The sequence below is a fragment of the Phoenix dactylifera genome, chromosome 17 (genome assembly GCF_009389715.1).
Source record: "Phoenix dactylifera cultivar Barhee BC4 chromosome 17, palm_55x_up_171113_PBpolish2nd_filt_p, whole genome shotgun sequence".
NCBI classification, from domain to species: Eukaryota; Viridiplantae; Streptophyta; class Magnoliopsida; order Arecales; family Arecaceae; genus Phoenix; species Phoenix dactylifera.
Window position 1 is genome coordinate 5613575 of NC_052408.1, and position 144179 is coordinate 5757753.

The 144179-nt window shown below is 37.5% G+C and overlaps 9 protein-coding genes across 14 annotated transcripts; 5 read left to right on the top strand and 4 right to left on the bottom strand.

Moving 5' to 3' along the window:
- Positions 1–11879: 11879 nt before the first annotated feature.
- Positions 11880–13229, bottom strand: LOC103696238 (phospholipase A1-Ibeta2, chloroplastic-like). The gene has a single exon (XM_026800810.2). The coding sequence runs from the start codon at positions 13212–13214 to the stop codon at positions 11913–11915; it is 1302 nt and encodes a 433-aa protein (XP_026656611.2). The 5' UTR covers positions 13215–13229; the 3' UTR covers positions 11880–11912.
- A 5260-nt stretch (positions 13230–18489) lies between these two features.
- Positions 18490–19367, bottom strand: LOC103696239 (egg cell-secreted protein 1.3-like). Its single transcript, XM_008777788.2, has one exon. It carries the CDS (start codon positions 19085–19087, stop codon positions 18665–18667), a length of 423 nt encoding a protein of 140 aa, XP_008776010.2. The 5' UTR covers positions 19088–19367; the 3' UTR covers positions 18490–18664.
- Positions 19368–22767: 3400 nt separating this feature from the next.
- On the top strand, positions 22768–78871 carry LOC103696235 (glycine--tRNA ligase, chloroplastic/mitochondrial 2). 4 transcript variants are annotated; one of them, XM_026800811.2, is made up of 36 exons: positions 22774–23103; positions 23726–23776; positions 24157–24224; positions 26316–26397; positions 26503–26566; positions 30138–30193; positions 30450–30527; positions 30900–30974; positions 31074–31144; positions 33253–33369; positions 33484–33585; positions 35526–35649; positions 36488–36571; positions 38591–38677; positions 44137–44238; positions 44794–44857; positions 46847–46902; positions 47675–47746; positions 50225–50307; positions 53746–53794; positions 54825–54887; positions 55244–55333; positions 55410–55496; positions 60062–60136; positions 60259–60317; positions 60598–60691; positions 60814–61032; positions 62792–62886; positions 65498–65588; positions 65676–65780; positions 65859–65897; positions 69375–69464; positions 72184–72351; positions 73671–73752; positions 73888–73973; positions 78495–78871. In XM_026800811.2, exons 1-36 carry the CDS (start codon positions 22846–22848, stop codon positions 78591–78593), a joined length of 3285 nt encoding a protein of 1094 aa, XP_026656612.2. In that variant the 5' UTR covers positions 22774–22845; the 3' UTR covers positions 78594–78871. The 4 variants fall into 4 exon arrangements, 3 of the variants coding, with proteins under 3 accessions (XP_026656612.2, XP_008776005.2, XP_026656613.2); XM_008777783.4 differs by having other exon boundaries at positions 22776–23103; positions 72250–72351; XR_003383280.2 differs by lacking the exons at positions 73888–73973; positions 78495–78871 and adding an exon at positions 70588–70784 and having other exon boundaries at positions 22768–23103; positions 72250–72351; positions 73671–73696.
- Positions 78872–78915: 44 nt separating this feature from the next.
- Positions 78916–82603, top strand: LOC103712428 (pentatricopeptide repeat-containing protein At4g16835, mitochondrial). The gene has a single exon (XM_026806687.2). The coding sequence runs from the start codon at positions 79772–79774 to the stop codon at positions 81734–81736; it is 1965 nt and encodes a 654-aa protein (XP_026662488.2). The 5' UTR covers positions 78916–79771; the 3' UTR covers positions 81737–82603.
- Positions 82604–85800: 3197 nt separating this feature from the next.
- Positions 85801–96430, top strand: LOC103712476 (GTP-binding protein YPTM2-like). Its single transcript, XM_039114800.1, has 8 exons — positions 85801–86024; positions 93202–93274; positions 93926–93973; positions 94057–94104; positions 95459–95530; positions 95625–95780; positions 95974–96077; positions 96154–96430. Exons 1-8 carry the CDS (start codon positions 86011–86013, stop codon positions 96248–96250), a joined length of 612 nt encoding a protein of 203 aa, XP_038970728.1. The 5' UTR covers positions 85801–86010; the 3' UTR covers positions 96251–96430.
- A 1413-nt stretch (positions 96431–97843) lies between these two features.
- On the bottom strand, positions 97844–106547 carry LOC103712430 (uncharacterized protein At1g01500-like). The gene is made up of 2 exons (XM_008798950.4): positions 105518–106547; positions 97844–98569 (listed from the first exon to the last, which is right to left on the bottom strand). Exons 1-2 carry the CDS (start codon positions 106328–106330, stop codon positions 98342–98344), a joined length of 1041 nt encoding a protein of 346 aa, XP_008797172.2. The 5' UTR covers positions 106331–106547; the 3' UTR covers positions 97844–98341.
- A 1248-nt stretch (positions 106548–107795) lies between these two features.
- On the top strand, positions 107796–115351 carry LOC103712431 (nucleolin). 2 transcript variants are annotated; one of them, XM_026806689.2, is made up of 3 exons: positions 107796–108670; positions 114283–114776; positions 114946–115351. In XM_026806689.2, exon 1 carries the CDS (start codon positions 107879–107881, stop codon positions 108569–108571), a length of 693 nt encoding a protein of 230 aa, XP_026662490.2. In that variant the 5' UTR covers positions 107796–107878; the 3' UTR covers positions 108572–108670; positions 114283–114776; positions 114946–115351. The 2 variants fall into 2 exon arrangements, with proteins under 2 accessions (XP_026662490.2, XP_008797173.2); XM_008798951.3 differs by lacking the exon at positions 114283–114776 and having other exon boundaries at positions 107799–108670.
- Positions 115352–121266: 5915 nt separating this feature from the next.
- On the top strand, positions 121267–123279 carry LOC103712432. The gene has a single exon (XM_039114801.1). The coding sequence runs from the start codon at positions 121779–121781 to the stop codon at positions 122922–122924; it is 1146 nt and encodes a 381-aa protein (XP_038970729.1). The 5' UTR covers positions 121267–121778; the 3' UTR covers positions 122925–123279.
- A 4387-nt stretch (positions 123280–127666) lies between these two features.
- Positions 127667–141548, bottom strand: LOC103712433 (glutaminyl-peptide cyclotransferase). 2 transcript variants are annotated; one of them, XM_008798955.4, is made up of 11 exons: positions 141113–141548; positions 140313–140369; positions 137854–137889; positions 136914–136978; positions 134733–134796; positions 131850–131967; positions 131676–131773; positions 131298–131368; positions 131186–131213; positions 128300–128354; positions 127667–128155 (listed from the first exon to the last, which is right to left on the bottom strand). In XM_008798955.4, the coding sequence occupies exons 1-11, from the start codon at positions 141395–141397 to the stop codon at positions 128055–128057; spliced, it is 978 nt and encodes a 325-aa protein (XP_008797177.2). In that variant the 5' UTR covers positions 141398–141548; the 3' UTR covers positions 127667–128054. The 2 variants fall into 2 exon arrangements, with proteins under 2 accessions (XP_008797177.2, XP_038970730.1); XM_039114802.1 differs by lacking the exon at positions 140313–140369 and having other exon boundaries at positions 141113–141513.
- Between the last annotated feature and the right edge of the window lie 2631 nt (positions 141549–144179).

A 144179-nucleotide genomic window follows, 5' to 3' on the forward strand; every position in this document is an offset into this window, starting at 1 on the left:
CATGCTTGCTGCCAGGAGCCATACCTTGCCACACCTGCCAACACCATGTCGTGCACAAGGACTGCCTACACCGTGTGCCTCAAGCAAATCCTGGTCTTGGCCACACGCCACCTGGCCAAGACCATCTCCTTTCACGATGAGGATGGACAATACCTCGGCCACTTGGGCAACCTCAGAACAAATTTGGAAAGATATCTTCCGAATCCTCTGCCTACGGGATTGATCTCCGTGATTCATGCCGTCTCCAGCTAATGGCCAGCTGATCACAGCTCAACCCCAAATTTCAGGTAACGGCTAAAACCTTCATTCCTATAAAAAGAGGGTAGGGAATGGCCCTCGGTAAGCTATCTTAAGCTAAAAAAATGTAATACAAAAGCCATAAAAGGCACTCAAAAACTTCTCCAAAAACTCTGCTAACTTAGCCATCGAAGGGCTTTCACCGGAATCTCCGGCCAAGGCTTTGTGCAGGTACCCCGGAGCGCAGGAGGTGGCTCCCCTTTTTCCGTCCCGGCCGGCATCTCCTCGGCTTCCTCCGGCATGGTCACCCATAGGGCAAATTTCAACCACAATAAATCTAATCTCTGTTAGTTGCTGTAACTCTTCCTTTTCTTTTGCTGTAATTATTTTTTTCCTTCAATTAAAGATGGGTGGCTGCTTCACCAACCTCCTTTATCACCATCAAAAAAAAAAAAAAGGCTTATCAGGAGAGCAAACCCATCAGCGGAGCAGCAAATTTGTCGAGGATATGTCTCCTGTCTTGAAGAAGTCAGCCAACGTCTTGACCAAGTGGAGAGTCAACTTTATAATAGTATGGGGCTAAGCTGACTCTTGGCCTGATATCATTATGAATCAAGACTGATACATTTTATGTCACACAATAGCTCAGCTGTGACTATAATTAATATAAATTATCTAATTGTCAAAGAAAGAATATTAAGGTCAGTTTATGATCCACTAATGAAGATAACAAGCCATGCCATGCTAACCCTGATGTCACATTATAGGTTATGCGAGGCCTGGTTCTACCTTGTATATGTCAGCTTAGCCAAGCACGACGTATGCACTCTTGTAATGCGTCGTGCCTTTAGCTTTCACACCATTTCTTTGGCGTTTCTTCGAGGTCTGTTTGGATGTCAAAATATTTTATTTAGAATCAAAAGAATTAGAAGTTTGAAGAGAAGTTATGCAACTGAGAGGGAATTTTAATTGTAATGGAGGAGTTTTATTCAAAGCAGTAACATGTTAGAGTATAAACAACCCCAAAAGAACAGTATTATTAACGATTATAAGGAATCCTTAGTAAGTAGAGAAAGATTTGGGATTCAAGAAAGTGCCAATTCTTGTAAATAGGCTAGATATATAGGCATATTCACAAATTTAATATTTGGGAACAATTTGCTGAGCTTGAAAGTTTTGGGATTCAAAAAAAATCTAGTAAATTTAGAGAGCATTTTTTTAAAAAAAAATTAAAATAATATTAGCTAAATAAAAATAATAATATAAATAAATTTATCTCACTTCATTCACTTTCATGTTACATCACTCTATGGTTAGTAGAAGATTTTGAATTATTATATTAGTATCCAATGAAAACTATGAAGAAAATCTAGAACTGGGATTTCCAAATTTAGAAAGTAGAGTTCATATTTATTTTAAATTGATTATACTGAGGGGTTTTTTTTTTGCATAAAGACAATGGGGGAAATCACTGAATATGCAAAAGAAGAAGCCAAGAATTTTTTGGTACACAAGAAGGCAAGAATTTATTAAAAAAATAGAAAAAAGAAAACATGAAGTCCCTCAAAGGAGAGAACATGAGATCGAGCATGAAAGAGCGGGACCCACCAACTTAATTTATTGTGCAAGTCTATCTTATCTATCGATTTAGTGTTCGGCTGTACGTGAGTATGGGTCACAATCGGGTTGGGTGATCAAGTCAAAAATCCATGGATGTAAATCGGATAGATTTACTAACATGGTCAAAAATCCAAATTTGAATCAGACCTTTTTAGAAAAATGATAAGTCGACATGATCTGTAAGATTTGTTTAATGAACAAGTCAAATTAAGTTAAATAGGTTAAATACTTCCTAAACAAGTTAACTAGATTTTAAATAAGTTAGGTGAGCCTTAAATTAGTTAAAAATGCCGGGTCCTAACTCGAGACAAGTATTAAATAGGTTAAACAGGCTAAAAGTTTAAACCTGAACCTAATTTTTTAATAAATAGATCTCAATAAGTCGGCCTACTTATAACCTAAATTTGTTTGTGCTAAATTTAAACCTCATTAAAGATAGTTGGCTGCAGGTCAAACCATAACTTGCCATCTCTAGTTTAGCTAATGCATCCATCGTTCACTACAACAAGATGACATTTCACGAAAAATTACTTGTGGCATTTTTTATTATATATCGTTATTTTTTTTTACATTATAGTATAAATGCCGCTATCTTCCAATAAGTATTTTTTTAGTAATACTTTATTATAAATATTGCTATAAACTTGTAGTCTACGATATATATTGAAGTGCTAGAAACTAGAACTACTATTATAGCATTTAACTAATATGCTAGTAAATATATCATAAATTTTGAGATATTGAAAGGTTGCCGCTAAATCTTAAATTATTAAGTTTTATACAAAGCATAATTTTGTTCACATCGATGCATCAAATATGTTATGTATACATATCTTCATATCATTGCTATATATAGGTCATTGTTTCTATCAGGACTGTATTGAAATATTAAGAATCAAAAATTATTTTAGACAAAAATATAATATAAGAATATTAACCATTTTTGCATAAAAATTATTATACTTTTTATTGTAGCATAAATAAAAATAATAATAAATTATCTATTCTTAAAGAGTTTGTAAATATATATATATATATGGCAATACAAAAAAGTTAATTGTTAAATATTTTTAATAATAAAAGAATGAAAATATCATAAAGAATTAAATATATTAAGTTTTGATTTTTTATGAAAAAGAAAATAATTTTTAAAATAATGATTGAAATATGAAATATTAAAATATACACCAAATACTTATTTAATGACATGAATGTACATTAATAAGTTAAATAAATAGTTCTTATCTTGGTGGTTAATAGCTTGCTATTCAAGCAAGTGATCACATTTGCTTTTGATAATTTTTTACTGGCATGTATAAAATATTGGGATTTAAACTTTAATGGCACTTATATTAGCAGCTAAAATAGAAATTTTTATCGATATTTATTTTTGAAATGTGAACAATTAATTGCGACACCATCTTAAGATGGTGCATAAGAACATGCCACAAAAATGCCGGTAAAAATATTTGTGGCATTTTCTGGGCTTTTAATGCCATTTAAAAATATCGCTAATAATTATTTTTGTTGTAGTGGTCCGTTAAATCAAATTAACATTTTTTGGTTCCCAAGAACCCGTTACACCACCCATTCGGAAATCAAAAGCAAGTGTCATGAGGCCCAATGCTTGGTAACCTCGTGGTGAGTTTCACAGATTTAGGGAATCATTCACAATCAATAATTTGCAACTTTTTAAAAAGTTGGCGAATTTAGTGACTCTGAATTGGTGAGTATTATAGCTAGAATGCTTGACCAAATACTTTTCAATAAAGAAATTGTCATACCCAAAATCCATTACTAATTAGATCGGCGACGTGATACAGCTGTATACTCTCTAGGGTAGGGCCCTAAAAAATATACTAGGTCTGAAAATTTGTCACAATCTCAATACTCGTAAATCAAAATGATCATATTTCATAACAAATAACAAAATTTTACAGAATTAAATTCATTCATCCAACCAATAACAATAATGCTTTATCTATTCATTCCTGTTCTCTCCGATCTCAACCATAACCAAGTACTAAGCAACCTGCAATCTGTAACTCTGAAAGAAAAAGTGAAGGAGGATTGTAAGCTTTACAGACCAGAAAGAATCTCTACATATTTGCACCAATGTAATAATATAGTTTGAAAATAGCAATAAGTGACCAAAATAAAAATATAAATTATGAAACCACTTTTGAAACATTCAATATAACTCAATTAAACCAACAAATATCTGCAAACACATTCATCTAATATCTGGCTTATCAAAAGAAATAAATATCACAAATACCAACAAGTAAAATCTTTTATTCAGTATTGGTTTCATGTGTTTTATCCATTATTTCTCATTATCTCAATTTCAGATTCCATAACAATTATCTTCTTGGCTTTGGATTAACCAAGATCATGACCTAGTCTAAGACTACCAAACAAAATCTCACGCATAAGCTCGTGGAGGCTATTTTGCGCATAAGCTCGTAGAGGCTATCCCTCGCATAACTTTATGGAGGCTATTCCGTGACGAGGTTAGTCCAAATCGTATCTTATCTATCTGATTTGCATATGACTCTTGTCAAATCACTTTTCACTTATATAGTGCATTTTTCTTAAATTCAAGATATCATTGTTCGTATAATAATGTTCTCAGTATCTGATACATATAATAATTGTACAAGAAATCATATAATATATACCATCTCATTCCAAACCAAATCCATCGATGTAAATATCATAATGTAAATCTTATGATGCAAGTCTCACGATGTAGATCATATGATGCAAAGCTCACGATACAAATCCAACGGTACAAATTAATAAACCTGTATAAATATATTAGTGATCAAATACAAAAATTCATACCTCTGTCGCAATCCAACATAGCAACAATGCTACCAATCCACAGCTAACATGTCCAGTCAATTTAATATTAAAATAAAACTAACTTATCCCTTATCAATTACTCGCAATATTAATAAATCAATTATTCAGTAATTACCTAATTTTAGAGTTCTAATATGTGAATTACCTGTATTTTCTCTATCCTTCTTTAATTAAAAAATAAATAAAGGGTCAGGGCTTTACCTTAATTTATAAACTAGAGTATAAGATCCCGTTGGGCTTCTTTCTATCCGGATGACTGTAGCTCAAAACAAAATCAGGATCGACTATGAAAATATATTTGTATAGAATGAGGTATGAGGCTGACTATATGACAACACCCAATTCTTCGAATCCATTAGCACAGCATAATCCAATTCATCTGATCAAGAAATATATATCCAATCAAGATAATAGCTTAGAAATTATCGGTTATAGGTTCAATGGTAGCTGATAAAAGTCGAAGTAAAGAAAGGAGAGAATCGACTAGGTAACAACGTCCGATGATTCAGGTCGGTCTGCTCTAGCCAATCCAATCAGTCAAATTATGAAACAAGAATCAGACAATGGTACAGGTAACATAATAAGAATTCATGATAATAGAGTCCAACAGTAATCGGCGATGGTCGGGCTAAAGCTGATGCGCTGCATGACCCCAAGCAGAATTTAAGACTCCCTTTCCTGAGGGTAACTAGAGATCCATTGAGTAGGCCAATACCCTCCTCTAGGGTCCATAGATCCAAGCAAAGAGAGAGAGAGAGAGAGAGAAAGAGAGAGGGAGAGCCCGTCTCTCCCTTTTCTCTTTACTCTTCAAATCAGAGGGGGTGGCAGCCCAAAATGGCGCAGCCTCGGCGATGGCGACCACGGGCGGCCCTTCTACCACAGCGTCACCAACGATAGTGGCCGGTCAATACAAGAAAGAAGAGAGGAAGAAAATCAATCTACATCAATCAACCCATCAGCTCAGCCATTACTGTGGTTATTTTCCTAACTCACCACCACATGATCTTAGGGGTCTCCAAGGGCAGCAAAGCTCGGCCTATTCCGGTAGCCAACAATGGTGGCCAAGGAAGAAAAGGATGCCGAAACAGTGCACCACTGTTTCGGACGGATCCCGACGACTTGCCGGCCACTGTTTCGGACGGATCCCGATGACTTACCGGCTCAATTCAAGGCGGCGATGGCTAGGAGACCGGAAAAAGAAAGAGAGAAAGGCATAGGGTGATTACCTCGGTTTGGCGAGGTGGTCTGACAATATTTCTGGGGAAGATCAAAAGGGAAATCCTGAAGAGAAAAGCTTAGAACCATGGGTGATTTCTTAAGCATTTAATTGTGGAGTTCAGAGGAGAAGGAGGAGGATCTTTAATACATGGAAATCTTGGGGTTTGCTGATGTTTGGTTTGCCTTAGAACTCTCAGGATCCGACGATATCAGGGAGAAAGAAGACTCCGAATGGGAGTCTTCTCCTCCACCCTATCGCGTGCAATAGGCACGCTCAAGTGCCAATGGTTCTGGCCTCTTCAGGCCGACCAACTAGCCCAAAGACACTGGGCTATTACAGAAATAGATCTGTCAAAATAAAATTTTACACTATTTATAAAATTCCTTGAAATAAAAAATATATTTTAAGGTCTTCTGCCTATGTGTCATAGGGATGGAAAACTGGTAATTTAGTGGTGTAATAGTTTACATTCCTTAGATCCATAGTTTATATGCTTCTAAACTGGTTGAGATTCCATTTATACATCTTCAAAAGCATCTAGATTAAGTTCCATGGTTCGGATTTGCAAATTATACAATATGATATACCTCTGCTTACTATTGTATTTTATTGCTGACTGCCAGCTAAAGAAGGTTTCAAATTTCAGATTGTTCGGTTTCTTGCTCTACTTAAAATAAACTTCTTTAATCAACAGGCAAGTTTTTTCTTCATTTATTTAATTATTAGCAAATATGATAAATAAAAATGAAGGTTATCCTCTTCTGAGAATATATCTGCTAGGAATTCAAGCACTCGAATCCTTTCTTATACAATACGAAAGTTCTTCTATGCACTATCTTGACATCTTCGCCTAAGCTTTTTCTTGTCTTTGAAAGAGCAGTTAAAAGTTGGCACGTATTCTGACATGTCCAGTATTATGTTCTATTTTTCTTGGGCAATCCGTGGAAGATAAAGAGACTGGTCTTTTCTTCTCATTCTACAAAATCTACCATCTTGCTACGCTTCTTTCTTCCCCTCGAAAGGGTCAAAGGTTTAGTTTTTGAAACTTCTAACATCATACATAATAAGATATTCACCAAATAACCAAAATTTTCTTTAACTCAAGGATGTTATATAGTTATTCATTCCATCAGACACAACGCCCAGCGTAACACTTCTAAGAGGCAGTCAATCTGATGGTTTTTAGAATTTTCTCATTTCCATTCTCTCGTCGAAGCATCACTCGACCATTCGCCATGGCATTGCAGTTGTTGAAAACCTTTACGGTACGTAGGACCCAGTCAAGGTATCAGGCACAAAAGGCACTGTTCCCAGCCTCTAGTTCGGCCCTTTAATCAACTACCTTTGCTTTTTGGTGGTCAACAATAATAAAGGAGATTGATGAAAGTGATTGAATTGTTTAGCCTTGCCGGGTCAAGGTTCCTTAGCACTATAGAAAAAATAGACATGCATAGCGCTTTTATGTTGCCTGCCGACGCGTCTTGGCATTGCGAGATCATACCATGATGTTATAGCATGCGTCAAAGAGCTCTGTCGAGGATGGGATCAGAAGGGCATACCTGGCTTATCACATTTGGCTGAACAGAAACATCCATATCTTTGAGAGCAGCAGATCGGCGCCGAAGACAGTGGTGGACAGGACCTTTCGTCATGCTACAGAGATCACTATGGCTACCGCTTCGAGATCCTCTGGGATGACCAGGGACATCTGAGATACCCGTTTCGCTGTCACAGTGCCCAGGTTTGCCCTTTTTTTCATTAGTACCCTCATCCCTTGATCATCTCAAAGTTAATTTTGATGGCGGCGTGTCAGCGGATGGATTGCATGGAGGAGTGGACTTTGTGATCAAAGACCATCATGGCATACTGATAGTGGTGGGGGGTTGGCTCACCCTTGGCCTGATCGTCATTGAGACGGAGCTTCAGGCAGCCTGGGAGGGCATCTCCTATGCGAGGAGAGTACTCAGAGCAGAGCGGGTACATCTTGAGGGGGATTTTTCTATGGAAAGTGGACCGTTACGGGGATGGCCACCCGTTTATTGGTGAGACTCGCAGACTGGTCAAAGAGATAGAGTACTTCCAGGCAGCATACGTGTTTCGGAAAACAAATAAAGCTGCAGTTGGGTTATCTTCTTCGTGGCTCGGCACTCCGGTAAGTTTATTTGTACGAGGGCCGTTGATATTCCTTCTTCCTTATATCATCTTCTTTCTTTTGACTTGTCTGGCTGTACCCATATGAGAACTATATGAAATGCTGTTTTTACACCCCCTCCCCCCCCCCCCCCCCAAAAAAAAAAAAAAACAAAGAAAAGAAAAGAAACATCTTTGCAAGCATGGAAAAGAAAAAAAATGATGCTTTTGTGTCGCATCGTTGTTTCAGGCTAGTTATTGATGGGGGGTAAAATAGATCGTCCTGCTCAAGGCAAAGGATCATCTCACAGCACCGACCGGGCAGGACCACAACCTTGCTCAGAACCGGCCCAATCTCAAACTTCGCCGAAGGCTCAATTGACCTCGGCCAGATCTCTCCGCTACTACGACCTGCCATAACTTCTTCTAATACCTGTAATGACGTCTCAAACCCGAGCTCGGAATGCCCTGCTGAGTCAGTTGCGAGTCAAAGAGCTCCTTCGACTGCAAAACTATTCACCGACGCGCTCCGACCAAGCTCGGGGCTCTTTCGATATTCACCGACACACCACAACCAAGCTCGGGGGTGGCATCCTCATATTTGCCGACGCACCCCGACCGAGCTCAAAGCGCCTTTTATATGCACCGACATGCCCCGACCCGAGCTCGGGGTGCCCTTAATATTCGACAATACGGCCCGACCAAGTTCAGAGCGCCCCATCTAACAACGTGCCCCAACCTTTGAGCTAGGGTGCCCTACCGAGCAAACCTCGGAATCGGGGAAGCTAGGCCGACCTCAGCACTCGCCAGCCGAATGCACGATGCGACCCCTCATCGAGCTCGACTTCGCCCACGACCGTATCCACGCGCATGCCCACGCCCGCCTACGTGGCCGTACATTACAATGTCACCACGTCATACTTTGCTTGCTGGCCAAAGACAGTCAAGGACGACGCCATGCTGCTCCAGCTATTCCCGTCACACCTATCGATGTCTTACCGTTCACAGGAACAGCCTACACCGTGCACCTTAAACAAGCTTTAGATGCGCGCCATCTATCTAAAACCTATCTCCTCCCATGATGAGGGCGGGCCATATCTCCGCCACCTGAATACCTCTCTGAGGACTATATATAGCCCCATTAGGTAACACTACTGGGATTTTTTTTGGACCAACTAAAATCCACCCTAACTTGAGCATCGGAGGGCCCTCACCGGAATCACCGGTGAGGCTTTGTGCAGATACACCGTCGCACGGAAGGTGGCTCACCCTCTTCCTCAGCATTCTGATAGCTCCCTCGACTCCCCCGGCGTGGTCACCCTCGGGCCAAATTTGAACCACGGTAGTTATTATCACTTGTTGATGCATATTCCAACATTAACCGCATCTGACCCTAGTCACCAGTGCAATGTGCGAATTTTCGGATATTAATTCAGATGGAAAAAAGATTTCTTTTCTTAATTTTTTGATAACTAGAAAAATAAAGTTTGCTAACTCGTAAAATAAGTAAATGATATGTCGGTGAAATAACGAGCTTGCTAATTAAATATGAAATGGAACCATTAATAGCGAAGCTGAACTCCCAACTATTGAGTCTATGAAGAGGACTCAGTCTCTACAAGACTGGAGCTAGCTACTAGTCCCGCTACTACAGCTCTACTGAACTCTGAAAATAAGACCCTGCGCGTATGCTTCTAATGGGAAAAGCAGATCAGATCGCTTTCTTGAGTTCTTTTACCCATCTATTGTACCGTGGGGAGCAGCATCCGAGCGAGCGAGGGAGTACTTCCTGAAAGTCAAGGAGTACCTAATAAGACTAACCAGAGCAAGAGAACACTAGCTGAAAACAAGAGCCCCGATAGAAGACTAGCAAGGATTCTTACCCTATGTTCATTCAACCAACGAACACGTACAGAAGTGACTGAGATTAATAGGAGAATTCTATTTCATGGATATCGCTTGCAAGCAAGACAGGGAACTAATGCTAGAATATATATAAATACATGCACCAAGCAAGATCAAATCATCGATCTAAAAATCGATAGAGAGAAGTCTCCACCTAATTGAATTTTGCAATGCACCGTGAAAATTCGAGAACTAACAAACATGATACAGTGAAGGATATCTATGGTAATTCGTAGACTTCAATGTCAAGTTCAAACCTACAATCTTTTTTTTTGGACTAGTTTGCAAAGGTTGTTGACTATTAGCCTTGAGAAAAAGATGGAAAAGCAATTAAATGTACATTAATGAACAAGCTTCACTTGTTCTTTTTTAGAAAGAAAAAAAATGTCACACCTGTTTAAAAGTAGTTGACAAAAATATGGTTGACTAAGTAACAAAAAAGTACAGAGCTTGGTTTTCATTCTGGTCTAATCTTTTACATCAAAACGCAAATTGTGGTCTAATTCATTCCCATGAGCACCGACGGGCTAGATACCGTTGGTGCAAGACATCAAAACGCAAATTGTGGTCTAATCCATTTCCATGGGCACCGACGGGCTATATACCGTTGGTGCAACACTGCAAGCATTCAAACTGGTAGATTGGAGTAGGGCTACAGATGGGGTGGGTGTCAGTTGACTGGTGACTCAACCTAATCTTTGACTTGATCCATTTTTTGAAAACCTATGGATCCGATCCACACACACACACACACACACACACACACACACACACACACACACATATATATATAGACACACACACATATTAATCAAGTCAAAACTAGATTATGTAAGTTTCGACCCATCAACTTGACCCTGGCATGAAACTCAACTTACCCAACCAAAAAAAATGAAATAATATGGACAACATTTTCCTCCTTGACACCTTGGCCAAATCTTCGAACCCTCATGAAAGCTAATCCTCTTCATTAACCCCACCAACACCACCTTCTCTCACCTACTCTCATTTAATTGTATCTAAGCATTCATTTATTATTTCATATTGTTAAGTATATTAATTATTTGTTTTTAGTATTCTATTTTATGAGATCATATATTAAAAATGTTATTTATTAGATTAAATTTAGAAAATTAATGAAATTTACATTTTTAATGATTTTTTTAATAATTTTATGTTTGATCATCGATTATTATATTTCTTGTAATAAACTCATAGCTAAATACTTCATCCAAACTACAGGTTAATCTTGACTGAAATTTCCAACCTACTAGCATATTTTATTGTGCATGTTAAGCATGCTTGACTTTTGCGAAATCTGGATTAACCACTAAATGGAAATATTTTTATCAGCTTGATCCAATTCAATTAATTGATGGGTTTGATCTATGTCCAAAGTCAAAACTCCAAATTGCAATAAAGTTCGACCAAGGTCCAGATGACTGGCATTCTTTTATCCCACCCCACCTGCTTGCAGCTCTAGCTTGGAATTATTCTTCTTCTATTCTTTTTTTTTTTTGACAGCATGGATATACTATACATGATGTGTATAGATATATTTATGAAAGTCAGCATACAATATTCCCGCAAAAAGAAGATGAAAGAATAAAGTCAAGATATAACACTTTTATAATTGATCACATACTATACAACCCAATATACATACCATTTGTCAAGCTGAAGGTATGAGCCGCAATAAAAGAATCAAGGGACTCCAATAATCAAAAACAATAATAATCAGACAAGTTTCCAACAACACATTATACCCAGTAATGCAGGTCAATTAGCAATATTTCAATTATGTATAACTGACAAATAAAAAAATTCTCATGTACACGTTTGGTATTTTCTGTATTTCTTCTTTGCATGTATGTAACAACAATTGATTGAATGATCCGTATGTGCGTACATCAACCAAAGCAATTCTTTTATTCTACCCATAGCGCGGCTCTTTAACGGGCGTCGCGACGAGGGTCTGGCGAGGCAATTCGGGATGTTGGCCGGCGTCGCCAGCGGTGGCGGACGGGTCAGGCGCGGCCGCTCGGAGTTCCCGGGCCTTGCTCATGTAGAGCTTCTTGACGTTGCTCCCCTGCTGACATAGCAACCGGGCCAAACTCCTCTTGGCATTGGACCTAAACGGGCTGTTCGTCCCCATGAAGCCGTCCACCAGGTGGAGATAGGCCTCCAGGTCGTGGCAGCACGCCGGGTCGGCGTCCGGCCGCAGGTACGGCGATGCCCGGCTGTCCACCTTGAGCTCCCTCCCGACATCGGCGTAACCATCAATCCCTTCCAAAACCTTCGCCGGCCACCATTTGAAGTCAGTCTGCCGCTCTGGCGGTGCCGGAGCCGGCCCCGCCCCTAATGGCACCCTCGTCACGACATCGTGCGCATTCACGACGCGCAGCACCTTCACTCCCCGGCCTTCCACCTGTTCGGCGAAGGCCAGGTTCCCCACCCGCGGCCCGCCGAACGAGAACACGGCAATCGGCGGTGCATCCGGTACCCTCGAGCTCAGTTCGTCCGCCACCAGCACCGCCAGCGCCGCCCCGAGGCTGTGTCCCGTCACGGTTATACTTAATTGCTCCCCTTTGTACTGATTTACGAGCCGACAAACCTCCTCCACCACCGCCGCCGATAGGCTCGGGACGCGGTCGCCGGCCGTCTTGTACAGGCTCCAGAAACCGCATTCCACCTTCGGCGACTTGGACGCCGAATTCTCGTTCTTTTCGTCATTGTCATTGCCGTCCTCAATCGGGACGAGGCCGGCGCGGAAGTTCTCGGCCCACTCGAGGCAGGTGGCGGTGCCGCGGAGGGCGATGACGATGTCCCGGCGACCCATGCGGTGAATTTCGTGGTCGTGGTCGCAGAAGGCGACGTAGCCTATCCAGCTGGAGCGCTGGGTTATCCAAGGGGCGACGAGGCGGTCGACCCAGGGGGGGAACTCTATGGAGGCGGTGGCGAAGAGGGAGCGCGAGACGCGGTAGGAGCGGTCAGGAAGGGCGACGGGGCGGGGCGCGTCTGGCTTCGTGGTGGGGTGGGAGTGGAAGGCATGGTAGGCTGCCTGGACAAGGTCGCCGCAGCGGACGAGCTCGCGGCGGAGGTTCTCGTCGAGGGGGTCGAGAAGGCCGGACCAGTCGCCGGCGCCGTGGTAGTGGCGCCACCGGGCGGCGATGGGGCCGCGGGGGGAGTGGCGGGAGGAGTCGGATAGGAGGCGGGTGAGGGTCCGGGGGGACATAATATCCTCCGGCTGCTTGCGTGAAGACGGGAAGAGAGATGGCAGGTTGAGGGAGTGGAGGAGGCCGCCGCCGCCGCCGCCGTCGCCGCCGCCGGAGGCGGCGGCGGCGTTAAGGGTATCCGGATCTTTGCCAGGGTTGCGAATGGGGAGGGGAGGGGGAGGGGACTGCTTCTGGAGGAGGCGCTCGAGGTTGGCGAGGTGGGTCTGGGTGGAGGTGGCTGCGACTCTGAGTGGTTGAACGACGGAGGCTCGTCGGCATCCGAGTGGGTTGGGGGGGGAGCCCACATGGTGGGGGAGGGCAGGTCGAGGAGCAAAGATGGTGGATCCGGTATGCATCACAGAGAGAGAGAGAGAGGGACGACTGCGTCAAAAGACGAGGTGAGCGCGAGTTGAGGAAGTTGGAATGGAAGAAGGGTGGCACGAGGGGGGAGTGAGATGGAGATCGAGAACGTCGCTGACAGGATCCTAGGGTATATATATATACGGTTTATTACACCAGTATTGGATAGTAGTCAAACGTCTTTGTTCATGTGCATGGACCGGAGTGCCCCGGTCATGCACATTCTCTTGGGTCGGACACTTCCATTCGATGTGTACAATTGTTTGAACGTAGGAAAATACTTGCTGAACTTACACATGAGATACAAGACAATGTTCAGACATGGGGGAATATGGCATTGAAATTTTTATCAGCATGACTAAACAAGGTCAAGTGCCCTCGTATAGAATTCTGCAACTTTGAATTCACCACATAACAACTTGGTAATAAATTGAAGCACTTCTCTTTTCCTTTTTCCCTTTTTCTTGTTCATTTAGCACATTTCATGGGTTGAACATGAAGTTTTAAGCCTGTGAAAAGAAATTAATATAAAACAAAGACCAATAACATGAAATGGTTCGATGGTTTGGGTTATAAATATATATAACTCCAATTGATATGTGATATTTTTCACGAGATCCATGTCGAACAAGTTAACACTTGGATAACATGCTATGAAGTTACTAAATATTAAAATGCGATCGACCTTAACAAGTTGATTGTCCATGTACCAGTATTTGCTGAAACTAACTACAGTACTTTCACCCTTAACAAGGATGTGTTGTGCATCAAGTTGACAAACAATAATAGATTTTGTACATTTAGCATGATATTAGTATAATAAGATAATCCTATCCACGGTCAACTCGCTGCAGGGGCAAAGGAGCAATGGGGATGCTTACTCTCTGATTATTCCATTAGATATGTGTCTCTCTCTTTTTTTCTTCTTTTTTTTCTTTTTTTTTTTTGCTGCTTAGGCAATAGGAGGGGGGAGAGGAAACCTCACACGCGTAGCAGCCCCCATTGGGTTCCTCTTCCACCAAAGAATGTCCGATGCATGTAGAAATTTTTGCTCATACCTTTTCCGACTTATGGGTCACTCCACGTGTGAGTACGTCACCCCAGCGCCACCTCAGTACCAGCTGGACTAGTTGGCGTTTCCACCGAGCGTGTCGAGGTGGGGGGCATCCGGTCTCCAATATTTAATCGACGCAAGTGTGTTTCGAATTTGGACTACACTAGTGGAAGTAAAGCTCCGTTCCAACTGTACTACCACCTCAGTGGCAATATGTCTCTTTTTTAGGAACAAATTTCTCTGGTGACCGATGGGTGAGGGTGCATTTATCTTAATATGTAACCAAGTCCAAGGTGTTTTAAGGGTTTTTTTCAAAGTTTTTGACTTTTCCTGTCTCCTTCCGGCATCCATTCGAGTTAAAAACGCTTCCTTTTCTTGTTTGCCAATCCTCAGTTGTCATCATCTCTGACGGCATAACGTTGATATTCAAATGAACACATTACTAGTCAAGAGGTCATGCAAGTAGCAAAGCAACGCTTTTCGGCATTTACGTTCTCCAGACTCCATCACACTAGAATTCGGATTCACCACCAAACCAGTCTATGACTCGCCGAGTCCAATGTCGACCGACTACAGGAACCCCCCAGGAAGCTGCTCTCTCTTAACTTATGTTATAGTATTTCAATTGGCAGCTTCTTTCTTTCGACGACACAAAGTTTGTATATTAGATATACATGTAGAATCGATCAACAGATAACTATTGCAAAGCAAGCTATGATCACATTAACTAGCCAAATTAAAAAAAAATAAAAAGTGAAATATCTAAGTCAAAACTTAGAAGACTTATAACATGTCAATTTGTTTCAACAATCCTATGTTTCGTTCACGTACTTCAAATTAATCCTCCATATCGTAAAATGGGTTAGAAATAGAGGCATTCATCATCTTGCTGACCGGTTTGCAGTGGCTGGATTCAATTCTAATTTTCCGGCCAAAACGGTTAAAAAATGCTAAGTTCAACCTTTTAGCTGAGGAAAATAAGTGAGAACAAAGAAGTCAGACAACGGAAAGGAAGGAGATAAATGCTTGCCACCGCCGCTCTCGGTTCCCATTTGACATTCCTGAGACTATATACATTTTCTAAAAGGGAAAAGGACCTAATTAAGGTGTTTTGGTCCTAACTACGATAGACTAAAACTTAATAGTTTCCTGAGAAAAAACTACAAAGTTTTGAGGGAAAGCCTTGCAAGTTCAACTGGTTGCAAGTTGCAGCTGTGCTACAATAAGGATATTTATAAAGATTTGTATCAAACAAATCTGATGCCACGAAGAATAGTCTCCTATATGGGCTTTGTTATCAAAGACCAGACTTATGGCAGCTGGTGGATGGTGGATCTATTACACCTTTGTCATTGGAGCTGAGCTGAGAGCGGCGTAAGAAGGCATCTCATATGGAGGCATACTCTAGGTGCAGATTGCATCCACCTCGAAGGAGATTCGACTACGGTGATCGAGTGGATTCGAGGTCAGCATACTGTGTCAGATGGGCAGCTTCTGCTCCACGACATCCGGAGGCTCGCGGGAGGTTATGGCCTCCTATGCAGTGCATTACTCTGGTGGATTCTTTTGGATGAACCAAGCGAATGTCTCCTATTCTCTTTTTTTTTTTTTTTTGCTAAAGAAAAAGGGGTAGGGGGAGGAAGGGACAAGCCCATCCCCGCGTAGCAGCCCCCACTGGGCCCCCGCCTCGCCAGGAGAATGTTCGATGCGGGCAGAAATGGCCGTGTGTTGGGCACCCCGACCGGTTTTACTCATACCCTCCCCACCCGTGGGCCCGGCTCAGCTACTCCTCTGAGCTCTGGCTCGAGTTCCACGTGTGAGTACGTCACCAGCATCTTTTTTTTAACTTTGTTGGTTGTTTTTATATGCGTGTCATATGAGGCGCCCGTGTACCAAAAAAAAAAAAAAAAATAGTCCCCAGGAATATAATTAGTGAGTAATTATGCATATAATGGTTACATGGTATGAGATTGGTTAAAGATACACGTTGAACCCGAGTCACCCACAATATGCTGATTAATACCCATTTACCCTTGGTGGGCCTTGTCATGTCAATTCCTCGTACCAACATGGTTTTGGCATGGCATGGCATGGCATGGCATGATTTAAGGAAGTCATCATATATTGCATCAAATGACAAATCATGATAAACCCTATATGTGTCATGTCAATAAGAGGAGAGGATAATAGAGGGGCCTGATGGAGCAAGATAATGATATGCATACCATTCAATAACATTTTTCTTCCATATGGATTTGTCCATAAATTTTTAATTTCTTTTATTTGTTGTTGAGATAATCCATTTCTGGCTTGTAATTTAAAGATTTGGTAAGACATCATTAATGTTGCACAAGAGAGACAGATCAAGCCTACGTCTAGCTTGATCTAGATCTAGCTCAAGTAATTTGAAACCTTTAGATTTAGACCCAAATCCCTCTCTATCTTTTTTGTTTTTCTAAAGCAAGTGGATGGAAGAGACCATCATACATTTTATTAGAAATAAAACAGGTGGTGAAGAAGAAAAAACAGAAAAAAGAGAGAGAAAAAAAAAGGGGAATTCCAATCATTCTAAGCTCCAAAGCTTGACTTAGAATTAACTTGCACGATTAATAACGAAACCAGCAATGAATCATGCTGGGGCGTCGGTTTCATGTCTTTAGTTGGAAGATATTATTTGCATTCCTTGATTTTGTATAAGTGCTTAAATTCTACCAAACGAATAATCGATGTAAGAGTATGGGTCCAAATCTATTTAAATCTAATCACAAGCATCATGACTGGCCCATGGTCAGTGTTTTCTAGTCTACATGGGCCATAGATTGGGTCCGATCTGATAATTTATCACAACCCAAGACCTCAACCAAAATAGCTAGCTGAAAGGTATTATTAAGATTTCTTGATCTTGTATAAGTAATATATCTAACAAATAATTGATATGGGACTAAATATATCTTCTGAACTATAATGCACCGGTGTTATTTCTTTATAGGATTAGAAATGGGTTGGCCTTAGGCCAGACCATCCCAAACTCGGTTCTATGTTGGATTACTTTGGGTTCTATCCCTATCCCAAACTCAGCTTTGATTGATTACAAAATGAGAAGCAATTATTTAGTGGATGATAAATGCTAGGTATTTTTAGAAGATGAAGTCACGTTTCGCACTCCACTTCTAATGTGGAACTAATCTATTAAGATTAGTATTAGATCCTTGTTTCCGTTTCAATAATGAATTCTAAACTTCTAGCATTGGTCATGAGCAATTCAAGCCTATCTTCTTTCCCTTGACTGCTAAACTATTGTTCAAGACAGCGTTCCTTTTACTTCTCAAACGGCTGTTCGGTTGCCGGAAGGAAGGAACTGCCTTCGGCTCGTAAGCATAACTTGTCGTTTTGAACATCTGTTTGGTCAAAAGGTGAGCCGAATTCAGCTCCGCCCACGAGCCAAACTTAGCCGAAACCGTATGACGCCCGGATCGCGTCAGCTGAAGTCGGTTCCCATGGCATCCAACCAAGTACACCTTAACAAGTCCATTTCAGATTGAGATTGTGAAGCCATTACCTATTGAGACTCCTCAGAAATTTTTCGTCGAGATGAAGCTATAGATGGATCAAGTGGTGATCATTAGCTTCAAAAGAGTGCAAAATTGTAATGTTACTTTTGGTTTGCTTAGTAGAACTAACCGATGAATTAAGGTTGCATTTGGTTTGCGACTGGATTCGAAATTGGAATGAATTGAAATGGGAATCAACAAATAACAATAATTGTTGCTTGCAACCCATCATCGATGAACTATCTAAGTTCGTCTGGATCATCCATCGGATATTACTCAAAAGAAGGGTTACAGCACAGATATTTGGACTGATTATTTTCATTTCTCATAACTTAGTAACATAAACCATTATATAAGCCATCATATCCGTAACATGACGCTACGTGATAAGCAAAACACCACAACAAGCAACACTATAAAAACCCACAAGCCTAGATGATACCATAATTCCATCAGAAGCACCTAGAAACTAACAAGTCCATGAACCCATAATATAGCTAGTAATCTAGTGCACCAAGTCCTCCGACACCGGAGGCGGTGAAGGCGGGTCCAAGTGCACCAATGGTAGTGGTGGCGTCGAAGAATCTGAGGCGCCGTCGCAGTATCCTCGGAGCACATCTCCCTCCTCGGCGGTGAATCCAAGCCCAGCAAGCAAGGCATCAGCAGCCCAGCATCCATGCTCGATGGCACGAATGGCACGGCAGCACCCTGGGCCTAAATATGTCTCTCCATTGAGGAAGAAGAGGATGACCTCTCCAGTGCACGACCTGAGCTCCAATAAGAAGTCCCAGCACTGCTTCGCATCATCAGCCTGAAGCCGGGCTGCGATGCTTACTGGGCCGGGCCGGGCCTCAGAGATGATGGCCATGGCCCACAGACTGGTGGCAAGTAGCAGTATGGGGAGCAGAAGCTTGAGGGGAGGAGCCATTGGGAGTTAAAAGCTTTCGGATGGAGAGGATTTCAGGTAGATGGCTGTATATATATATATATATATATAGTGGATGGAGTTGGAGATGGTTTAACGTTCATAATTTGTGTCTTAATGGTGGGGAAGATGAGAAGGTTTACGTTAGAAAATAAAAGAAAGAAGGTGGGAAGACGTTTTACGTGTTCACAAAAATAACATCTGAATTTGGTGGGAAGAGGAAGAGTACGAGACTATCAAAACATTTAAACACAGAAAGAAAAGTTCTAACAATAAATGTTTAATTTGTAGGCTTTTAAATATTTGGTAAGTGGATGTTAAATACCATATTAACTATCCATTTATATACTTCCAAATATTCAAATAGTGGTTCGGGAACCTTGCACTATAGGATTGTTGACATTGTCTAGTGCTTGACCATGTTAGCTTATGTGTTCATACCCAATCTGCTGAGATTTCTTGATACATCAGTTTGTAATTGCCGAGTTATCAAAGGCTGATATTTGTGTACCATATCTACGAGTTCCCTATGTCAATATAAATCCATACTTCAGCCGGGGTCACTAGAGCTGGCAAAGATTGGTCTCTCAGGGCATCACATAACAGTGATGGAGATGGCAGTGACTACTATGACATTTCATGGCGTCAAAAAATTTTGGATCAAGTGGATACTTTTGGAAGTATACATAGATTGGTGTTTGAATTAGAGTCTAACTCTTCAGTCTGAATTGAGTTTTGGTGTTCAGGTCCCATAGCAGGTGTGTAGGATAACTTGATAAGCTCCAGTGTTACAAGATATGCATTTGTTTAGAGTTGAGAGGAGGAAGCTTTCACTTGCGGACATTTCCCAAGTTTCAGAAGTTTAGTTAGCTAAGTGTTTGAGGATTGTGTGATTGAATTGAGAAAGTATATGGGAGTCTAGCGTGAATAAGTTAACTAATTATGTACCTAGCTAACTCATAGCGTAAAAGTTCGAGTCTTTTGAGTTTGAGCGGAACTATGCAAGCAATTGTTAACCCTGTGCAAGATTGGTATAAATATGGATGCCGTTACTGAAAACCTACGTCAATGCTGAGAATTACAAATAAACTATATGCTGTTTGTGTTAACTCTCTCCCTTCTTCAATGTTCTTCTCCCCAGGTATACTTCAAAGTGTGAGATTCAACATCCTCCCCATGGAATGGTGCCCAATTTCCATTTTGTTTATCCAGCCGTCTTGCTTGTTATAATGCCAAGATATTGATATCTGAAGGTCAATAATATTTTCTGATGCACTACTAAAAATCATGTGATTTGTTGTTGGCTAGTTGGTTAGGAGACTTGGTTCTCACTTGAGAGTCCCAGCAATGTAAATTTTATTTTTATCTACATGCACAAGTTGTCAACCTACTTTTTAATTCCCCGGAGAGTACCATTATCAAATCTCTTGTAGTCTACTTGGTTGGGAGACCCGAGGGTCTCGGGTTCGAGTCTCGGTAACATAAATTTTGTTTTTTCTCTCCACTTGAGAAGAAAAAAAATAAATAGAGCGAGTGCCACTGTTCATCATCTTCAACCTCCCGCCCATTTTTTTTCACATATGATATGTTGTTTTAAAGCTCTTGAAACTCTCTATCAAACTATTAAATTATTTGTTTCAAAAAATGACATTTATCATGTTAAAAATAGTCTGAAATATTCAGCCTTATATAAGCAATCAAAAAAAAAAAATCAAATTTCTCTCTCTATGGAGTACAAAACTTCAACATATTTTAGTATCAGGTAAAAATTTTAACCAAAAACAATGCCATAATAGAACCTCAAATGAGAAATCCGAAAACATAAATTATGTAAATTTTTTATTGCAAACTCATCCAACATACAAATGATGGCACAGAAAATCATGCAATCAATCCATGAGGGTGAAAACAACGAGATCGTGGCTCTGATACTAATGTAAATCAACAAACAAATGAAGATTACAGTGTTTACCTTATGCAGCAGAATAATGAATTATCCAGATCTGTTGCTTGTCTTACAGCCCTTGGTCACCACACAATCACGATCTAGATTTCCTTTCCACGTCTCTTAGAAGCTACTAGAATCTTCTTGTTGATTTCACCCTTCAAATTTTGGGACTGAAAATGGTTACCCTAGAGATGATTCTTCTAGAGATCCCTCGATGAAGAAGATTTTCTCACAATGCCACAGTATCTCTCTCTTCATCTCTCTATCTCTGAATCACTATTGATTGAAATGTCATACTTATACTAGTATAAAGGCTCTCTTTTTATAGAGCCTTTAGAAGAGAGAAGATAACAACGTTTCACTTCGGGAGTGTTTCAAAAATTTAAAAGACGTTTCTGATTAGAACTTCTTCAGTTATAACTAACCATGGTACCATATTTTTAAGAGCCCAAAACATGTGAACACCAGGGTTTGACAAGGTCAAAACCTTATTCATTTTTTTTAACAGCAAGTGTGTAGAGATGTAAATGCCTTAAATTGCAAGTTTCTCATGGCCAATTTACTCGCAATCGATAACAATGATGATCTCACACACCTTATGGCCCTCAATATGGAGTGAGGCGGCGATCTCGAGGATGGATGCGACAACAAAGAAGAGTAGGATAGTATGCAAGAGAGGAGGGAGGGGAAGGAGATGTTCTGGAACTCCAAAATTATTGTTTTTATTCCAATGAAGTTTAATGCTTTGCTTCGCTTCATCGATGTTGTATCACTGCAGAAGCAGAAGAGGAGAGAAGGAGGGTGGCGGCAGACTTCTCAAGGGAGAAGAGGATGATTTGATGGAGTTTACAGTAATCCTAAAAGTAACCTTTTTAAGATTTGACAAGGTTGAGGACAGGTGTGGTGGAGGAGAGAATGGAGATGGTGGAAATAATGAACTTGTGGAAGCTGAGGGTGAAGGTGGGGATAGAGATTTTGATGGAGATGGAGAGCTTCTAGGGAATAAGAGATGGGGTAGGAGTAGAGTTGTAGATAGAGTGGATGTTCTTAAGGTTTAAAGAGGAGGAGATGGGGGGAGTGAGGAGGAATGAGAAGAGAAGAGATGATAGATGGAGACTTGGTGACTTGGCTTGAAGAAGAACCGGAGTAGTTAGGTGGTGGGAACAAGTTTAGTATATGGATAGCTAAGATGGAAAGGGGTTACACAAGGAGGACTTTGGGCTGTCAAATGCAAAGAGGGTAACATGGATGGTCTGCCATTGAGCAAATTATCACTGGTATATCACGTAGTAATGATGAGGGCAAAATTATCCTTTATGACGACGTTTTAATAGTGTTGGATGTCGGATGGGGCTGGAAATTAAATTGAACGATTTAATTAACTTCAAAGACTCATTTGAAACCTTTGAGACTTAGAGACATACTAAGTAAAAATAATCCTAAATTGAGCTTCAAAATTTTTTAATAATGATTGATAATGAAAAATGATATCATTCTTTGCCTAATTAATGATTAACCAAATCAACTGATTGAATTTTCTAGCTGATACACTGTTTTGACGTCAAAATGTTCATTTAGATGCATAATGAAAAATATTAAAAATGATCATTATTTCATTCAAATAACAGCCGTTATATACTTAGGTAGCAGCCGTTATAAGATTATAGCGGCCGTTATTTTAAGCCACGATATAAACCGACGTCCTCAAGGTATCCTTCAACCGAACGGCTTAAAAAGTTATTCCGAGCCGCCTCCCCCAATCCTCTTATTCCCGCTCTCGCCTTATCCCCTTCCGCTCCCCTCCTCTCCTCCCATGGCTCTCCTCTCCTTCTCCTTCTCTCTCCGCGCCATTACTTCCCACGGAGGAGCTTGTGCCGCCCTCTTCCGCGGCTGGAGGCCAAATCCTAGCCGTCGGCGCAAGCCCCCCCTCCGCCGCGCCTCGCTCCCATCCTCCAAGAATGGAGTCTCCGCTGCCATCACCTCCGCGGTTCCCCATCCTCAGTCCTATGTTTCTGAGTCCGGCAGCAAGGCCTCTGTCCTCACGTTCCAGCAGGCCATTCAGCGACTCCAGGTGCGCCGCCATCTTGTCTAAATTTCTGTTCTTGCGATGTCTATTGCGTTGATTGGAGTGTCAAATGATAAGCTTCGGCAGATAGATTCTGTGCAATCGGCCGAGAAAAGTTTCAACCTTTATCATGTTTGAGGATATATTTGTGAGGTTAATGTGCAAGAATCCATTTCACTTTCTCTAATTTTTCCCGGATTCTTGCAATTTCTTTCTTGAGTTATGATGGAAATTACGGTGCGGTGATCCCATTGTGATGATTTTGGGAGGAAAGTCTGCACTGAAAAGCTAAATATGTATAATGGCATTAATGCCATTTTTCTGATTGGCAACAAGGATATATTTCTGATGTTAATCTGCAAGAATCCAGTTCACTTTCTCTAATTTTTCCCGGATTCTTGCAATTTCTTTCTTGAGTTATGATGGAAATTACGGTGCGGTGATCCCATTGTGATGATTTTGGGAGGAAAGTCTGCACTGAAAAGCTAAATATGTATAATGGCATTAAGGCCATTTTTCTGATTGGCAACAAAAAATATATTCTCCTCTTACTAATTATCTTCAATTTTATGTAGTTCAGCTTCATATGCTATATTGCTTGCCTAAGATTGTAAGTATTATGCTGCAGGAATACTGGGCTTCTGTGGGATGTGCTGTAATGCAGTGTAGCAATACAGAGGTAATGTTTTCTGTTTTCTTTTGTTTCTTGTAATATGTCATAGTTGTCCTCTGTTTTCTTTTGGACAAATGAAGGAACTATCATGCTTGCCTATCTGCAAGCATGGTGAGGCATGCAAGTGCGGTATCCTTATGTGCATGAAATGAGATTGATGAATTTTGTTGTATTTTCCTACGTGGGCCATGGAGACATGTTTGAAGATGAGTTTGCCAGTTGCATCCCTAAATAGTGGTTCTTTAATGTAAATGACTGGATTTTGGAAACAATGACAGAATCTGGTCTTGTTATTACTTGTAACGGCTTTCCTTCAGTATATCATACTTTACTTATATTCTTGGTTCTTTTAAAGTAAAATGGCTTCAACATTGTTGGTCTATCAGGTTGGAGCTGGGACTATGAATCCTCTGACATTCTTAAGGGTATTAGGTCCAGAACCATGGAATGTTGCGTAAGTATGATTTGGCATGCAAATTATTACATTTTCATGATTTAGTTATGCATTCCATGCCTATCCTTTGTAAAAAGAAGTTTTTTTTCCCCCTCCCCCTGGATCTTTTATATGCATTGCACCAGTTGGGCCCATTCTAGCCTTTACTTGGGACCCTTACCTAACGAATTGTTGTAAACTATGTTGCCTTTTTGCAAATGCTTTTGTTTTTCCTTTGTTGTAGAAGAGATATTATCATTGTACAAAGATACTAGCTTGTAAGGCCTGCATGAAGTTAAGTGCTGCTGAAGTGGTCGTTGTTAAAAGATGGACATTCCAAATCATCCAATTTTCCTAACCATAAAAGTCTTAAGTATCTATTCAGTCATTTTAATGACCCCCCCCCCCTCAAAAAAAAAAAGCAAAAAAAAAAAAAAAAGAAAAAAAGAAACAGTTTTAGGTGCTCCTCTAGTTTGACTCTGGCACATGCACTAGAGTGCTTCCTTGTAACTAGGTCTTGTATTCTCTAATTTTATTGACCATATAATCTCATTTTCTCATTCCTTTTTGCCAATAGCTTCCTATAATTCTTAACTTTATTCTTTGTAGTTTTGTTATTCATCCAATAAGGATGCACATATTGTTTCGTCCATCCTTTATATTTGCTTGAAGGAGAAGATTATACATTTTCTCATCTTTTATACTTGAATAATAACTCACTAATATGTGACATCCAAGATATAATTGTTGGAGGAAAGGGAAGGTCATTTGTGCTTGTAAAACAGAAGACCTGTACATGTTGCAGGGCATGGTATTTTACATAGTGCTAGGTTAAGGCATTCTTTTAAAGATTCTACCAAGTGAACTATATGTAACATCGAAGGTCTCTATTACCAATTTGGAGTCAAATTCCATTAGTCATTTCACAGCATTAGCTCTCTTTAGGTCTTATAAAGGTTAGTTAACTAGATATGTATCTTTTCCTAGTTATACTTGTCTATTTATTTGACTCTACATAATCCCTTTTTTTAGGGGCTTTAAAATTCTTTATTGATGCTAAAATGATGACTGTACAAATCAAGCTCTGCCATATTGACTCGTACCAATTGTACCGTACTATACTGGTAAGGTATCTGTACACTGCCAAGGTTCGATTCGGTATATGAGCCAAACTGGCCCATACCAATTTTAACTAAGCAAAACCCTCTGGTACGGATCTGTATCACCCAATTTTGGGACAGTGTCGTGGCTGGGAGTCAGAAAAAGTATTGAAAGTGTGTCTCAGTATGGGATGCATACCATACTGTTACTGAACCGATAATGTACCGGTATAATTCTTGGTATCGATTTTGTGGACCTTGGTATAAATAATTGGCATGGACCTACTAAATGGCTTATATGTACATGGTACCAACCAATACAATTCTTGGTGTAGACCTTTGTGTAAATAATTGGCATGGAGCTACTAAAAGGCTTATATGCACATGGTGCCATTGCTTGTCCAAGATTTCCTTCGATTTAATTTGTGACTGAGTTGGGAGAATTAGGGGTCAAAAGACAAAAAATTGCATATTGGTACAAAAGTTGCACATTTTTCAAGAAAGTCTATCAATTTATTTTCCTCTCTTCCATTGTGGCATAACTTTAAACTAGCAAAGGCTACTCTTAACCGCAGGAAGTTAATATGCTGTGAGGGAGAGCAAGCCATAGACATAATCATCAACCCTTGTCCCAGCTATCTGGCCTTGGCTTTATGGATTCTCCTTTGCCAAACACTTCTTATTGAGACTCTTGAGTGCTCTAACATTCACAAACATCAAACTAGATCCATATCATAGTTTGACATGCTTCTTATAAGTTATCAACCTAACATCAACCCCCACCTTTCTCGTCTAGGCATGAGTCTAGCATTTAACCCATACAGTCCCACTGTACCTAGCTGCATTTAATGAAAGAGAGCTGTTGGAAATGAATTGCTATTAAATAGATATGATGTATTTTCTATATGTTGGTATTATCTCTCTTGTGGCCATAATACATTGAAATGCTTCATGGATGCATTCATGCTTCTGATATTCATTATTATCCTTAACATCAAGGATTTTGTTGAAGGTATGTGGAACCTAGCATACGACCTGATGACAGCCGTTACGGGGACAACCCTAATAGACTCCAACGCCATTCCCAATTTCAGGTTGTCGTGGTATCTTGAAGGCTACTTGAAACAAAGTTGCTTTTCAAGTTCTAGTAATTTGGCCTTTTCAAACAGTAGTGCTTAACATTTTGATCATGACTTCAGGTCATTTTAAAGCCTGATCGTGGAAATTCGCAAGATCTATTCATCTGTAGCCTTTCTGCATTGGGTAAGATCTCATGCATTATGCATACCAATTATTTTATCTAAAGAAAATCATAGAGACATCTAAAATTGACATATGAATTTACAATTATGAGTCACTGGGTTGATATCACAAATTGCTTCTTGTGCAATTTTAGTATTGTTGTTGAAAGTTCTTTATTTCCACATATTAGGTAAGTAATTATAGACATCAAAATGCGCCTAATCCAAGTCTAGCTAATATGTCTTGAAAGCATCTCAATATCATATCATCCATTTAAGGTCTTGATTGAGCTAGATTGCATGATCAGGATAAAATTGCAAAATGGTGAAATTCGAATTCTATCCTGGACAATAAAGAGAATATTCATATACTTGTAGAAGTGTCATTATCATCTACACTGCTTCTAGAAAGATACTACAAGTTTATATGATAATTGGTGGTTCATGGATCCTATAATGCCAACACAGATACAAGGGCGATTTTTTCAACCATTGCTTTGCTGCCTTGCTCATAGTAATCAAGATTGACTTTGTTTAGGACTGCTATCTTCGGTGACCGCTGAAAATTGATGCCTTTGACAACTTCGAGCATCACCATGTCTTTAATAACTTTGTCTGTGATCCACACTTGCCATGGCCTTATATCCAACATATTAAATAACTTCAACTAAAGTTGTGGTCTTCAATAGCCTTATACTCTTATTCATGATCCTTTTACAATCTTCATGATCGATGCCTTTGAGAACATTATTTACATATATCTGCTATGAACATTTCATCCATAATGTTTGTCCTTGATAACTTCGTCAATGTTGTCAACGATGATTGATGTTTTGACGATGCCTAATATCTTTGATGAATTCATTTGCAATTATACCTTCAATTGTCTTGTTTATTAATGTCTAAGGTTACTCTATCTATATTCTTCATTTGATTATACAGCTTCCACTATACTCTTGACCTTCGGCTATAATCTTGATCTTTTGCCAACGACATTACCAAATTTCCATTATGGGCAATGTCTTTGATAGCTTCATCTGCAACCAATATCTTTAATGATCCTAGCCAAGGTTCGCAATCTCGGTACCAAGTACAACTATAATCTTGTTTGCGAGCCACGTCTTCGACAACTATCATCAATCGACATTTTCTACAACTTCTTATGCAACCATCATATCCATGATGAACCCCTCATTTTGTCTATAGCTTCCATATCTAGGATGAACTCTTAAAAATTGGCATTTACAATTAATTGTATCTTTATCTTCAGCAACCTTTTCTATAATCTGTACATTGCTAATGAGTTTGACATCTCCAATCTCCACATCCTTTATGAGCTCCATACCTCCATTGACTTCTTCATTCGTAATGAAGATAGTTGGCAATGAAAGATGCCTTTTCACATTTTTTCCTAACATCAACTGCAACTTTGTTTGCAACCTCGAGCATCTGCCTTGCAATGAAGTTGCATTAACTTCTTTAAACTACCTCACTGTAACTACCTCCTTTGATAAGTTATCAGTGATAGCCTATGATAATCTTCTGTAACAAATTCCATTTATGGTTTAAAACTTTTGGCAACCACCAGTAACTATCTCTATGGAAATTATCAGTAACCTTTCAACTATAAATAGAGAGTAGTGGCCATGGATTAAGTGACTGGAGAAGAGACCCACATCAAGACTTTTACAAAGGCTTGGTGCAGACTTCGACACTTGAAGCATTTTCCACACTGCCAATTTGAAGACTTAAGTAACTTCATCAAGATATTGAAGGTCAGAGACTTAGGATAATAAGCCTAAGAACACATGATCTTTGATCTGTACTGTGTTTCTTTACATGTCATGATCCTTTGAAGGCATCATTGTATTATAAGCCAAACTCCTTGATCTGCAGTCTCTTTTATAAGCCTTATTAATTAATAAGGCTTGGAAGTATGGTTCCCATAATTTTGCTTTTTTAGGTCCACATGCCTAATTTAGGATACTCATTTTGATGTTAGGAACCATTTTCCAATAGATGGACTATGGCCCTTTGATGAACCTGGCCTCATTGAATGACACTATTCATGACTCCTTTTTATTTTGGACTTTTAATTTGAGACTACGAATGAAGATCCTTAAATAGATGGGTCTCGTTGGACAGTATCTATACATATCTTTGACTATGATCAGAAATTTTAGGCCCTCACAAGGATTTTTTACCATTATCAGTGATATATGCCAATTAGGTTGCTGTTAACAATTTTTCCATAGTACCACACTACCACTTAATTTACTAATCTGAAGTAGGAGAATTTGTTTTTAGCTCAAAGTATAGCTGTCAAAGCTGAATTTCGAGTTTGGCCTGGATGTTTTCTTCTCTTTGGCTTGTCAAGACCTATTCTAGGGCTTCGACTTTTGGTTGTCTTGTAAGTAAATCTGATGTGATTACACAAAGTTCTGGATTGTGCACTCGTCATTGTTGGGTAAATCAGGCTTTTAGGCATGTTTTTCACTGTTTCAATTAACAAGTCTAGACAAGCACGTATAATTTATGGAATGCTAATTTTGGTGGTTGTTTTGGTTTTGCTTTCGGACAAAGATTTTGAGGAGTTTGGATAAACTTTAAATATGAACAACTTAAAAATATTAATTGTGCAACTAATATGATTGAAGCAAGGAATGCGGACTGTCCCGAACCAGACGATTTCACCTGTTCCGAGCTGTACCGGTGGCTTACCGGTATGGTTCCGGCTTTGAAAACGGTCCGCTGCCCCCGCGGCCTCTGCGGCCCTCCATAGGAGTCCGCGGAAAATTGTTCTCTCTCCCTCCCCCACTCGCTCTCTCTTTCTCTTCTCCTTCTCCGGCTCTGGCTGGTTTTCTCTGTCGGTACGGGCCCGGCACGGCCTGTACCGACTCGTGCAATCGGGCAACCGGTACGGTGCCCGGTACCGGCACAATAGACCTTGGATTGAAGTATATTAAAAAAAAAACTGAAATTGGTTTGTCTTTATGCTTCCACAAAAGTTTTTTTTGGGGAGACAAGAGTGCCACAAGATTGGATGGTCAATCCTTTTTGCGAGTTCTTTCTCATGCCTCTATGAAGGGCTTCACAGTTGTTGTTGAACATAATGAAGAACCTAGTTCCCAAGTAATCGGCAAAAATTTATTCATTGTTTATTTAGTTACTAGTTTAATTCTAATTAAGGTCATCTAGTCTCATGTTCTTGTTTCATTTGTATTTGATTGCAGTCATAATGTTTGCTTCATTCTACACAAACTTCTCTAGATCTCCAGTTAAAGACAACGAACAACTTAACTGCCAGCTATCAACAAAAATCATATCCTATGATCTATTGTTTTCCCTAGATTATCATCTCACTTTGATCTGGTATGGCATTGATTATCCAGATATTCAATTTTGACAACTATCGACATCCATTGTTGATAAACTATACAAAATTGTTCGGAAGGATTCTATAGTATAGGTTATGAGAATATATTTAAGACAGGAAGTTCTAATTGCACATTAAGCAACTATATTATTTTCTTCTCTGAAGTGAATGTTCCTTTGCTAATTAATTACAAGCCTGTGCTTCTTTTGCATCTCAGGAATTGATGTTTATGAACATGACATCCGTTTCGTGGAGGACAATTGGGAAAGTCCGGTAAAGTCTTCTGTCTTATTCGGTTTATTTGCCTGATCTTTGTTTTTTTTTGTTTTTGGAATTTGCCTTATAACCTAGTGCAGATTATATTAGAATTCTGTTAATGATTTCATCTGTTAAACTTCTATCTGCCGATTTAGTTGTTGAAAGCATGAAATTGTAGAAATAAACTATCTTTGATGGAACAATATGTGTGTGTGTGGCAGACGTTTGGTTATGTTTAACTTTTCTCTTTTCTTTGTTCAAATGTTAATAGGTTCTTGGAGCTTGGGGATTGGGCTGGGAAGTATGGATGGATGGGATGGAAATTACGCAGTTCACATACTTTCAGCAGGTTTATTAGCCTGTTAAGCCTGTTCCAGTCTTAATTGCCGATGGTTGCAGTATCACCTTTACTTTTTAGTTTATCTTTGGCCTTATTTTTTATTTGAATTAAGATTTTCCACTTTCATCATATTTTGACTCATTTATGAATTGCTTTCAGAAAACCTTGCATTCCCAGATATCGTCATTTCAATGCGTGTAGTTCTTCCTGGAAATGCAATTGCTAATTTCTTTGTGAAGATATAAAATGTCATCCTTCATCTTCTCTGATTGTTAATTTTAAACTTTAAAGTTTGAGAACATGCTGTGCACGGTCAAGCTTGCAGTGGATGTATGAAATTTTTCAATACTGCCATTTATCCATTATCTTTATTCTCTTTAGGCTGGGAGTCTTCAACTGATGCCTATTTCTGTGGAAATTACTTATGGTCTTGAACGGATCCTCATGTTACTTCAGGTTAGATTTGTTAGTTAAAAACAACAATAGATTCTCTCTTTATCTTGTATGCTACCTTTGAAAGGGCTGACCTTACTTTGCTCTAGACATGCTTGGCAGGGGGTGGATCATTTCAAGAAAATTCTGTACACCGATGGAATTACATATGGAGAGCTATTTTTGGAGAATGAGTAAGCAACTTACTGAAAATTCACTTCTCAAGCTTTTATGTTGCTTATGTTGCTTCCATAGTTTCTTTTTAGACTAGCCTATGCAAGTTTGTATTTTGTGACTGTGATATCTTTTGCTGGCAAGTTTATTATTTCTCCCTGATACCCAATCATAGAAGGTAACTGTGTCAATACTGAGTAACGAGTGATGTCAGACATGACCAATATAAACCTTTTTTGGTCGCCCTTGATGGTGATAAACCAATGAAATTCACAAATCACACACCTGGTTGAATTGGTTCTTTGTAAATTCTCTAAAACCTATATCCTTGGGCCAACAAAATGTACATATTCTTCTTTAACAAGGTATGCATCATGTCGTTGCTGATATAATGGAGATACTGATCATCCCTTTTCTGAAGGGTCAGTGTTGTTTAGGAACTTAGGTCCTTATTGATGTTTTGTGGAATGTATGGAATAATTTGAGTCCAAAATGTAGGGGTAAACCATGGAATAAATATGTTCTTCTTTTTACCATAGTATATTTCCACCGAACCACACATCTTTTTTTGGTGGGAGGGTACTCCGAGTAGTGGGTACCTCGTAGGACCTCGACCCGCCTACTCGGGTCTTGTTTTGCTCACGTTAATTGAAACAAGTGAGTAAAAGTTTTTCTGCATCCTCTTTTTTGGCCCTCCACCAACTTCCCTTATTCTGAAGCAAAAATGGCTGCTTGGAGGTATAAAGCGGCACAAGGTTTATTTTTCTGGGTGGTTGTGTACTTTCTTTGAAAACAAAGAGGGCCTTAGAACTGATTTCAAGATTAAATGTATGCGTGCATCCATGGTATGCCGAACCGGCCGGTTCCGCACGTACCGGACCGGTCCGGTTCAAGCGTGGAAAATAGGGGTCGGAACCGATCGGTACAGTCGCATACCATGCGAACCGGACCAGTTCGCACTGGTACGAATCCGATACCGTATTGTACTGGTGCAAACTGGACCAGTTTGCATCGGTACATGCGCCCGTGTGCTGAAACCGTGCCCGCAAGCAGTTCCCCAAGTTGGGCCGCGCACCCGCGCAGTTTCCCATGCTGGGAACCAAGCGGGCGCGTGGTCCCGCGGTAGACCAATCCGAACTGGTATCGTACCTATCCGAACTGGTACTGTACCGGTCCGAACCGACAGGTACGCCTACCAATACCGGTACGACATACCTTGCGTGCATCTATGCACAGGTGTCACTGAGGTTTTAGTTCACAAGCATGTTCCTGCACTTGTTCGTTTTTGTGTGAGTTGTGGAAATTAAATTTTGAACAAAGAACTTTATTCTGCACAGTTGCATCTATCTACATGCAACCTGTATTAATTTGTGCCAGCATGAATGGGTGGATAAGTGAATATACGGAGATTCCATATTGGAATATGAATTATGATATTGAACGTGAAGTCCATTTCAGGGAAATTAATCTAAGCAAATGGCCAACTAGCCGGTTGTAATAGCTGGCTCCCTACTCCTGTGAAGGGATGTTGATCTATGTTATATAAAAAGGAAAAAAAAAGTGAACTTTATAATGATAATGTGAGAGAAAAAATAACGTGTGTGTGTGTGTGTGGGAGGGGGGGGGGGGGGGGCGGTTCAAGTTACGGTTATTGCATTTTCTGTTTACGAATTGCGAAATATGTTTTTATTCTGTTACTTGACTAATCTGTTCCTGTTGTTTTAATAAATGGAATGCAACCACCCTAATGCTAGCCATTTAAAGATGTTAACTTTCCTTGCATTTTTCATGTGAAGCTGGAAACTGTTGCAACTTGCAACTTGCAATATTGCTATGTTTCCTTTTCTTTATAATTTGCTTATAAGCTATTGCATGTCCAAATGTATTTGCTTGAATTTGAAGTTCACATTTACTTCTATTTATGTTGAAAATTTCCTTGATATGTATGTCTTTTTGGTGTAGAATATTTCGATTTTCAACCATCTTTAACCCTGGAATCATGGTGCCCCATGTTTTGTTGAGGACTTGACTTGTAATAGTTATTTCCCTTGTCAAGTAAGAAGTGATACGTGGGATTCTTATAGACATGTAGAGTCACAAGAAGAATGTTGGCTTTTTTGTGATGTAGGAAGGAGATGAGTGCATATTATTTGGAGCATGCAAATGTTAATAATATCCAAAAGCACTTTGAAGATTTTGAGGAAGAAGCTCACTCCTTGCTGTCACTTGGACTTCCAATTCCTGCGTATGCTTAGAGTTGAAATTCCTTATTATTGCTTATTCTTGTCCAAAAGCTGTTTAATTGTAGGTATTTTGTTAAAGTTTTGTTAAAGTTGGCTTTTGCTTTACAATCTGTTAGGTACGATCAGCTTCTGAAGGCTTCTCATGCTTTTAATATTTTAGATTCCAGAGGCTTTATTGGTGTGACCGAACGTGCTAGGTATTTTGGTCGTATGCGCAGGTGGGGCTATTTTCCTGGTTTATTTCCGTAAGCTTACAATAATAAATTAGAAATATCAACATCAAAATTGAATTGCCCTAATTTTACCTGCAATCCTTAGTTGGAGCATGTACGTATTAGATATTTGTCTTTCAATAACATGCCAATAGGGAATACATCGAGTATGTAAGTTGACTCGTCTTATATGTCTGCTTAGTATTGCTAGAAGACAATAACTTATTTTTCTCCTTCAGTGTTTTGTCAAATGGGCAGTATCTACCTTTTTCTGTCTGATTATCTTGGAGTTGTTGCCACATCTTATCTCGCAGCAACCTGGAACTTGCTATACCTGGTCTTATGTCCCACAAATTTGATTACTACAACTGAAGCATTTCATATTTACTATAATGCCCGAACACTTGAGTTGCCCATTTAACTTCTTACAATATTTTTCTGAAATTAGCTATATTTGAAATGCATGGTGGGAGTGGACTGTGCCTTTACAGCTTTCAAGCAAATCAAGTGTTGTGGAAAGAATGGATGAAGTTTAACAAAATTTTAATTGAGGACTTATGTTTCTGAATTGAAGGCAGCAAGAACTATCCTTCCACCAACCAGGAAGTTAGTAAATAATTTCAAGCCTGCATAGCTAAATTATTGTATTTATTTCTGTTGAGCAGACATACTCAAATGGATAAGTAGTGGCTTCACACTTCTCTCCTTGGACTAAGGTCCAAGTCATACTTTTTGTTGAACTATGAGAAAATGGTATTTTACCACAGTGAAGAAGATATAAGTTGCACCAGCTGAACTAGTGGAATCTCAACATCAAAACAAGGGAACTCTCTCAAAAACTTCTATTTAATATCAACATGTGTAAACCTTATCTTATTTGAACATTATTCAGGACTAACTGATAGAGCCTTATGAACTGCAAACATACAGAAAAGAAATTCAAGAACCAGCCAGAAAAGAAGATTAAATAATTAAAGAAGAGTGCAATGTCTTAATCTAATACAAGACTTGTTCAAGCCTAATAATGCTGGTTAAGTCTGCCGATTTGGTACTTTTAACATCTTAAGGTTCATCAGTTTGAGCTATTTTAATTAATATAAAGAATCTTAAGTTGTAACTCTGTTTAGTTAGCTGCAAGTAGATATGAATATAGATGTTGTCAGCATTCAATCTAAAGCATATATTTGTGCTTGCTTTGTATGTTATCATGTCATGCAGTACATATCATGCCACATGATTATTGGCATGATGCTGGTATTAGCTTTAATCAGTTACTATCAATATAAATCATTATGTTTCACTATCATTCTACAATATACTGCAGTAAACAACTACACACGGACAGAATGTATCTTGTTGGTGGGTGACCAGCATGCCCAACAATATCAATACTTAAAGTCTTGTATACAACTAATCTATTCAAAGTTAAATTTATGATTTTGAGTTAGGCTTGTTACTATTTCTGTTTCTAGTCTTTTCTAATAATGGATGCATTGTTAATTTATATGGCAAGCTTCTTTAGATAATGCAGTGCATAAATTTGGGATATGTTTGTCTACATTTTACTTGCATCCTTAGTATGGTCTATGTTTAGGAGTTTGATTAGTTCAAATCAAGGTTCGTACCTGACCCTGTATTAGTAACCACTTGGTACAGTGTTGGTATATTAGAGCTATATACTAAACAATCTCTAACTCATTTTGTACATAAAACTTCTAATACAACTCAAAATTATACTAGAATATCCTCAGATAAACAAAATATCTGCTCTTGCATCACTCTTTACAACTCTAAATATTAGTGCCAAGTTCGATTATTTTGTCATATAATCCTTTTCTGCTTCCAAATTTGCAGCTTTTTTGTCTAGTATGTTTTGTAAGTTAATCTTCCTATAAAATAATTAGGTAGTATGATAACTTTGGAAGCGATCTTGTTTAATTAAGCAGTCTTGCTCGCCAATGTGCTCAACTCTGGGTGAAGACGCGCGAGAATCTTGGACATCCCTTGGGCTTCTCTTCTGAAGGCAATCATCTCATTTATCAGAAAGTTCTCGAGACAGACTTGAGAAAGGTTAGTTTTGTTTTGACTTTCTTTCCTCTTATCATGATGTTGCAGTATAGTCTACAACTGGTCATGAGTTTCTGGTGAAACTATTGGCATAAATAGTTCTGAATTTGCCATAATAATTCAGACATGAGTGCATCATTTGATGTCATAATCAAGTATTGGCATACACTTGCATAGAAAGATCCAATGCTGACAATAAACACACAGAAAGAAATATTGATTTGTTAGGGAAACTTGTCTATTTGATCTAGATGTTCCAAATGACTTACTGCTAAATGCACATATTTTGAACCCAATGTTCTAGTTATATTTGACTTATCTAAGTGGACCCTTTAAAGTTGAGATGATTGAAGCTCTTGCTAGTCTCGATGTATGCTCTTGACTGGTATGCATGGGATGGAAGGAATATGAGAATCTTTGAAGCAAGATGTGCGCAAGCTGGAGACAATGAGAGGGTTGAGGACAAAGTGTCTATACTCTATTGGGCTTGGCAATTCTTGCAATTTAAATTTTAGGACTAAATGATGTAAAACACTTGTGAAGGTAATGGATAATTATAAGTGCACGTTTGAGCTGTTTGGTATCAGAATGTTGTTTTTCTCTTCCCTGTCTCTACACATCTTCACATGCACACGAACTCATATACATACATATATACATGCATACATATGCACACATAGGTATGCCCTTCTCGGTTTCCCAATTCGTACTAGAAATTGAAGAATTTTTAGCCAAAGTATGAACTTCAAATCATATTAACTTGTATTCTTACATTTCAAATTTTGACTTGCATTCTTTCATAGTTATTGACTTCCCCGTTCTATCTTAAACCTATTTTCAGGTGACAATGGAACCTAGAACATTTGTTATTGAGATTGGAACAGAAGAGATGCCACCTCATGATGTCATTGAAGCAAGTGAGCAGGTGAAGATGCTAGCTTTAGTATCATTCACAGACTGATTTGATGCTGGACATGTAGAATAACCTTTTATATTGCTGGTAGACCAAGGAACTAGAAATTCTAGTATCTGGTTTTTCTGTTTTCCAGCAATCCAGTTTCAGAAAAGAGGACTATTATTATAGAGAATTAAGAAATAAAGAATTTAATTATCTGCTTTTTGGCTTCGAAGAATATACAGTGGCCCAACAGAAGGATTTCTTAGGGTTCTCTGGAAGAAGAGGACCCATGTTGGCTTGTAATCAAAACCCAGGTTAAAGTGTATTGGTTTCAGTAGGAAAATGGCATTAATCTGGTTATTAAATAATTGTAGAGATCTGTAGTGCTAGATCTAAGCTTGGTTCTCATGCTGGATTACTTCTAGAGTGAAAATATGGCTAATCAGTCCCAGAAAATAAACAGACAGCAGAAACTAAGGAAGAGAAAATATGATGCTTTGAGAACAGATACAAACAGCAGAAGTATAAGAGAACCTGGGTTTCGAACAGAAAACAGAGAAAAGGGGGAGGAAGAACAGCCAAACCTCTGGTGTATTTTACTTCTTCTCCCATGTTAAAGTATCCCCTTCAATGGGATTCATCACTTGAGGGGAAATAGACTACTCAAAAATTTCACACTCACATTTTCTTATGAATGACTCAGAAAATTGAAGTAAAAAAATTAAGGAATGCGGAACCATCCCGAACTGCCCAGTTCGGGCGTATCGAGCCATGCCAACGGCGAACCGCGATGGTTCCGACATTCACAACAAGAAACCGGTAGGAGGGGGACAGGGAGAAGGAAAGAGAGGAAAAGAGAGAGAGGGGGAGGAAGGGGAAGGGAGAGAAAGAGGAAGGGAGAGGGAGAGGGAGAGGAAGGGAGGGCTGCAAATTTTCAAAATAAAAAAGGAGCTTCACGAACCCCTATTTCGATTGAAACAAGGGTCTAGAGGGTGGAGCCCCTCCTGCAGCCCTCTCGGGCCCTCCGGCGCCTCTCTAGCGGCCTCCATAGGCTCTCTTCCTTCTTGCTCCCCCCTCTCTCTCTCTCTCTCTCTCTCTCTCTTCCTCTCTCCCATTCTCCCTCTCCCTCATCCTTTTTGTTGTGCCGGCCTGGCACGGAATGGCACGGGGGTATACCAAACCGTGCCGCCAGCCAACCGGTACGGCCTCCAGTACCGGCACAGCAAATCTTAAAAAAACAAAAGAAAAAAGAATACATCAGTGAAAGGTTAGCCCTTTCCCTGGCTGTTTGAATTCCTTATACATTTATATTTACTATTCTGCTCAGCCACTTATCTTTCTCAAGTACTCTCTAAGACTCTGCAAAGGATCTACAGTTGTGTCGTTTTGTTTGGCAACAACCACCTAAAAGAAGTTGCATTTAATATCTTTTAGTGAGAACCAGCTGAAGGAGATCTTATGTCCTTCACTGAGAGCACAATCAGTCTCTCTTATATTTTTCTCCTATGGGATTTATAAAAAAATAAGTAAAAGAGACTAGCAAAAAAGAGCTTGAACAACTTCATATATACAAAGGACTCTAAAACATAAGTAAACTGCCTAAAATATGAATTGCTTCTTTGGAGCATTAAAGTTGCTATTCCTTGATCCTTGTGTTGTTCTCCACAGAGGATGCTGGCAGCAGGACGAGGCCCCCAAATTCCTTTTTGACCTCCCAACTTAGCATTTAAAACCTTCCGTTGCTTATTATTTTGATGTGAATTGTGGACACTCTTTGAGTTCATTCTTGCATCTGTTATGCCCTCCTTTCTTGCTTGGCAGACATTTTTTGATGATCTACACACGATTCTGTGCTTTAACACATTAAATCCTCAAGCCTTGTATTGTTTTCTTATGTTGATCTCTGTTTGACTGATAACAAGAAAGTAGTGAAGATAGCATGAGTAGATAACTGAATATGTTTTTTTTATTCACATTTATTCATTCACCTCCTTAAAAGAGAAGATCATTGGCTGTTGGGCTAAAACTTCGTTCCAATTCTTGCAGCTTAGAAATTTAGTAATGCAGTCCCTGAAAAATCAAAGATTAAACCATGGGCAAGTGTTAGCATATGGCACACCGCGTCGACTAGTGGTATGAGCTTCAACTTTCCATTATCTTGAATTCATATTGTTCATATCTTTTTTACTCTGTAAACCTTTTCCCCTGATTGATTATCTATCATTAATGGTAAAGGGCTTGTGTCAATTTTGCAATCTTTAAAGATAAGCTTCTTTCCCGATGTTGCTACCTTTTTAACTTAAAGTGTCTTTTTTGGCTAAGGTATCTCAAGAAACAATATGGGTGTAGATGTTTAGTATAATAGTTGACGTTGAAATTTTTATCTAGAAGCTTCAGTTCACTTTGTGAATACCGTCTCTACTGCAAAATATGGTGGCTTTTAGATGCTACTGTGCTTTCCTGATTCAAGGACCATGCACTGCTTTGATTGGCCATTCCTAGCATAATGCCTCCTTGTTCTCAATTATATCGATGTCTTCAATGAAAAAATAATATAAACTACTGGTAATTCTTTCTTTAGCATATAGCTCAGACGAGATATACGATACCTTGCAAGGGACTTGAATTCTCAATATATGGCAATAAATTTGAATTCTTGATACATGTTAATAATTCCAAGTCACAAATTGGGAATACTAGTTTGATTGTCCTTCCTAATCACCTCTATTGCTTAGAAATGCAAGTCACTCAATCAGTCCAACTTTCTAATTTTTTTAAGAGAAAATTAGGTCATAAGTCTAGCATCCATGCTATAGGTAGTATTTAACTACCGCTTAAAACTTATATTATTGCAAATGTTAATGATAATTCAGATTTCAGACACTAATACCAGTTTTAATCTTTGAGTAATTATATTCCATATTGTTTAGTCTTATTAATTAGTCGTTGACACAAGATTTTGCTAATATGTTCAACTTTGTCTTTATCAATTTTCTTGAGTCCTTTACTCCCTTATCAGTGTTGCTTGTGGCCCAATGGATGTGCACTTCCGTACCAGCCTTGTATAGTCCATGTTGCGGCCCCTGCATCCGCATTAGTAGTTCATGTCCATGTTACATGAAATGCATGATGCTGTACATATGCATACAACACTAAAGCATGTCATTATTTGTGTAAATACAATTACGTTATCCGTATTTATTGCCATGAAAGCTGTATTTTTTTGTTTTTTTAATTAATACACATGTCTGAGACACTCCCAACCAAGGTAGGCCGAACCGGACCGAGCCGCCTGGTTCGGCCCGCACAAAGCCGACCCGGTGGGGAACTAGGTTGGTTCGTCTATTAAATTTGGTTCCAGCTGCGAACCAGTCGGAATTGGCTGCGAACGGGCCAGAACTGGCCGTGAACCGGCCGATTCCATTTGAACTTGGTGCAAACCATCCGGTTCGCACCGAGAACCCAGTTCGAAATTGGGCCCCCTCCTGCTTTCCTTCTTTTGTTAAAAGGTGTTGGGAAGGTCGAAGCTACCTAATCGACGAGAGATGCTTAGACGAAGCCACTATGCTATCCGATCGACTCAGTCAGGAGGACGACATATATCCTCCTAACATAGCCAGACAGTGAGTGGCACAAAGGGTAAACAGGTAGTGAGTGGTACGGAGGATAAGCAGTTAACGAGTGGCATGAAGGGTAAGCAGGCAGCTGCCTAGCATGCTAAAAAAGAAAAACAAAAGGCACCTGCAATCCAAATGGAGAGTGTAGAGGAGCAGAGCAGGAGCAGCACTTCTGATGGTCATGGATCTACTGGCCAGAGAGGAAGTGGAGGACATGAGATCACCATTCATGAGACAACTGCAGGATCTTTGATTTACTGATGAGTTTCAGTTTACGCATGCTATACAGGATAGAGACTACCGTGCATGATTTGGTAGAACCCTCGAAGATACGATTGCATATAGGAGATGAATTTTTCGAGATCATTTAGGAGAACACGATGTAGCTGTAGATGACCTCACACGTGGAGTAGGATTTATAGGCGTATCAAGTTCCGAATAGTATACTAGATTCTATTATCTGTAGCCACAGACAGCCTACGACTCATATGGATACGGATATGGATATGGTATGTCTGAGGCATCCTCCGATGGCTACTACTCTATGCAGCCTAGAGAATCTTACGGGTCGGATTTTGCTACCGGCTTATTCGGATGGGCTCCTTCACAACCGTTTTATAACCATTTTATTAGTTAGAGGACATCTCTTAGAGCCAGAGTTTTAGCGAGAGATTCGAGAGTGCTTATAACCCGAGCGCGTTCTTTATAGGATGAACATACAAGCCTACAACATTGCTTGGTTAGAGGGGTGGGTTGATTTGCCTTCTGACTATGCTAATGATCCGAATATTTATAAGAAGCATTGTCACTCGACGAGATTTTAAATATTGGTATGTATGCTGTACCTTAAATATATGTAATTGATTCTTTTATTTTATATTTTTTATCTCACTACTTGATGTTTCTTCTTCTAGCATTCAACATCTCACTAATCATTTTATGTTTTGTATCATTTTAAAACAACAAAATGCATTATTTAGGTTAAACCGAAATCATAAAAACATCAAAAAAATCAAAAAAAATATCAAATTAGACTTAAAATCATTAAAAAAAAGTTAAAAAAAATTAATTACCAATTAATTGAACTTGAAAAACTCAAGCCCAAGCATACCATATGTCAGTACGGTACAGAATCGGTACCATACCGACCCGTCCGCCGATCGGTATGGGTTCCGGTACTGGTTTGGTGGACCTTGCTCTCCACCTATATTTGAGATGCTGACTAAATTTTGAAATTTAATACTAATGGTATAGCTATTCTCCGCCCCCCCTGTCCCTCTTGTGGTCATTGCCAGAATGAATTCTAAAATTGCAAAATCATATCTAAGTTTCTTACATAGATCTATGTTTCTCTCCCCTTCCTCCTCCTTTTTGGTGCTACAGATGTTTCAATAAATCTTCCATGGATGCTTTCACCATAAACCTGTTGTAACTTTCACTTACTGAATGCTTACCAACAAAGAGAGGTTCCACACATCTCATTTGGCTATTCTTCTTTCACATTCTGTCTATGCTTTATGGCATGATTTGTCATCTAATGCATTTGAAGATGTTTCTTCATGGTGAGAAAGCTTTGTTGTGAAGACATAGGCCCTGTTTGGGGGAGCTTTTGGAGGGCCAAAAAGCACTTTCTGGCCCTCCAAAAGTACTTTTAGATAAAAAATGGTGTTTGGTAAAATTTCCGAAAAGCTGTTTCAGCTTTTGCGGGAAGCTGAAAACAGCTTTTGGGGGAAAGCTCCAATTTGGAGCTTTCCAAAAATGCTGTTTTCAGCTTTGTCGGAAAGCTGTATTTTTGAAAAAAATACCCATATTAAAATATAATAATTACATAGTTTGTTCCTTTATAAACCTAAAAATCTGCTGGAGCCAAGAACCCTAGCCGTCAGACTTCCTTCCGCAAGAAAAATTGTTAGAGAGATAAATGGTCATTCGGAGGATGAAAAATTAATTTACACTAATAATTAAAATATTTTATACCTTTATTATTGTATTATACTATAAATATTATTATATTACATTACATCATAATACAATAATATGTTATTTTAAATAATTTAATATTATGTTATATTATGAAAAATTAATTTATACTAATAATTATAATATTTTATACCTTTATTATTGTATTATACTATAAATATAATATTATAATACGTTATATCATAATACATTAATATATTATGTTAAATAATTTAATATTATGTTATATTATGGGAAATTAATTTATACTAATAATTATAATATTTTATACCTTTATTATTGTATTATACTATAAATATTATATTATATTACATTACATTACATAATAATATGTTAATATGTTATTTTAAATAATTTAATATTATGTTATATTATGGAAAATTAATTTATACTAATAATTATAATATTTTATATCTTTATTATTGTATTATACTATAAATATAATATCATAATACGTTATATCATAATACATTAATATGTTATGTTAAATAATCTAATATTATGTTATATTATGAGAAATTAATTTATACTAATAATTATAATATTTTATACCTTTATTATTGTATTATAATATAAATATTATAGTATATTACATTACATCATAATACATTAATATGTTATTTTATATAATTTAATATTATGTTATATTATGAAAAATTAATTTATACTAATAATTATAATATTTTATATCTTTATTATTGTATTATATATAAATATAATATCATAATACGTTATATCATAATACATTAATATGTTATTTTAAATAATTTAATATTATGTTATATTATGGAAAATTAATTTATACTAATAATTATAATATTTTATACCTTTCTTATTGTATTATACTATAAATATTATATTATATTACATTACATCATAATATATTAATATGTTATTTTAAATAATTTAATATTATGTTATATTATGAAAAATTAATTTATACTAATAATTATAATATTTTATACCTTTGTTATTGTATTATACTATAAATATAATATATATTACATTATATCATAATATATTAATATGTTATGTTAAATAATTTAATATTATATGATATTATCAAAAATTAATTTACTCTAATAATTATATTACTATTATGCTATATTATAATAATATTATTTTATATTACAATAATATTATACTATATCGTATATTTATGTATTAATATATGTTATGTTTTATTATATTTTGTTGTATAATACTATGCAATGTTCTTTATGGTAATTTTGTCATACAAAAGTACTTTCTCAGTTTGTTTATCAAACATATGTTAAAGTGCCACAGTACTTTACAAATGTAGTTATCAAACAGCAAACAGCTTTTTATAACAGCTCTACTTCAGACAGCTCTACTTCTAACATCTCTACTTCCAACAGCTTTACTGCCCACAGCTCCCTCAAACAGGGCCATAATCATAACCATAACCAACATCCTTGTCTTCTATTTACTCCTTGGGCTTCGTGGATCTGTTCATGTTGCTATCAACTATTATATGCTACACTAACTATTGTCAGCATCATTTTCATTGATTAATGTTTATCATCCATCAATTATTGACTGAACGACAGATTCTAGTCAACTATGTACATAAATGATGTTGACAAAGTAGAAGCAGCTCATGTGAACTGTTATTGCTCAAGTTGTCCCACTCCACCAAGCAGAAAGAAGGAATTTGTAATTTGGGATGGGTCTCCCTCCTGGCCTCTCTCTCTCTCTAAAAAAAAAGAAAGGAAAAGAAAGAAAGAAGCAGAAGCTCCAACTGTTTCTTATTGTGATTGATCATGGAAGTAGCAAAAGGAATGGAAGACTGCATAATTTTTTCAGAGCAATGGCTAGAGACATTTTTCTATAATGCCAAGCCTGCATACTCATTAAAGTTTTATGTCAAACATAGTCTATCATATTTTAATTTATTACCTCCTTCAATATCTATCTGTCATTTATCACTTAAATGCAATACATTGTAATAGCAAAGCATGGATCTGATTGCAGATTTGCGTCGAGAATCTCAGTTCTAAGCAAGCAGAGAATGAGGTTGAAATACGGGGTCCTCCTGCAGCGAAAGCATTTGACCAAGAAGGAAATCCTACTAAGGTCCTGACCTGGTACTTCTGTGCCTATTGCAACTTTTGGCACACTGAATGATTAATTTAATCAAAGCATGGATGAAAAAGTATTGCTGGTACAACATTTAAAAATTAAAATTAATAATCCCACCCTCATATGGGGCATGTATTGTCTACCCATATTATTAATTCACCTTCACATCATCATGTTGTCAGTTGTTTGTCACGCTCTTGTTATGAGTTGGAACAGAAGGTTTTATTTCTTATTTTGTTTTCCTTTCTCTGCCTCTTGAACCTTTTTGCTGAATATTTAATATTATTCATTATGTTGTATGATTTACCACTTCGAGAAATGTACCAGACATGGAATTATTATCAAAATCTCCAATTTTCAGCTCTTGAAGAAGCAAAACTCATATCAGTTTTATTTATCATGCCAAGGGCTTGTAGTTCATGATATCCTACTTTATCTGATTATCACAGAAAGAAGTATAATATAAAAGATACATCTACAAACATAATCTTTGGGGGTTCCCATGTCAATTTCATTTTCATTGTAATAATGTTTTGCTTTTGTTGCTAGGCTGCTGAAGGTTTCTGCCACAAGAACTGTGTATCTATTGACAGTCTATACAACAAAGTTGAAGGTGAATACTGAATACGGTCATGCCCTATTTTCAGTTTACGAAATTGAAGCTTGTCAATTCTCTATTTGCTATAAATGTTTCTCTTCAGCTCTGCTATGATACATTTTAAGTATATTGGTCTGTTGTCAGTCCTTTGTCCTTTTGAGGACTGCATCCAAGATTCCAAGTAATATGTAAAAATTATCATTAGTTGTTTTAATTTGCTTTTCATCTGCATCTGATAAGTATCATCTTATCAGATGCTACCTGGACCTTGTACCTCGCTGGTTTGCTGCTGTTGGACATGTATCGGCACTGGTTTTTGTTGGAATCCTTATAGTTCCTGTAAATGAATAATTTTGATTTTATTGAGAAGTTACATAATAATGCCTACCATAGTTTATATTACTTTGCTGGCTCTGACCCACTAGGTTTTCCAAACATATTTAAGAAACATGAAGTACTAAAAATGTAGATGTAGATGATTTTGACTTGATAAGGATTCACAAATGATGGGTCAGTTTCTTCTATAAGGCATGCTTCTTATTGTTGATTGGAATATTCAACAATAAATGCTTTATAGCATGTCTTCAAAAACAGAATATGACAGTACTTTTGATACCTTGCTGTTCTATGCCCAGCATTGGTGTGGGTCCCTGGATTCTGAACCATCCATACGAGTATTTTCTGCTTGTGCTGGTCTTATTGGTATTTGCCACCGGTATTGTACCATCAGTACCGGCCAATACTGATGGTTTTTCATTCTTTTTGATGCTATCAGTTTTGTAATGTATTATAGGTATTGCTACCGTATCAATACTGGACTGTTTCGATGGAAAAACTGTATGGTCTGTTACTAGTATCTAAAACCTTGCTTTATAGATTTATCTGTTATTTGCCTCATAATTATAGCTGTTTATTTGTGTTTTATGAACTAGTAATTAGTGTTACACCTAATCTAGCTTGTTTATTGTCAGAAAGTCAAATTATATGCGTGTGCATGCATACACGTATTGGGTAGAGTCTTAATGCTCCCACTTGAGTAACTTTTGTGGCTCCTGCAAACAAATGACGCATTTACTCCCATGTATTACAATAGGTATTGTACATAGATGGCAGTACTTTTGCCATTCAATAAATAAAAAAAGTAAAGATGTCTTTTTCTATTTACTGATCTAATGACGGGATATAGTCTTATGCTTAGAAGCAATAAGAAGCAATACTGAATTGGTCTCGAGCACCTAATTTGGAATTACTTGATTGGTTTGTTTGAGCAATTTTATCTGGTAAAAATGCTTAAAGCTGTTAGTTGATTACCTCTGTGCTTAGCAACAATGTAGTATGGCAACGTTATTATATGTTGATACATATGAAGTTTTGGTGGTTTCTCTTAGTGTTGCTCTGCATGTTGAGGAGGGCTCTGACTGAACTCAAATTCCAGATGTTACTCACTTACCCTAGCGGCATTTGTTATGTGCATGCCATTAGAACATATATCTAAGACTTTGTTCTTTGAAGCACTCTTTCATTTGCCATTTGGAAATATGTGAATTTTGACTTGCAGCTCATAAATATGATTCTTTTGAATCAATTATTATTAATGCTGTTTGAAAAATTATACGTATGCACGTAAAGTCTTTGTTTTTCATAGCACTCTCTGTCTCTTTCATCTGTCATTTGGACATGCATGAATTTTAATCAACACATAAACATGATTCTTCTGAATCAGTTATAACTTAGAAGTGCTGTTTCAAAAATTATATGTACTGTAATCCAATTATACCTATTACCAAGGTTTGCAATCGCAGTTTCGGTACCTGTACTAGTACCATATTGGCACAGTGTTGGTATCGGTTGGTTCAGCATACCGACACTCGGTATGCACCCCATATCGAGTAACAGTTTGGTATGGTGCAGTGCACTTGGTACAGGGTGGTTCATACCTGGGGTGGACCTTGACTGTTACTAATTTATTCTGTTTAGTACTTAGTAGGTGCATATCTTTTGCAGGTAAGACGGAATATGTTTATGTTCGAGTGAAGAAATCTGCACGATCTGCTCTACAGGTTCTAAATTTTATCTCTTTGTGAATTAAGTCAGGCTATTAGCAGAATAATTTTTAATAATTTGGGATTTCTATGTACATGTATCTGCTACTTCAATAGCTGTATTCAACATAAAAGAAATGGTGGGTATAGAAGCTACACACAGAAATGCACGCAAAACTTGTTGATCGTCTATATCAACAAATTTCTTTGTGGAGTTTCTTAAATATTGTTATCATTCTATGACATCATACTCCACCTAAGATGCTTAAATTATCTATGTTGAATTAGAAATTCAGATGCCTATCGTAGTCGTTTGCGTATAGAGTGCAATTAGCTTTCACTTAGATGGCATTCTAATTATTCTGCTGGATCACTTGAGCCTAAAGTAAGTTAAAGGTTGTAATAAACTGCATTAAAACTCATTAGTCAGTATCCTGATACATGATGTTGATCAATTTTATCTGATTTTTTATAGTTTTGTAACACCTTCCTAGTCATGCAAGACATATCTTGTTGAGAATTTAATTACATATATATTGTTTCACATATACATTCCATATAGTTCGTTGCATGTCCATATTTTTGTAGCATCTTTTGAATGTATGCTTAATGCTTTGGGTACTTGTGCATCTTGTTCAAATTTATCTATGCAGTGAACTATTAAGTTATTTTTCATTGTCATCCACTGGATAAATTGCATAAAGTCATTGGAACTCCTATTATATTTTTTGATGCTTTTTTCCCAACTGTGTCCTTTATTTTAAGCTTCCTTTCTTTTAATTTTTCTTAGGTGTTAGCTGAAGATCTTCCGAGCATTATAACTAAAATTTCATTTCCAAAGTCAATGCGCTGGAACTCCCAGGTAAAGATCACTGCCCCACTTTTCTAGTCTTTTAGTGTTCAATCTTGTTTTATATGTTAAATTTCAGACTAGAGAAATACTCTAATTATTGATTATTCCTTTTAAGATGGTGCATTTCTCACATGTATAATTAAAAAAAATCCTGGGGGTGGTGTCTCCTGAATCATTTTTTTTCAGTAGTACACATTTTTACCCATTCATATCCTTATATCTCTGATCTGGTTCTTTGTCAGGGATATCTTTCACCTTTGCTCGAATCAAGGTCTGTTGAACCGGCCCATACAGGCCGATTCAACAGACCGGTCCAGCTCGTATCGAACCGGTACCGCCACTGACCGGTCCAGACTTCAAAGTCTGCTGAACCGACCTGTACCGGTCGGTTCAGCCCGTACCGGACCGGTACCGAGCCGCACCGATCCGATACAGGGGTATAAAACGGTTCCGACCCAATATGGGTCGGAACCGTTTGGTTTGAGCCTCGTACCGGTGCGAACCGGCTCGGTTCGCACCGGTATGAGCTCGAACCGGTGCGAACCGAGCCGGTTCGCACCGGTTCGCTTCTGAAAAATAGTGCCAGCCATGGTATGCTGTACCGATCGGTACAGGTCGGTACCGGGCGTACCGTACCCGTACCGATGGATACTGGTATCGGTACGCCAGTGTCGGTACGCCTGACGTACCGCGTACCGAACCGTACCGACATTCGGTACGCTTATGCTAGTGCGGCACCGGTACGGGGTTCGGTACCGGTACGGCGAATCTTGGTGCCAGCGCTGTGGCACTTTGAAAATGCCACAGCGCTGGCCAGAGGCTGGCACTTTCAAAAGTGCCATACTGGGGCACTTTTCAAAGTGCCACTCAATCCGATTTTAGATATTCGAGAGTGCTTTAAATGTATGTAATTGATTGTATCTTAATTTGAAAATATTTTATGTTCTTCATCTCATTATTTGAATCATTTGGAAGTAATAAGTTGCATCATCTACTTTTAACCTTAAACCTAAACATAAAAACATCAAAAAAATATCCAAAAGTGAAAGAACTCCCAAAAAAAAAAAACGACGATGGGGTCGAAAACAGGCCGAATGTGCCCCATCGGTACGGTATCGGTTCGGCTCGGTTCGGCACCGGTACCGTACCGTTACCGGAGCCGACCGGTACGTCGGTACCATCGGTACCGCGAACCTTGGGTCCAGTACAACCTTGCGAACTGGACTGGTTCGCACTGGTCGCCACGCCCGCGCAGGCGCGAGCTGGGAACCGCACCTGCGCGGGGTTTTCCGCGCTGGGAACGCATCCGCGCGTGGTTCCCTACGCTGGAAATTGTGCCCGCGCGGGCAGCGCGCCTGTACGCTGGGAAGAGCACCCGCGCGGGCGCAAGTAGGGAATAGCGCGCCCACCTCGCACCCGCGTGCGATTCCCCACGCAGAAAACCGCGCCAACGGCCGATTCTCCAACAGGGAACCGTGCCAATGGCCGGTTCTCCAGCAACGGGGCAACCTGCATGGGCCATTTAATGCCACTATAACATTTAATGCTTCCGTGCGGACGCGCGCGCGTCCGCGTGTTTTCTTTTTTTGCGTCTGGTGCTCTGTTGGCCAGTTCGGTACTGGTTCCAACCGATACCGAACCGGTACCGTACTTGTACCGGTGTCCATCGATACGGTCGGTATAGCGGACCTTAGCTCGAATATACAGTAAAAATCTTAAATCCCGATGGTTCTTCATGTGCTATCTGATTTGGTTCCTGGGGTGAGGGTGGACTAAGGGGGAGAGGGAGAGAGAGAGAGAGAGAAAGAGCTGGGGTCCTAAGTTTCAAACTTATGCCGGTGAAATGTGAGTCCATTCAAACAAGTGAGAAGAGATTGCATATATTACTGTTCTGCTAGGTTCGTGTAATACATTAAGGTGATGGAGATGAAGTTGGCCTTAGTTATCAGAGAAACATTGTTTCTAGATCCACACTAGTATGTGCAGAAGTACTATATTTTGTTTCTCCAATCTGTTCTAAATGTCCCCAGTAGTGTCTTTGAAGTGAACTTCAGGATGTAATTAAGTAGAAACACCCTGCTTCAGTAACTTGCTGGTAATAGTGAATGTTCATGCTAACCTGTTTCAGTATATTATTGGGGATCAAGGAATTTGTGACTTCAATTTTATTGCAATATCCGAATGAACAATGAATCATCAGCGACTTCTCGCAATCTTGCATCATTGGCACCAGAGAATAGTCTTACAAATCATCAGATATTTTTTGCCATTCAGTTTTATAGCTGATCAAGGAATATGTCTGCTAATCACAACCTGCACCACTGCAAAATCTTATGCTTGTATATTTCTTTTGTTTATATGCCTAATCCATCTGTTACAGAACAAGTCAATTTATCACTTTTCATAATTTTCTGCTTCTTTGATTTTTTTGTGCAAACCTTGTGGTGATAAATGTTAAGTGATCTGTTGATCATCTATCACATGTAGGTCGTGTTTAGTCGACCAATTCGCTGGATATTGGCTCTGTATGGAGACGTAGTTGTGCCATTTACGTTTGCTGGAGTTTCAAGGTATTCTGTCTCCTTGAAAGTTATGTATATACTTCAAAAGTTCAAATTGATTTATCCATTCCTGCTTGTCTTGTCAATTGCATGATTTTCTTCCTACTTGTGTTCCTTAATGTCAATTGTAGTATTGTTTCTGGACCTGATCGTCCACTCCGTTTTGGTTCCAGTATTCAGTAATTCATGCATCATAGAAAATAAAAGGAACAGCTTTGAAAATAACACTGTATCTTCGATTCTAAGAAATACTTTCTGTTTTCATTAAACAACACCATGAAGTTCACAAGGAAACGTAAGTAAAAGGTTCCGAGAACGGTACAAAAAGATGAAAGTACTCTGATCGAAGCAGAAAAAGCATAACATTAAATTGTTGAAGTCCGATACTAGAACTCTAATTAACTCATCATTGGCAATTTTGATATCAATCTTGAATACATGATGGATCTTCTACTCCACTTTTTATGCACATAAAGCTTTTTAGTATGACTTTCCATTTAGTCATTTTCTCTTTCATAGACAAGTTGAATATCATTGTTATGCTGTTTGTATTATCAGGTAACTCACCATAAACAAAACCATGGAATTATGTTTTGTATTGCATTATCAGGTGTGTATGTTATCATGAAGGTTACTAATTTTATGCCATGTTATACGATGTTTGAACGCTGAGGAGAATCTATTGAAGGAGTAGTTTATTATTTTATCTATGAAAATTGATTATTGGACGTACAGTAAGAAATATTAAGTTTCTGGAGGTTGAACTGTTGGATACCTGGGGAAACCTAGATGCATGACACCCATGCCAAAGTGTCTAGATAATGCTTCGCTTTGTCTGAAATCCTTGGAAGTCTAGAGAATCTTTAGTATTTTTGCCATGTTTGTAAATAATCTATCCTATCCTACATACAAGCTAGTCTTTTAGGTTTCATAATATTAAATTTTACTAAATTTGCCTTAGGCAGTGATTTGGCACTTAGTTTCTTGAAGTTACGTCAAAACTAAGGAGTAAATTCTGCTGGACTTTTATGAAATAAAGGCTGATTTCTGTTGTTCTATCCTCCAAAATTTGTGCAATACAAGTTGTGTATTTTCCAGCAGTCTATTGGTGTTATTAGCAGTTGGTGGAGCCAGAATTTCTGTTGAGGGATCAGGCAAACAATGTTCTTGAGAGAGGTGTTTATCTCTTGATCATATTATGAAAACTAGGCAAATAAATATAAAGTCACATACTGGGGTTCTTCTTCATACTAACCTCAAGAAACGAAAAAAAAAAGAAGAAAAAAAGACTAATTATATTCTGCAACAATTATACAAACACATTATTTCTCAAAAAAAACATCGTACTCATGTATTTCAGAATCAGATTTCTTTCTGAAACCTAATTTCAGCAGGGAAAATAGGGTATGGACACAAACAAGTAACACTTCTGTGATAAGAAAAAAATAATCGCATTACACACTGAAAGAAGTAAGATCAGAATCAGGGAAAATAAATCTTATATAGAAAAAGAAAATTGGAGAGAAAACCAAAAAAGGAAAAGATAACTTATGGTGCTTGTGTTGGTTTGATTCTCATCAGTTGTTGGGAGGGAAAAGGTCAAAACATAATAACTTTTCAAAGAAATTTAGAAATCATCAATCAAAAATAAAACGCTGTATCCAAGCAAAGCCACTGATGTTGCCTCTCTTTTTCTTCCTATTCTTCCACCTCCTCCTCCTTCACCATGTCAAATCAGATATACATGAGCCAGTACTTAGAATTTAAATCAAGAGCAGATATAATTTTTAGTTTCTAGTTTGTGGGCTTTAGGCAAAGCTAAATGCATGACCTTAAGGGCTGTTCTGTTGCATTTTGTTACAGCTTGTCAGTGTTGCACTATTATATGCATATCAATACGAGTCCTTGACCTAGCAGATTGAACTTATTTTAACAGAATGATAGTTACTAAATTAATTTATTTAAAAATTACAAACATGGAAATATTCTGTAGATTTTGACATAAGGATGACACTCCTCATATTTGCTTTGGATTATTTAATAATTATGATGCTATATGGTGCAATTTGTAGATTAAATGTCCTTTAATAATCTTAATATACATGTATAGCTTGTATTCATCAATAAAAGATTTTGTGGTAATTTTGACCCAAGAGGCTGTGTGAAGTTAAAATTCTTGTTTGAGCACTCAAGATGTCCATTTACAGCATACATAAGTTTGTCTTTGTCAAAAAGACATTTGTTTTGACATGTCAATATCTTCTTGTGTTTGTCTATGCCAAAGATCAGCATTTTAGAGCATTAGTATCACAGTGGCCTTTGACTAGTCAAGAATGATGCTTCATACTTCAGTCCTGGATCAAAATTTGTACTTAAAGAAAGCTTCCCTGATGTGGAAGGACAAGGATAAAGCTTGTTTGTGAAGCATAAGGGAAAAACAGAGCCGACTTTAGATGTTGCATTTCCCTATGACTTAAATCCTTTTTTAAAAAATTCTTAGACCTTTTCATATCATCTTCTAATAAAACTACATTAGTTCTGTAAAGGTAGATCTAGTACTGTTGCTGAGCTTATTTTAAGCCTTCTCATTTTTTTCCATAATTAACCTGATATAAATGTAAAAATCTTGTTTGTCAAGGCAGACCATATCATCATCATCATCATGCAAATTTCAAGCTTTTTTTCATCAAATATGGTGATGGCTATAGAGCAGAACTCGAAATAGAGAAGGCTCCATAGAAGGATTGTGCATTTTTTATGGATGACAGTATGACACTCAACCTGATGCCAGTCCTCTAGGGATATGGACCATATGGTGCTAACTGCTAAGGGCTCATTTGATATTGCTTTTATTTTTTCTGTTTTTGTTTTCAAAAATCCAATAAAAAATTGAACTTGACTGAACAAATGTGTATAATGAATCCATTTTGTTTTGTGAATTGTTTGTAAAACCTTTAGATCTTTTGGCGGCAAATATTTATTGCTTCCAAAATAAGTGAAAGTAAAATAAGGAACGGCAGAAGTTCTGTGCAAATGCTATCTCCAACATCAATCCCCATGTGGTATTTCCCTTATTTGCAGGGAAACAAAAACACAAAAACATCCCAATACCAGGGTTAGCCCTGGTGGCTTTTGACACATGGAATTTGTCTCTTATTAATCACAATTTAAGTTCATACAACCAAGGTGTAACCCTCCAAAAAATCATCTTAACTTGGATGAGTCTACGCCAAGGGAGAAGATGGTGACTTTTGAAATAGGGACCTGTATTCATCTCTAAGTTACAAATTAGCCAAAGCTTCAAATGAAATGTAGTCTGATATTCCATATGCAAAGTCACATTTATTAGAAAATGATTTTGCAGACATAAACAATATATAGTTGCTCTTTAGTTATGATAAAATTGATGTAACTTTCTGACTTCTATACTTATATATTCTCTGGCAGCGGGAAGCAATCTTGTGGCCTCCGCAATTCACCATCAGCAATACTCGAGGTTAACTTTAGAATTTTTTGTTTCATTCATTTTCAACTTATCAATTAATTGCATTTATGATTGTCAAGGTAGTTTTTTTCTTTTTTTAGACGTTAAATTGATGAGAACAGGTCATGATATCCAGCATTAGCAACAGCATTATATTACAGTTAGGTAGATCTAATTCATTAATCTAATCATACTGGGTTTACAAGTGTTAATTACTTCAACTAAGTTTGTCTAAGGCCCTGTTCGGTACTGTTTTTTTTTTATATAAAAAAAATAGAAACATGGAATCCGTTGCAGAAAACATGTTTGGTTGCTTTGTTTTTGTTTTTCCGAAAACAACTTCCATTATTTTTGGAAGAAGTGGAAGTGAAAAATTTTCACTTCCACTTTTTTAAAAGTGGGTTTTCATCCCTCTCCTCTTGACCCCTCTTTTTCCACTCGACCTCGCCCTTGGCCCTGTCGCTGTACCCGATTGTGCCAACTCCTTGGGACTTGTCAGCCACCTCTCCATTCAATGTTGAGCTATCCCTCGTCCCCAACCATGTCGCCTGCCACATCCCTTCTCCAGTAACTGTTGAAAGTTGCTCTTACTTGTCTTAAGCAATTATTATTTTTAATCTTCTTTCCGCATAACATTATTACAAATATGACTTTCTAATCAATAGAATTGTGAAATGTGATGTTTCGCTCAGATTATTATTTTGGGGATTGGAATTATTTAGTTTGTATCTTTTATATTGTCGGGCATGGTTAATGGAATAGCTAAAGGAAAAGTAACTGTTGAAAGTTGCTCTTACTTGTCTTAAGCAATTATTAATTTTAATCTTCTTTCCGTATAAAATTGTTACAAATATGACTTTCTAATCAATAGAATTGTGAAATGTGATGTTTCGCTCAGCCCATTTTCTTTGTTAGCTTTATACAATTAATGTTTTTTGATTTATAAGTATTTACATAATGATTAACCATTTCATTTATCTTGTTGATATCTTTTTGTATTGGATCATGTAAGATCCTTAAGTGAAAGGTTTTGCAATCTCAGGTAGAAACTGCTGAGTCTTACCTGGATAAAATGAAAAATGGTGGAATTCTGATTGACATCAAGGTACGTCTATATGGTACTGTAATGGCTTGCTGTTTTGAATTTACTATTGCTTTGATCAGTAGTATAAAGGATGAGAAACATAATTATGTATGTTTAGTTTCAGTTATGTGCACCACTTTTGTTTTTTGTTGTTTGGTCCTTCCATAGCATTATGTGATTTGTGAGTTTAGTTGCATGATTTTCTTTAATTTGCGACGACTGATATCTGGAAATTTATTATAAGCATGCTTTTGCTAATAATGTGGAGCAATCTTCTATTTAACTTTAAAAGGCAGATAAATAGTAATACATTTTATTTCTTATATAAATTTCAAATTTTAAATATTTTGGACCAGTAATGAGCTTTCCATTTACAGGAGCGCAAAGAAAAAATTTTACATGACTCTACTTCATTGGCTACAAGTGTTGGTGGTCATCTTATTATGCAGGACAATTTACTTGAGGAGGTACCTTTTCTTTTATTTCACAATGATTTGTATTATCTGGTGGAGAATATTAAGTTTTGGTAAATTATGATTTTAGGTTGTAAATCTTGTTGAGGCACCTGTTCCAATACTTGGTGGTTTTGATGAATCCTTCTTAGAGCTTCCCAAAGATATATTAATTACGGTAAGCTATTACAATTGCCAGAAATATTTTAGTCTGACTTGCGATTACCCTAATATGCATCTGCTATATTAATTTCTAAAAAGCCTACGGCATTGAGAATTTTTATTATTTTCTCTAATTTGTATTGTTTTACCCTGTCTACTGAAACGAAGCTTCCAATATTCAGTAATCCAGATTATGATATTCTCATGAGCTAAGAGTGATAAGTTCAACCTTATTGGATCTAGATGTAATAAAGATCATCCAATCTCTAGAGAGAACAGCCTGCTGTCCTGTTCTTTAATTTGCTGTTATCTTGTTCAACAGTAAAAATCTAGATCATCTTTTATTAGAGAATAAGAAAGAAAATATGAGAGAATAGAGAAACTAAGAAATAAGTGGGGCTGGTGGAAAAGAGAATATAGATGAGTTATTCTGTCACATATCTGACTGGACAATTCTAAATTATTAAATCAGGGCAACAACTGAACAAGGGTGTATGATGGCAAAAGTGCCCCTGTACTAAAGTAATAACAGAAGTACACCTTATTTCAGAAGTACAGCTGATAACATAAGAAACTCGGGAATCTCCTATATTTGGATTTTTGACACTTGTATTTACTATGATCTTGCAGCATGACTCTTTGGTTTTGTATCATGTATATTTGATCAGATTCTCTGACATTCAGCATCATCTGATTGCTGGAGCTTTTTCAACTGCATGACTCTTTGGTTATGTGTCATGTATATTTGATCAGATTCTCTGACATTCAGCATCATCTGATTGCTGGAGCTTTTTCAACTTACTGCAGTTGGGAAATTTCATTTTCTGCATTATCACTTCTGCAGCATTCATGCTTTTTCCATGCTTGGTTTTTGGTTTTCTGATACTTGCGGCATTCACGGGTGTTAAAGAAAACGATGATGGGTGGGATGGAAACAAAATTGAAATTGAAAAAATGTTATCCATGATGGCATGACTGACAAGCATATCTCTTACATTTGTGGTTAGTAGCATTAATATTCACTTGTTTCTGATTTTTTTCTCCAGAATTAATTACTTTTGACAGCAGATATTTTTGAGCTTCAAAGAGGTGACCCAGAATATCAGCTTCTTCTTTGTTTCTATGTCCCTTATAAGTTGGAAGTTATTTAATCTTATTTTAGGAAATTCATGAAGAAAAATCTAAGAATTAAGATTTTAGACTCAAATCCACACCAACTGCACTGCTGCTTTATTAGGTACTTGTAGAGTTGATCATGCTGTTAAGTTCAGTAGAAAAGGGAAGGTTGAACTGAAGATGCAAATCTCAAGCGTTATGCTGTCATATTATACCATTGAGACAAAATGGACTTTTCATCAGAATTATGTGATTTCTTTTGTTATATGGTCTGAAGATTTGCAAATAAGTAGGCATGAGAGCACAAGAGGAGCATCATGAAGATGAGGAATACTGAGGATGTAGGGAAATTGTGTACTTTTGAATTGAGAAGTGAGAACACATGTTGGCTGTGTGATAACCATAATGGTTCGGCCTAAATTGAAAGTTAAACACCCTATAACTTATTTTTAACTTGATTCCACATTAGGTTAAGAGCCAAAGGGTGATGCATAGGCTAATCCTATGCAAATAGTGCTACATGTTAGTTTTATATGATTAATGGTATATTGAATTTTTCCTACATATTTAGTTAAACATTTATCAATGGTGAGCTTTGGCACAATGGTAAGGTAGCTCCATATGACCTGGGTGTCACGGGTTCGAAACGTCGAAACAACCTCTCTGCATGCAAGGCAAAGCTGCATACACCTTACCTTCCCCAAACCCCATAGTGGTAAGACCCTTGTGCTCTGGGACGCCCTTTTATATTTAGTTATATGTTCATAGCCCTATACTTGTCTCACAATTTTATCTATGCTGATAAAAGGTCCAAGGGAGGTCTATGTTTGTACTCTATGGCATCGTATCGACTAGTCGTATCGGTAAGGTTACCACCCAAGTCATGATTAGAAGAAAATGATCCAATCTTCTATTGTGTCTGGCAAAAGATTGTTCCATGTGTTATTCTTTTTTAGAAAAAAAAGGGTGACCCACCCATATTATCATTATTTAAGTTCAAAATTTTGAGGATGCGCCGCCCAGGAATCAGGCCCAGAATCTCTAGTTGCTAAGGGGAGGGGTGTGACTACCAGTATTGCTTGGTGATGAACACAGGAGTTAGTTTCAATACATGGCCAAGTGTCTAACTTAGCAAGAGGAGAAAAAAGAGAGATGGGGATATAAAGAGTATATACATACATATTATGAAGTATCGTGAGAGTTGGTCTTAGTGCAACGATAAGGTTGCTCCATTGTAACCTAGGTGTCTTAGGTTTGAAACACAAACAACCTCTCCATATGCAAGGTTAAGGCTACATGCCTCTGACCTGCCCCAGCCTTTGTCGTAGCGGGAGCCTCGTGTATAAGGATAATTTTTTTATATATAAGTATTGTACAAAAGAAAACATTAAAAGATATTATTTGTTAAGTTTTTTCAGTATGCATGTTTCTTATCCAAATTTCCAAGTTAGCTTAAGGATTTTAGGAAAATGAGAATTTGTAAAATTACTTTAGTATGAATATTCTTAGTCAATCTCTTAAAAGAATAAAACCTCCCTTAAACATTATTATAATGGGTCAAAACAATGGCTAGAAACAAGACTCGCAATCTCACGAGTAACGTATCGGTACCATATCAATTCAGTATGGCACGATACACCTCTGTACCGAAATAGCTCTCTGACCCATTTTCTTGATTTTTATCTCAGTTTGTCTCGGTATGGACTGGTACACACTTCGGTACGCCTAGGTATGGACCGGTATGCACTTCGGTACAAGTCGATATGCCTCATACAGAGGTAGGATGGAGCTTGTACCGACTTAAAGGCATATTTCGTACCGGTTTTCTTCCATTATGGTACGGTATGGGGCTGTACGACAGACCTTGGCTAGAAGAGTTAACTCTATCAATTTCTAAAAATTGAATAAATTTAATGGGTACTCAAGTGTTCAATGCATATCCAACTCGAATATGTATCCGACATTACGGATGGTGATGGGTCGGTTAGGCCATTACCCATACCCACCCCACTCGTCTCAGAGCGGAGCAGGGCGGGTTGAGTTAGACAAGGCAGGATGGACGGATCGGATCGGATTAGAGAAAGCTGCAAAAATCAATTTCTTTTGCATACAAATCAAACAAATAAAAAAGAATATAAAATTAAATCTTAGTACTTTATGTAATATTAAACAAAATAAGAAGCGAAGACCTAGAATATAACAAGCCAAATGCTCAACAATAATAGAAACATAACAAACAAAAATATTGTCCTTTAAAAAAGTCCAATGTCTCTTATACTAAGAAAAGCAATCAACTAAAAAAAAATAATAACTAAGCATTATAGCATGTAACCTTTCACATGTTTTATCTTTCTCATGAATGGAGCGACTAGGACAAAGGGTGGGGAGGGGATTTGTAAAGAGTTATATATATCCAGATTGAGCTCGGAGCAGATTTTATTATTCCCCACACCCACCCTGGATCCATTTCTAGTCGAGTAAAACCTGCCCCATTAAAGGTTGGGTCGGGTTTGGTACCTGATGTGGCAAAGTAAATTGTCACCCAATTGACATGGTAGGAGGTTGATGATAGTATTCAGGTAACAGCAGTGACCACTAGGGTAAGCCCCAATTCATAATTGTTCCATGTATTGTCGTTTTTGCTATTTAGCTCGACTATGCATTCAAGAGTGATAGTTTGCTATGTTCTAGGAATACATCTTTGTACAGGCCATTGCTTACAATCACAATTATGTACTTTTTCACCTTTTCTTAGCTGACCTCAAGTACTTAGCCCAAGTTGTGAAAGTAGCAAAATTGTTGTCATGACCATCATTTTTATTTACTGAAGCATGTTTATTAAATGAAAAATGGAAAAAATGAACTTAAATTTTAGGACAACAGCATAACACATAGTTTGTTTTTGGAGGTTCAATTTCTACATTTTTTTGAATTGATACTCATACTTCCTTATATGATCACTTATATCTATCCACTCAATAAAGATAAAGAAAAAATAATGATTTTACTATTGAATCATTGTACTAGGCTTATTATATAATCATTTCTGATTTTTTTTAAATGTTATTCTTGAGTTTCACATACAATCCATTCTAATGTTATGTTCATTCTAGTAGAACTGTATAGTATCTATAATCTATGTGTGTATTGACAGCATTTAACAATTGGGAGGTGCAGATATACAAAACTATTTTCCTTTTCATGATTTATGTGTATATATTTGGGATGCCTTTCATGCTTACAACCAACTTCGATGTCATGTGCATAGTGATTTACTGTTAGGTAATTGGACATTAACTAACAATCATTGTTTCTACTGATGTTGTTATTGGTCAAACTTTCACTGATAAATGGCCCTTTCTTGGATTTGACATGTTGCCTAAACTACAATTTAAAGAATATTGGAGAACAATATATATGACAGATGTGATTCTTTCTGACAATAATTGTTCACTTTATTTACAGGTTATGCAAAAACACCAGAAATATTTTCCCTTAACAAACATATCCACCGGAAGGCTGCTGCCATTCTTTGTCACCGTGAGAATGCTTTGGATTTCTGCACACTTGGAGAACTAAATTATCACTATGCTCTGCCTTTAATTTTTCTTCATTTGGTCATTTTGTGTGCCAATATTTTATTGTTGGTGGTTCGCTTTTAGGTTGCAAATGGCGTAATTAGCGAAGCAGCAGTCCAGAAGGGGAATGAAGCTGTACTGAGGTCAGCTATGGATTCTGTTTATAAATCAGAGAGAAAATAATTAATTCTTTGATGCAAAGTTTGAAACTTTTTGAAAATGTGATATAAAACTGAGCCAGAATAAATTTAGAGTTCAGCTGCAGTCCAGAGTAAATTGCAGCTGCAGCTGACCCCCCACGTTATTGTTATATCTGCAAAGTAGTCTTTAGCAAACTCTCCTTATGCTATGACATTTTTATAAGCCAACTATCAAGCTTATAAATCTATTATAAGAAATTTGTTGTTTGCTGTTGCTTGTCAGGGCCCGATATGAAGATGCAAAATTTTTCTATAAAATGGACACCCAAAAGAAATTTTCTGAATTTAGAGTCCATCTTAACGGGATTCTCTTTCATGTAAGTTATGGCATATCCTGGAACTTTTTTTTTCTCCTTTTGGTAAGGGGCAGAACTATTAATTGAACTAATAATTATGTTTGATTTTGTCTTTTGATTTGCTCATCATGATATATAATCAGGAAAAGCTTGGAACAATGCTGGATAAGATGTCTCGTGTCCAACAGATTGTTGGTAAATTATCCCTTGCTCTTGGCATTGATGAAAGTAATCTCCCAGTCATTGAAGATGCTGCAGCTTTGGCCATGTCAGATCTTGCTACATCTATTGTCACAGAGTTTACTTCCCTATCTGGAATAATGGCACGCCACTATGCTTTAAGGGATGGTTATTCAGAGCAGGTATGCGAACAACTTTCAAATGTGTATAAAAAAAAAAATTGCTTGCTTATGATTAAAATGCTATACATAAGGTATGAACTTTGGAGGCAGACTATTCTGCTGTAATAGAAAAGGGTTAGACTACTCTGTTGTACAGAAAAAGAGTTGAGGCTCATGAACAGATGCTGACTAAGAATGGGCTGCTCCTCAAGTTGGCTGTATAAGGTCGATGTGGTGCTACATGAATAAGTATGCCTATGGACAAGGGGACAAATGGAAGTAGCTCTTGTGGTTTTATTCATAGACAACCAGACACTGCAAAGGACAATTAAACCCACTCCTGATGTGAACTGGTTGTTTATCTATGATCAATAACAGGCATTTCAACTGCAAAGCAATACTATTGCATAACTAACTCTTAGCTACATACAAGTATAAAAACGCCCTGTCAGGATGATGTAGATGAATGAGTATGTATGGCACCCTGCAACAGCACAAAATAATGGAAACAATCAATATTTTGGTCGTTGGAGATCAAACAGATTTTTGGTCCCAATCAAGTTATGAAGCATAGGCTTGGACTTAAAATCTAGTCAGTGACAAGCTCTACCTCTAGATTATCCTTTGAAGTCTTATTCAAATAACATGAGACTTTATCCAACTACGAAACCAAAACCAAAATGATTTCAGTTTTGGCCGGGACTTGATCTGAAACTGTCATCATTTTTTGTGATAGAGGATTAAACCATATATAAGTTGCTTATTCTAATTATCTGCATTTCTTTGTTTCTTCAAATGTTTTCTCAAAAACTTTGCGAGTTCCGAGAACATGTCGAAGCACTGTTGATATTGGATATCTAAATCCAGTGAAGTAGATGGGTTTTGGGTATCCTAGAGCTCAAACTTCCACACATGTTTATGGTGTCACATTACATTGCAGTAATGCAAACATTGCAATAATGCAATGCAATTTAGACATAAGCTCTTTAACATTTTATTCTCAAAGCAAAAGATATTGCAAGTCTATCAAACAATGCATCTAAAGTTCATAAACAACATCAAATCTAGTGAAGTTCTTAGGTTTGCCCTAGAGCTTCCTACATGTTCATGCCTTCATGGTGTCATGTTACATTGCAATGATATACTGCACTTTAAACAACTTTTTAACATTTTATTTGGGAAAAAAATCGTCGCAAGACTATTCAAAGATTCAAAACAATACATTTAAAATTCATAATCAATATAATTTATTTTTTGAAATGATGTCTAATTCATATTGTTGACTGATCTCATTTTCTTCATATTTTACTTAATTTTGATTTTCATTTCGCAAATCTCTTTAAAGTATTTAATTGAAACTGCCATAACTAGATGGAAACCAATAAAATTGTTGAAAAAATGCCGAAATTCAAACTCTTTTGGTCCTGCTGAAGCTGAAACTGACTATGGACCTGTCTTTAAACTAGCAAATTCCTTTAGGGAATTATTCTTGATTATCATCAAACTGTTAGTTATTGTGAAACTGGATGAGAACTGAACGCTAACTTTTAGTATCCAATCTTAATACAGACAGCTTTGACCACTGCAGTGACATCATTTTGTTTAAGTATTAATTGATCAATTATCACTTGTAAATGTCTGTAAACAATCTGTTTTGAGTTATGTGACCATCATTTCTATGTTTGTTTTCTTCCTTTCTCAAGTATGAGTTCTACCTCCATTAAATGCAGCAGGTTATTATCAGCAGTCACTTGGGCCTGACTTACTTTTGTTGTTGAAGATTGCAGATGCCCTATTTGAGATCACACTCCCAAGGTTTTCTGGAGATGTTCTTCCAAAATCTGATGCTGGAATAGTTTTGGCCATAGCTGATCGGTATTGTATTTTCAAGCATAATAATTTTGATCTTCCATTATACAGATTTCTAGGCAAGGTTCGCCGTACCGGTACCGAACCCCGTACCGGTGCCGCACTAGCATAAGCGTACCGAATGTCGGTACGGTACGGTACGCGGTACGTCAGGCGTACCGACACTGGCGTACCGATACCGGTATCCATCGGTACGGGTACGGTACGCCCGGTACCGACCTGTACCGATCGGTACAGCATACCATGTTTCTAGGTATCCCAAATTAGGTTTTGGCAGCATTCTCTTTTCCATCCTTTTTTGTTTGTTCTGTTAGCCTCATCAGAACTCTGACCTGATGCTGAAATCTCAATTGTATGCTAATTTTGCAACTTGTTCTTGTATGGCAGTAGTCAGGTTACTAATATACTAGATTCTATATGCTGTTATTTCTTTTTATAACCCAGAAAAAGCTTTATCAATCCCTTATAGGTTACCTCTATGGAAAGATATGGTCTTTCAAACTTGCAATTTGAAAGCAAATATTCTACATGATCCACTTCTTCAAAGAAACACAAATGCATATTCAATTAAAGCTCAAAAGACTTCTCCAAAGTGATGAATTCCATCTAATTTTTTTTTCTACAAATATGATCATGGAATGGGTATATGTTTTAAACTTCTCTTTTGTTCAAGCTTAGACTGAGTTTGAATCAACTTTGATTCAAGGTTGATTTGAACATGGCCTGATTTAAGGGATATCAAGCTGATTACAATAAACCTATCTTTGTCCACGGTCTATATTAAACTTGATTAAGTTCGTTCAAAAGGAAAGCAGGCCAAGTTTAGTCCTATTTTTCAAGCTTAAAATCAATTTCTAGTCAAGCTCTTTCAAGCTTAGTTTATTAGGTACAAATATGGAAATTGTCTAATGCAGAAGGCTTATGCATAAGCAACTAGAAGCTACTCGCATACCATGACAACAAAGAAAAAGACTATGGGTGCATATGGTTTGCTAGACGTAGAGGTGCAGCCGAACCAAACGAATGAAACAACAGCAGCAATATACTTTCTGATTGATAGATTGGTTTAAAAGGCTGTTAGGGCTGAGAAGCTAAACTTACGGAAGGACAACATTCGAAGGATGCAAGTATGAAATAAAAAAGCATAATCTAAAGTGGAGGTGGAATTGATCAAGAACACAATGGAAATTAGAATCCACAGAAATCATGGATCATATGCAAGATGATGAATTGAAAATTCCTGGGAGTTTCATTCAACATTTCCTCAAAAAATGGCCTTTATCATTCAGAAGTCATTGTTGATCCATCCTCAAAGGTATAGGGCCCCAGTCAAGTCAGACTTATCCTTGATTGTCATTAATATATAGGTCTATGATCAGACAGCGGCTGATAGATTCATTCTCAGTTTAAATAAGTCCTTCCCGGTCCTTGTCCTATTGTCGTTCAGACCAGGTAAAATCTTTCATTTTTCATTAAAATAAGATTTAGACTGAGCAATTCTCTGAATGTAGACATGAGACGTTAGTTACACCCTCGAAAATTAAGCTCACTTGGTCCACTTTTAGGTCACACTTCCACTCCTCCACCGCCATGCTTTATGCCACTTTGAACAATAAACAATATGAAACTTATCTTTTCTCCTATTGATCTCATTTTCACTCTTATTTCTGTTTTTGTGCCTTGCTTTAAAGGGATAAGAGGGGAACCAACATGGCAGGTTCCTAGCCTAGACAGTAGTCAGTGAAAAAGAAAGGTGCAAATGTGCAGAAAGGTACAAATGTGCTCTGTTAACAGCCACAAGAAATTGTGTCAAATGTTCTTGAGCAATTTTCTGGAGATCATTCAGACTCACAATGTGTTGATATAAATCTTCATGTTACTTTAGGAATCTGGCAACTTGATTGCTGGATTGTGACGTCAATTTAGCAGTATACATCGATTAGTTGATGGCAATTTGGATTATCAATTTTTTGATGGGCATATTTCCTCAAGTTATCACTGAAGTCTTATGAAAGTCTTGAGTTGCAATGGCTCATTTATGGTACCATGTAACTTGACTAGCTAAAAACTGGCAGAATTGACTTGGTGTACAATCAAATAGTTAATTATGAGAACACACTTAGTGAGCATTTCTTCACTGTAAGAAGACATGCATATATACAATCATTATCCAAATTGTATAGAGAATAATTTAACTTGTACAGAGAATAGTTAATACGTTAATAGACAACTTAATAAACATGAAAATAAGCACATTTTTTTTTATTTTTGTGGGGACAATGTTATAGTAGACGTAAAGACAGGCCAATTTCTAAAAATCTGTGACAGTCTCATTTTGTTTTTCTAGTTTCTGTGGTGCTTTTGACTTAATTTTTCCTATTTACTTTTTGTTATGGCTTTCTAATAGTTCATTATCAAAGCGCCCTCAAAATGCAGCTGGAACTATTTTTACTTGGATTTGGTCTTCTAGATTTTGTCCTTTATATGTTCCTGTTATCCATGCTCAAGCTTAATATCTGAGATTCTGATCTTTCATGTCAAACTGTACCATTGTTTATCTGTTAGTGTTCCTAGTGTTTTTTATAATCTTATAGTGATAATTTTGTGCATCAAACAGGCTGGATAGTCTTGTCGGTTTATTTGGTGCAGGCTGTCAACCAAGTTCCACAAATGATCCTTTTGGTCTGAGAAGAATCTCCTATGGCCTTGTAAGTGAAAAAGGGGGTGGGGTGGAAAACTAAATAGCTTTTTCTTGTTGTTCTCATCAAATTGATTTGATTATCTCTTAATTTCAGGTCCAGATACTAGTGGAAAATAAAAAGAACTTGGACCTAAGAAATGCTTTGAGTCTAGTGGCAGATGTGCAACCTATAAAGATTGATACCAATATTACAAATGATGTGAGTGGATGTAGTCGTAATTTTGGTTTTATTAAAATTAATTTTGTTGCATCTTTGTAATTGAAACTTTTTCATCAGGCACTACAATTTGTCACACGGAGATTAGAACAACTTTTGGTAAGTATCGCAATAAAGATTATTTTTCCATCTAAGATGCTTGCTTTTGCTTTTGGTCCTTTTGCTAGCCATGAGCCTTCTTTTTGTCTATTTGATGTTTATGCTTATCGGAACTAATAGTTTTTATTTTTCCCCATTTTGTTATGAATTATTGTTTCATCCTTTTCTTTAAGAAGATTGTGTTTATTTCATGGATTTAAGTGATGGCTGGCATGGTGCATCGTGCTGTGCCATTGCCTCACTGACACATGCACTGGTATAGCACCATCTGCATGTTGTTTTGCCAGCGCATGCAAGCACTAGGATGGCTTAGCATGCCAAAGGACTTATCATGCCAATGACAAGCCAGCACATGATTGACATGCAATACACATCAATCCTTGATTATTTTGTTTTATAGTAAGTTTAGCATGATTAGTGGCACTAGAATTTGTCCATCACATTGTATTATATGTCCATGCTTTGTTTGATTGATGTAAGAAAACCCTGAAAGCAGCATCTCCTATACCTCTTTTTCTTTTTCTTGGATGTTACTTTTATAGAGTATATTGGCAGTTTTTTGTCCCCTAAGGATTTTGGGATCTGGATCTGTATTTGGAGACAATCACTATAAGAACTAAGGCCCCATTTGGGGGAGCTTGTGGAAGGCCAAAAAGCACTTTCTGGCCTTCCAAAAGCATTTTTGGGTGAAAAAGGGTGTTTGGTAAAAATTTCAAAAAGCTGTTTTAGCTTTTCCAGAAAGCTGTTTTTAGCTTTCTGGGAGAAGTTTCATTTTAGAGCTTTCCGAAAAAGCTGTTTTGAGCTTTGTCGGAAGGCTGTTTTTTTTTTACCAAAATACCCATAATAAAATATAACAATTACATACTTTGTCCCTTTATCAACCTGAAAATCTGCTGGAGCCCTAACAAAGAACCCTAGCCGTGGATCAAACTCCCTTCCGTGCAAGAAAATGTATTCTTGTTTCCTATTATTGTATTATACTATAAATATAATATTATATTACATTATATCATAATACATTAGTATGTTATGTTAAATAATTTAATATTCTATTATATTATGAAAACTTAATGTACGCTAATAACTATAATATTTATATCTTTATTATTGTATTATACTATAAATATAATATTATATTACAATATATCATAATACATTGATATATTATGTTAAATAATTTAATATTATATTAAATTATTATGCTATAGTATACAATGTTATATTACTATATTATAATAATATTATATTACATTACAGTAATATTATACTATATCATATATTTATGTACTAATATATGTTATATTTTATTATGCTCTTTATGGTAATTTTATCATACAAAAGTACTTCTCAGTTTATTTACCAAACACATGATAAAGTGGCATAGCACTTTAGAAATATAGTTACCAAACAGTAAATAGCTTTTTATAAAAGCTCTACTTTCAAAAGCTCTACTGCCAATAACTCTCCCAAACAGGGCCTAAGAAATGTTATGTCCAAACCAAATACGAATACAATGCAAAATTTGGAGTCAATGTGATCTGGATTTGGTTTAAAAATGGTTTACTTTTTATTTGTCTTATATACTGAAAATGGTTTACTTTTTATTTCTGTCTTATATACTGAAAATTTGTAGTATTATAAATGATAATTATAAGTTTTATCGCATTATCATTTATCACAATTTAATTCCACCAAGGTTAGATCTAAAACCATTGAGGTCGTAAGCCAATTTTGAGGATCTATATCAGAACCAATAGTTTGTTTCTATAGCTGAGATTTCTGTTTGTGGAAGAAACATATGTTTACTATTTCATATAGTTGAGATTTTAACCACAATATTGAAGGAGAAAAGAAAGAATAACAACAAAATCCATTGTGAGGCACTATAACTTGGATATTCTACAACTTGATGATTTGCATATTATTAGGAAGTTCCCAAGGCAATTAGTGGCTGTTTTTCCTACTGTTTGAGTTTGTTGTTCCGTTCTTCTTCCTTCCTGAGTTCAGGGTTTAACTTTGTTTACTGAATTTGATCTGACTCTCATATTATGAATTCAAATATCCCCTGCAACATTCTGATCTCTACTGTGTGGATGTTATGCTCATGTTGTGTCAAGCCAATTGAAGAAAAAAGGTATTCTGTTGTAGAGGATACAGGTGCTGCCATACTACAGAAGATTATATATCATATCTTAAAAACAACAATCCAGTTAATTGTGCATATCTCATTTATAGTATTTCCATTGGACCTATGTCATAATATTTTGCATTGGTTCCAATTGATGTGTGCTTGATTAACAAGCTAGATGTGAAGTGATATTGCTGCTTCCAGACTTACAGTAACTTGTTTTCTTGTTGCATTAGATCAGTGTAGTTGTCCTCTTGAATGTTGACTTGATTTTCCTTGAGATATTTTTCTTTCCTATGATTTATGATCAAAGTCATATGTTATGTACTGTTTGTTCGGAATAGGTTAATGAAACGGCCTATATTTTATGTGCTGCTAATTTTTTAATTTTTAATGAGTGACTTCTCTTTTAAAGTTTCACTAAGATCACTGTTCATTTAACCAATGAAGAACAAAGCATGCATTTCATTATCCGAAGCCAGGTTATAGAGTAATTAATAATCATCATTCTTCATGCTTAGTCATTGTTAGCAGATGAGTTGTTGTTAACTAATCTTTTTGAATTTAGTTATCAAAAATTTTAATTTACTACACATTTTGAAGCAACTTTCACATTAACCTAATAAGTAGCACCCTTATTGGAGATGAATAACAACCACGTTATCCTATTTAAAATGCTATTGAACTCATTTTTCAGGAACAATCCAGGTGAGTATATATATACTATTATAATGACAGGAGGTTTGTAGCTGGACTTAGAGTGTGATTAGACTCCTTCCTGTAGTTGCAGTCTACAAGAAGCCTGCACATTAATTATAGTAGAGAAAAAAAGAAAAAAAACTCTGTAGATGGAGCCGATGTGGGAAAAATGTGGAGACATGGTGCCCCTGCCTCTTAAATATGCTATATAAAAGGAAAAATATTTTCCCATGTATTGCTCATCTGCTGTTAGTCCAATTTTCTGTCCTAGAAATTTTGAATTTTTTAAACCTCTTAACAGACTTAATCTTGAACAAAATTGAGCTCTTAAAATAAAATAATCTCTATGCATGTTGGAACTCCATGACCCATTGAAACCACACTCAAAGGAAAACTCCAGCAAAGTCCCTATCTCTTTCTTTCTCTCTCTTTTAAGTATGGCAGTTTTTCCTTCTCGCAGCAAAATCTCCAACAAATCCCGTCTTCTCTTAAACTCTCTCTCTCTCTCTCTCTCTCTCTGCATCTCCTCCCTCCCTGCCTTTTTTTTTTTGATAAGCATGTTCATAGCATGTGCAAAATGCTAGTGTGCATGTATATATACATGCTGATTTTGTTTTGGAATTATTTTTGGTGATTATGTTTTATCTCAGGTGGATAAGGGCATAAGTGCTGAAATAGTCCGTTCGATACTTTCAGAACGTGCAAATTGGCCTTGTCTGGCAGCACAATCGGCAGTGGAAGTAAGTGACTTTTGGTCATTTTGATATTTTAAGTTTCTTTTGTATCAATTTGTGGGGTTACTCATGCATATTCAAGAAGCAAGTATTCATTTTAATTGTAGCTGGATCATCAAATGTATCAATATCTACATTTTTTATTCTCAAGTTAGTTATGACACGTTTTAAGCTTAATTTCAACTTCCTAGGACTGTTTTTTAAACTGCAGTTTTCCATCTACTCCTTTAAAGGATCATTTAAAGGACCCTCCTTCATCATTAGTCTAGATTTTGTTTTTTCAAATTTTCATCATTTACATATAAGGTTATCCAAGACCTGCTCTACTCTTTTTTTTCCTTCAAACCCTTCTAGCTAAGCTATGCTCTTTTGCTATTGTTATTTGTGATGGATTCGTGAAAATATATTTCTCCAGTTTAGTAGGACCAAAGTTCACCGAGCCGGTACCATGACTCGTACCGATCGGCTACTAGTACGGCACGATATGGGTCTGTACTATGTCATGACGGAGTGTACCAAAACAATGAGAGGGAAAAGGAGAGGGAGGGAGATAAAGAGGGGGGAGGGAGAGGGAGAGATGAGGGCTTCAATAAGGATGAGGGTTTCGACATGGATGACTGACAAGGGCTTTGACAACGACATGGAGAGGGAGAGAGGGAGAAGGCGAGGAAGGGAAGACAAGAGAGGGAGGGAGGGATTATAACCCTATCCCTAGTGGAGCGAGAGAGAGAGAGAGAGAACAGAGAGGGAGACTTACTGGCGATGGCCGGTGTCGAAGAGGGGGATATTAAGCAGCATCTGGCATTGTTGATACTATTGAAGGCAGCATCCAAGAAGTAATGAGAGATAGAGAGCCTCAAAGGCTCTCGAACCATCAAGTGGGTGAGGTGGGAGGGATTTTATATATGAACCTACTTGAGCGGCTGAACCATCCCAAGCTAGCATTGGTACAATCCGATATGGGTCGAATCGTCTAGTTTAGGTCGGTTTGGTGATCACTGAGTAGAACCATAAAAAATATCATTGTCTATTGATTTATGTTACATTTTCAAAATAACTGCTACAACAGACTCACTTAATCTCAATTTTCGAAATTTTCTTTCCAAACTAAAAGATTTCATGCATCAAGGTACGTCGTACCGGCCGGAACCGGGTGGTACGGGGCATACCATACCGTACCGGTTTGGTGTTAGTATCCGGTTCAGGTGGCGCATCGACACTCAGTACGCCAAAAACTTCATACCATACCAACCGACACTGTGCTACTTCGACACTGGTTTGGGGTCTGGTACCGAACGGCAAACCTTTCATGCATTCTTTCACAAGGTATAATCCTCCTTGAAGTTCTCTTTAGATCTTCCCACATGGATGGAATAGATACAGGTTCAAGAGCTGGGAAGCGATGGTACCAAAAGTATGCAGTAAGCAAAAATACATATAAAGTCTTTTTGATTGCTCAAGATAATAGTAATACTCGTAGCGTACTGGCATTCTGAGGTGTAGTGTTCTGCTTACTTCAACCTAAAGATTCAATACTTAGCATACAAGTTTGGAGTGCTCACTACTGGTTGCTTTAGTCCAAATTTTAATATTTAAACTTTCAACTATTATGGGTGCCAAATAAGCTTGATAAAAAGTTCTTCTGACATTTAAATAGTGATATAGTCATCAAAATGGTTAAAATGGACTGCTTAATATGTAAGCGTATTGGAAAATTATATATTTTGTTAGAAATAAGCCTTGTATGAAATTGTGACTATAAATTTAATATTATTAAAAGAATAGTTTCATGATTCAGAAGCTGTATACGCATGCATGTGGGGTAACAGTATTATGAAAATTAGAAGTAAAAGGAGAACAAAAAAATATGAGCCTGTATGGGGACAAAAAGTAAGATGACAGTGATGATTAGAAGTCGTAAAGAATATAGTTATTGATGAACCACCAAGACAAAAGATTACATATTAAAACATAAACAAAAACACTGAAGAAATTGAAAATTAGAGGAAGGAGGTAAAGAGTATGTATGATTTAGCCAAATACTTGATTTGAGAAAAGGGATTAGGGGACTTTCTTATAGATATAAGGCTGCTGGAAAAGGTTACTGGAAAGGATGTTTCCTCTCTTTTATGCATATTTATGTGTTTACATGCAAAAGATCAAGCTTGTGCAATGCATGTAATGTAAATGAACCAAAAAATTGCAATGCAGTCATTACATCGTTAGTTTTTCTCTTTTTCTATTTTTTGGGTATTCTGAGTACTGGATTTATAAAACATAAACAGCTGAATGTAGTAAGCTTTCATCAATTTTCCTGTCTCAGAATTTAAATGTTTGACTGGTATAAACATCTCCTATATGTAACAGCAGATATCTAAATGACTTTGCTGACTAAACATTCACTTAATGTTTTAAAAGGCACTTCTTAAGTGATTAGGCACCACATGTCAATCAAGCTACCGTTGTTACAGTGGTCTAGTAGTATATAGCTCAAATCATCAATATGAATGCTTCCTAAATGTTATCAATTTAAGGTTTTATTTTGAAGTAATGAATATTAGCGATGGTTCGCCGTACCGGCCCGAATCGGATTGTTCGGGGTGTACCGTACCATACCGGTTCGGTACCATACCCTACCGGGTTTGATTGGGGTGGCATATCAACATTCGATACGCCGAAAAATTTTTGTACCTTACTGTACTGATACAGTGCTAGTGTGGCACAAGTATGGGGACCAGTACCGAGACGGCGGACCTTGATATCAGCTCACTATCATATATTCTCGATGCAGATGGAAGCCTTGTCTAGAGGTGATATTTTTCCAAAAGTAATTGAAGCATATTCACGGCCAACAAGAATTATTCGTGGGAAGGACATCAATGCTGATTTGGAGGTAATCATGTATCATGTAATTTTTACAGCATATTCTAGATTTATTTGGGTCCTTCAATTACATTAATCTACAAACCTATTTGCTTGTTAATAAATATCTTGATTCCAAAGCAGAAATTGATGAGATATAGATGAACAATGCTTTTCAAGCTTAACACCTGCCTCAGTTTCACCTGCGGGCCGAACCATGCATGCGAAGAAATAAATGAGTCAAGGCAAAGGTCGCGTTATGGATCAACCATAAAGAGTTGGCACCGATATTACAATGTTAATCACCTCTATAGCATGACCTATCATCATGTTATGAATAGTAGGATACAATACAGCAAAGACGAAATAAAGAAGTTTCCTTTCATGAAGTGATCTTATCTCTTAATTAAGCCATGTTCGTATGAATTATTAAGCAAATTACATGCTTAACAGTCACGTAGGTCATCATGATGGATTCCCCACTTTCTTACTCAGCCTTTATGTCAAGATGCAATAATGTGTTGAAAATAAATGGATTTTTTTTGTTATAAACTATAGAGAAATTGTCATATGAAGCTGTCCAATATATCGCTCATGATCAGAAATCCTTCTAAAAGGAGCAGTTAATGCAAGAACACTACTGATGCTTAGTGAAATAATATTAGAGTACTTCTTAATGTTTTGACAAAAAGAAATTATTAATGATAATGCTTTAGAATGGCCTTCAATCTTCTTGTCATGAAATTATGAAAATGCAACTGGTTTCTGGGAGAAAACAGAAGGCATGTTTAAAATGCAGTATCTGCAGAGTGAACAGGTAAGCTAGACTAATTGATTTACCATCGCTTTCAAGAACTAAAGAAAGTTTTAAGAGAATAATTGTTTCTTTAAACATAAGATGATCAATCCATATTCATGTGATGCAAGTTCATGTATGCAAGCTTCATGTATTCAAGTTTCAAACTATCCTTATCTAAAATCATTTTTTTTTTACTTTGTTATATTTCAAGTTCTTGCTTGCTTACTACGTATAATTTGTTATTTACTAATCTTTATAGCCTTCTTGTTTCTTGCAATAAAACTGCATAAGTAAGACTTCATTCTTTTACTATCTTGTGGCTTGGAGTTTGTAGTATTGTGCTGCTGATAAGATAAAATAAGAAAAAAATAATTTTATGCATTTTTGTGGCAATGTTGGTTTGGATACCAATGGGGGTGTATGAGAATCCTGATCAGTGAAGAAAATCATTTTTTAATCTAGTTAACAAGCTGCAGAGTTCTTTAAAAAAAAAGAAAAGAAGAAAATAATCTAAGTCCACTCCAGTAACCTCAAGTGAAATTGTTGAATAGGTAAGTGAGGCTGCATTTGAGAAAAACGAAGAACGAGCATTATGGAGTGCTTACTTGGCAGTAGCAGCTAAAATCCATCCTGGTACCTGCAATTCCCTTTGTAATTTGAATTATCTTGAAACCATTTTGATATTATTTCACATCACAATCTTGATTCCTATGCTGTGCTTCCTAGTGCTATGCTCATATGGCTTTTGTATCTATGTATGTCTTTCAGGTGTTGATATTGACAGTTTTGTAATGGCATCTTTACTGTTGCTACAACCACTTGAAGATTTCTTTGACAATGTTTATGTAATGGTGGTAAGCTTCCTTCTTATTGCCTTCCGAATATCCTGGTCTATTGGTAACATAATCTAGATTCAAATTTAATGGTAAAAGAAACATGCTGAGAATTCTCACATACTAGTTCACTTAAGTAGCAAAATAATTATTATATTATTATACGGACCCTTACCGGCATGTTTAGTCCTATATCAGATGTGTGTTAGCGATACCTTGGGTACCTAAGCAGGGTCAAGGACCCTAATTAATAGGCTTCTGGCTAGCCTTTTGGATGAGGTCCTATGTCGTCACAGATAGTATCAGAGCCAACCCAGCTGACACCCTATATGTCTAGGGGATATATAGCATGGGTCCTTTTGGGATTGACTATGAACTGGTTGTGGTGTTTGTTACTTGCACGAGGGCGTGTTTAGTCCCACATCGAGTGTATGTTAGAGATGTCTTGGATACTTATGCAAGCTAAGGACCCCCAATTAATAGACCTTTTGAGTACCAGGTTATTACAATTATACTTAAAAATTAAAATTAATAACTTATTGCACCATAATATTACAAGTTGATAACCCGTAAAGTATCACATGTATCAATGACCATCAACTTGATGCTTTTTGAGCATCATGAGTATCTTAAGTTTACAGCATCAGCTTTCAGATATTCTTTTTTTTTTTATATAATCATTTTGTCCCTTATTTGTTTGTATTGCATGGGTACCCTTGCGTGCACAACTCATATGATTGATTGGGATTCACATACTAAATGTATGTGATTTTCATGTGGATGAGAAGATGTGGAAGTTGTATGGTGTAAAGTTTGACAAGGAATTGAGTTTTTTCTTTTTCTTTCTATTTTTTTTTTAATTGCTATTGTTTTAAATGCCTCACATATGCAAAATGGGTTGTACATCAATATTAGTGCTTTAGAAAGCACCCCTCTAGGCATCTAGGCACCCGGCTAAGTGCATAATATTCCCAAAATACCAAAGGATGATGGTTTAAATCCCGCTAAGATGGGATACTCATTAGTTGCTATATACTTCCCCGAGAAGGAAGATTTTTGATGTAATTGGGAGTTTATGGACTTAAGTAATAGATTCTTTTTTCAGTTTTTAGATTTTTATTTGTCCATTTTATCCTTTTTCTATTTTATATTTCTCGGTCATCGTTCTAGGAATTTTTGGAGTTCTTTTTCACTCAAATTGTGGTCTGATTAGTCGATGCTTTGTTGGGATTCAATTGGCTGGTAATCAGTTGGCTAGTTAGTTAGAGTCTAGATTTAGCCAATTGTTTAGAACTATCTAATTTCCTTTTAAAAGACTCCTAGTTAGAGTAGGAAAAGGTCAGTGAGTGTATTCAAGAGGCCTTCAGCGAACTGTTTTGGGGTGGTTGAGGGAGATTGTGTTCAAAAATTAACGTTGAATGAAATGGCTGCAGGCCTCCTCCTTTCTTCTCTTTTCTTCCTACCTTCCCGCCTCCTCTCTTATTCTCTCTTAATTCCCTCTTTTTTCTATTTACTTGTCCTCTAATTTGTATTGAATTCTGCTGTTCAATAGCAGATTTCTTATTGATTTTCTTATCAAGTAAATTTATTCCCCATCTTGCAGAAGTCTCAACTGTACAGGATCCGTATAAACCAAGGTTTGCCCTCTCGGTATCAAGTCGCGTATGGTACCATCCTATTATAGTGTCGGTACATGGTTCGGTACGATACAGCTCAGCATACCAAGTGTCAGTACGATACTGGTACCAACCCGTATGGGAAACCTGGATATAAATCAATTATCAAATTGTTCTTTCTATTTTCTAGGTTATCTTGCATGTGTTCTAATAAATCCTTTGTCCATAAGAAATCAAATACTAGAGAATTCATTTCTTATAAACATTGTTACTAAAAAATTCGATACCTGAGTCCCAGTTATGTTTCTTATTAGATCATTGTCTAAAGCTAAATTTTGTACGATATTGGGGCATCCTATTAATAAGCTTATCTGGACTGATTTATCATATTGCAATATTATTGATCAATTTAGTCGGATTTCTAGAAATCTTTCTCATTATCATAGTAGATCCTCAGAAAAACAAAGTTTATATTGAATAATGTATATACTTCGACTTTTGTATGCTAGAAATTTGGCTCATAAATATAAATGTATGATATGTGCTTTTTTGCAAAGATTAGGCTAGAGATTACTAGAAGAATTAAGTTTAGCCAAATCGGACCGAGCTGCCTGGTTCGGCCCATATCGAGCCAACCCGATTAGGGACTGGTTGGTTTGCCTAATAAAATTAGGTTCGGCCTTGAACCGGTCGAAATCGGTCGCGAACCGGCCGGAACCATTCAGAAATGGCCAGTTCCATTCGAACTCGGTGCAAACCGGACAGTTTGCACCGAGTTGGCCCGGTTCCAAACCTGGCCCCCTCCCCCTTTTCTTCTTTTGTTAAAAGAAGAGATTGGGAAGGCCTCGGCTATCCCAACACTACTTTTCTGTAAAACTTACACTCTAACGGTTCTCCCTTTCTCTCAATTTGTAAAATCACACCGATTCAACGCAATTGAAAGAAGATCCAAGTTTAAATAAGGTGTTTCCTCTTTTCTATCTCATTTTCTCTATTTTTTAGCTCTAAAAAATAGCTCGAAATTTTCAAAATAAAGATCATACCAAAATTTTTGATTTGGGCTTGATGATTTTATGATATATTGTAGATCTATGGATGATCTACACGATGACATAAAAATTTTTAATTTTTAAATTATAAATAATTTTTAAAAATTAAAAATATATTTTTGGATTAAAAAATAAAAAAATATAAAATATAAAATTTATAAATAAACTGTAAAATCAGAACTGTATTTAGGGGCATGCAAGCTACTCTCCAGCAAAATTTGGTGTTCATTTATTCACGTTTTGATGCGATTATGCGCACCGTGACCTAGGCCTAAATTCCAAAAAAATTGATAAATAAGTAGCCTTTGATATATGCCCACGGGCCTAGAAAAATATATGTAGCATCTACTATTTGGTTCTACATAGATTTGAGCTGAAATTAATTTTTTAAAATATTTATATTTAAAAATTATTTTTAATTTAAAAAAATTAAAATAGATAATTAAACTAGGATCATAGAAACATAAAAAAATATAAAAATACATCAAATTAGACTTAAAATCATTGAAAAAGTCGAAAAAGATTGATTACCAATTAATTAAACTTGAAAAACTCAGAAAAAAGTTGGTACCGTACCGACCCATCCACCAACCGGTACGGGTCCCAGTACCGGTTCAACGGACCTTGAGAAGAATTCTTTATGGAAGAAGAGCAAGATGTTTCTTTGATCTTGCTCAGAATAACCACCTTTTCTTTACATGGATCACATAGAGAACGTATTTGGTATTTAGATATTATCTGTATTAATGACTTCGTGAATCATTCATAATTGGTGATGTGAGCATGGCTAAGTGATTGTACTCATTTTGGACCCAATGCCTAGGTAGTTTGGGCAATAGTAGGTCAAGAATGGTGATGTGGGCAAGGGTTTCCGAGGAATACAAGTAACCTCCATTTTTATATCAGATTTGGTGAACATCTGGACTAACTAGTAAATTACAACTCTACTATACTGCAATTGGTGCATTGGTCTTTGCATCGTTAATGCTTTTTCCGGTTGGTTCCATTGTTACAAAGCTGCCCCAAAATTGGCTTGGTTTCCATGATGTAAAATCTATGTTAAATCACTACTTGGCAGGGTAACTGAGACTTGGGTCTATCTTTGTAGCCCACTCCAAGTGGAGCTGCATCAATTTTAGACATCAGGAAAGTAAAACAGGAAAATAGCAGAAGCCTCTTTTCTCTGTTTTCAAGTCCAACCGTCCCTTCTTCCCCAAAACAGGATCCTCTTCTCCGTTGTCCCAGTTCAGCCATTCCTTCTTTCCTTGCTTTTTCCCTGTTTCCAATCTCCAGCACACAGCAGTCCAGCCTTTCCTTCTTGTTATTCTTCATTTCCCTGTTTGCAGTCCGAATGCTTCTTCCAGTCGAATTGTTGTTATTATTTGTTAATTTTAAGTCTACATATCAATATTATTATTGCAGGCATTGTGGCATTATCTTACCAATATGTTTTGTTCTTACAAAATTTGGTGATTTTTGAACTTGTCTTCTTGTGAAATATAGGTTTGACGATGAATCTATACTGAAAAAGGATACAATACACACACACACACACAATTAGATCAGCTCTTCATAGTTCATATATGTAGTTCATGTACATACATGTAAGCTTACGGTGCGTATTTGAAATATTTGAGACTTTCCTTCCTAGGCAGCTGCCTTATCAGCTCCATCGACTAGCCTCACTAATTCTTTTCACTACCTTGATCAATAGGAAAATTTTAGATTCATGGATCAGTCCTAGCTAATACATCATTGTTTATTGTTCTTTGCATGCCTGGTTGCAGGTTTTGACAACCTTATTTCACTTTTTCATTTTTTGTTTTTCCCCCTTTTCGCTTGGAAGTGAAATCTCATGCACTTCTGTCCCTCAACAGGAGGACCAAAAGATCAGGAACAATAGGCTTGCGCTTCTTAAGAAAATTGCAGATCTGCCCAAAGGGATTGCAGACCTCTCAATTTTACCAGGGTTTTAGAAGCCCGGGCATCTTTCATGTTATGGGTGCAAGGCACATCAAACGAGAGATTTCCAATCACAATATTTTATTGCTGCATAATAGAAGCTTCCATTGGAGGAGGGTTTCTTTTTCTTTTTCTTTTTCTTTTTTTCTTTCTCCTTCAACAGAACCTTCTAGAGATTTTGAAATTTTTAAGCCTCCCCTCCTGAGTGTTGTATTCCTTTCAATTTTATATAAATTGATTATTCTTGAATCATTAAATTAGTAATTTAAATGCAGCTGATTATCATCTTTTATTTCCTTGGCTACTTGAAAAATGCGCTAATGGACTTGTAGATCGTATGTGATGTCCACAAACTCGTGTTTCGGATAGAGTATGAGTAAAGTCGGAAGCAAATTTATCTACAGTTTCAAACAACTCCAAGAGTCATGCATACTCATAGTTTAAAAAAATAACTTACAATAAAAAAAAGCAAACGAACAGCTCATAGATTGTTAGTAGTGGTAGAATATTGCAAGATTTCTTAAAAAACACATTACCCAGTTATATTGCGATCTAATTTTTGATTTTATCAATAAAGTAATTACTTTAGAGAAATTATTCCTTTGTATGCACTACATAGCTGCCACCAATCACAATGGTTCGTTGTTGTAGTAGTGCACCAAGATGTGTGCATGGATTTACAAAAATAAGCAGCTGTGATTGATGGCGTGCACAATTATGTGTTGCCATATTGTAGAAAATAGTTGTATTCTAGAATTCAAATCTATATCATTGCACTTGCCGATCCAAACATTTATCATTATACCAAACAATGTTCTCCAATATTCAAAGCTTTAGGATTAATATTAGGATTCCTAACAATTTAAATATATATCATTGCACTTGTCCATCCAAGCATTTACCATTATACCAAGCAATGGACCAATGGTCTCCAATATCCTAAAGCTTTAGGATTAATATTAGGATTCCTAGGATTGACATTGGCAATCCGACCTATGGATTTGGAGAGTTTGAGAAGGCCGTAATAGTTCGAGCCCCAAAAGCAGCAGCAGCCTTCGATCGAAAAGGTTGCAGGCGAGATTGAGGGAAGACTAGCGTCGACCCGGGGCTGCTCATGGTTCTATTTTTTTTCCCATTGGCTGGAGAAAAAGAAGTCTAGCGTCCAACTTACAATGATAGAGTGGTAATTGTAATGGAAATTGGCTCTCTATTGGCTCGGGAACTGCAACCATTTATGCTCCTTTCCATCGTAATCACCAGAAAGCAAATCCTCCCTCTCGGAATAATAACCAACAAATACTTCCCCCTCTCCACAACCGCTGTAGAGCCAAGCCCCCACAACCACCAGCCCAAAACCCAATCCATCCAGTCCTCCAACAAAGAAATTGCCACCTACATCCGTAATGGAGACTTGGACTCCGCCCTCAGAGTCTTCAATTCCCTGCCCCTCAAAACCACCATCTCTTGGAACTCCCTCCTCGCTGGGTACTCCAGGAAGCCCGGAAAACTGAAAGAAGCCCTCCAACTGTTCGCTCAAATTCCCCAACCGGATGTCGTCTCCTACAACACCCTCCTCTCCTGCCACCTCCTCAATGCCGACCTTCACGGCGCCCGCCTCCTCTTTCAGACCGTGCCTTTCAAGGACCTCGTCTCCTGGAATACCATGGTCTCTGGGCTGTCCCGGCATGGCGCCATGGACGAGGCTCGAAAGCTCTTCTCGGCAATGCCTCAGAAGAATTCGGTTTCTTGGAATGCTATTGTCTCTGGATATGTGCATGCCAGCGACATGAGCATGGCTGAGGAGTTCTTCAATCGAGCACCGGATAAACATGATGTTGTGCTCTGGACAGCGATGATATCTGGGTACATGAATTGCGGTAAGATTGACAAGGCTCTGGAGTTGTTTGACAGAATGCCTGCAAGGAATTTGGTGTCTTGGAATGCTATGGTTGCGGGGTATGTTAAGAATGGTCGGCCCGAGGATGGGCTAAAGCTTTTCAAGACAATGGTTGGGAGCATTGAGGTGAGGCCAAATTCATCGACCCTGAGCAGTGCTCTGCTCGCCTGTAGCAATCTTTCGTCTCTGGAATTGGGAAAGCTGATCCACCAATTTGTTTTAAAGCTGCCGCTTGGTTTTGATACAACAGTCGGTACTTCGCTAGTGAGCATGTATTGCAAGTGCGGGGTTTTGGATGACGCCTGCAAGATTTTTTATGAAATGCGTAGAAAGGATATCGTCACATGGAATGCAATGGTCTCTGGGTTTGCACAGCATGGACATGGGGTGAAAGCAATAGCATTGTTTGATGAGATGAGGAGTGAGGGAGAAAAGCCCAATTGGATCACCTTTGTCGCGGTCTTATATGCTTGCAACCATACCAGATTGCTTGATCTTGGCATCCAGTACTTTGAATCAATGGAGAAGGATTATGGTATCATGCCCCAAATAGATCATTACTCTTGCATGGTTGATCTTTTCTGCCGAGCTGGTTTACTGGCAAAAGCAGTATGCTTCATCCACTCAATGCCCATTAAGCCACATCCAGCCATGTTCGGGACCTTGTTGGGGGCTTGCAGGGTCCACAAGAACTTGGAGTTTGCTGAGTTCGCAGCTCAAAAACTAGTTGAACTAGAGCCATGGAATGCAGGGGCTTACATCCAATTGGCTAACATATACGCATCCATGAACAGATGGGGCGATGTCTCGAGGGTGAGGCGGTTGATGAAGGAGAGTGAGGTGATAAAAACACCAGGATATAGTTGGATCGAGGTGAGGGGTGTCGTTCATGAGTTCAGGTCAGGTGACAGAGTTCACTTGCAATTGAACTTGATCCATGAAAAATTGTCTGAGTTGGAGAAGAAGATGAAGAAAGTGGGTTATGTGCCAGATCTTCAGTTTGCATTGCACGATGTGGGCGAGGAGCAGAAGGAGATGATGCTGATGCGGCATAGTGAGAAGCTTGCTATTGCTTTTGGGTTGATTAGCACATCTTCAGGGACTAAGCTGCGGGTATTCAAAAACCTTCGGGTATGTGGAGATTGTCACAATGCTGCCAAGTTTATTTCCATGATTGAAGTACGGGATATCATTCTCAGGGATACTACTAGGTTTCATCATTTCAGCAATGGCAGTTGCTCTTGTGGGGATTACTGGTGAAGAAGCTCCCAAATTATCCCACGAGAGGCAATCACCAAGAAGGCATCGTTGCTGCATAGGGACCAAAACAGTAAAGCTCTGCAAATCGAAAATGCATAATCAACAAGCAGTATAAAGTGAATAAATTATAGTGGCTCATAAATCTGAATTTAACATTTGAAGATAAGTAGGTCACAAACTTCATGAAATTCTTAAAGTTACCTAAGACATGTTCTGATGGGTCTATGCTTGTCTCTGAGCCTGAAGTGTGGCCCTTGGTTGCTGCAGTCCTTGATTTTGCAATAGAAGCTTTGGCAGATTTAAGTGATCTACCAGACAGCTGTTGCAAGAATGAGCTTCAAAAAGGAATTTGAGAACATCGGAGCAAGACAAGCATACAGGGCAGCAATATAGTTATACTACTGAATTTGGAAGAGGATCATGCAGATACAAAATATTGATGCGATAGAAGTCTTTTTCAGGCCTTCAATATCATTCTAAGTCTGGTATTGTCTGTTTACTAGAGCTGAAACGTTGCCTGACCACAATTCAAGTTTATGCTTCCTGAAGTGCAGAGGATAGAGTTCATTTAAAAAATAATGGTGCAGACAGAAAAGTTCTCAACTATTTTTTTTTTCTCAGGATTGGGAAGCCTTGCAAACTTCCAAGTGCGATCCAGAAGCACATATGCAGAAGCCAATCAATTGGCAATTGTTCGATAGCAATAATTTCTACTTAATGCCACCTATTTGATAGTTGTAATTGCATCAAGGTTGATACATATTGGAATTTGAATTTCAAAATGTACATTTGCAGTGAAAGAGGACTATAACTTGTTTATGATCTTTGGCAGTGAAGAAGTATATGGGTATCACAGTGCAATTCAGTGAAATCTTTTGCCCGCAAGCACTTGCCCAACCAGCAGCACATACACCTTCTTCTTGTATCTGTACTCTCAGCTGTGATGGATATACACACAAAAATCCATTTGCAACTTCCTTGCAAACGGCTCAACATGGTACTCCATTTCACATGTTAGGCTGATGTACATAAATGTGTCTTTTATTCTACTACATTTAATGCTCATCAATTAAAAGGACTGCATGTGTTTGGTTGGATCCCTATAATTTGGCCAGAGTCCAACCAGGCAAACTACAATTATCATGCAAAATTAGGGGGAGGGGATCCCACCTAGGCTGGAATCCAAGCACATGGAATGAGAATTCTTTGGACGAGCCTGAACTCACAAAAGCAAGAATTAAAAGCACAAAGTGAGGACTAATGCCACTCGGAATCCTACATCTTCGGGAGGTAATACTGCTCGAGCTGCTGGTGGTGCAATTAAATCACAATAAACTGCAACCAAATCATATCAAACTATGCAAAAACACGGTATCCAAATTGAATTACTGTACATATCAGAAGTTGCTATGTTATGTCCCCATCCCGTGATTGCAAGCCGGGGGTCGCGGTAACCGCCGCACATTCATAGAAATTTTTTTCCACAAGCATGCAAGGCATCTCAACATGATATCATAAATATGCAACAGAACAATTTAACTAATAATATGAAATCTTTATTTCATTAACTAACACAACTTACAATATTTCACAATTCTAACATTAATTTAAGATAATACATAATTTAAATAAACGCTAATATAAGATAACTGATGCCCCAGTTCTTCTAGTCGCTTTTCTATATTAAAAAATCCCAGTAGGCTAGTTCTCTGAATCTGTAAAAAAAATAAGAAATCATATAATGAGCTGGACAGCCCATTAAGCAATAGACACTTTAGCTAGATAAATCAAGCAATAAAATAATAAATATACTGAAATTAAGCATGCAAAATATATCGATTCAAAGCCAAATCGATGTGCTATCCAGTCACTTCAAATTTCAAATCTTGTTTCATAAATCAATTATCTTTTAAATCATCAAGTTTATCTCCATAGTCATGAGCTATGACCACATTTATACTCTATGGCTGAGCCAGAATATGAGCTCATTAAAGTACCAACATATAACTCCCACTGGCGGGGTATCGATATACCAACGTATAATTTTCACTAGCAGAGTATCGATATGCCAACATATAACCTTCACTGGCAGAATATTGATATGCCAGCAAATAGCCCTCACTAACAGGGAGCGATATACCAGTGAATAATCCCCACTAGCAGGGTGTCGATATACCAGCAAGTAACCCCCACTGACAGGATATCGATACATAGCTTGGCTGCGAGTCCAAATTCGTTTCAAAACAAAAACTCGTTTGTTCATATTCAGTGTTCCAAATTGTAAGATACATAAATTCATATAACATTGAAATCAATCGAATATAATCCATATCGAAATCTATACTTCAATTAAGAATCATACAATAATCAAGAAAGAGGCACATATAATAATAAACACTATGCATAAACTTTATAAATCAAGAATAATTTGATTAAAAAAATATTTATAATTTGCTGATAGATCTAGAAAAAAGAGTTACGTTACTTACCTTATGAAAACAATCCAACTAACAGATCCAATTAATCCCGAAAATTCTTCTCAGAGCGTAATATCCAAAAATTATATTTTTTATTAAAATTTCATCATAATTATTTTTTTAAAATAAAAATTTTAAATTTTAACACGCTCACAAGGTTGACCAAGCGGAAGTGCTTGACATCCCGGTTGGTTCGATCAAAGTAAAATTTACTAAATCATGCGCAGAGTAGGGCACAGATGGTTCAAGAAAGATTGAAAAAATCAAATCTAATATTGTTTGGCAGGAGGCTAGGGTGGAGGCTAACACGCCGCCTGACGACCTTGAATTAGGACCTTCACCAGGGTTGACCTAGAATCAAGAAGAGAATTACCTTACTAGTCTATCATCTCTAGAGAGAGTAGGGAAAAAGTTCAAATAAAGAGAGAAACTTTATAGAGAGAAAGAATGGACAAGAGAGAGAATCTTAGTCCGGGTTCAATCAGAGCTCTGAGTGTGGTTGTCAATGGCATGGGTCAACCTAAATCAATCAACATATATGGCCATGAGTGAAGAGAGAGAAACTTTGCAGAGAGAGAAATAAGAGAGAAAAAGAGAGGAGAAAGAAAGAAGATCGAGATTCTCTTCTTCTTTTCCAAAATAGGGGGAGTTCATCTCTCCCTTTTCTCTGTGATCAGATCCAAGGGGCAGCTGTGGTGGCCAACCCCAACGATGGTAGGAAGCAGCAAGGCCAGCTCGGCCAATCTCGGCAACCGACGACGGCAAACTCGGGAGAACGAGGGGCCGAAATAGGGCACCCTGTTCGGATGATTTTCTGGCAGTTTGCATACCCAAATCATGGTGGTTCGCAGCTAAAATACTAGGAGAGAAAGAAAAGGAGAAGAAGAAGACTTGCCGTGGTCCAGCAAGGTGGTCCGACAGCTCCTTCCAACAACAAATCAAGAAAGAAGATCGGAGGAGGAGCTTAGGATTGGTGGCTCAAACTCAGGTGAACTCGAAGGAGAAGGAAGAGGATATTTAAATAGTTGATCCCGACCTTATCTGGCCGGAGGATATTTAAATAGTCGGACCACGGCAACTTAAGTGGACCAAGCCCCATCCTCTGGTTTCACACATTAAAACCATGACATTATGCACTAAGCTTGCCCACATTCAAATTATGCATGCTAGCCTAGCAACTTAGGGTGCAATCGAGCTGAGCTAAATCAAGTAGCTAGATGCTCGAGCTCGTATCAATTCAAAATACTTAGCTCGAGATCGAACGAGCCTTAATATGTAAACTCATATTCGACTCGATAAAAAATATATATTGTAAATAAATATAATATTATTAAAAATATATGTATTTGGCACGTAAGTTTCCAATGAGTATTTTGCTGCTCTGTCTCGTAATAAAGGAGTTGCGTTGAGCTTGGGCAACTCGCCGGCTAGTTTTTTAACCCTCCAAGCGGCTTGCCCGTCGTTCTGCATTCTGTTGGGTGTCTTTCAAAAGAAGTACGAGGCTAAAAACGTAACTTGGTCTTTTGCTTTTCGGCTCACACAGTTTCCGGCGCTATCGCTTTCCTTACCCTCCTCGCGTGCCAGTTCTATTTTATTAATATTCACCCTCACCCCACTTCGCTATTGGATTTCTCTTCAACCTCCCTCTCTTTCCGTTCCTGATTCTAATACTCTTCTCGAAACCCCAGAGAGCGACGGTTCCATCGTCTACATCCCCTTTTCCGGCGAAAAAACCTATCGCAATTCCCGCCGGAATTACCCTATTCGTCGGTGGACCAGTTCCCTCGGTCTCCCTCCATGAATCCGGAGTAGTAAGTCCCCAAATTTCCAATTAGTATCTTTCCTCTATAAGTTTTGTTCCGAGAACAGCTAGATGTGTGAAATTTCTAGTTTTTTTGTTTGATTTTTGATCGGGTGCGCTAGGGTTGGGGTAGGATCTGGCCAACTGAGTTATTTCTCTGCTAAGATTTACTCCGGTTTATTGAAGCGATCTGGCGTCTGTTATCTCTTTTGATTGGTAAATTGGATTGGGAGGGCCGGATTAGATGGTTAATTTGCGACGTTGACTTCTTGTGCGTTCTGGATCGGATGTTTTGGTTCCAGATCTGGCGTGGGATTGGGTTTTGAATCTGGGTTGATGCCCCAGCTTGGTTATTATTGTCTGGGTTAATTTTGTGCACGAAACTGACGGTGTGTATATTGTGTTCGAATTGTGTTGGGATATACTTGTGGGTTTGTTAGAAGGTTGATCTTTGGTTGGCATCCATTGTATTGGATTGATCTTTGGTTGGCATCCATTGTAAAGCGATGAGTTGAGCCTTCATGCCTTGGCTATATTGGCGTATCAGTGGAATATGGTGGAATTTGTCCCTAATTTGCATCACGTTAACTTTGAGATGGTTTTACTTGTAAGGAGGTGTTTAGAAGGAAAAGAAAAATTATCTTCATATTCTGGAAATACTCTGACTTTTTTTTGTGTGTATGGTTACTGGTTGATCTATTTAGAATACATTCGGTTCGGTACATGGTGGTCAGACTCATATGGTGCAAGTTTTTTTTTTTCTTTTTTCTTAAAGTGGTGGATATGTACATCCAAAATGTTTTGAATTCATAATATTATTGCTCTGGAAGCATCTCATGATACCATAAACAGATCCGTTAATAAAGGTATCATACTTTTGGTTGGCAATGTGTGGTAGTTATAGCATACCAATTTCAGAAATTTGACCATATTCTAGGTAGAGATTTTTCCTGAACCTGTTTTGTGCTATTAGTCTACAAACATGTAACCTTGTGCTTGACTTTACTGGCAGCATTTATTGCTTTAAATTTCGTCAACCAGATACTGTCTAGCTAAAGGTGTAACTAACCTTTTAGATCTGTCTCTTTGAAGGCTTTGGCATAGAATAAACAGTGTTTTATGGTGATAATTTCTGTGGGTCAACATTTTTTGGTGAAATAATTTAGAAATAATGTAAAAAAATTCTTGTGGTCACATAATAAGCACACGAGAATTTAAGTTGATGTTTCAATGGATATTAGATAATTAATGTGGAGATTAATATTTGGATTTACATCGTCAATGTCCATCAATTTGATCTATCTTTTACTAAAAAAAATTAGGGTTTAGGGGGTTAACTAGGGGAGGCAGCACTTTTTGAAATTTTTTATTTCAAATGAAGCATTTTGTTCAATTATTTTTATAACATTTGTCATATTGAAAAGAACACGGGATGAATAGTGTACGTGTTTTGCATTGTTTTGAGGAAATTGTTTGACCTGGCCAATGCTAGGCAGTTTTATTTTGCACTTATTGGTTGTATGTATAGGGTTTAATATGTTTACCTATTCGCTTTATTGGAATAGTAACTCATCAAGGTATACATTATGATTTATAAAATATTACAATTTTTTTTTATCAATCCACATGATGACTGAAATTGTTTTTCTTCCATATGTGATATGGTTTGTTTTTATTTCTCATCATTTTTTATATTTTTTCACTTAAAAATTTATTTATTTCTTCTTTTTTTTTTTGTTTTTGTCAATCAAAGTTTGCGAGGTAAGAAGGAAATTTAAGTTCTTAGTTATTTAATTGAGGAGTTGAATACCTTTAGTTTACTTAGCTTTGATGGTGATATAACAACAAACAACCCTTAGAAAATGGAGGTAGTGCCTAAGCGTTGGAGTTATGTGTGAAGGTGATGTTCCTAGGTGGAACCCCTGTATTGGTGGAGATTTTAGGTGTTCTAACCCTATTTTATAAGTGTTAATTTAAGAAGGTTGTTCATTGTTTTAGTGTTACTCTTCAGTAATTTCTAATAAGGGCATGTCATGGTATTGGTGTGCATTCATGTTAGGATCGAAGTCCAAGTTTGCACCAAATCATGGTCTGCCGTACCTGTCCGGCCTGGGATCGGTACCGGATCAGCGTGGAATCCGGTACCGGTAGTTTATTGTTGAAGAACCGGTACGGAACCGGTTCGGACCTGTACGGGACCGGTTTCGTACCGGTCCGGGCCGCCATCGGTACGCCGACCGGTACCGATACGGCAGACCTTGCACCAAATTGTGTCCTAAATACATAGTGGCCTCATTGGTAGGGCTGAAAACTGATTATAGATCTACTTGGATCCACTTCTGTATCCAAATTCTTATAGATATAGATTTGTGTACATCTTTCCAACTCTGATCCAAATTGTATTTTTTTTAAAGTTTTTCAAATCTGGATACGGCTTTGATGATTTTCTGCAGGATGCAGATCTGGGCATTCGTATAATTTAAGCTAATTGAAAACCTCTAATCCTTCAATAAAACACTACGAGAACCAAGTTTCTGGTGGCCAATAGGAGGGTGGGCAACATAGTGGTCCTTTCTAGCATGAAATAAAAGCGCGAGGGCAAGGGTTTTCATGGTGCCTTGCTAATGAATGCTCTTGTTGGATCTTGGATTGGCTAGGAGCCAAGACTTACTCCAAACAATAGTAGGTCCTAGACTGAAGTTTGGCTTGCAGGATTTCCAGTTCTTTGACTTTATTTGAAGCTTTTGCTTCCTAATGGTGTTTTAGGGTCTCGCGTGGTATTAGGATTAGGACTGAACTATCAACTAGTACAAGTTATCAATTTACTATAATAGCAAAATGGATATAATCTGCTTTGGTGTTGGTTATAGAATGATGTAATTTTAGTGTCAGCTTTTGAACTATATAGTGAATGGGAGATAATATAGTTTTTATAACATAGAGCCTTGGAATGGCTATTATATAATATAGGCCCAATGCGTAAGTAGTCTGCCCCATCTCCATTGGACCCCAAAGGAACCTTTAGGGCTGGCATTGTGATTTTCATTCTGCATTGCATGTTCCTAGTGCCATGAAGTCCTTCTCCCTGTACTTCCTCTTCAATGAGGAGAGTGTTCCTTCTGAGGGGGCCTGAGGGCCATTAAGCCTGAGAGAAGCCCACTAGTCGTGTTGGGGCCTTGGGCTGTGGCCATATGGTGGCTTGTGGAAGCCTGCGGGGCTGATCCTCCCACCAAGTGGCAGGAAGCGCTTGTCAAAAGTTTCTGATGCTCAGTAGGAGGGCGAGAAACATACTGTTCCTTTCTAGAATGAAGCAAGAGTATGAGGAGGGCAAGGGTTCCATTGGTGCCTCGCTAGAAAGTGCTCTTATGGCTCTTGGGTGGCTGGTAGCTGGGAATTACTACAAACAATTAGATTGTAATTTGGTTGTGAGGGAATTACTGCAGACTATTAGATCGTTGTTCGGCTTGTGGGGTTCTATCTTTCCTTATGCTAGGTATTGGTTTCCAACTTTTGGGACTTTTGCTTCTTAATGATGTTTTAGGATTTCATATGGTGCTGGGTTATGGTTGATTTATCAGTTAATATAAGTTGTCAATGTACTATAATAATAAAATGGATACGTTCTGCTTTCGTGTTGGTTTTCAAATGATGTAAATTTAGTAGTTTTGGAACTATCATGAATGGGAGATAATATGGTTTGTATAACATAACAATAGCTGGCCTTGGAAGGTTTATTGACATGACATGCACACACATAAATATGGCTTATGTTTTGATATTCTTTTTTTTGCATTGTTTTAATATGTACAGCATTATGTGGTTTCATTTAGCCTTCTCTTCGCTTTGAGCATTAACTAAGGGCCCATTTGGCATCACTTTTATTTTTCATTTATATTTTAAAAAATCATAGAAATCAAGACAAGAAACATTTTTGGTGCTATTATTTTATTTTTTTTATTTTTCATGTTATTTTTATTATTTCTAAAAAAGAAAGAAAGAACTCTTACTTTATCTATTTTCAAAAATAAGAAACTCATGTCTTTTACCACCATCATCGATTATCACCATCATCTCCACCATCATCATTGCAATCGCCATCACCATTATTATCACCACTATTATTGGCATCGCCGTTGCCTCGACCGCCAACACTGTTGTTGCTACCACCACAACCATTGCACTCCCACCTCTGCCACACTAGCATTGCCGCTATGGCCTTTGCTACACCACCACCACTATCATCACTGCCACCGCCACATCATTAGTGCCTTGACCACGCCACTACCGCCACTACAATCTCCATTGTCTCCAGCACCATGATCACCATCTCAACCACCAACATCATGTTTATAGTTTCAAAAGTAATTGACTATACCAAATATGTTTATATTTTGAAAAATTTAGATATAAAATAGAAACAAAAATTCTATTTTTTATTTCTAAAAAGAAAAATAAAGGGGTCTCTAATGATGCCTAAGTTTTTTCTTTTTCTTTTTCTTTCTTGTATTTTTTTACAAATGCTATAGGCAATATCTTTCATGAGCCTTAATTATCTGATTGTAGATCTCTAATATTGCAATCAGTATTGGTGAATGTGAAGTTGTTATTAACTTAAGGATGACATCAGTTGCTTGGCTTTTGGTTCTTTCTGTCACCAGATATCCTTCAGACACTTTAGTTTTTCTTGGTAGGTCATTTTCAAGACTGAAAAACTTTACTCAGTAGAGGTTCTATCTCTTCCAGCTATCTAGTTTCCTCTGGCCAATACCCAAATCACATCTGAATTCATTTAAACAAATGTAGATATAACTGCTATTTGATCCATATCTATTCTCATTTATGACAAGGAGATGACTAATATCCAACTTGTATTCATTTCAAACAAAATATAATGTAACTAATAATATACTTATATCTATTTAGAACAAATATGGATACAAATTTTAGTTTTTTTTCTTTCCATGATATATCCATCTCCATATCAACTAAATAAAAGGGGAGCTGATATTCAACTCATATCATATGTGTTCAACCCCATTCAAACTTTTTCAGCACCTTACATGGGACTTCATCTATAACCTTTCACATTGGATTTTATTACTGCATACCAGCTTGTTCTGGTACATGTCTCTTTCATACACATGGTACAGGTTGATACAGTACTGTGGGTCATTAGCTTGCTTTCCCATTTTAAACCCATGCACAACCATACCAGATAATCCTATTTCCATCTGGGGCAGGATGGGGCTCACTTTGTTGTTCCTTTTGATTTTTTCTGGAGATCTTGAGATCCGATTTATCAATCAAATGCAGTATGAGCTGAAACTGATCAAAGGAAAAATTTTAAGATAATATATCAGCTTTCCATAGTACTATCACTATATAGGCTTCTTACAGACAAAGCAGTTAAATGTAAAAATTTGCAATGTTTTGTCAAACATAGCTTTATGCCCCCATTATAGTTTTGTTATGAATTGAACACTTATTTGTGTGAATATGACTATTTGTAAATTAACAGAATTGTGCAATGCATTTAGTAAATAACAATAAGAACAGACTGTTGTGATGATCTATGATGCTAATTTTGAAAGATGAATTACAGATTATGTTATGTCTAACTAAGCATATAAATATACTACTATAAAGTGGTAAACAATGATCGTTTATAGATAAATGAATGAAGGAGCATATCTCAATCTGCCAGCTGCAAAACTTTCTTAGAAGTTGTGTATATTGGTGCATGCCAAGCATCAGCATGGTCAGTTCTTGGCTCATCTAGGCACTATTCCTGATTCTGCAAGCCTTATTTTATATAGTGGAAGCCATGGTCAGTACGAGGTCTCACTTATTAGCTTAAGTAATAGATTATTGTAACAGATGTAATAGTCCCATTGAGAATTTGAATATATTGAGAATTTGGATATTCCCTTTTGGAATAGATGACTCTCTAACTTCTACAAACTCTTCCATTTGGCAGCATATGTAGACTAGTTTTTAACTTGCATGCTTGGATGTAGGCGTCCAATTATCACAATAGGACAAAGATATATGCTTGATTTTTAAGTTGTCACTGTGACTAGAGATGGGTGAAAATTAAACATCTGTAATTGCATGTCATGACCATTGTAGGTCTTTTCTGTACATTACTACTAATGAGGAGGAAACCATTTTATAAGTTTAGTTTTTTGGCTCATTTAAGAAGCCATTCACAAGCTATATGTTCCCCTTAATGATGATCTGTAGTTAAACTAAAGATAGTCTTGGTTTCTTGTCAATCAAAAATACTTATTCAAGAGATTCTTATGAAGATCCTTTACTGCTATTTTTACTATACAGTGATACATTGAAGCTGATCAAATCCCAAAAATGCACAAGCTAGCCTTATTATATGGTGGCATATGCTGAGCATAGAAGCCAATAAGCCATATTGTAACTTTAGATACCTGAATAAAGAACACATGCAAAATTGAATTTGTGTGTGTGTGTGGTGAAGCAGTGGTTTTTAAAAGAAAATTAGGTTGTGGAAGCATAACTGAAGCATCTAATTAAGTAATATTGAATATTGTGAAATAGAATCTGCTCATGGTATGGTAAAATAATGAATAGTTTATTTACTAGACTGAGATTGTTTTTGATAGAATATAATTTGCAATAGATCAAAAAAAATATTAAGATGGATGAACACATTATGAAAAGGTGTTTTAGTGATGTGAGTGAGGTTATAAAGCGAATCCAGCACCCTATTGATTTTGGATACTTATATCCCAACTTATTGGGTTGGATATATGATTTCTCTCCTTTGCCATCCATGAGGAGCTCTATTACATTATCTTCTCAACACGTGCATTTTCTTGTCCTGTTTAGGATTTCCATCCATGATTTTGTCTTTCCTTGTTCTGGTCCTATGTGACAAACCTGAGCTCATTTTCTTATTGGACTCTTAGTCTTAGCTGCATATTTCAATCAGTTCACCACATCGTTACGGTAATAAAAGCCATGGTACTGGTAACATAGATTATTTTTCCTTTCTCGCTTGCATGTCATAATATGTGGTGGATCAAATAAAATATAGCCAAATAATTTTTATAGCACTTCATAATAGTTAAAAGGATGATCTCCTTACTTTCTTATTTGTCTTGAAATTGGTCTCTCAAAGAATTGACTCTGCAAGCTTTTCTCTTTTGCAGCGATTATTTGTTCAAGCTTCTGCTTATTGGTGACTCTGGTGTTGGCAAATCATGTCTTCTTCTGAGGTTTGCGGTAAGGAGACTAGTTCATTTTTCCTGTAACTGTACATTAAGTGGTGATCGTTTTTCTTTTAAATCATGAAGAACATGGAAGGACGTTGATTTTCTTTATACATGAAACAGTGGCATGATAATGATTAAATATCATGCATATTCATCAGTTGCCCAAAAAAATAAAATAAAATTTTGGGCCTCGTATCTGTTCCCAACAAATTTGGAAGTTGTTGCAAAACTGTACATGCTTGTGTTTACGTAAAACCACTATCAAGACTCACTTTACGGTAATACGTACCATTGGTTTTCTCGTACATGGAAATGACCTTTTAAACATCAATGTTGTTGAGTATATGCAGACTGATCATAAACACTAATTAGAAGACGAAAGGATTTCTCAGTCTAAATTCTTTCTGAAAACTTTTAAATATTTTTTTCCTTGTTCTTTGGTGTTCTGGACTGCTACTTTATCTGGGCAGCACAATGGAAAGATGCTAGCAATATATTTTCTGTCTTGTGAAGCAGGCCTTGAAAATTGGAGTTATAAGATTTTCCATCTATCATATTAGGACTTAATGGTCTTATTTTCTTATTAAAATGGCATCTTTCTGTATTATCAATAAAGTGATTGTTTGCATGCCTTACTAATCATTTTCTTTGTGTTGGTTAGGATGATTCGTATTTGGAGAGTTATATCAGCACAATAGGAGTTGATTTTGTAAGTACGACTTTTTCTTTGGTGATGGCTTTGACTGGATGGAGAATGTGTAAATTATACTAATGCAGTCTTCTTTTTTATAGAAAATACGCACTGTGGAGCAGGATGGGAAAACCATTAAACTTCAGATAGTGAGTATGACATTCTTGTTTAATGTGATATAATGTGGATATTGTATTTCCTAAAAAAGGCACAAATAATAATAATACTATGCTGGGGTAAATAAAAGAAAATGCATGTTTCCTTTAGGGTTTGAAGTGACTTGTATTTTATCATGGCATATTCCATGAAGGATTTGCCCAAACGGCCAATCATTTTAATGTCAGACTTGGATCAGGGTAAGGGGTGAAAGTATAAGATCCAACAGGATTATTAAGTCAAGATGGTCTACTTGTATCCAGATCTGGTCCTTCTGTTTTGGGATTTAACTGGGATTAATATTGGGTGAGTATGTTTACCCTCGTTCTTTCAAGTATCTGTGCTCACATGGACTATAGAAGAATGCTAATGGCTGCACCTGTCTCTTGGAGCACACCTGCTAGGCTTCCCAATTATTGAAGGTTTCTTACTTTTTTATGCTGCGGGTAAAAAGGGGGATGAACAAACCATTAAATGTTGCTGCTCTCTCTCTCTCTCTCACACACACACACACACAAGTACAAATGAATGCTTAATTCCTTTATCTCTTTTAAAGTGTTTATTTTCAAATTTCAACTTTTAGGGCTTGTTTGGATATTCCTACAAGATTGGCTGAAAATCCTGTAGGAATAAGGTTTGTTGGCCCATCTAGCTTACATTTTCTAAGAGCCTCTCCAAACTCAGCCCAAATCCTAGCCTATGAGCTGCAGAAAGAAAAGAATTACCTATAGAGGTCTTTTTTTTTTTTCTTCCCATAGAATTTGGGATGGGTGGAGTTTGGTTGATACAGGGTCATGCTTAAATGAACAACCCAATCCATGAATCCTACAGGATTTGCAGCCCAATTCTATAGGAATAGCCAAACAAACCCTTAGTATGATCCAGAATACTACATCGTTAGTAATTTTTTTATGACTAATAATTACATATAAGTTCTTTGTTGTGATTCCAAACTCACTTTTATTAATTTTGTTTTGAAAAAATAATAAATTAGTTTGACCAAAAAATTAGATTTTGATTTGATGTTGCCAAGTCCTAAAGAATTAGAATTATGATCAATAGAAAGCTAACCTGTAGTCTTGGAGAAGTATAGCTATCATATATGTAGATTAGTACTCTCTAATTTTCTTGTTGGTTATCTTGGGTCCATTTCTTTTAAGGGTTGGTGGGTTCAGGGTATTGTCACATCGACTCCATATATGTTCTAGTGAAAACATTGACCCTTTGTACAAAATTGATCCACATTTTGAATCCAAGCCTCTCTATAAGATCACTTTATTGCTGTTCTGAATTATCTTGAGATTTCTTGTTTATGTTGAGCCTCTTCATTTCCCTTGTTTGGTACAGTGGGACACTGCTGGGCAAGAACGCTTCAGGACAATTACTAGCAGCTACTACCGAGGAGCTCATGGAATTATTGTCAGTTCTCTCTCCATGCATCCCGCATCATTTTTCTTCTTACTCTGGAATTGAAGGGCTTTCTGATGATTATTTGTACTCACTTGATGTGCAGGTGGTATATGATGTGACAGACCAGGAGAGCTTCAATAATGTTAAGCAGTGGTTGAATGAGATTGACCGTTACGCAAGTGAAAATGTCAACAAGCTTCTGGTTGGAAACAAGTGTGATCTTACTGCAAACAAAGTTGTGTCATATGAGACAGCCAAAGTGAGCTATTCTTTTTCAGTTAGTAGCTGATTGCATAGTATAACATACTAGATAAATCGATTTTATCATTTAGGTGGTAGGCGATATATTCATATATGCCATCTTTTATCCACCTATGGATATTCTGTTAGAATCTGTATTTGATTTTGTTTGACATCTTAGAAAATGTCTAATCCTGATTCCATTTTGTTAGGCATTTGCCGATGAAATTGGTATCCCTTTCATGGAGGCTAGTGCCAAAAATGCAACTAATGTAGAGGAGGCTTTCATGGCCATGGCTGCTGCAATTAAGAATAGGTAGGGATGTTGGAAACCTCATATTAAGCGTGTCATGTATAATAAAACTCTAAACATGCGTGTTTGCTGGTTTCAGGATGGCGAGCCAACCAGCTATGAACAATGCTAGGCCTCCGACGGTGCAGATTCGTGGACAACCTGTCAACCAGAAGAGTACTTGCTGCTCTTCCTAGATTGGCGATTTGGCATGTTAGATCAGCTGAACTTTATATTTGGGAACTGCAGGCCTCGTTATTTTCTTCTCTATTCATTAAAATTTGATGGCATTATTCAATTCTTTCTTAACTATTTGTTTTAAGTCTGTACAAATTGGGATTCAGATAATAGTTTTGCAGTTCCTATTTGATGCTGAAGCTGCAGGTGGTGTTCATTTGGATTTTTAGATTCTAGGTGGTAACCAAATAAAATTCATGTAAAACAGGATGAGCTGGACCATTTGAAGTTGGAAGGTCCGATATTTCTAGATTAATTATGTGTAACAAGCAAAACTAGGGTGTATAAATGTCTATAAAATCTAACAAAACGTCCCATATCCCGAGGGATATGTGATGGTGATACTAATCGAATCATTGCTGGAGATCCATGTTTGGTTCTGACGGAGCCGATTAGCAACCATCTTGCATTTAGCACCTTGAAAATTCCAAACACGGAGATTCTTTTGTTGAGACAAGCTGAGGCCATCTGTTCGGTTGGAAGGGTGGCAAAAAGACAATATGAGGAGAGAGAATGAGGATGCGCATATTACTTCAATTAAACTGGTACATCATGGTGCATTAAGCCCATATATTCTACTATGAAATCTAAACTCCCCAGCACCTCCACTTCATGCTCCAATCAACAGCCTGAGCCGGAGTTAAATCTGGCCTAGCCCAAACTTAGTTAAGCCGAGCCAAGTCGTCTGACAGTACATTCTCCGAGCTCAATCCTGCCACAGCAGGACAAGTGGAATGATCTTTTTTCGTTTAGACCATTGTTACATACTGCTCTGGGTATAAACCCCAGACATATTAGCTCTTCCGTAAGCACATGCTGAAAACAACCAAACCCATTAATCAAGGATCTCCATAAACAAAACATTATTCCATATATATATATATATATATATATATATATATTGGGGGAAAAGAAAACTTGGCTTCCTTCTGAAGCAGGGAAGGAGGTGATGGCAGTGGTGCCTGATGTCGTGGAAGCTCTCCATCTCCATGGTCCCTCATCGTCTTCGGTCTCAGTCTCCTCCGGTGCCAACCTGACACCGTCTATGTAGTCAGGCTCAGGCTCTGACAACGAGCCGAACAGCCGGGTCCACCAGTTGTCGCTGCTCCGCCTGCGCCTCTCGGTGATTTTTTGATCGCATAGCTTGAGCTAATTGCAGGATTCTAGATCCCTTCATTAGTTCTGGTTGTTTGAGCTGCTGCAATTTACTCAAATTATTCGCGCGCAATGGTGGTGTTTATGTGCTGTGATTAGTCCAGATTGTTAAGCTAATTACGAAACTTTCAATCCCATAAGAATACTAAATTCTATAATTAGTTGATTATTTAAGCTAATTGCGAGATTTTTGATACCATAATAACTTTACACAGTTTCTCAACATGGTGAATTGAGCGAATTGATGAGAATTTGGCAGTCACTTTCCACTCTCATCTCAGAAGTCCCCTCTCCTCTGCAATCATGAAGGCATCCCTAATAGCCCATCCCTAATAATACCCGTGGAAGGTCATGGTTTAACCCTTCATCATGGAATAGTGAACCTTGACATCACAATATAATCAAGAAAAAGGAGATATATCTCGAAATAAATTCAACAAAACAGATTATTTATGGTAGTCCTCTATACAACTTAGCTAATAAAATTTTCACTGATTATCCCTAAACATCAATACATGTCAATAAAACACCGCGCCAATCATTAAATTCAACTCTTAAAAATTTACTAGGGCCAAAAGGTGGAAAACAGAGATAACCTTCTGCACTAAAAACCCATCAAGTGCATTCCTGGCTGGTCTGGCCGGGCAACTTTTCTGTCTGCGAGGAAGCGAAGTGCAAGCATACACAAATGAGATAAAGAACAGCTCTCCATTGCAGAGACACAGAACAGCTCTACTGCTGAGCATTTACAGAAAAACCAGCTAATCAACAAACCACGAACTACACAGTCGGTGCCGAATCGTGTGCCGGCACAGGAGGCACCAAAGGAGCTTCTGGTGTGGTCAAAATTTTCTAAGAGTATTGCCGCGAGGTGTAGTCGGGCACTCTGGTTGAACTTAGAAGAACCGCCTCCTGAAGTTTCTGGTAGTTGCCTGGTATGAACGCATGAGGAGTCCCACACCAATTCCTATCCCAACACACATTCCCAAGCCTATCCCAACACCGACTCTAACACCGGCATTGAACCATGTTAATTGGCCATCATCATCTGAGTACCAACCTTCAGGGTAGTAGCTATGACCAACCTTCATATCTGGATCACATTCATCAACCTCTTCTGTAACCTGTAAAAAATTGTACAGTTTGATTAGGTCTAATCATGTTAGAAGCTTAAATATATGATATATGAACAAAACAACAAGCAAGAAAATTATTTATAGCCGTTCATCATACAGAAAAATGGCATGTAGGTAATTTGAGTTGGTTCACTGGCTACAGGATATAAGTTCCAAACTCTATGTCCACCAACTAATCATTCTTCTTGCCTTGGTCACTAGGGGGTCTTCCCCTTGGTAGCCTTGTCAATGGTTGAGAATCAGCACCCTCTTCCCCTTCCACCACCTTATAGTAAAGATACAAGGCTTCTAGTTGGTGGAAACTCTTCACATAATCATCGAAACCAAGTTAAATTACATAAAAGAAATTATTTTTGGCACACGAGCAGAAGTATCTTTACTTGAAACACACCTATGGAGTTCAAATTTTTTCATCTAGCATTTCTGGGATTATGAAGCCAATTTTTTGAACATTTTCAAATGCTAATAACAAAAAGTAGAATTCGATAAAAATCTCCTCTCATTAGAATAAATAAAAACAAATGAATATATCACTATTAAAGTTCCCTATAACTACAACGGCAGAAGCTTCAATTATTCGCCAATCATCAGTCTCTCCTTTGTCCGATGTTTAACCAAGTTTGGGAAAACCTTCAAGGTTTCTTTACACTTAAAACCACATGAAAGGATCATCTATCCATCACTTTGCCAACTAGGTTTTAAGATACACCCTTTACTTGATCAGTTTTGCTTTTGAGACCAATCTATAGAGAGGTGACATCTTGGGACCTGATCAAAAAAACATTTGCCAGGTCAGTCCCTGATTCAATCCAAATTTAGGTATTTTTTAAGTTCGAATTGAGCTTAGAATCAGGCCTAGTAAAGCTTTTATGAAATCCAAGCCAAAGCGTGGCCAGAACTAATCCAGGCTTCACATTGTTTGGCCCACACCTAAGCCAAGTGCCTGACATCTGAGCCTAAGCCTGGATTTTTCAGGGTGGGCCTTCAAGCTGATCGAGCCAGTGCAGCCCATTGACTCCCCTAGTACCATTATCTGTTTTTACTCGAACACTAGAACATTATACAAAATTTCAAAAAGATTTAAATTTACATATTTTCAACTTAGTTCCCATATTAATGAAAACATTATATGTCACCAGCAGCTTTTTTACTACCAAATTCTGACTACTCAAGTTGATATCATGTCATATCTCCATTAAAAACTTTAATAACTTAATTATCCCCAGTAACCTCAACCATTTAAAATAGGAAAGAGATTTCACTTTTCCTTTCATCAGAAACTAAAGTAATCTGGACAAGCCAACACAATCTAGCTATAGAGAAACTGAAACACTGTCTTATGCACAAAACGGTGCTACTTTCTAAAAGGGTACCATTTCTTCATCCTGAAACAGTCCTTTTCCATATGTTTCAATTAAGGGAGACTCAGCCGACAAAGCTTCGGCATATTTTCTGTTGTATCTTCCATTAATGTTCCTGAAGTATTTATATCTTTTTACAAACTCACCATATAAAATCATGCTTTCATGCACATGCTAATGAAATCTTGATTGGCTCCTAGTCACTTAATCCTCCATAGGCGCAACTCCAATGAACACATGCAAATACTACTACAGTTTTTCCTCATAAGATTAATATTCTTGTCAATGCTCTTATTTCTCCAACGATATTGTTTAATGTAAATCCACATTTTTATCAACATCCTGAACCCAAAAATATAGCTGCCATATATGTTGTGTGTATGTGTAGTACTTGCATGATATAGTTAACAAAAAAATATTGCCTTGTGTTCAGTACACAAAACTTTATAACTTCAAGCAGTCTCCATTTCATCTACCAGAACCTAAATAATTTTTCCTCCCAAAAACTTTGGCTTTGCATCTACCTTTTGTGTCATCTATATAGTCTATTTATCTCATGAGTACCATAGTAAATGAAACAAACATTCACACAAACATTCTCTATTTCATAAACATATTAGAGGTTACTTTCATGCATATGCTCTTAATTGTGTTGTTATCTGTAGCTATCTCCATGTAGGAACTTCACCATTATAATGACCTAAAGTGGTTCTACCTTCATCAATCTTCCTCTAAAAATTTTGAAATTCAAACATAGCTCAGCACATCTAACTGAACATGAAATGGATGATATGTAACTATAAAGATCACGATCAAACTTGATGTTTTTGTTTGTTGTTCCATGATAACTTTTCTAAAGAGAAGTTTTTGACATCAAAGGATAAAATCAAGAGATGTTCCTTCTTCAACCTAGCCATTTCCAGCAATTTGCTAAGGACCCTATATATCAATGTGCACATTGCAAGCAAAGACATCTTCCTCGGGATTCAGGAACTAGTGTTTAGGAGTCAGAGCCTGTTTCGGGTAGCAAGGACCAAGAATGCATATTGCTACATGAAACCCCCATTCCATGAGCATATATTACTTTAAATAAAATAAAGCGGAACCAACACACCCAAGAGCATATATTACTTTAAATAAAATAAAGCAGAACCAATACACCTAAGTTTCATGAATTCTAAGATTGAATCACCAATCAAACAACTTCTTCTTTCCCGACACTTCTCTCCCTCCTACCTACTTCATGACTAGCTTTCCTGATTGGTCACTACAAGTCTGTTTGGTGCATTGAAGAACCAACATAAGATGACACATGGGAACCCCTTGAAAAATTGGGGAAAAGAAGATATGGTCATAATAGATGCACATTAAATCCTACCAGAATGAGGTTTGACTGAGATACCCAATCTCTAATGATCCCTCTTGACAACCTTAACTCCTCACTACCTTCCTTTCCAAGTTTAGTGTTTGTGAATAAGTTTGGTAAATCTTTTTATGTGATGCACGAAACACTAAATCGTTTACATCAGGATGACTCAAAAAAAGTGCTAAAGACCAAACAAATGAATTAAATTTCATAAATATGAGTGCCTCTATTTGTCTTTGAATCTACAAATGTGCACATGCAAAACAAACCCACATTAAGTAACTTAACCAGATACTATTCAATTTCAAATACCTTCTATTCTTAAAAACTATTGACACCTAGTTAATTCTGATAAAAGAACAAAAAAATTTCAACTTTTTTATCAAGATCATTGTGATAGTTATGGTAGCAGTTTTGAAACAATTCTTACATTAGCAGGTCTATTGGTTCCAAATCTTCCTTTTCAGGAAGAGTAGAAATTTTAACATTAGACAATCACATTGACCTAGCCATTTGATTAGGACTTGTTTTTTTGCATGTACATCCTTCTTCAAAATTTGATTAACCATTATATTAGTTGCTTGCCGGTTCCTTGTTATGGATGACTCATCAACATCCTCCTCATCAATGTTATATGGAAGAGCTGAGATGATAAAACAAGTGCATCTTATGTTTACGCCATTCTACTAGAACATCTGGCAAACATGACAAATGCAAACACAAATAAGATAATATGACAACATCAAGCAGTAAGCTGTAACCTAAAAAAGTTTCATGACATTCGATAAATGCCAAAAGCAGGAAGTGTCCGCCACAACACAAGTAACCAAAGCAGACAAGCATATATCACATCTAATGATTGACATATATTTGTATGCTTCAAGTAACAAAAAAGTTACACCAACCAACCAATATGCCTTCTTTCACAACATATTTTACCTGCCTATATTAACCCAAATTAACATTTTTCGTTCTTCACAGTAACTTGACAATGGCAAACTTGGAGCAATATAGGAAATGAAAGACCAACCTATCAAGTTGCAAACTATACATTGCAAAATTGAAAATTTGTACCATAACTGTAAGTAATGTTCAAACGCTGTCCTAATTATTTGAAGCTGACTTTAGTTGTCCTACAATGCAAAAACTACCTCTAATAACACTAAGGCACCCAACCGGAGTAACAAGAAGACAAGAACCCAGCATCAAATAAGCATCATTGTCAAAAGAAAGAAACTGAGAAAAAATCAACTCTGAAATGGCTCCCTATCAGGGATTCTTAGGCTTGAGAATAGATCAATCATCCTTTCATTTACTTAATGGAAGCATTCAGGCGAGCCTAATCTTTACTTTAAAGAAAAGGATCAATCTTGGCCAAAACCAACTAGAAACTAATTTCAATAAGTCCAGCAGAAATGTCTCTTGGTTTGCATCTCTTATCTTCATTGCGCAGCTTGTGAATTTTGAGAGTAACCTTTTGTCATGTTCATGCGTTCACATAAAGCAAATAAGTAGCAATTCATTTTCATGTCATTAAGTAGTATGAGCAAACTATAAGGAGTTTATCATACCCATGTTTGGATACTAGGAGGAGCTTCAAACCACGGAAATTGTAGTACCACCATCCTTTATGCCAATAAATTAGCTTAGTAAACATCAAGACTATTAGTATTTATCATGACCAAGGTACACTGAACCAGTACCATTAAGCGTACCGGTCGCCTATCGGACCGGTTCGTACCAGAATCGGTCCGGTACAAACTGGTTTCCTTGTTTTTTTTCAGTTCTCGTCCGCTCGCGGACGCGGGTAAAAAAAAAAGGCCACAAAGTGGCATTTATGACCCGCACAGGGCAACGCGCCCTCGCGCAGCCCCGCGCGGGGCGATTCCCAATGCGGGGAATCGCGCCCACCGCGGGGACCGCGCAGCCCCACGCCCGCGCTGGGCGCTCTACCCTGAGGGAGCACGTGGCCCGAAGGCCACACGCTCTACACCACAGCGTACACGCTGTAGTTAAAAAAAATGGTACCGGTGCGAACCGGTCACACCGTTATGGGCCGGTACGAAACCGATATGCAGTCGGTACACATATGTACCGGTCGGTACCAGTCCGAAAACAGCTGGAACCGGTATCCACGCTGTCCGAGTACCGGTTCCAGATCAGATTGGTCTGTACCGGGCCGAACCGGTCCGCACCGGCCGGTACGGACCGGTTCGGCATACCATGATCATGACCTTCTTACTGGACTTCCTACTCCATTATCAAAATGAAGGGGAAATGATGCATTATGACCTTCCATCAAGATCATTGTGAATCAACTGTTCCTCACAAGCCATATACTATCACGCTTCTCTTACAATTGGCTTTTAATGGCGAACCTACAAGCTTCGCTACTGGTTCTCATGCTTCATCTCTTGGGTTTTCGCTTATTTGTTATAAATCTAGTTGATAGGTAAATAGAGTCTATAGAGTTTTGCAAAACTGGACTAGTAGTCATTCTGCTTGCTCTTTCTCTTGCATGTTTAGCACCTCAAGCAATATATTCGCTAAAATTTTACTACCAGCTACGCATCATAGGACCCTGTCTGGATAAATAGGGAGGAGAGAAAATAAATGTAGGGAAGCAAGAGAGAAAAAAGGAAGAGATGGGAATTATGGATCTGATAAAAAGAGAAAGGAACAAAAAACAACTTTGACTGCAAGTGAAGTGGAATTTCCCTTCTTTTCAAATCTCTCCACTTTCAAAGAGATTAAAAATGTGGATTTAGAAATGGACTATCCAAGGATGGGATTTTAACTCTCTTCTTTTGTCTCCTTGGTGAATACCTAACCAGTGAAACTTTCTCCTCTTATCTCTACCAAAAATGGGATTGTCACCTTCTCTCCTCTTTTTCTCTCTACTTCTCTCCATCCAAACAAGGCTTTAACATTTCCATGCACATATGTTGCTCAAACATCATCTTCTCCCCTTCCTTATCATTAGTGTGTGATCATTCTAATTAAGATCAATTGAAATTGGACATAATCTTTTTTATATATTTCTCAATGTTGTCCCATTGCTCCTCATAAGATCGATGACTAGGTTGCCAATTAACCCTATAAGTTCATGTTGCCAATATCATTTTATTACAAAAATATACAATTTCAATAACGTGTTTATTTGTTCTTTTCTATAGAACAAAGCTGTGAAACAAAGACCATAGGAATTGTTCCAATTTGTTCTACATTAGCATATCTATTTCCTTTTTTTTAATCTAAACTATTAGATCTAAAAAGATGCCCACGTCCATTGATCAATTATAGATTGACCTTCCCATTTCATCTTCTTCCTTGTGCAGATCTGCTTGCAATATAGAGAATTACAATAGTCCTTATCGCCTGAAGCATCCCCAAATACTAGTATCTCAAGATGTGTCACCTGCTCTTACATGCCACCTCACCAATTGTGCCAACGTCAAGTTAGTCCACAATAATCTCACATCCATAGATCAGTATTCAGATTAATTTGGAGATGCAAAATGGGCAAGCCAAAGTGTTTACACCACTCCTACCTAAATGAGGTTTTCTGTTCTTGTCTTGGGTGGAGCATCCCAAAGTATTTCAAACTAGGTAATTTACAAACTGATGCACCCCCCCGCCCGCCCCACTAAAAAAATAACTAGGAGATGCATAAACTATTTTTCATAGAATGGAACAAGTATCCATCTTCGGATGTTTTTGACATTATTTCTCATAACATCCTTCCTCAACATCATGTCCTCAAGTAGGAGCACAGGATGGAATCTTGGGGTGATTTAATTTTCTGAAAAATGCCATTCATCTTAAATGTACAAATTTTATCAATTTATCCTTAAAATCCAGATGGTGCACAAATTGGTGAAGCCATGATCCATTCCATTTTAGAACAACCATTCTACAGCAATATGAGTCTAACAATAATTGGCAATAATCTAAAATTTCTCTACAGAAGCCAGTTAAATACTCCCTTAACTCTTATCATGGACATTCTTATCCCAAAAATATAATGCTCTAGCAATTCAGTCTTTTATAATCCTATGTTGTGCAAAGGACACATATTTATTCTGAAGTTCTAACAAACAAAAAAAAGGGTGAAAAGAATTAGCTGTTTCACCTTGTATTAGCAATGTAAAATGCGGAGGAAAATTGCAAAGTATAAAGAATTTATAATTAAAAGAGTGATCAACTTACAGATGATGATGATCTGCGATGAGTCAATCCTTCACTGCTGTCCTGCTCCCTCCCGGCGGCCTCTTCATCCTCCGGTATCGCATCCAGCACTCCTGGCCTCGCGGCCTTCCGCCTTGGGCTGAGCTGAACAGTCTGCGTAAGAATTAAAGGAACCCCCGCATAACATCCAGCCACATAGACCTCAATCGAAGGGGACGAGATCCCAAGCTTTGGCTGCACGAACACAGACGAAGCAATCGATGTCGCAGAATAGCAATCCATGCCCCACCCAGTCTTCGGATCCTTGTCGGAGGACCCCAAATGTTTGTCGAACCCGATGACCCCATTGCTCCAGGGGGCCTCCACCCTCTCAAAAGAGCCACAGAGGATCAAATTGCCCCTATCATCGCAGACCTCGAAATCGACGGCGCCGGTGAGGCGGACGCCCTCGGTGCTGACGTAGGTGACCTCGGCGGCGTCGCGATCGAGGCGGTCGCGGCGGAGGGGGAGGAGGGTGGGTTCCGAGTTGGGGACGCGGGCGCCGTTGATCTCGAGGGCGGCGCCCATCTCGCGGCGGAGGTGGGAGAGCGTAAGGCGGGGGGGCACGGCGTCAGCGGCGCAGGGGGTGATCCGGACGTAGAATAGGCGGATCTCGAGCCAGGAGGAGGGGGCCGGGGCGGCGGGGGGGCCGTTGGGGAGGAGGCTACGGAAGGAGGTGGCGGAGCCAGCAGTGCCCCGCCGGGACGGGGGTGCGGACGGAGAGGGGAGGGGGATAGCCAGGGACCGTGGTTGGTCCTTCTTCTCCTCTTCCGCGGGCGGCGGCGGATCCATCATCGCCGCCCGATCGGGGACAGATTCAGCGTCCGGATGACGATAATTCCGCCATGGATTCCGAATTCCCCCCTCGTCGCTTCCCTTAGCTTCGATCGAGAATTAGGGTTAGGGTCCTTGGAATCGGAGTAGGGAAGCTGGGAGGACGAGGAGGGCGTTTGCGAGAAGGCGATACGAAGCAGGAGGGTGATTCCACGATAGGAGAAAATACCCTGCGATGGTTCCAGGACAGGGAGTATGCTCTCATCGATTTGGGTTCCACTTTTCCTCTTTCCGTATTTAGCTTATAAGGAACCGCGAATATTGACTGAACCATCCGGCTATCGTGATTCGTGAAACCGGGTAGATTTTTTGTTGGACCGGATGGATTGCAGTTCCGGAGGAATAATAGAAGCAAAAGGAGATATTTTTGTATAAATTTGGAGGCGGAGGATCCGCTGTCGGACGAGAGGTAGGACGACATGAAGCGGTTTCCCTTTCACGAAGCGGTTACGAAGTCAAAAGAATCGTGTGGCCCGCAGAAAGGCATACGTGTAGGGCATCCATTCGAGGGAATCTACCTGTTTTGCTGTTCGATGGAGGTGCGGAGATGAGGATGAAATCTCTATTCCGGAGAAGCGGATGGAGATCACGTGCCGTTCTGACACCATATTCTTTGGAGGCGGACGCGTCGAGAGGTCATCACGAGGGAAGCAAATGACCGAGGATGAAACATTGATTTGCTCTTGAGCATGCATCACTATAAACTCATCTCCTTTTGTTGCTTAAATGTACAAACTGTGGTCAACATTTATCCTGTCATTTCTCATTGTGTTAAAGTTCCACACACACCAGTAGCAAAACTTTACATGGAACTGAACTCGGGAGCCAAGGACGTCTCGTCCACTTTATTCGACTCCATTGGCAACTAATATTATCTAACTAAATACCAGAGATACCTTGCAGTGGAATCAAGCTGAGAGAAGAGGAGTCTAAAGAGAAGAAAGAAAATGATTAAAGTTTTGCTTAGTAGTGGAAAGGAGGCGATGGAAGGCATGGAGAGTAGCGGTGGAAGAAAGATGGAGAGATGCTGGCAAAAGAGACAGAAGGTTAAGGCAGAGGAGTGCCGGTGGAGAGAGATGATGATAAGCGGGCAAGCAGTTCTTTTTTCTTCTTCTTTTCTTCTTTTTCTTTTTTTTAAATTAATTTTTTTATAAATTATATTAAAATTTTAAAAAATTTATATGGCTTGTAATATAACATCTATTTAAAAATATAAAAAATAATACATATTTTTTTACTTAAAATATAATTTTAATTTTTAATATCTGATAAATTGTTTCATAATTAACTGATGTCAGCGTGGGTTTTACAAGTTAATTTTTTTAGAAAAAATAATTCTTAATTTAAAAGAAAGAAGAAGTGGTTTGAACCTCATTTTAAAACGTAAATAATTAAACAAAGTGGATGTCTCTGCAAAATTCCTCAGCTCATCAGTGGACCCATTTTTCCAATTTGCACGGGTTTCTGTCGACGTGTTCCTGTGAGCCTCGGAACCCGGACCAGGATACAATGAGCGGCTCGACGGAGAGGGGGAGGAAGGACAAAGGGAGCTCCCTCGCGAACTCCGAAAAAGACGTCGAGGCTCTCCTCCGCGCCGCCCAGGACGACCTCCTCCTCAAGCTCCGCGTCGACTCCCACCCGATTTCCTCCCACCCCTCCTCTTCCTTCTCTGCCTCCTCCGCCGCCTCCGCCGGCTTGAACCCCGACCTGGTCCATCGCTTGGAGGCCCTCAAATCGAACCCTCCTCCCTCCCCGGCGGCGCCGCCGCCCCCACCCTCCAAACCCGCTGAGAAAGGAGCAGTAGCAGCGGCAGCAACGGAAGGCGGTGATGATGAGTGGGGGAGGATCCTCGGGGTCGATTTGGCGGCGCGGTTCGCCGCCCTCAAGGGCTCTTCCTCGGGGCACAATCCAGGGTTCCAGCGACCGGATCTGGTGCCGAATCTTGGAGATTCCAATGACGAAGCCGGCGCCGTCACCGATGGCGATGATGGAGCTTCGGAGAAGGAGGTGGAGAAGGTGATGCAATGGGCTATGGACGCAGCTCGCCTTGATCCTTTGAAAAGCGACAAGGATGGTGATGATGATGTTGACGGGGTAAATACTGATGATGATGATGAAAAGGAGGAGGAGGAGGAGGATTTGAATGAGAAGAAGAGGAAGGAGATGAACAAAGGGAAGCCCAAAAAGTGGTTTTTCTTCTGATTGGTTTGTTCTAGGTACTGAAGCTATGAAATTTGAGATGGAAGTAGCCGAGGCTTATTCTCTATATGCCTAACAAGTGTGCCCCTGTTAACCAAGAAGGTAGGTTATCGTATTTGGTATTCAATAAAAGTGGCCCTTCTTGGTTTCATGACAAGCTACTCTTTTGTTCACGGATGCTTTGATCAGGAACATGAAAGTAGAAAAAAAAAGTGGGTTGTAAAATATTTTTCAGATTTTGTAAGGGAAATGTTCGCAATTTTCTAGGTCATTCTAAAATGATTATCACTGTTGAAATGAAAATAATGACTGTTATTTTCCTAGTCAATTGATTTATTGGACCTTTTTGGTTTTAGAATGGTGGTCATTGTAACGACATATATTGCAAAAAATTCTGGAAAAATGATGGCTTTACATGATCAAGTTTCTGTCCATACAATAAATTATCTCTCAAATTTTTGATTGAATTAAATATATATTTGAATTGATATGGTTATTTGAATTTTAAAAAATATTTTAATATGATTGGCAATGAGAAAAGCTAAATAACAGATACTATAAATTATAATGTTCCTTCTGTCAATTGACAGTTTGAACTTTAACACATTATAACTTGATTCTTAGCATATACATCATATTTGGTTTAATTTAGCTAGTTCAGCTGTAAATCTGTAAATTTTTATTCTGAAATTGCCATTAGCTTTTGAAGTAGAATTTATTAAAAGACATTATTCTGATAATATATCAGCGCAAGTATAAGAAAATTATTTTCACTTGCTAAAATACATTTCCTATGCTCACGTTTCATCAATCCTATATTTGTTCAAACTCCATCATACATACACCTACTCGGAATCTTGATAGATATGCAATGTTACCTAGACAATCTTGCATGGGCGAGGAGTGTCTAAATGTCGGACATGGCAGTCTCCGAAAACCTAGGCACGAGGACACAGTGCATATATACAATACGAATATGTGTTTGTGCTGATGCTTATTCGAAAAAAGAGAAAATTAGAGTTGTAGATGCTATTTGACCAATAAATTCAATAGAATATCCATGAATTCGCAAGTTGTTTGACTTATTAACTAGATTTATTTAAAGTTAATTAAGATATGTTGAGATACTTAATTGATAGCTAACCATGATGCATTTGTATTTAAGCATAATGACATTTTGCATAAAGTGTTTATATAACTTTGATAACTTTATATCAAAGACACTTTGTTTAGAGTGTGTTTGCACTTGTATGAAAAATGAATACTTTGCTTGAAATGTACATAAAACTCTTCAGAACACTTCACTTGAAGTATCCATCATTTAAAATTAAGAATTCCCTGCATGACACTCTAAAAAAAGTGCCAAGTGTCAGACACGTTTTGCCTACATTAGCAGAACACTTCAAAAATGGAGTGTCTAGCCATGCCATGTCATGTGTTGGTTCCAAGTGTCCACAGTGTCAACACTTTCAAACAACTTAAAAATGGAGTGACTAGTTAACATAGTAAATATTGCATTCTATGTAATCAAGAAGTCTGAGTATCTTTTCTCTCTAAACATGCATAATCACTTGCTCATATGTGTTTGCTTGCATGCTTACAAGCATGTTTATGTCGAAATTGTGCTTCATATATTCCAAGGTTAGACTGGGCTTGACTCAAATTCAATTTGGGCCTTGAATCTGAAAAATTCTTGGTTCAAACCTATCCATCTTTAGCGAATCCACAAGCTCATCTGTCGTGCAACCCTCCTTGCCCCTAGACATGGTTGATTTTAAAACTTTATTTCTTATTTAATCTTTGACAATGGAGTGACTAACATTTTAGCCATGGATGTACATCAACATTGGTGCCTAAAAATGTCATTTCCTGATAAAGGCATGAGATATGGATCAATTAAATGAATTTTTTTTGATTCTCTAAAAGCTTATATAGGGCACCTATCTTGACTCACATATATGGTCAAAATACTAACTTTACCATGAAAGCTTTAATGAGAAGCTTGTAGTCAAATAATTGATGCCATGAGATAGAAAAAAAGCTATATTTTAGGATTACTTTTCGGTACATATAAGCTTAAAAATATGCACCATAAAAACTTCGCATTTACCATATTTCAACAAAAACTCTATAAATCTAAAAGATCTCCATAACGGACCAAACTTAGTTAAAGTAATAGATCAAATATTGATAGGTCATAAATAATTGTAAATGCATTCATGGTAGCAAATACGTCAAAGATATGAGCTAATGAATCCATCTTTTTTTTATTTTTTTCTTTTTATATGACCACAATTTAAGGGGATTTTATTGGCTTTCTTGGTTATGGCCTATGCTGAAGACAACATTAAGAAAAATTATGATATCAACTATATGGGAGGCATAATTAAGCAAAATTCACTTTATGTGAGAGAGAGGTGCACAAATTGGTGCATGTATATCTTCGAGTACCAGCCATAAGAAGCCACCGTGAAGCCTTCCATCTATTGCTCTGTTCTCACATCTCCTCATCTTACAATTCACAATTCTATAAGTGCTCACTTTGGTAATCCAATTTGAATTAATTCTCACTCTCCCTAGGGAAGAAAAATAAGAAAACTGCATTGTTATAAGTAGAAATATATTTATCATATTTTGTAAATAATGAGAAAAAGTCTTTGATCGGGCAGGGATCGATAGTTGTCCATGCTTCCTCGTGTGCGGTGCACGTGTCCGACAATAGTTTTGTGTGTAACCAACTTGTAATCCATGATTATGTATGACCATAATTGTATAGTTTTTAATTATAACCGTAGCCAGTTATCTCTTTCCATTTGTGACTCATCGTGATCATCACCTCCCTTTCCAGCCTGTTCGTACACAGAAAAAAGACTTTAACTTTGAAAGGGAATAATTCCTACTCATATTTCCACTTCTCCTCTCTGAAGTGTGATCTGTATGATGGCTTCTCTCCTGGGCAAGTAATCCTCCTCTGATCCCCATAACTTCAGCGAATTCTGATCATTTGAACCAAACCAGTGCTTTGTGAACTCCTTCTTCACACTATAGCCCGTCTTCCTATGATCATGTTTTGACATGGGCCTTGTTTTTCCTCAATTCTAATTGACTCTTTGTTATGCTATTTTATCTGTGTTTTTTTGTCATGATGGCAAAAGTTATGACTTCTTTGATTAATTTTATGAGAGGCAATGATTTGGCTGAGGTACTTATGTTGCAAATACTGCAATTTCTGATTAATATTCAGAGCAGGCACTTGTTTCTTGGTGCATGTAATAAAATTGTGCTATTTTTATAGCCGTTTTTAAGATAAAATAAAAGAATAGTAGTTTGGATGGCTCTTTATGTGGACAACTGCTGCACATCTATTTATTTTTTAATGATTTTCTATCTTAGTTGGAAAATGATTGTGATTTTTTTTGACTAATATATGTGAATATAATACAGGAATCCTCCTTTTTGTTTTTTTTCATTCGTCCTATATTACATTTTTCCTCTCTTGTTGATAGTTAACTTATTTTTGTGTTTCTCTATGTCAGATAATAAATTAGCATGGAGCTCTGTGACTGATTTATGAATATTCTTCCCCTGCATATTTTTTTTCTGTTTCATCTCTCTCTCTCTCTCTCTCTTTCTCTACATTTGAGAAATGCAAGTCGGAATGCTGTCTTCTGGTTTCAAGCTTGTAACCTCTTCCCAACATATATGCTTGGAGAAGGATACCATGTAGTTGACCAAAGTCCCATTGGCATTCATAATATTTAGTTTAGATGTTCTTTCCTCCTCTTTTTCCTTTTTCTTTTTAATGTTCATGGATATTTCTTGCAGTTTACAATCTTTGAGAGATGAGTTTGGAGAGCATTGGTATGCATGTTGGTTTTTCAAGATGCATGTTTATGCCCTTTGAGTCCATCTCTTCCTATTTTGGAGGTACCAGAGAAAATTGAGCACATAGTTGGACATAATATTATCATTAGAATGTTTACTGAGAAAACATCATCCAGCATCATAATAATTTATCAAGTAAGATTTGCATCCTGAACTATGTATTTATTAATTTGTTGAGTTGGTAGGGAAAGCGCATTGTAGTTTTTGACTAATGAATGAGAGTCTAATCCATACCTCTTTGTCTGTCTTTGCTTTTATTCTTTAACTTTTTTTAATGTTTGTGTAACATTTTATTTAGGTGTATATTATTGACCTCCAGTTCAAGATAATTTTGAGTATTGACATGAATGTGCATGTTTTGTTCTGTTATGATTTGACTAATCATGCGATCAGTTTGTGGCTTAAGCATTGTTTTTGATTCAAATTTTGAATTACTCTTTGTTGGTTTTGATCCTACCTGGATGTAATAGGAAATTCATGTGTCTTGGACAATGCTAACCTCGGGTTTGAGGTTGTAGATTTTTCTGTTGCTTGCTTTGTGATTTTTCATCTTTGGAATGGCTCAGTAACATTTGTTGGCACTGTGGTTGGCCAGTGGCAACTAATATATTCTCAAAACCATGCTGGTTTGAGTTATTTTTGCTATTTCCTTGTTCTATTTTCTTGTTGCTTTTGTGGGCATTACCTCTACCCTACAAAATTTTTAGCAAGTAGAGATTGTAGCAGAGAATTTTTTTATGCAGCTTGCCTCAACATAGTTGTGCCATACTCAGATCTGTATTTTACTTTTCTATTGAAATCTTTCTAGCCATTTATTCTGGCATCATGGAAACTGAAGATATTTTAGTTTATGATTGTTGGATATCGGTTTTATCTTAAGCCCTTTCCCATTCCCCTCCAACTCTTTTTTTTGCCCCCCCACCCCTTCCCCCTCTCACTCCCCCTCCCCACCCCATCTCTGTCTCTGTCTCTGTCTCTCTCTCTCTCTCTCTCTCCAAAGTGTAGATTTTTCACTATGTTCTTATGTGGTGTTACAGTTTATTTTCTTGTTTCAAATACATGTTTGGATGTCTGATTTTTGTTTGAGATAGTATTTTTTTGCTAGGGCAAATCTAACTGCATAAAGTGTAGCTCAAATAATATTTCTTTTTTAAGATTTTCTATATGCTAATATGAATTTTGCATATATTTTGTTGAAAGTTTGTAGGAAGTGAAGATCTTAAGGTTAGAGAGTTGACTTTCTCCTTCCTTGCTTGCTCTGTGGCTTCTATGATAGTATGCAAATGTCCCCTTTATGTATGAAGGTAGTTTGTTGTACAGCTTGTAAGTTGTTTGCAATCAAGAACCTCTTTAACCCAAAGTACCTGTGGATACCTCCTGTTATCGGTTATCTTGTTAATGATCTTTGATGACATGCTGATCTATGCCTCATTGATATATTCAAGATCTAAGCCCGTTACTATCTTTCTTGATTTAATTTTATTATATTTACTTCTTGATTTTTGCTATGAAATTTTAGGAATCAGTAACTATAAGGGAATAATCTGTTGAGAATTTAGTTTTATCGATGATCTTTGTATATTCTTTTTCCTGTTCTCTTTGTGTTCCTTTTGAAGCTTTTGGTTTTTACTTGGTGGTTTTTTGTGGGTTTATGTGCTTTCAGTTTGTTTTACGAATGTCATATCATATGCTTGATAGCTGTGATCCTTAAGCCATAGGCATTTCCTTTTTTCATTTCATTTTGTTTCACATGGATTCTATTGCAAGTACATATGAGTAAACAGTGTCTGCAATAAAATGATTGATTTGTTCAGAAATTTGTGATGCAGATGGCAAGTTACAATAAAAAAATGCAACCCGTACAATTTGAACTGAAAAATGCTTATGGCAAGGAAAGGTTGATACCAAAAGATCAGATCAGTTGTTTACAATTATCACGCATGTTTCAAGAATTTTTGGGTGAACCAATTGATTGTAACTCATTCGAGATGATAGACATGTTATAGAGATCATCGCTTTTCTATTGCTATGTACGTTCCTTTAAAAACTGATGGAGATGTGTTGAGAATGTTTAGAGACTTAGGTGATGGTCATAAAATTCATATATACTCTCTGTCTAACATATTGGGTGGCACCCCTTGTGTCTCTGACGCTTGCTCTTCTACTTCTCCAATACCTTGTGTCTCTGATGCTTGTTCTTCTACTTCACCACCTCGGGTCTCTGATGCCTGTACTTCAATCCGTCGACCCATGCCCAGGTGATCCAATCGATTGGCTAAATATAATGCTTCTACTTCTCGGAGGCATTAGCTAAGCCTCAAAGGTTTGGCATCATATGCTTTCTTGGTTTACTATTGTTGCATTTATGTAGATTGCTTTTTGTCAACTGATGCATGGGTCTGACAGCAATAGTTGTATTATTAAAAAGACATCAATTAGATCTCAACTTAAAATGGGTTATCTAATATTATGACATTTTTATTTATGTACAGTTTGGCCATATCATGCCAGTTGCCAAGATGCGTCAGTTTGGTTCTCACAAGATGGACAGATGAATGTTTGTGGATTAGGAAGATAGCTTTTGTCTGAGTTACATACTTGAAGTTGACTGGTTGGACTTTATGTGAAGAGAATGTAGCTGTTTATTGCAACTTCTGTGTTTAAAGTAGTTTGCACAGTTTGGGAAGGATCTTTTACTTTTTAGATGCTATTCATATCAATTTGGTTAATAATCTAGTTATCCGAGAGGGACAATTAAATTAAAGTGTTGTATCTAAAATATCCTGTGTTTTCTCTCTCCAGGGTCATGTATCTATATAATTGTGCGAGCATATAGTTTCTACTTATGGTCCTAATAATATGGTTGCTGCTTTATTCCTAACTGCAGTGTTCTGATTATGCTCATCCATCTTTCTTTTTCTATTCAATGTGCTATTTCTAAGTTTATAATTTCTATGCATGTTGTAATTCCTCATTTCTAAGAGACTTATTATTAGGAATGGAATTTTCAGTTGTACTTTGTTAGGTATTCATTTGTTTTCTTCCTTTCGTAATTTGTGAGGATTTAAGCTTCAGAAGCTAAGTTCATCTCATGCAAGGTTTAGTTATAATTCTCTATAAAAAGAGTATATGTGCATTGTTGCACATACTAGTGTCCTTCATTGTTGAGCTATTTATCTCCTAAATATGACAAAATTTTAAGCAGTAAAGTATTGACCGATCGACAACTCTGTCAGGATTCTTTCCAAAATTACTTGACTTTAGTTATAGGGCTCATTTGGTTCGTGGGGGAAAAAAAAGAGGAAAAGTATGATCAACAGGAAAGTAATGAGATGTCTCTTCTTTGGTTGGAGTTTTTAAAGGAGAGAGATGGGAAAGTCGTATTTCCATGGGAATATGATTTCCACATTTCATGGAGAAGTCTTTTTCATGAAAAATATGGAAAAATTACTTTCTTATGAGGCAAGAAATACTCCATCTTTATTTTTTCTTAAAAAGGCCCTTCAGGATTAAAGAGGCATTAAAGATCAAATTTTTATTAAAGATATAATAGGAATTACATATAACTTTTTCAGGAAAGTGGATGGTCAACCAAACATAAGCACTCTGAAAATCTGTCACTTTTTCAGGTTTAACCAAACATGCCAAAAGTTCTAGACTTCTCTTTCTAGGAATCTTCTTTTCAGGAATTATATTCTTAGAAGCAAAAATGCTTCTCGCAAACCAAACGAGCCGCTAATAGCTGCAGATTAGGTCACCTGGTGGCTTGTGCCGGCTGAAGCAATCGCCAAAGCTGGAATCACAGGTCTGGCCTGGTGATCATTCTCCACTCTATCCTTTCTCTTTTCCTATCGAGTTTGACACGACAGACATTTTGTATATGGTCAAATGGACCTTGTTGGCTTCCCCATAAGCATTTCATACTATATGAGGTACAAATATTTTCTTCTTTTTTTTTTTCCTTTTTGCTGATGTTCAGAGGGAGAAACTCTACCATATATGTAGCAAGCATTTTATGTTATATTGTAAACAAAAAGATTTACTTATTGCTAATATTTATAGATACACTTATTTTATTGAGATTGGATATCCATTTCTAGATTTGTCACTCTAACACAGGTATCGGCACTTTAATGAACATACCTTCCCCGAAGTGTCGTTTCATCAAATGTTACAAAGACAATTTATTGATTTAAGGTATAATGTTATGGTTGTGCTATGGGATGTCAATGGGGTCGATAACCTCCTAACATATTTTAAAACCGATCTGAAATATAGAATTTAGGTCCAAATGTTAAGAGTTCCAAAATGTTATTAGCTTGGCTTTGAAGTTAGATGGATCACATTCAGAGAGCGTGTATACGTAGTGTAAAGACAAGTCTTCGCATCCATTACAAAATTTTATTATCCAAACTTTGCAAACTAAACAAATATAAATTTTTGGTGTAATCTAGATAATTTAAAAGGTTTATATAAAAAAAAATATGTATTTTGGAGGTTTATGTATGAATCAAGTCGTAGTAAAATCAAAGAATTGTATCATTTGTATCATTTTTCGAAAATTTATATATCTTGGACAATTTGATGCCTAAATTTAAAAAACAATTATAATATATCATTTATTTTATATGTATACTTTAATTATATATTACATCCAACTGTTTAGATTTTTGATTTCTGACTCATAAACCAGGAGCCCTATCCAGTGTAACCCACCAGCATAGCAGTCTTTACTGGGCCTCCCTTCCACCGAAAAATATTCAATATAGATCGCAAATTTTCGCATGCCCTTTCCAATTCGTGGATTGTCCTATATGTAAGTACGTCATCTCAATGCTATCTCAGTACCGACGAATTAGATGGTAACTCTACCAAACAAACCATACAATCAATTCTTTCCTGTGGCTAATGACCTTGATTGGACCAGTCCCTGTTGTCTCTAGGACATGGACCTCAATGTGAGAGCCACCCCTTGCCTTGTCTTTTGTTTGTTGGCAACTTGGAAGGAATGGAAGGCCAACACCTGTCATCCACCACTTGACTGCTATTTATTCTGATGTATATAAAATATCTGGCAGGTATGACACTCCAAAAGCATAGGCACACCCTTGACCAATTTCTTTGAACGAAGCTTTTCATTTTAAACGGGTCTTATGATCTAACATCAGCAATAATGGCATTGATTGGCCCTCCATTTACTCAAACTCCCAAAGACATGGACTCAAATGTATTCCTTGTTCACATTGTGTTATTTTATGCTTTTATTTGCTGATTGTTCTTTTCTACTAATCTTTTACCAGAACAAGTAAACTGGTCATTAGCTTTAGCATTAATTATAGAGAGATTAAGGTGATCAAACTAAAAAATAATAAGTTTGAAAGGATAACTATGCACCTGAAGTGGATACCCGAGAAATGTGTTGGAAAGTAAAACTGGGGAGAGTTACAGATTCAGTACTGCCAAGGGTAAGGCTGCTCCTCAAGTTTGGGGGAGCTTATGATTTGTTACATGAGGGGCCTTTACAGCTAGCTATGACTTTCTTGTTGGCGTGGGAGACTTTGTTTCATGGAAAGATCCTCACTGGAAAAATCCTAGAAAATTTCTCAGACAAATATTTCCTCTTTCTGGAGGAATTAGCTCGGTGTATCGGCCTGAGCATAAAAACCCTAATTCAGGCCAGTTGCGCCGAATTAATTTGGACTGCAAGTGAATTCGATCGTTCTGAAAACACATAGAATCTAAAGCTTTAGAGTCTAGAACCATGCTTTTATTCAAATTCCAGACCCGGATCAAAGTCCTAAACAAGGTGCTGTCTTGGTCTCCAAAATTGATCTAACCATGTCAAAACTTGAAGTATACTAACTTGGTTTCAGAAGGTCTGAGCCAAGAGAAAAAGTCCTAGAAGATGCATACTTTGGTGGATGCACCATGGACTACTCTACAGTTATATATCCTCACCTATAATCTAAATGAAGCAAGTTTAGATTACATGCAAGCAATTAGCATGCGCTTGGACCATAAACCTAAAAAGATCTAAAACTGTGCTGTGTCCACCAAGTAGCTTCAAAACTTGTGAGGCCTTCAGTCAAATGCCATATATCTAACAAGATGGGGTGGTATGGGATATCCTTGTCCTTGGCTTTCTTGATCTAGTTGCTTGTAGTGATGGAGTCTCCTTACAGTTGAATAGCATTTACATGTGGGAATAGAGTAGCCCACCTGAGACCCTCCCAAGCTCCTCGTAGTTCAGCTTTGGGGACCAAACGCTCAGTGCAAGAGAGTCCCCCCATTTAAATCCAAAAATTTAGAAGTTTAGAAGAAGGTTTTTCTTTTGCAAATATATCTATGTACATATGTCTTATTGCATTTAAATCCTTTGAAACACTATCTGTATATATACCCGTCAGATCATCCTTTTTTGCAAGGATAACCTTCAATTAGATTTTGACTAACGATATTAAAGAACAACCATTTTAAGGCTTAAAAGACACTATTAGCCGTTTGCACTAATATCCTAAAATTTAATATTTAACTTATATTGTCAAGAGCTATATTTTTGCAAAAATTTTGCAAGGATGTAATGAAAAGGGCAATAAAATCATTTTATACTTAAGATACTTATTTTTATGTATCGTTAGTCAAAAAGCTAATAAAAGGGATATCTTTGCAATAATAGAAAGATTTGACAAAAATTCTTTTAGAAATGGCACAAAAAGGGATTGACAGATACTAAAATCACTTTTCTTGCAACAATCAGGTTCTTGGTCCATCACTGAACAACTGCCCAAATTTCCATTCTGATTAGGTCTCAGGTTTGGTATTTTAGTTTTAATTATAGTACTTTGTGAAGAACATTGTATATTAGAAGCTATTAATGTCCAACAAGATCACCAAGATTATAATGGATTAGAGGCGTGCACATCTTCTCAAAAATTGCATCCATTCTGATTTTGATAGTATGAATTTTCTTAATTGTATTGTTTATATTGCACCATGAGGTTTGTACGGATTGCATACACTTCAATATTTTCTATTGGTATTTCTTGATTTCGAGGATGGATTATCCAGTCAACTCTATCTAGAATCATCGGATACATTGAACTACTTGAAGCCTAGTTGAATACTATAGTATCTTACAGTTATCTATCAAGATCACTGAGATCTTAAAATGGATCTTGAATAATCTCTCCAAGATACGACTAAGCTGAAAGTGACCTTATCCGCGTTCCAATTTTGATGCAGCAAACAAAGAGAGAGGATCCCTATAGAACATGCAAAAGTTCAGAGCCTCAAAATTTCCTTTATCTTTGTATCAAAAAAAAAAAAAAAAAAATCCTTTATCTGGTTGGTTTGTTGCTTGTGGGACCTATGTCCTTTTCAAGACCGTTTGGTGGTTCCTAAAGTTTGCCGGCCAGCGGCGGCAGCAACTGATCTTGGGCGTCCAATGACTAAGCCGTCGAGGATGGACGGTCGGATTTAGAGATGGCACGTGGTGGGTACGTGCGTGCGCATCCTTTGACCGCGCATCCTCCCCTCACTCCCGCAAAATATTAAGTAGTGCTTCGGGCTAAGTCGTGTCTCTTTTTCTTTTTTTTTCTTTTTTTTTTTTCTTTCTTCTTTTTCGCATGCTAGAGCCGGCGAGTCATACCTAAAAAATAAATAAATAAATAAATAAATTTCGGAATGCTCTCAGTAAATCCTTTTTTCCAACTCATAGGCTTTTCAACACGTATGAAGCTATCCAGCTCTATTAATCTTCCCGTAAACATACTTGAAAAACAATATCGTCTCTTACCATTGCTTGAACATATCAAAATATTAGTAAGTAAACTTCTAAATTCAGCTAATTATCGTGGCTGACACGCCCTCGGGACACTCCGGTAAGTGCCAAAGTCATATTGTGTGAACCAGTCCACTCATACCATATGGTACGGAGCATATACTGGCCTATTTTAATCATACACGAAACGGTCCGTTGTTTGTTAGTGCCACCGGTCACGTAAGTAAGGCTGCTGACGATGGACTTTTTGGAAGCATGAGGAGTTGTTCTGCTGTATATTCAACAACACGAAACAGCTTCTCTTTATGCTCTGTTTTTAAGGCATTGGACTCGCCTGGTTTGAATAGCTGCAGCTCGTCAGCACTCGATGGTATGATTCAATATCCAAGCTCTACCGAACGTCAGAGCAATGGATTCAATGGAAGTCATGATATTTTACGGATGAACGCATAAAAGTTATATGAGGATGATGTATCGTTTGTTTGCCACGTCAGGGTCCGACGGTAGCGTGATGGTCGAGACGATGGATGGGGAAAGCGACTAGTGCGCATGGAAATTTGTATGCGAGCTTGGAGACTGCGGGTCGGGCAGGAACCGCGTTCATCTGACGCGGTCGCGGGCTGGCTCAATTGGCTCGCCTTTTTTGGAGGGACAGCTAGGTCTTTGGCTCCTAAATTTCACATAAAAAATTTACGGTTTCCGATCCGATCTGGTCAGGTTCATGCCCACGATTGACCTAACATAGAGAAAAAATCTTGGTCAAATCTCAACCTATCTTCTAAATTTTGTCAGCATATACTCGTTGACAATCAAACAAGCTTTACTTTGCAGCGAATATAAACTGACACAACTCAAAATATTGATTGAATGTATCAATATATATAGGTCAAAATTATTTAAATTTATCTCTTATTTATGCAAACTCAATCTATAAAGATTCATTTGGTTTGCTTGGAGGAGTCAACATTTTGAGTTATTCAATCAATAAATATCGCACTATCAAGTTCTATTCCATTCTCGTACAAATTCTTACCTTACATGATAATTCAAGATTTTGCATGAGTGTTATTATCGAGACCCACCAAATCAAAAAACGGAATTAGGCAGTTGCCTGTTGTTGTTAAAACTATTAATACGAGGCTACTCCTATAAATGGATGCCAGAGTAAGAAGAGTTGCCAATCAAGAAATGAGATTAATTCCCGGACCGGTTCAACCAAGATGGTCTCAACCCCGGTTCATGGACCTTGATCCGGTCCAAGCAGAAATATAACCCTCAAAAATTTTATAAAAAAAAAGAAGAAGAAAACAGCAGAGTGGTAGCCAAGTCAGATTGCAATACAAGGAAACGGTCCAATCTACTGCAAGCTCTGAACTCTTCATCCCACTATATAATGAGCCGGCCGTCCGAATCTTCTTCCACGCCCTTCCTGTCAATCTCCACACCATCATGGCCTGAAAACCATACTCCAATTTCTCCTCCTCTTCGCGAACTCATCTTGCTTTCCCTCTCGAAAACCTTCCAAAGGCTAAACCAATAGCTACTATGAAGGAGTACCAAGGCGGCTCCTCCCTCTCCATGTCCGCCCGCTACCGCTCCCTCCTCAGCCTCCGCGGCAACCAAGTCGCCTCCATGGAGCAAGGCCAAGAACAGCAACTCCACGAGCTCGACCTTTTCCTCTCCCACGTCGCCGACCGCCTCCTCTCCCTCCTACCCCCGGACTCTCCCAAAGACTGTCCCCAGAAGCCTGAGCCTTTCCTCTCTCTCGCCTTTCTCTCGAACCTTCTTGACGCCCTCCTCGCCGTCGACGCCGAGTTCCGGCCTCTCATCCTCCTACTCGCCCGCGGCGGTCCACCCGCCGCCGCCGCCACCTCTCGCCCCGTCGCCGACCTTCTGGACCGCGCCGTCAAGTCCCTCGACCTTTGCAACGCCGTCTGCCTCTCCCTCCACTCCGTCCGCCACTGGCTCCGCCACGCCCGCATCGCCTCCTCCGCCCTCCTCCTCCCCCGACCCGCCCTCCTCCGCGCCCACCGGGCCCTCTCCAAGCTCCTACCCTCCGATTCCGGCCTCCTCCGGACCGAGCGCGCGGGATCCTGCCGGCGGGAGGCGAGCTCGAGATCTTTGTCTTGGAGCGTGTCGAGGAACTGGTCGGCGCACCTCGCCGCCCCGCGCGGCGGCGAGGGGGGAGGAGCGGGGCTGGCGGCGGCGGTATACACGATGAGCGCCGTGCTGGTCTTCGCGATGTGGGCGCTTGGGGCGGCGGTGCCGTGCCAGGAGAGGGGCGGGCTGCCCGTGACCCCGCCGCGGCACCTGCCGTGGGCCGCGGCGATGGTGGGGCTGCAGGAAAGGATCGCGGAGGAGTGGCGGCGGAGGGATCGGAAGGCGACGGCGGGGCTGCTGGCGGAGATGCAGGAGGTTGAGAGGTGCGGAAGGGGGCTGATGGAGGTCGTGGAGGAGGCCGCCGGCGGAGGCGGAGGAGGGGGGGCGTTGCTGGAGAGGGAGAGGGCGGAGGCCGTGGCGGAGATGGCGGCGGAGCTGGCGGAGGCGTGTCGGAGGCTGGAGGAGGGGTTGGGGCCGCTCGAGAGGCAGGTGAGGGAGGTGTTCCACCGGGTGGTGGGGAGCCGCGCGGAGGTGCTCCGGTGCTTGGAACAGGGCGCGCGCCCTGCTACTTTGCCCAATCTTATCTTGTAGACACACTAAAACCTAAAGCATTAGGTTTACTTTGGCTTTTTTTTATAGGAGTTTCTAGTTATAAAATTCTTTTGTTTTGTTTACATATGAATGATGTAACAATAACTAGATAATTTTTTTTTTTCAATCTTTTGGTTGGAGTTTGGTGAGTCAGCAAGGAGTGGAGCCTAAGATCCAGAGCAATCTGGGAACTCCATTTTTGTTTTAAGAGTCAATTTAGTTATTGACTACATGGATTTGTAACATGTGTTTGTGATTGTCATTTTATCTGCTTTTTGTAAATGTACTTGAAGTTGATTTAATTTGTGGATACAATGCTTTTGCTTATAGTCAATTTATTCAAAGTGCTTCTAAAGAAAGGAGTTATTATACTGAAGTGTCTCTTGGTTTTTCATCAGATCAAATTGAAACTGATGCCATGAAATGGGAGATATTAACAGGGATTGAAAGAAATTTGGATTTTTTGGCTTGTAACATTTTACCTCTGAGAAGTATCCCTTTTCTTCCGATTCCCTGAGGGAGATCCTAGGGTTGTTGCATACTTACATGAGCTTAAAATTTAATCATGACGTAGCTACTGCAATCAGCTAATTACTTGACCGATGTCCTGGATAGATCTATTTTCTGCACTACTTTATTGATCTAGATTCCGGTCCTCACTGCATACAGAATTAATGCGAATTCAATCTCTAATTGTAAAAATTGCCTATAGTCTACTTAATCATGTACTACCGCAAAGTCCATATCAATTTGGATAGAATTTGTCTATTAAGAGTCAACAAAGTGTTTCAAATATTGACCCTGCAAGTGGTGGAATACTTTATAGTGGAAAAAATAAACCTAACTTTAACTTCTAAAGCAAAAGGTAATTCATCATTAAAAATTTTACACAAACAATTGATTTTTGGGCACAAACAATAGATTTTTGGGGGGCATTGAAAGCTCTCATGGTTGAGAAATTACTGTCTATACCAGATGCACCAGCATGACCGTGCACAATGCCAATCATGATCGATAGTTCCTATTGGTGGTGCACCGAGATGCACGCTTGATGAATGGAGCTAATAGAAATTAGCATTTATTATTGGCTGTATGCGCACCTGCGTGGTGCATGCAGTATAGGCAATAATTTCTCCCCATGGTCTCATATGCATTTTTGTAAGGACATTGCCTCTTTCTATAGGATTTGGTAACGATGTACTTACTTTCAACAAGGATCTAGCCTTATCTTGTTCTAAGTGGTTATTGCTAGAAATAATAACCTATGACCTAATGCTGAACACCACTATATTCAAGTTTCATGGCTTCAACGAAACCAATAATATTAAAGTTGTCCAACAAAATCTATCTTTGCCTGAAGGGCCCCTCCTTCTTCTTCTTCTTCTTCTTCTTCTTCTTCTTCTTCTTCTTCTTCTTTTTACTCTAGCGGGTTAGTCATACAATGCGTGTACGAACACGCCCAATAAAATTAGAAAAAACAAGCTCACGGAGTAGTCGAGGCAACTCTCCCTCCCCTGACCACATGGTACTCCCTGAATAGTTTGCCACATAAGCGGCCACTCATTCGGCAGCCCCATTGGCCTCTCTAAATACATGCTTGGCCTAAAAGGCTTCTACATCCCTCATCATCATCATCCAGATGTCTCATAGCAAGGGTGGTCCAAGGTCGCATCTCTCGGACCCTCCTAGCTCGCATCTCTCGGATCCTCCTAAATCCATCTAATCACCATGGCCGAGTCGCTCTCCAAGATAACTGAAGTGGTTTGTAGTACTTGTCTCGCATGTCGAAGGCTCGCCTAGTCAGTCCTCAACTCTGCTCCAGAGACCGAAATGTTAAATATTGGTAGCCACTCGCTGCCACCATCTTGAAGTGCGGATCTCAAATGACAAATTCCACACCTTCTCTCATGCCTTCATCCACAATAGACCCATCGAAGTTGCCTGAAGAGCTTTTACTACTCGATCACTATTCCATGACAATTGCTTCAATCGAAAGTTCATCTTGTCATTTTAAGAACTGCATTGTCTTAGGTCAATAATTGTCCATTTGTTTCTATGTACTACAAAGAGACAAAAGAGAGAGAGAGTGCTTCAGCTACTTAAAGTAAGAACCATGTTTCACCTTAATAAATTTGCTATGGAGGTTATTAGTAATGACAAAACCATGCTTCTCCTTGCTTCATGAAAGGAGCTTTGCTCATCCTGCTCACATTTTCTATTTATTCAGCCCCCCAGCATACATGTTATAGGCAATGTGCCCCAATTAACATGATGCGGGATGTGGGTGAGCTCCCATTAGAAGTTGAGACTCGAGGGTTTTCACTTGACCTGATTGTTATATAATAAGTGGACTTGGTGAAATTCATGACAAAAAGATCATGTTGGTGTACGTTCTAGCGTTCATAGAAAAATACATGAATAATTCTCCAGCCTCAGTTCTTGACGTATTCCTTTTAGTAATGATGGAAGTGGAACACTTTCTGCTACTTCATAGCGTACATGAGCTTAACAAACACAAGGAGTTCCACCAAATATTTACCATGCTCTACAAAAAGAGAATGGAAAAGTGAAAGGCCCTTGAAAACTTCTTCCCAAAACCTTAGGAAGCCAACTTATTGTATTAGAAGCCTAATCATCAAGGTATGTGACCAAGTGCCTTCAACCATTGTAAACCTACCAAAAGCTTATAGCAAATGAGGAAGTTTTAGCAAATTATTAAAATATCTCTCAACATGTCTTACTCTTTTCCATATGCCGATGGAATTCCATGACTTGAACTAATTTAGTTTTGTAATACAAAGAGAAATGATAACCATGTGCTAGAAGTCATCAAGATATTACATAGATGTGGAAAATTATACCATCATTCTTAAAGGGTATTGCTATATATATATTTGTGTGACATACATTTATGATCCCACACTCTGGGCCATGTCGATCGGATTCTTCTTTTTCCTTTGTTTTTTGCCATGGTTTTTATATTTGTTAATTAATAAGCAAAAAATTACAAAATCTTTCCTTTGTTGTACTTCAAAACGATGTTCTCTTCTAAATAGAGGTGTGCTGTTCATAGAGTTTGGCCATCATCAGGATCATTTTGGACTAGCTTAGAGCATGTTTCTGTTATGTACTTCTAAAATCCAATGCATATAAAAGTGTATTTTTTATTAGGACCAATGCATATTAGTGACATGCGGATTTTCTAAGCAACAAGAAGATTTAAATCTTTAGAAAGAAGAGAAACGATAATCTGGGATTCTTTTTCGCTAAGAGAGTCTTCCATTAACGCTACTCTTACCAATATCTAGTTCTTTTTTAAAAAGTAATCATTTTTTTCTCTTTCTCAACCAAGTCTCTTATCCACGAATGCAAACATTTTTTTCTTCGAGACAGCTCCTTTCTTTTCTTGATATGAGACCCACAAACTGGAAATGTTTCCAAGAGACCTGTCTCGAAGTCTTGTCCATTATACGGAGAAAAGAATATCTATATAGAAGTATGGAGATGATATGAGCACAGCTGGAGCTTGCAGGGTTTCATGCTGGAGTTCAGGGTCGAGCACAGAAGTTAATGATGGGCGATCCATGGCCACGACTTTCTGGCAACGGGACAGTGAAGGAGCCTATATCGCGTTGACTTGCCATTCCAGCCACAAACGGCAGATCCTGCTTGAATTTGTGGCTGAACCTTGTCCTCCCAAATCCAGTGCAAGGTGGGCCAGAGACCATATTTAGGCATGGTACTTATACCAAGTCAAAAAATTCAAATAATATATTTTAGCTTTTTTTAAATAAAATTCTAAATTGATATAAATATTATCCATACAAATTCAGTTCATAATCTATATAGACTAGCAGATACTATAGTACAGAGCCCTGTGAACTGACCAAGAGCTTATTATGGTGTTCATGATTAGATTTGAATAGCTTTGGATCCTTAATCTGACGAGAATGCCAGAGTTTAAATAGCAGGAGTACATGATGACTTGTGTAGGCATATGTTAAGTCCACATCGGCTATGCTTGGATGTTAAGATAGAACCAAGAAATTCAAATAGCATTTTTTAGCTAGCTTTTTTGAATAAATTTATGCAAGTTGTTAAAGTTATCTATGTTAAAATAGTAATAAAAATATTAAAATTCTATCCCAGCCTAATAAGTTTTCCAACACCCAATTCTCGACACGTGCTTTGCACGTGCCACGGGAATGGTTGGATCTAACCTTTTACACGGGAGAACTAGGATTTCCGAAATTTTCTATGAGAATGGATGGATCTAACCTTTTACAAAGGAGAACGAGGATAAATATTACATTGTATGATTCCAATGAGATCCTAGATTTTCAATAGATAGAAGTACAACTCGTATAAGTCCTTTCATAAAAAGATTTCTTTTTGAGAGTCTTTCCATAAAATACTTACGTTTTAATGATAAAATTTATCGAATTTGGAGTTGCGCAGGAAACAAAAAGGAGAGAGGATCCGAGTTCTCTCTAGGCTGGAATCCCAAATTGCATCTTTTATGCGGACTCTACTTTATAAATATTTGAGACTTCACTCCTGGGGGTCCAGCTCTACAGGAGTTCCCATTATATATAATAAAATTAGATTGTAGGCTTGACATGATTATCTTTCAGTAACTATGAAACCACTACAGTTTCATCCCATTGGGCAGCCAGATTTAGATTGCTATGATTGGTTTATACAATTAGTTATCAGATGCATATAAATTACATGGAACCTGATTAATAAGAGGAATTTAGACAATGACTAGTCTCGACTAAAATAATTAACATCAGAACCATGTTTTAAGTTGCTGGATTCAATCATCTTCACATGAGATGACAGCGAGCATCCACACACTGCCCACTGCCCCGCATTGTTGCGAGAACTGAGACATGTAAAATATCTTAACACAAAAATGCAACATGATAGCCATATCATTGATGTATCAAATTTAGCCCATCCAGCGAGCAATTTATGCATGTCATAAATACTGGCAGAGGAACCAACCATAGGTCAATAACGTAGTCCAGGAACGATCTAGTTCATATGGGCATATGGTGGACACCATATAATGAGCTCCAGCTCTGTACTCAGTGGTCTTGATAATATTATCCTGCTACTCCGATTTTAAGTTTTTATAGGACAGAGGTCCTCTATACTTCCTTTCAGTGGGCCCCTTATTGGCCGCAGCTTGATCTCATAAAGCTTTGGCCATAACTTCCCTGTCACTGAAAACATTACAACATATCTAGGGTCATGACACTGATGTATGCAAAGCATGCAACAGCTAATATATGTAAGAGAGGCATGTTGAGCTGAAAACTAGTCAGTACAATTCATACTGGAAATATGGTGGGGAATGGTGTAATTACCAAATAGACGGTTCTTTCCTTCGTCCCAAGCAATACCATTCAGAACATCAATATCCTGCAAGGTTGTAAAGTTCTTGAAGTCACTATATGTGGAAAATAAATATATCAATACAGATGAATGTATCTGCTAAATTAGCAATATGCCAAGTAATCTGCGTGCGTATTTGTACCAAAAAGAAAGTAATCTGCGTACATGCACATCCTACAATGCATCTAGGAGAGGATTTGGTTTGACATAAGCTATGTTTAAAAAAGTCGATTTATGCACAGCTTGATGTCAGTTAAAGTAAGACTAGCAAAAAAGAGGCAAAGATAATCATATCTCAGGTAAACGGCTAGAGGGCCTCACCAATTAAAAAGTAACCAGAAATGATGGGATCCACTTTTTTAAAATTTTGTATTGTTAGAATTTCTTATTTCGAGGTGAAATGCCTCGAAGGAATACAAAATCATGGTGGAGAAGGTCATAGCAGCAAAGGCCATTAGAATTTATATTTTATGTATCAGCATAATTCATTTTGTTATTAATTTCTGGGGGGAAGGATTGCTGAAAGATGAGAAAACAATCAGTTATTCATTAAGGTATAATTTGATTTGAGCAAATAAAAGCCGAAGATAAGTGTCTCTCACATAATTGGATCCACCAAATATAGAAAATGATGAGCTAGAGCTTCTATGAAGGCTAAGCTAGGGCACATTAGCTACATAAATCTTCCTAGGGCATTATACTAAATATATATCATGAGAGGAGACAAATCCAGTAAGAACACCACAAAAAGAGGTGAGAGTACATTACACATGAACACAAGTTTAAACAAATTAAAGAACAGAAGAATGAAAAAGAGTGCTCAAACATAAGAATGAGAAAACACCTATGATGGATGGACACAAGGGGTCTGGTGTACAATACAAGAGTTAAGGGCAGTGTCACATGGACTCACATCCAGCTCAAATAATCCATGTCGAAATGTATCAACAGTTTCGATAAGCATCAGATACTATGACTAGTTGCCAAATTCTTTACTCCCAAATTTCAAAAATTGGTCAAGAGTGGAACTCTTCCAGTAACAGATACAATTACAGTGGCATTCACAGTGGGCTTTCACTGTTTATGATTAAAGAAAGGATGTAGTAAAAGGACCTTTTGCAAAATGCCATATATCTTGGAGTTTGGATGAGGAATAAGTAGTTTGATAGCAACACTGGTGGGAAGACATATAACAGTAAGCATTCAGTGTTTCTGAAGCACGTGGAATATCATGGATTAAAATGTTGTGTCAGCATGCATAATCTGGCACAGATATGCACCATGCCAGTGCCTTCTTGGCACATGGCATTGGCATTGTACCAGATGCATGCTAATGCTTAGCACACAACAGTGCCAGTGCATGCCAAGCACTGCTACATGGTACTTGCTATGCAGTGAGAGGCTGGCACACTACAAGCACATAATACCTTAAGCCATGTCGAAGATAACATGCCATTTACCTTCATAGTATGACCCCAAACCGTGACAAAGGAACATATCAGGATTTATATTAGTGATCATCACTTAAAGAATAATAATAGCATCAGTGATTTAATTGCATCTTTCAACATGCACATCAAACAGATTCAAAAATTGAAAGGGTTGAAATGCCTCGGCAAAAAAAGGGTTGAAATTAAAAGTAACATCATGAATTAATCAAACATCACAAATTAATCAATAATAAATTAACAACAAATGAGTACTATGACTTTAAGGTCTGCTATACCGACCCATAATGCTTCATATCAACATACCATAGAGTTGATCATGGGCCAGACTTGGGCTCAAAACATGTCAAATTTTAAATAGGCCCGGCCCAAAGCCCAACTAAAAATGAATATACTTTAGGGCCAAGGCCCAGCCCATGATCAATTCTACATACCGGTAAGGTACCAAAATGGAACCAACGTCCGATTTGGTATGAGTCAAACCGATCTTAAGCATGCAGAACCACCCCATACCGACCCGTACCACCCGGTTTTGGATGGCATTATGAGCAAAAGTGACAAAAATGTATGGGGAGCTTACATCAACATAGATATGTATCATATCGTATTAATCCAATAATGTATTAGTATGGTGTTTGGTACTGGTCTTGTGGAGCTTGAGGAGATTTATACAGAATGAGCTATCATAATTAAATATTAACATTTTATATCATAAAATATGAAATTATATAATTTGAGAAATTTTATTCTTACATCCTTATAATATCCTTTTTTTCTCCTCTTGCTGAATCAGCCATATAGACATGCAATCAAGTCCAACACAGACATCCATGTCCACGAAATAGTAGTAGAGGGTGTATTTTGCAGCTTTGCAAAATTGAAAATTGAGAACATGTACTTGCAAATGCTCATGTATGTAGAATTTCATGCAAGTACTTCCATGCAAAATAATTGTTACACAATTTACCCTTGTGATATTGGTAAAATATAAAACTGCAGTATATCATTTGTGCATCATAGTTGGAATGAAGTTGAACTGGAAGTTGGCAATATTAGAAAGGTGAATGTTAGTAATATCTACATTGTAGGAAGTTGAAGATTCTGAGAGAATTGAGATAAAGAGTTACCAAAGACAGTTTCATCACGGTCAACCAGCCCCAAATCAGTTTGTAAAGGAAAGTAGGGACTAAAGAGTAGATGTTATGGTATTTTTTGTGATAATTCTCAATGAATGGCGATGTGACTAATGGAAAATATTACACAATGGCTTTAAGAAGTGGAGGAAAAAGATAAAAGAAACAGCTAGACTACCACTTCTGTGTTTGCAAAGGATAAAATAAGAGGAAAAGATATGAAATCACTATGGTCTGATAATAATCTGGATATAAGCATAAGGAAATTCAGACTCACTGTATGTCCAGATCTTAACAACCCTTCCCTGTAAAGAACCAAAAGGAAAAAAAAATCACGATTATAACACAACTAGGAAAAAAGGACACTTAGAAAAATGAAAGGAGCACACCTTAATTCATTGAGAAGGATCCAACCAAGCACTGTGCCATCTTTCTGAGAAATTCTAGCTATGCAATCTGTCTACACCATGTAAGTTTAAATTTTAGAATAATACTTTAAGATGTTATGAAAGCAAATTGACAAGATATCACATCTAATTTACATATCATTCCATATTAAAAATATTTGAATATACAATACTTTAGCACCCATATAATGTGAGGTCAGGTTTCTAAACCATGATAATTTTGATAGGGGTGAACCAAACTTAATCTAAATCATGACCATTGGTTAAAATAATTAAAAAAGAAACAAGATTGTAAATGACACTATGTATTATAGACAAGTAAAACCAATAGTACTTTGAAATCCTTACAGATTATCTCACCTGCCAGATATTTGCCCAAACTTCACCACTTACATACTCCAATTCATTAACATAAGGAATTTCAAGATCACCATATCTTACAGTTACCATTCTTGTGACTGCGCCATATTAAAGAACAATCAGAACTAATGACATACAAAAATTTGATAGTACAACTCTTACAGATTAAGAGACCTTTCAAGGTTAGAGGATCAATCTGATAGAGTGTTGAACTTCCGTCACTCCCAAATAATACTTTTCCATCAGTCGCTAGGCCCCATCCATCTTGCATCTGATGAACGAAATTCTCATGCTGCACCATGCATATTTGGTTAGTTAATGTTCAAAGTATACATTATATCTGGTATATATTATATTTCATTTTTGAACTTATCATCAAATGTTGCTTGCTTTCGAATTTGGAGGGTTAATTTTCTACTAGGTCTCTATTTCATGTTGCTTGCTTTCCTAAGAGCAAGGAGGGAAACCCATTCACATTATATTGATTTTGGTTCCTATAACTGGGGATGCACCACTCAAGACTCGAACCTCGAATCTATGTTTGCTAAGCAAAAGGTTATAACTTATAACCACCAGGTTAAGCCTTGATTCATTACGAGGTTGCTGTCTCAAGTTCACAAATTTATACATTTTAGGTTCTCGTATTACTCATTACTCATGAATATGTCTTTGTATGTTTTATGTACGGCATATGAACTGAAGACAGCCATTACAGGATGAGCCATGAGGAGGTACAAGATAAGATTTGGTTGAGGAAGAAGTGAATAGGTTCTTTCTTAAAGTTTCACTAGGAATGTAGGGAAAAAAATATTACAGAGTACTGACCATTTAAATTTTTGATTAGATGTTCTATAGAGTAAAAAAAAATAAAAGGGAATTTTAAGCAAGAATCATAAGGATTAAGGACAAATAGCAAACAATATAATGCACCTTAAAATAAGGATGACTTTGATATTTTAAAATGTGGTACATATGTATCAGTCTTCTAACCGCATATCATATCCTTTATGTGGATATTATATGACGACTAGGCCACATACAGACCAAAAAAACAGTTTGCTTAACACTTCGCAGACACTGGATTCAAAAACCATTGGAACGAGATAGTACAACCAGTAACCTACCATTCTGATGCAAAACAGGCACTAGCGCGGGTTCCAGGATGCCGAAACCTTGTAATAGATGCATATCGGCCGTACCAATTCATACTAGAGTGTACTGACGATACCATACTAGCTGTTTGGTGCATACTGATAATACCCAGTTTGGTACATACTGTCAATATTGCTACATGTCATTTAGATGGAAAAATGATAGGAGGTTTGGTGTCGGTATTTAAAACCTCATCAGGCACATATGCAATCTTAGTAGATATGGTTGCATGTGGTGTGCATTATTGGCGCAAGGTGGTAAATCTTTAATTGTCACTTGGATTGCTTCTACCTAGTTTAATAAAAAGAGAACTTAATAATTATTTTATTACTTATCAATCAAAAAAGACCATTTCTATCAAACATGCAGGAATGTATCATTTATCACTACTTTGATACTTTCAAAATCTCAATATGGAAGGGTTAGGAGCAATTACTCTATGTTTGATAGTAGAGAAAATATAGAGATAAGGATAAATTTTTATTCTTTAATTTCAGTAGTAAAGATAAAGAAAAGTGATGAAAAAGAAACATGACACCATTTTGGCTCTAGACTTCATGGTAATGGCATAGGCACTAATCATGATTATGGCAATGGCTATGAAATAGTATAAAAAATATTAGCAACATGGTGAGGATGGCAATTTCTGACCCAGATCCACCAACCTACTAAAAATAAATGGGTTAGGTTAGGAATCTTTTTTAAACGGCTTAGGTTTGGGTTGTTCAAGGCCAACAAGACTATAAATGGGTCAGTTTTGGGTTTGACCTCTCTGCCTGACTGGTCAGCATGTATTGGACAAAACCCATAAAACCTAGTCCTAGATCCCAAGGATAGTGATAATAGTGAGGTGCAGACATAGGTTATCCAAGGCCTGATTCAGGTGGTTAGGAAGGTCATCCAATTGATGGCTCAAAGAGAGAACAAAAATAATGAAGAGATTGTTGGAGAGAAAATATTTATGGCATTTTCTTTCCATTTTAGTCTAATCTCTCATTTTATTTGGATGCTCAACCCGGAATCCCTTCTACTTGGCCTTATTTCCTTTCCATTTTTCAATGCAGATAACTAACAATTGAAGCCTTATAAACACATCGGATATGGATCCATATAAAATTAAGAGGCCAACTATGGGTTTGCTCCTCAATTAATTATAAATGGGCTGAGTATACGGCGTGGGCTTTTTAGTTTGTTTTAATCCTTTTTCAATTCTTAATTTTTTTAAGCAATTCTAATATATCTTATATAAATTTGAAATATCTTTAGGATAAAGCCTCTCAAACTATATAATCAAGCAAAATACATTATAGTCCACAGTGAGTTTTTATATTTTATCAACTTGTTCCTCATTCCTGGTTTTTTCCTTGAGTGTGTTTTCTAGTTTAACATCACTGCTGATATCAGTCCCTAACCCAGATCGAAGAGGTGGAGGCATTAGATTGACAGCCAGTCTTAAAAAGCATGTCAGACTAAGAGACCAGTACAAGTTCAGTACTAAGAAAATGAGGATTCCTAAAGCCAATCCTAAACATTTGAGACAAGATTTGATAGTGATGGTTACGTAATTTATGCTCTAGAAAGCGAACATTCAGGAAACAACATGACCGCAATTAAAAAACTCAGTTGCATGAAACACAACATATTCACATTAAGGCCTGTTTGGTTGCCTGTAACTGGGAATTCAATTCAATTCAGCCCAGGGGAGCCCAATTTGGACATTTGGTTGGCCCAAAGTGGAGTAGAAGTGGGTTCCTTCATTGTCCCAATTTAGGGAGAAATGGTCAGCGAAGTGAGCTCATGCTCAGCCCACTTACAAACCAATCAGGCCCTAAGCAAAATTACAAAGTAATGTGGAATTAAGCAAGATTTCAAGAATATGCCGAGATGTCTGGGTGAAGAATAGACCTTGCTAAGATTATGTCGATCATAGATGAAACCAGTTTTCGTCAGCCAAGCCACTTGAAACAACCTACAAATTAAAGAACACAAAATTTAGATCATTCTACATCAGTTTACTACATGGGAAACTATAATTACCTGAGAATTGTGATCCGGAAAAGCCTCAAAGTTATATGACAAAATTCTTACAACAATTTTGCATATTAAAAGTAGTCATGATATGTTTGAAAGGTACTCCTTAACATGTTCGTCATGATAGCTGCATGAACAAACATAAACTTTGTTTTATCCATCACTCACTTGCTTTTTAGAAATTTATTCATTAATTAATTTAGTGTTTTTTTTTTAAGTTATGCTACTATGAGAAATCAACATTGGTTTATAGGGACACGTTACAACCTTATCTAAAAATAAAAGAACAGCTACAGGTGCCATAAGCAACACAATGTATATGTGTATATTTATATGTATTTGAGAGTATACAGCTTTACATATGTATACAAACATATATCACACGAAAGAGGGAGAAGGGAAGTGAGTTGAGCTGCAAATTATATGACAATTCAATAAATTAATTATTCAAAGTTCCACACCATTGATCATTATCTATAACATTTAAAATGCCTTTACGAGCAAAAGTCATTCAATCTAGAGTTTTCTTCTATCCATAAGTGGTAATAGGATAATTAGCTTTTAAGTGATGAAATATTGATGACTTGTTTTGCATTTTAGAAGCACCTGAACTCTCACGTTCACATGTACTAGTGCACACGGGTCATTCAAGAGCAAGAAGCACTTAATGGAAGGTTGTGATCCTATCAATAAAGTTTTTTGTGAGAACAACGGATAAATGATACGAATTAATTTATGTACTTCTGTTTCTCATCCAATTAGTATAGACTAGAGAGACAATATGGAGGGGCGTATCCACTAAAAAAAGACAATATGTAATCCTCTTCTTTCTCTTTCTCATGCAATAAGCCATGCTTGTAGCATTGTCAAAAGATTCCAAGTAACATCGCCTTCTTGTAGTAATAGTTCTTTCAGGACATTCAGATGTTGCAACATCTGACATGCACCAGATATGTTTCTATCTATTAATAATATCAAATGGGACCTTATAAATGCTTCCTTGGACTCCCATATTCATATTCTTCAAGACTTCTGAGTTGTGATTCTGCCACTTTCGACTTACTACAGTTATTCCCAGAATCCAAGTTCAAGATAACCAAATTCCAACTTCACCTAAAGAACCTAATATTCAATTAGGTAAGACTTATCACATTGATGTCTCCTTACCACATTAAGCCCTGCTTAGTCTGATTTTTTATTCCTTTCCTCTATGGAGTTGAGCTTGGCTCAATGTCTAGTAATAAAATAGTCCAACTTCTCATCCATTCCTGACTGCTGTATTCTGCTAGTTTCTCTTTATCATGGTCTTCTCCTTAGCTGTGTTCAAACTGTTTCTTCTTTTCTGTGTGATTATCTAATTATCTTCAGGAGAGATCACTGATTGGTGCAACAGTAAAAGTATTGGTCTGCCAAGCAAATGGTGCAAGTTCAAGTCCTAGGGCAACTACTTTGTACAAAAAAGTGCCAGAGGTTAGGACTGTCTCCAGTTCGCCCCTCCTAGGATCCCAGATCGCTAGGATCATAACTGCATATTGTCCTTTTGTCATCTATTTTCAGGCTCACTGTGAACATAACATGATTTTATAAGAGGCACAAGGCTCATGAGCCTATTATTTCTGGGAACCTTAATCCCCTCCTACAGGTTACATTATTTATTATAGCTACAATTAAGATGTGAAGGTTCTGCAGAATGCTTTGCAGGTTTATCAGTTGCTCAAGGGTTTGGCATGGTAGCATGTTATTTAACTCGCTGCCAGTTTGATATCACTTAGCTTCAGTGACATACATTGACGAATTAGAAAGTAGAGTTGTAATTGTGCAACACAAGCAGTATAGGGTAATTATATTGTAATTAACTTTTTTGCCTCATGTGAATAAATTGAAAAGGAAGGAATAGCAAGGAGAGAACAAAAAATAGAAAATGTTCCATCATGATAGCAAAGACTAAAAGAGAAGCACTGAATTATTTTTTATACACAACAAACTGGCTCCATGGAGTTCAACATTAGAACGATCCAGGAGAGTAAGTTCAACTATTAGATGTTTTGTAGTAACCTTTCACCCAAAAGAGTAAGACCTTCTCCAAATACCGATCCATCCATTGCGTAGTAAGACTGGACCTGGAAATCGATCAAACAAGAAATGATGGTCATTACTGAGGCTACACATTTTCTTCAGAACTGTACCAGAACAATCCTTTTAAAATAAAAAGAACCGCTCATTTTTGAGTTGAAATTTTCAGAATTAATGATTGTAATAAAAGATGCACTAAGCATCAAAACCAGCTAACCCTTTAGATCTCACGACACACCAGATGCATGTAAGATACGCTACAGCATCTACATGCAATTCCATCAGACATTTATTTGGCCACACATACCATGACCTTACAGTTAAAACTAAAAATTGAAAATTAAATTAACATCAAGTGACTTGTATATAAAATGAATATACACTTCAAACCTGATTCTTAGCAATCTGGATCCTTCCCATGATTCTATGTTTCACATGGTTTTCAAAATAATAGGTATCATGCAGGCCAGCATATCTTAGAAGTAGCAACACATATTGGTATGTAATAACTACACAATGCATAATTAATCATGGCTCAACAATGTGCTGTATGCTCTGATACTGTGAAAAAGCGATGCTTCCAAGAAACAGAAAATTCTTTATTCTGTTTAGATTGGTGGATGTTTGAACCTTTGAATACTATTTCAAGTGAATCCCATTAAATTCTTTTTCTTCATACAAAATAACTTGAATCAGTTATATGATTATAAATCTTTGCATACTCTTAGAGCATACTTAACTTTAAATGATGACCCAGTAATCAGTCAGATACTGGTCCAAGATGAAGACATACCGACAATAGGTTTATTGCATCCAAACATGGAAATTATCAATGGATTAACTTGTCAAGCACAATGCCACTAGTTAAATTAATACTACAAATTTCATTAAAACTGCAAAACATACTGTTAAATTGAGTTACCTTTCCAGTCTGGAGAAGAACTTGTCTGACTGATGACTGAGTTTGACAGAAGGAAACAAAAATAAGGGTCTTAGTAAAGCAATAGAATCAAACATATAAAAGTGCAACAGTTGTTCAGAAATATCATAAAAATTATGCTAATAGTTTGATAACAAAAGACTAAATACACGTGATACTATTGTACAAGTATAAAGTACTCCAAGATAGATGAACTTTGGCTCTTCAAATTCTTGAAGCACTCCAAATCCTTTCCCTAAACATGACTTGCATTGCCTTATCTATGCCCTATATGGATTAAAAGTGCCTATCAGTTTATTTCTTATTGCACACATATCATTTTGCAAAAGAAAAAAAAATAAAACTGTTCTCCCCAGCCCAGACATTCTTCCATATACCATACTAAAAATAACTATTGAGTGACAAAAACAAGAATTTATTCAAGGAAATATTTATACTGTATGCATACATGCATAAGTATTTTTTTTCCTGCAAACATGATGTGATCATGGAAATGCAACCAAGCAAGACAAACTTGTAACTTATTAAGCAGAACAAAGCAAAATTGGGAATTCAGAAAGTAAGACATGAAAATGTTTGGATTGGTGCTACATATTGTACCTTCCAATATGATATGATGCAGACTTGTTGGTATAATAAATGCCATTTGAAATGTAGATCATATTAGGCTCTATCAACATAAATCATATAGCATTGAGCAATGTTAAGCCACTACACTAAGTTACACAATGATATGATCTGATACCGCCTTAAGATATATCCAGCACAGGTCCAGGACCATGAATAGTTACATGAGTGTCCCTATATGGTCTCGTACCCATGTTGACCTGGTGAAAGGAAATCAGCTCATCTTTTGTAGAACAATCAGCAAGAGTTGCACAAGCAACATGCCAAAAATGCTGTCAATCAAAGATATCCGCAAGGGTGATGTGAAAGTTTTCTTTTGGTATTTATTATCATATTATGATTGTCTATTTAGTTATCTAAATACATCAGCTATAAAGTGTCAAGTTTTAGTAGTTTACCTCTTTTTACTTTCTCGAGTTAATGAGGAGATAAATGATAAGTATAATCTTTAATGAGCCAAGACCTCAGAAAAGAACATATTTACAGTACTTCATAAGGACTAATGTGAAGAACTAAATGGATGCAAGCACCGTTTACAGTAATGACATATAAAAAAAAATACAATATATAACTACATGCATTTAATCAGACAGTCACTTTATATGTGAGAAAGAAATGTTTGAATACAATATATTTGTCAATTCTGCTAAAAAAAAGACAAAGAAAATTTAAATAACTAGGCATTAAAAATCTTCAAAAATTGAAATATGTAATGAAATTTTGATTAACTGTAGTTCAAGAATACATGTTCATGGTATAAAACACCAGTAAACTTTGTAGATTTTATTTTTACACAATTATAATGTCAACTGAAAATTATTGAAATTAGACAATAACGAAACTTATGTATCACAAATAGTCTAAATGTTGTATTTCAACTTTCCAGGATTCTTTTGTTTTTTCTTCCTTTCAAAGAATTTTTCCTTATTTTTCATGACTGAAACTCCAAAACTCAGAGAGAAACAGCTGAAACCGCAGAAACTATGACTCCATGAGCCTGACCAAAACCATAACCAAGTTTTCAGACCTTGAAGTTAAAGAAAAGAAACCTTTTGATTTTGGAGGATATAAATGGAAATTATTTTTCAAATGAGCCAGCAAGCAATATAAAATATTTTTTTTGCTTTGATATTGCTTTTCTGATATAGTTCTATCTTCCATATGCACACACAAATTTGGTTCAATTATAAATAATTTAGTAGGGGTTAAGTTTTAAATAGCCTACCTAATATGTATGAAACATGGCTTAGTGAAACAAGAAATAGGATACTGGATGCATAAAGGTTTAAATCTTAGATTTGTCCAAGATCTAGTGATGGTTTTCATATGAAATAGTATGACATCTAGACACATATAAAACACGACTCTATGTTAATTAGGGACAGCGATATAACTTACACTTTTCATAATTGTCAGCAAATCATGGGCTCGGAGATAGAAGCCAATGATAACTAGATTATGCCAACAGGCATTGGAACAAGACTGAATCATATTGTTAACAAGGGCAAACTTGAAAACTTTAATGTAGAGGGCTCGATTGCTTAAGTAGGAACTAATACAGCAGTTCAATTAGGTGACAATTTTCAGGGAAATGGCAGAGTTTAAATATAAGAAACAAACTTAGTATATATAGGTTGAAGGGAGCAGCTTCAGATATAAAACCTTTTCACTAAAGATACAACTATGAAAAGTATCTACATACTGAAGAAGAATGGAGGCATTTCAACTGAAGTCAGAAAATCGCTTATGCTGAAAGTTAACAGATAAATTTTTATACCAAAATATTTTATTTTCAAAATTGATAATGTACATACCCTTTTATAAAGACCGGTTGACTCAAATAATGTATCATTTCCTCCATATACGAGACCCTGACAGGAAAGGGAAAAAAATCAAAATTCATGCCAGTAAACACAGCATCAAATTATTAAAATGAGACTAGCAATATAAAAATAGTCCAACAAAAACCATGAAAAAATTCAATATGATATCGGATAAGCCTGCTTGGAAAGAGGCTGAAGCTATAGTCTAATAGTACCTAATTGTTTCTAAGTCGATTGACACATGAATGGGTTCTTTCCGACAATGGTTAGATTATGATAATTGCACTCAATTTTCGACCCAATTTGAATATTAAGAACCGCATGCCTGCCGTATACACAGGTAGAATGCCTAATATACTATTGTCTTGCATCTTCTATTATTATTCTTACAAGACGATAGATAAAGAAATGACTCATTAAAGAAAAGAATCATGCGTAGCTTAAATTTAAGAACTTTAGCAGTAAGAAAATAAAATCATAAGAATGAACAGAGGAAAGATTTAATCACCATATAAAGGCAGCAGAAAAATAGTTTGGCTTAGTGAATTGAACTTGACTAAATATTTTATACTTGTCATTTTCAGCATTTTACATAAAACATGATTTCCCTCGACTCCATAAGTTCCCTTTTCAACAGTCAAATTGTCGCATGTTCTGTGAGATTCCCATGTTACAATTCAGGAAGGCGTCTTCTTTTGCGATCGACCAAGATCACAAAACAATAGAAAAATAAACAGTCAAATACTCGAGAAAGGGAGGGGGGGGGTGTTAGAGAGACAGAGAAACCATACCTGGGTGAAGGCCCCGGGGTCATGGGGAAACTCATCGACGATGTCGAAAGAGTAGAATCGAGGAGAGGAAACGATGGACGCCGTCAACTTCCAAGCGAGATTGATGAGGAGAAGGACGCAGACGAAGATCAGGACGAAAGGGATCGAGATTCCTCTCCTCCAGAAGCTTCTGTGGCGGGAGGCGGTAGCGGCGGCCGTCCTTGGGCGCGGTGGAGGGGAAGAGGCCATGGTAGTGTCGGCGCTTGTCCGCCTCGGCTTCCCCCTCCTCCGGGACCCAACGGCCATTTCTTGGGGTCGGAACGCCCGTAACCAGTTTACTGTAATAAAAAAAATATATATTCTCAATCAGATGAACTTGTTGCACAGCAAAACTCTTCAGAAGCCAAGGCTGTCACCGCCCGGTAATTATGCGCGACGCGCCGTGAGATCCAGAGGAAAGGGGGGAAATTTGGAAGGAGAATCGAAATGGAATGGAAAAGAGGGCAGGAATAAAGATCATGATTTCCATTTTATTATTTAGTGCAAGAAATATCACAATAAAAAGGAATACTCAATATCGGTTAGATACTAATATTTAATTGAACTAGTCATACATCAAAATATTACCAATTTTATATATCTTTGATTTAGTTTTTTAGTTTCTTTCTTGCTTCATTTTTACTTTTGTTATTATCTTTATTTTATTTTATTTTTCAATATAGTTTAGTTTTAATATTTTAATTTAAATTTTAGTCTGCTTATTCATGATTTTACTATATTTTCTATTCGTGTTTTCTAATTTTAAATAATATATTTTCTTGTATTTTCCTTTTATATTTTTGATACTTTAATGAGGTATGCTATTGTTTTTTAATATCCTAAGTTTTTGCCTTTTTATTTTAATTTATTGTTTTAATTGAATTTCATATATTTATTGAGCGTATTTTATATTTTTTATCCAATACTATTTAATAATTTATGTTTAAATTTTTTAAATTCCTTCACGTAACATTGATTCCACAATTCTCATTTGTTAGTGTAATACATACTAAACCTTTAATAACAATTAATGTAATATTACGATCATGTTACTTGATATTTTTATTTTTTTGATGTAGTAATAATTATTGATTAAATATAGTTAATTATTTATAGTTTATGGTGCATCATAATCATTGATAATTAACTCGTATCAAATATAATATGTGTTGCTATTTTATAATAAATATTATTAATTGGTTCATTTTCTAAAATTACCATTCTCCTATTCCTCATTGGTCATTCGTCTTTTTTAGGAATAAAATATATTTGTCATACCACTCCAAAAAAAATATATCAGTAAATATCAGAAATAAAATATATGAAAACTCAGAATGGATATTTGTCCCAGCCATCCACAATATCGATTCCGTATGATTAATAACATATGATGCCATCACCCAGCTTGTAACACAGTTAGCTTCTCTATATATTTATTTTACTACAAAAAACTAAAGAGCTACCATCATTTTCCAACAATTTTGACGTAAAGAATAGTTAATAATGTCCGAAATAGTCGAACAAGAAAGCCACCAAATAGCTGTCAAGGAGTTCCTTTCAATATAATATGTGAAGCCTTTAAAATTTTTGCAGCATACAACATACCTTCCCACGCAGCATGCAATTCCACCACAGAAAATATAATATCAAATAATATAGCACCTCCTACCATGACTAATGCACCACTCATACTTCTAATAACAAAACTTGCTCTACTCAAATCATCTCTATTTAACATACTATCATCAAAATTAATCTTGAGGAAACCAGAGGATAGTAGCTCCCGGTAAAATAACCATACATGAGGATGCAAAACCTGTATATGGAGAGTCATAGTTTGCCCCCTTATCAAGGACACCTCCAAGGTAGTAGCAATTATGTATTTCTATTCTTGACAAACTGCTTTCATGAGAATCAATTTAGAACTCTAAGCATAACTTTAAAAATTACAATCATTTTTCGCCAATCAAATATTATAAGCAATATAAGCCATCAGCATATTCTCTCTACACATGTAAATGATCTCTCATGGATGGTTTGGATAGAGATATCAACAAAGAGTTGGAATTATATCCACAAAAATAAAGCAACCCTATGAACACCACTTTTCCATTTCCACCCAATGTTTCTAGTTGATAGGACATCCCATGTGAAGGCTCCCAACCCAAATCCATCTGCACGTTCTCCATTTAATATAGGAGGTAATATTTTGCCTTCCTCTTGTATTATTTAAATATTTGATAGGTTCCAGCCGTATGGAAAAATTAATATGTTTCAGATCACAACAAAATGTCATGATCCTGCAATCACGATCATGTTATAAGCATGATTTGAGGTAATAGTTGTTTTAACAAACGGCAGGTCAGATGATTTTAAGGACTTTTGACGGTATTTGATCGTAAAATATCAAAATTCACCGTACTAGTGCTGGACCCATACTGGTGCCACACTAGCATAATATTAATATGGTATGGCACGAAATTTTTTTAGCATACCGAAAGTCGGTAAACCATCGATACCGAACCAGTACGATACAATATATTTGATACTGCATAATTCGGTACAGTACGGTATATTATGCTTGATACAACTATCGATTACTTTACCAGTCTGGTAAACCAACACCTTTCTCTTGTGCTTGATTTGTGTTTCTTGTTCTGTGATTTTCGTTTCTCTGCTGGATTTCACCACTCAGGTATAAGGGAAACAATGTACAAAGTTGTCGGTGCAATCTAACTGTGTACTATATTTTCCAACAATCAGAAGAATATGTGTCTTCATTTGACTTCATGTTTAACATTTTCTTTTTTCACATTAGTTACAAATTTATGTGAATCTATCTTTGTTTAATGTTTCAGATTACCTAGAATTTAGGTGTTCACCTACTATTATGTTAGATGAGGGAAGTGATGCTTCCAGCTTGAGAATATCTATCATGAGACCTTATCATACTTGCAACAGGATGACAAGATCTCATAGAATCGTACCAAAATTACAACAGTAATTGATAAAGACCAAAGAATCATGGCACTGCATTTAAGTTAGTTTC

Excerpts from the sequence above, each read along its gene's own strand:
- LOC103696239 (XM_008777788.2), bottom strand. The coding sequence starts at position 19,087 with ATGGCTCCTCCCCTCAAGCTTCTGCTCCCCATACTGCTACTTGCCACC.
- LOC103696238 (XM_026800810.2), bottom strand. The coding sequence starts at position 13,214 with ATGTCCCCCCGGACCCTCACCCGCCTCCTATCCGACTCCTCCCGCCAC.
- LOC103696235 (XM_026800811.2), top strand. The coding sequence starts at position 22,846 with ATGGCTCTCCTCTCCTTCTCCTTCTCTCTCCGCGCCATTACTTCCCAC. Across the intron at positions 36,572-38,590 it reads TCATTGAAGCAAGTGAGCAG|CTTAGAAATTTAGTAATGCA; the intron begins GTGAAGATGCTA and ends CAATTCTTGCAG. Across the intron at positions 50,308-53,745 it reads ACGTTTGCTGGAGTTTCAAG|CGGGAAGCAATCTTGTGGCC; the intron begins GTATTCTGTCTC and ends ATTCTCTGGCAG.
- LOC103712428 (XM_026806687.2), top strand. The coding sequence starts at position 79,772 with ATGGAAATTGGCTCTCTATTGGCTCGGGAACTGCAACCATTTATGCTC.
- LOC103712433 (XM_008798955.4), bottom strand. The coding sequence starts at position 141,397 with ATGGCCGTTGGGTCCCGGAGGAGGGGGAAGCCGAGGCGGACAAGCGCC. Across the intron at positions 131,774-131,849 it reads TGATCCTCTAACCTTGAAAG|TCACAAGAATGGTAACTGTA; the intron begins GTCTCTTAATCT and ends AATATGGCGCAG. Across the intron at positions 128,355-131,185 it reads TGTTAAGATCTGGACATACA|GATATTGATGTTCTGAATGG; the intron begins GTGAGTCTGAAT and ends ACAACCTTGCAG.
- LOC103712431 (XM_026806689.2), top strand. The coding sequence starts at position 107,879 with ATGAGCGGCTCGACGGAGAGGGGGAGGAAGGACAAAGGGAGCTCCCTC.
- LOC103712430 (XM_008798950.4), bottom strand. The coding sequence starts at position 106,330 with ATGATGGATCCGCCGCCGCCCGCGGAAGAGGAGAAGAAGGACCAACCA. Across the intron at positions 98,570-105,517 it reads ATCGCAGATCATCATCATCT|GTTACAGAAGAGGTTGATGA; the intron begins GTAAGTTGATCA and ends AATTTTTTACAG.
- LOC103712476 (XM_039114800.1), top strand. Across the intron at positions 93,275-93,925 it reads GTCTTCTTCTGAGGTTTGCG|GATGATTCGTATTTGGAGAG; the intron begins GTAAGGAGACTA and ends TGTGTTGGTTAG. Across the intron at positions 95,781-95,973 it reads TGTCATATGAGACAGCCAAA|GCATTTGCCGATGAAATTGG; the intron begins GTGAGCTATTCT and ends CCATTTTGTTAG.
- LOC103712432 (XM_039114801.1), top strand. The coding sequence starts at position 121,779 with ATGAAGGAGTACCAAGGCGGCTCCTCCCTCTCCATGTCCGCCCGCTAC.